Below are 101969 nucleotides of genomic sequence, written 5' to 3' on the forward strand. Positions count from 1 at the left end.
TGAAAATCATTGCAAAGCCATTAAAGGGACTACAACCATATTCTTATTCAAACAAACCCCAAAGGGGATCAAGAATGGAACAGACATCTACCCTTACCACAATAATCGGATTTACTCATTCTCAGGGAATAGGGAAGACACACTGCTAATTAGGAAGCAGTTAAGGAATTATTTCCTTTCTCAATATGGCTTTAGAATGTACTAGACCTAAGAAGTAATGTCTGTCTTTGAGCTATGGGCATGAAAACATTTTGTTTAGCAGATTCGATACATTAAAAACAAAACAAAACAAAACAAACAGTGAAGAGCCAGACTTTGAAGTCAGGCCCCACTTTACCACGCAAACCCCACTTTACCACGCGAACCTGAGATAAGCAGGCCCTGTGAACAAACCCAGGACAAGCTTATTAGGGCCCAGCCGGTGGAGAACTCTAACCGCTGGGAATGCTTAACTCTAACTACCCCTAGAATGCCTGGAGCCCTGGCCTCGAGCCCTGAGCCAATCAGATTTGTACCCGTGTCCTAATCTTGCTTGCTTGAACACCTGATTGTTGTAACTTTGTTTTTTGCCTTTATAAGCCTTGTGCAATCACAGCTCGGGGCTTCCTCCTAGCCTCCGCCGTGTCGGTGGGTAGGACAAGGCCGCCTGAATAAAGCCTTGCCTTACTTTTGCATTTCGGAATGTCTGAGTCTCGGTGGTCTTCTTGGTGGTCGTTTTGCGACTTGGCATAACAACAGTAGGAACCTGAACACTGAAAAGAAAGCCCCATTTAGAGGGCCTTCTGGGACCAACTTGATGAAGCCTTCAGAGTAACTCCAGAAGTTACCAAACACCTGAATGGGGGAGGGAAGGACTTTAGGAGCAAGGCCCCACTCTGAGGGGGAAGGAAAATGTGAAAATGAGAAGTCCTGTGAGGTGGGGGATGGGGGTGGGGGTGGAGCGTGTGGAAGGTCCATGAATTATGCCATCCACAGTGAGGCTCTTGAATGGAGGACCAGAGAGCACAGTTAGCATTTGCTGGAGGTGGTTTTATCTATCCTTCTTTCTTTCCTTCCTTCCTTCTTTCCTTCTCTCTCTCTCTCTCTCTCTCTCTCTCTCTCTCTCTCTCTCTCTCTCTCTCTCTCTCTCTCTCTCTCTCTCTGCCAGTAATGGGGCTTAAACTCAAGGGCCAAGTGCTGTCCCATAGCTTTTTCACTCATCAGTGCCTTTCCACTTGAACCACAGCTCCACTTCTAGTTTTTTGCTGGTTGATTGGAGATAAGAGCCTCACAGACTTTTCTGCTTGGGCTGGCTTTGAATGGTGAGGCTGGTGATGCCCAGAGCTCAGCCTCCTGAATAACTAGGATAGCAGGTGTAAGCAACTGGCACCCAGCTGGTACTTTCCTTTTTCGTTCTCTGGGGAAATCCTGGTTCTTACCTAGTGGTACAATATTCTCCTTCTATATCGTAAATCTTCTTTTAAGTTGTGCTGTCCCTGGCTAAAGCAAGTCACATGTGGCAACTCAGGCTCTGGTGATGGTCTTGGGGAGAATAAAAACATGGATGTAGTGGAAGAGGGTGGGGGAAGGGAGCAGCACCAGGTGGTGCCTTACATTATGAGGTGAGATCCCCTACAGCACTTAGAAGAACAGGGCTGGGAATATGGCCTAGCGGTAGAGTGCTTGCCTCATATACATGAAGCCCTGGGTTTGATTCCTCAGCACCACATATATAGAAAAAGCCAGAAGTGGCGCTGTGGTTCAAGAGGCAGAGTGCTAGCCTTGAGCAAAAAGAAGCCAGGGACAGTGCTCATGCTCTGAGTTCAAGCCCCAGGTCTGGCAACAAAAGAAAACAACTTAAGAGGACATTTAAAATTATGATCTTCCTAGCTGTAGGACTTGAACCAGGCATAACATTGAATCTTCCATTTCCCTGTTTGAGTAAGACAAAATTCAACCTACTATGTGTCACATATCTTTTATGACATAATATTTCCTTTCTTTGTGTTTTGCAGTATTGAGGATTTTAACTCAGAGCCTCACAATTGCAAATGCCCCCTCTCCCAATCCTTTTACTTTTAGTTTGCTTTTCAGATAGAGTCTCACACTAACTCTGCCGTAGATGGGTTTAGGTAGAAATTCTTCTACCTCTTCCTCCCAAATAGCTGGGATTACAGGTGTACACAATTATGCCTGACCCTTATAATATATGTATAATATTATTTATATATTATATTTAATCTTACTACATATATACAGATAAAATATTCCTTTCTAAAAGACAAGAGAGAGAGATACATTTGATAAATCTTGGTTGAATGAATGGTTAAGAGCCAGATGGCACGCACCTTAAGTAAGTGGGGATTTTTCCACGAGGCTGCAGGAATAATGGTCTGGGAGTGGCTTTGGAGTTGAGAAGGCATGGCCCTTCTCAGGGCTCCATGCTTGTGGAATAGCAGCCTCCCCTGAGACAGGAGCTTCATCCTCAGTTAGGCAGGAGTCAGAGGGAGGAGATCTGAAGGGGCTGAGTTTGAGATGCAGGGGATGTAATGGCAGGAATTTGGATCAGGGGAAGGAAAGTGCTGAAGAAGGTTGATGGACAATGAAAGCTGGGTTTTCATTCAGACTAGTTGAGTATTAACCAGGATATGAGACCTGGTGGGATTAGCTTGTAAAAGCTTCTCCAAACTGGTGCTAGTACAGGCTTGATTATGCTAATTCTAATAATCATCAAATAGCTTCTACGTTCAAGAACCTAGGATGAGTCAGGCTCTGATGAAGCACTTTACAATCTCATCCTGCAAAGTAAGTATTATTCCCATTTACAGAAGATGAAACTGAGGCTTAGAAAAAGGAAATGGGGCTGGGGATATAGCCTAGTGGCAAGAGTGCCTGCCTCGGATACACGAGGCCCTAGGTTCGATTCCCCAGCACCACATATACAGAAAACGGCCAGAAGTGGCGCTGTGGCTCAAGTGGCAGAGTGCTATCCTTGAACAAAAAGAAGCCAGGGACAGTGCTCAGGCCCTGAGTTCAAGGCCCAGGACTGGCAAAAAAAAAAAAAAAGAAAAAGGAAATGATTTGTATAAGACAGCTAATAAGTGCCATGGAGATTATCTAGACCCAGGTCTACGTTTCTCCCAATACCAGGCCTTCCCCTAGCTGCCTGGTTTGGGGCATTGGGTGGTAGAGGGAGGAAATTGAGCAACCTTGAAACCCTGGAGATTTCATAACATGCAACTGTGCAGCTCCAAGCACCTAGCCAGAAACCCCCACTTTCACTTCCTAATCCCATTGCTTACATTGCCTGAGTCCTTATAAACTCCACCCCACTTTCCACAAAGGACTGGGGTTCCAGAGAGTTGGACGTCCTCAGAGTGATATTTTCTGTCTCAGAAGGAAACCGACGATCTCTGTCCCACCCTTGTAAAATAGATATGCATATATCTAGTTTCCTGCTTCCCAATAAGCTAGGTCCTTGCTCTCTCTCTCGCTCTCTCTCTCTCCATATATATATATATGCTTATATATATGCTTAATTAATTATGCTTAATTAATATATGCTTAATTCACTCCTTAAAAAAAAAAAAAAAGATGTTCAATATGGTGCAGCTCCAGCAGCTTACTCCTGTAATCCTAGCTACTGAGAAGGCAGAGATCTGGGAGGATCTTCATTATAGGCCAGTCATTAGAGGCAAAAAGTTTGAGACTCTATCTAAACCAATAGCTGGCCATGGTAATTCATACCTGACATCTCAGCTATGGAAGAGCTATGATTAAAAGGATTACAGCTCAAGGCCAGTCTGGGGGGGAAAAAGTTCATGAGATGTCATTTTAACAGGGAAGGCTGGGCTTGGTGGCACATGGCTATCATCTGTGCTACAGGAGGAAGTGAAAATAGGAGGACCGTGGCTCAGGCCAGCCCAGGTAGAAAGTGAGACCTTGACTCTAATATAAGTAGAGCAAAGAGCGATGGAGATGTGGCAATGGATGGAGATGTATTAAAGAATCTGCCTTGCCAGTGCAAAGCTCTGAGTGTCAAACCCTAGTACCACTAAAGAAAGAAAGAAAGAGAGTACGTACCTGTGGAGTTTCTTCGTCCCTTGAGCAGGCAGGCAGGAGGGCCCATTTCAGAGCTGGGCTTCTGTCATCAGGTAAGATAAAAAGATAGAGAAACAAAGGGACTTTGAGTATAGACAAGAGTTATTGAGTGCTGGATCTGGGGGAGCGCGATGGAGGGGGAGAGTTGGCACACTTAGACAAAGAGATGGTCAGTTCTCATGAGGAAGGGGGCTAAGGTGCAGCCGTGGTGGGAAGGGGCTCCTTTTGAGGGATGAGGATAAGGTCATAAGGAGGTCAAGGAGATGATCTCTCTAATGAATTCTGAAGCTGAAGATGTCAGGCCAAATGACCAAGGCCACTGAGAAATCCATAGCCTGAACACAGGGGCCACTGGACTTGGCAAAATGGAAGTGAACAGTCAATATGTTGGAAGCAATTTAGTGAAGTGTTAGTCCAAAAGCCGGATTATAGTGGGCTGAGTGAGTGAGCAAGACATGGAAAAATGAAGGCAGCATGCAGAAACTGTTTTGGCATTTGCCAGGAAGGAGAGTTGAATTCAAGTCTCTCCCACTCTGGAAGAGGTGTGGGCTGGAGGGAGGGAATTTCTGTGGGGAGGGGCTTGAGCATGATTATGCATGAGGTAGCAAATGGATGCAGTGGCAGGGGGGGAGCAGAGTCCTGGAGGAGCCATGCCTCCTGAGCACAGGTCATCTCTTACCACTAGGATGGAAGCTGACAGGAAGTGGCTAGTGTGGGTAGCTTTGCAGACATGTTAGTGAGGACATGAGGGAGTCCTGCTAAGGTGGCTTCTGTTTTCCAAGAGAAGCCTGAGGTGAGGTCATCAGCAGTGGATTTCTGTTAAGAAATTAACTCCTCTATCAGATTTCCCCACCACAGTGACTCATCAAGAAGGAACCAAAGGCTTTTTGTGTTCTAAGGCCTCAGCCTTATTTCTCCCACCTGTACCTAGAAAGGTAAACAGACCATGTAATAGTTCTGGTGTTTGAATTCTCCTTGACAGCTGAGGGAAGACAGCTGGTGGTGTTTGGGGGAGGTTTTGATGATTGTCCAGGTGGAGAAGGACAGGAGAACAGCATTCTCTACTTCCCCTACTTCCCCCAGGAACACATATAACTCAAAATGCTAAGTACTAAGGGTTGCCACTTGAGGGGGTTCTCTGGAAGAGACTCCTTTGGAATAGACAGGGGTGGGCAATTGAGTCTTTCCAAAAAATGTATGCGCTCACTCTGGATGTTACTGGCTCATGCCTCTAATCCTAGCTATTCAGGAGGCTGAGATTGCAGTTTGTTTGCTTGTTTGTGTCAGCTATGGTACTTGAACCCAGAGTCTGGGCACTGTCTCTGAGCCCTTTTTGCATAAGACTAGTGGCTCTATAACTTTGGGCCACACAGCTCCACTTCTATTTTTCTGATGGGTTAATTGGAAATAGAGTCTCACAGACTTTTCTGCCTGGGCTTGGCTTTGAACCGCATGAGGATTGCTGTTTAAAGCTAGCCTGGTAGGAAAGTCTATGAGACTCTTCAATTAATCACCAAAATGCCAGAAGTGGAGTCATGTTTCAAGTGGTAGAATACGAGCCTTGAGTAAAAAAAGCAAAGGGACAATGCTCTGGCCCTAAGTTCAAGCCCCAGTACTCACACCAAGAAAAAAAAAAGTGTCAGCTTTTCCCTTCAAGGTTCTGGAGCACAGGCTGATCATCTTTGGGACTCCTTTTTAGGGAGGAGAAAAGGAAGTCATGAGTGGTAACAGCAATCTTGCTGATCTGGTGGGTGGGGATTCAAACTGAATTTAATTTGATTTAGACTGAGGAAGAGATGAGTAAGAGATGTATTGACGTCATGTGGTTGGAGGAGTGTCCAGGGGTCCAGGCTCTGGATAGAGGGTGAGCAGGGAGTGGGAACCAACATCTGGCTCTCCCCTCACCCTGCACCCTGGGGCTGGAACACAGTAGACACAGAGCTACCACGTGACACCACTTGGCCTTCACAGATGAGCACAAGGACATCCCTTCCCGCTAGGCTCAGGAGCAGGGCAGCAGGGCAGCCCCACATGGACCTTGTGTTCAGAGGTTGGCAATCTGGACACATCCCTGGCTCTGTTCCGTCACGAGTGATCGAGCTCTCCTAGGCCTGGCCACCTGAGGTTCTCCTCATGTGGCTCAGGGCCCTGGGCTTCTGGCTTCATTTCCCTGGGCTATCCTGCTGAGACTGGAGTCGGTGGTGGCTCACAACATTCTCCTGCTCTGATTGCACACACCCTGTGCCACATGGGAACTGAAAGATGGGTGGCCAGTGGGCTAGAGACCAATGGATTGAAATTCTGAGACCCCATGTGGAGCCTCAGAATGTAATCCTGCAGTGCTCAAAGTAAGAGCCTGGTTAGTATAGCAGCAAGCAAGTCTGTCCCCTTTAGCCACGGAAGTATAAAGGTCCTGGTCCTGCCTCCTTACCTTGCTGGGCAGCATTGAACAGAGAGAAAGGCCTGCTAGAGTTTCAGATTAAGTGGGCACATGGGGCAGAAGACTTAAGTCTCCCTTCTAGCACGTACCAGCCAGGCCTACAAAAGACTAAGGTTCAGACAAGCTTTCAGGCTTGGTCAGGGAGTTCTTTCCTCTCCTGGTCATTCATGTCTGATAGTCCCTTGTGCACAGAAGAGGGCAAATCTGCCTGTTCATTCCCTCAACAATAATGTATCCTGCACCTGTTAGGAGTCAGGCCCCACTGCTGGCCACCTGGAAGTGGCAGGTGGATGAGGCAGGTTTGTTCCTCGCTTTCAAGGAACCAACAGTTCCTCTATAGACAAGAGAGATAGATTCAGATTTAGATGGCAATGACATCCAGACTTAAAGCTCCAATGGGCAAGTCTCTAACCCGGTTAATTCAGGTTAATTCAGAGATAAGGATGGCTTCCTAGAGGAAGCAATGGGGATTTTTGTTTGTTGTACCAGCATAGGGACTTGAAATCAGGGCCTCAAGTTACCACTTGACTTTTGTTAACTGGAGATATGGGTCTCATAAACTTCAAACCTTGATCCTCACATCTTAATCTCTTTTTTTTTTTTTCTTGGCCAGTCCTGGGCCTTGGACTCAGGGCCTGAGCACTGTCCCTGGCTTCTTCCCGCTCAAGGCTAGCACTCTGCCACTTGAGCCACAGCGCCGCTTCTGGCCGTTTTCTGTATATGTGGTGCTGGGGAATCGAACCTAGGGCCTCGTGTATCCGAGGCAGGCACTCTTGCCACTAGGCTATATCCCCAGCCCAGCAATGGTGCTTAATAGGTCTGGCTTAATAAGATTGGCTCAAAGGTATTGAAACCTACTCCAGGTAGAGCACATTTCAAGGGATATCCTTGTACAACTATATGCAAAAGATTTTTCCTTTTTTTTTTTCAGTACTAGAGTTTTTACTCAAGGCCTGGCACTCTACTAGGCAGTCACTCTACAGCTTGGAGTCATGCCTTTAGACCTTTTTTCTCTGGTTATCTTTGAAATGAGGTCTCACATTTGTCCCCAGGGCAGCCTGGACTGCATTCCTCCCATTTGTGCTTCCCACTGTAGTTGGGATGGCAAAGATGCACACTACCATGTACAATGTTTTTTTTTCTGTTGAGATAGTATCTCATATCTCATGAGGGTTTGTTTCTGTTTTTCCCAGGTTGGCCTGGAACCTCAATTACCCTGATTTTGGCCTCCTACGTAGCTGTGATAACAGGCATGAGACACCAATGCCTGGCTGTGCAAGAGATATTATGACCACTTTGGAATTATGTGGACTGAAATCTAAGTCAGAAACTCTCTCTCCACATGTGTCCCTCATGGAGCCATATGGTCTGGTCTGTAGCCTCATTCTATTCCTGAAAGTTTTCAGGACTGATGACTGACTGATGGGGGAGAATACTGAGAAAAAGTCTGTATTTCTGGCTCAGTAACAGAGGATGAAGGGGAGCAGACTTGAGTGGGAAAGACGAGAACTGTTTACCTAAGAGACATCCAGGAAGTGGTATGGACACAGCTCTTTTTATATGGATGTGGAACTCAGAAGAGAGATTTGGAAGTCATTGGCACATGATTGATAGTGGCTGCCACAGTAGCTCAGGAGGCAGAGAAGGGAAAGCCTAGGACAGAACCGTGGAAGTGAAGAGATGGTAAAGGAATTGGAAAAACAACCAGTGGGGAGAACTCAGGCCAGTGAAGACTGATTTCTTCATAAGTTCAGCAAATAACAGGCATAACTGGCTGAAAAGTACACTTATTTTTTTAAAGTCAGGGGAAGAGGGGAAGCCAAACCCTCAAAGTTCTGAAAAACAGGCAAAATAATGTCTAAAGATGCATAAAAATTCTTACAGTTTTCCCCCACAGCAAACCAAAATTACCTCTGGGTGAAAAACCACTGACTGGGAGTATTTGCTTTTGATCTGGAGTATTCATTTTTGATCTGTTTGTCATCTAGGCCAAATTGTTTGCCCAGAATCATTGGAGCCAGTCCCATCCCTTTCTTGCACACGAGGGGGCGCACATGCACTGTTTCTGAATCCAAATCCTGGACAAAAGCAGGCAGTGAATTAGGCACCACTTGAGTCCTCATTCCAGACCTCTAAACTCAAAGCAAGGTTGCCCTACACATTCCCACTGCCATACCAGAATCCAATGGGTTTCTCAACAATCCCAACATTTTATTTCTCTCTGAACTCCAAACTCACAGGAGAATGAGAAAGAGCCCCCCACAGAAGAAACCTTACAAAGGGTCTCACCTGACCCAGGGCAGTGGGGGTATTCCTCTGAACTTCATGGTGAAGACTAGCAAGCGCAGAGATGGGGTGGGAGACAGGAAGGGTCTTGTGTGACTGGCTGATGCATGGACTGGAGGGGTAGGGGTAGGGGTGGGAATCTGAAGGCTTTAATGCCAAAGCTAGCTCTTAGTTTGGAGTATTAGGACCTAGAGTAAATCTTCAGGTAGGCTATTGGTTTAGTCCAGAAAATTTACGAGTTAGCATTCAAGTTTGGTTTGAGAAGTCATAAACTCGGTGCTAAGGTTTATATCAGGTCTGAGGCTTTATGAAATCTTGAATTAAGGAGCAATTGTACTCATGGAATTGGTATAATACCGAGGCAATGGCCAGCCTCTGGTTAGGACAAATACCACGTCTGAGAGGTGGAATGTGGGGATGAAGGAAGCTCTCGTGAGGGGTCTCGGCAAAGCCAGAGGTCCCAAGATAACTTTCAGAATTGGTCAGGTATGCTAAATGGGCAAAGTGTGGGATTTGAGGTCAGTATATGTGTTCTGGACCCTTTTCTGATGACCCAGTCTGTTCCGTCATTGAAACTGAGTGTTCCAGTTCAGGAAGTGTGTTGGCGTTGACCTGGGAGCAGGAGTGTGGCACTGGGATTTTGCTTAAGACTTGGGATTCAGAAGATGTTGTTAGGGTTCTGAGCAAGGAGCAATAGCTATTGTACTTTAGGGTTTACTTAGGGAGAGAGTCTCCGCGTTGGTACTGGAATCCATTTAGAGTCTAGGGTTGATGGGCCACTTGTCAAGCTTTAGGGCAGGTGGGGGCAAATGAAGACATCAGTCAGAATTAGAGGCCCATAGAGGGTACAGAGGCTCGGATAAAAAATCCCTTGTGCTCATTTCAGGACCAATTTAGAGGCCTGGACTCGAGACTGGGTTTAAGGGTGGGTCTGAGCAACGTCTGAGGCTCGGGTCTGAATGGATACAAAAAATGGGGTCCTAGGGCTACGTTATGCTCACGTCAGGCTTGAGAGTCCCTAGAAAGATCTAGAGGTCCTATCTGAGTTTGAGGCTGTGCCTGCTGGTGACGGGTACGGGCTCCACGCTGGCTGCGGTGGGGCTCAGGCTCGGGCTTGGGTTGTGGCCTCGCTGGGCCTGCGCGGCTCCGCGGCGGCTTTCCGAGCTAGCGAGCAAGCAAGCGAGAGTGCACGAGGGGAGGGGCGGTGCGGGCGCGCGCACGGCAGGGGCAGGGGCGCGGGCGCGCGCGCGGACGCGCGGCTGGAGCTGGCGCGGGAGCGGCGGGAGCGGTGGCGGCGGCAGCAGAGGCGGCGGCTCCGGCTCCAGCACCGGCTCCGGCTCCGGCTCCGGCTCCGGCTCCGGCTCCGGCTCCGGCTCGGGCGGCGGTGGCGGGAGCGGCACCAGGTGGTGGTGGCGGCGGCTGAGGAGCCAGGAGAGGCGGCCTCGGCGGCTTCGTGGGGGGGACATGCGGACCGACGGCCCCTGGATAGGCGGTGAGTGACCCCCAGGGCCCCCCTCGGGTGCTCTCCGCGCCGGTTCCGAGCCCACCTTCCTAGCCTCGCCCCCTCCCGTGTCCACCGGGGAAGACGGCTCTGAGGGGCACGGTCCTAGGGGGCCTGGCGGGGGGACGCCGCTGAGGCCGGGCCGCGCCCCCACCTGCCGCGCCCGCAGTCTCGCCTCGCCCTCCCCTCCGGCCCCCCGCGCCCGGCGGCTCCTCCCCGCGTTTACCCCGCGGCCGCCGCCTCCCCACCGCCACCGCGGCCCGCGAGCTCCCCGCTGCCCCTCGCCGCCCGCCCGCCCGCCGCACCTGAGCCGCAGCCCGCGCCCCCGGTGCAAAGTTTCCCCTCGCCTGTGTGCGCCCCCTCCCCGGCCTACCCCCCTCCCCGCTCCCCACCTTCCGGCGCGGACGCGCTCGGGGGGGCGGCTCTCAGCCTCCCACCACCACCACCACCCCCAGCTCCGGGCGGGTCCAGGCCGCGCCCCCACCCCCGCCGCACCGGCGCCCCCTCCCAGCTGGCGGGGGAGCCGCAGCCGGCGCGCCCCCATCTCGCTCGCGGGCCCCGGCGCACGTGCGGTCCCGGGATGCGCCGGGTGCGAGTTTGGAGCCTTCGCGCCCCCCCTCCCCGCTTAGTACCCCCCCCCCCACCGCTCGGCGACCAGTGCGGATTGGGGACGGGCCGGGGCGGGCGGTGCCCACCCCCCACTTCCGTGCTACGCCCTGTCCCGTGAGGACGTGTCCATTCGGACCCGCTCCGAAAGTTCACTCCGTCGCCGCCCCTCGTCCCGTCCCGTGCCCAGTCCCCAGTTGCAGCGCCCCGTCTTCGTCCCGGTGGCTTTATTTCCCTGCATGTCTCTGTGTCTCCCGGTGTCACTGCCTTCCTAGCTCACCCCCTGCAGTCTCAGAGTCACTCTCCATCTGTCTCCCTTCTCTCTCCGGGGTCTCTCCCTTCTCCCTCGGTCTCGTCTCTGTGTTCTCTCCCTGCCCGGGTCTCCCTGTTTTCTCCGCCCAGTCGGTCGTGTTCTCTTTGCTTAGGTCTCCCTGTTTGTTCTGGGGCCTCTGTGTCTCCCTCCCTGGGTCTCTCTCTGCTGGTGTCTCTGTACCCCCTCTGGTAGGCCCCTTCCCCCACTTCTCTGGAATGCTGCCCCTCTGGTTCCTCCACTCTGGGGGGGAGGGGCTAGCCCGTCTCCCCACTTCGACCTCCCCTGCAGGGCCCCAAAGTTGGAATAGGTGGGGGTAGGAGCCAGAGCAGCTGCAGGACCTGCCTGAGCTGTGAAATGGGCCACAGTGATGCCCCTAGGGCAAAACGGCAGGGGAGGCCCAGGGAGGCTGGGCTGCCAAACCTTGGTGACTCCACCTTGGCTTCTGAGGGACAGGGAACAAATCCTGAGTGACCAGGTGCTGGCTCTGGCTCTGGCTCTGGCTGAGTGCACTGAATGAGGTGGGAGACCTGGAAAAGGGTGTGAGGTTGCCCTTCCAAAAGGAAGGACTCAGGCAGGGATCCTTTCAGGGACCTCATAGCATCAGGAGGAGAGTTCTGACTGGAAATACAAGGAAATTCTGCTTGGCTTCTTAGAAACTCTTGCTTCAGGGAGCATGAAAATCCCTCTTTTTCCTGATTATATGAATGAGCCCAGGGCTTCCTTGAGTATAGCCTCTAGATCTTTAGTGGGGCCTCAGGCCACACACCACACACCCTGCATACCTCTCCTTTCCCACCTGCCTTCCCAACCTCTCACCCTCGTGTACACTCCCCCTTCCCTTTCTTCTTGCCCTTGTCTGCTCTGTCCCTCATGCCAACCAGGGCTCAGAAATCCACTGTGCTTGCACACTTACAGCACACCTGTGCACATGCATACTAAGTCCTGTGCCTTCTGGCACATGCACTTCTGTGCACATTTTTGCTTGTTTAATTTCTCTTTTATCACTTGAGATGTCTTTGTGTCTTTTCCAATTACTCTCCACCCCCCATCCTTTTTTTTTTTTCTTTTAAACCAGTCCTGAGGCTTGAACTCAGGGCCTGGGTACTGTCCCTGAGCTGCTTTTGCTCAAGCCTAGCACGCTACCACTTGAGCCACAGTGCCACTTCTGGCTTTTTCTGAGTAGTTTATTGGAGATAAAAGGGTGTCACGGACTTTCTTGCCCAGGCTGGCTTCCAACCCAGTCCTCAGATCTCAGCCTCCTGAGTAGCTAGGATTACATGCGTGGGCCAACGGCTCCCAGCTACTTTTTCCTTTCTTGATCAGGAAACATTTTAAGGCTATTCCTCCATCTCCTTCTCTCTCTCTCTCTCTCTCTCTCTCTCTCTCTCTCTCTCTCTTTTTCTTTTTAAGCTGCTGACTCCCCCTCCCTCTGTCCTGCCTATAGTGTGTGCTACATCCTGCCCACAAGCACAGCTAGTGCTAGTGTAGTAGATAAGGACTTGATAAAGAGCCGGGTGGGTTTGGGTGCTGGAGAAGCAGTTTGGTGGGGGATTTGGTAAACTGAAGCAAAAGTAGATTGGCTAAACCTCCTTTTTTGGGGGGAATTGCATTGATGTGCAACAAAATAATGGTCCTGGTGCTTTGTGCTTTCTTCATTCCTCTTCCCAGCAGCCCTAACCTGGGATTCTAGTTTTAAAGTCTTTTGTCAGGAAGTGGTGGCACTCAGACTTAATGCACTAGAGATTGTTACATATATACTGTACTGCCTCTCCATCCTCCAGCCTTAGACCTCAAGGAAGTCACTTTCTCCCCAATCCCAGTTTTAACCCCTGTAAAACAGGCCCCAGTGGGCCTTAGGACTGCTATGAGAAGCCACCGAAACTGTGTGGCAATACATCCTCAGCAGTGGCAGTAATTGTGGCACTATAAAAGCGATTCAGTAACCGACTATTGATTGCTGACTATATACCAGACACCAAGGCTAGGCACATTCAGCCAGGTCATATGCTTCCTGTAGGACTAACAGCTGTGTAAAAGAGGTAGCCCACCCCTTAGCTGCTGAGGTTGTGGCATCAGTTCACTTAAAGCACTTGCAGTTCTGAGCTAAGGTTAGAAGATTGGGGGAGTTCACCATGAAATGGGAGAATTTGAGGTCAAGGTGAGATAAATCCCAGAGGAGACAGAAAGGGCTCTCTGAGCCAGGTTTAGAGGGTTGAACAGGAGTTTACCAATTGAAGAAGGGAGAAATAACACTTTTGGTAGAGGGGAAAAAAAAAACCTAGTATGAAGAAAGACTAAGAGAAACTTCTAATAGGGTTATTTAGACAATACAATAGATCACAGAGCTTTCAGAGCTCAGTGAGAGATACCTGTATCTTAGAGAACAAAAGGGATTTAAAATTTCTTCTTTTCTTTTTTTTGTTTGTTTTGTGCCAGTACTGGGGCTTGAATTCAGAGCCCAAGCACTGTCCCTTAACTTTTCCACTCAAGATTGGCACTCTAGGGCTGGGGATATAGCCTAGTGGCAAGAGTGCTTGCCTCGGATACATGAGGCCCTAGGTTCGATTCCCCAGCACCACATATACAGAAAACGGCCAGAAGCGGCGATGTGGCTCAAGTGGCAGAGTGCTAGCCTTGAGTGGGAAGAAGCCAGGGACAGTGAGTGCTCAGGCCCTGAGTCCAAGGCCCAGGACTGGCCCAAAAAAAAAAAAAAAAAAAAGATTGGCACTCTACCACTAGAGCTATTTCTCTACTTCTAGCTTTTTGCTGATTAAGTGGAGATAAGAATCCCATGGACTTTCCTGCCTGGACTGGCTTTGAACTGTGATTCTTAAATCTCAGCCTCCTGAATAGCAAGGATTATAGGTGTGAGCCATCAGCACCTGGCTAACACCAAAGGTTTAATGTAAGGGTGGTGGCTGTGGATTGTGCAGTGGTCAGCATTTATTTTTCTAAAAGATAGCTTCTGGGCTAGATAGAGATGGGATGGGATAGGACAGGATGGGATGGGATGGGATGGAATGCTCAGTGAAAAGGACGTTGCAGTGAAGTTAGGTGAAAGAGGTGTGGCCTGATAGGGTTAGGGTCATGGGCCATTGGGAAGGCCCATTGGTCAGGACAAGATAGCTTATTGAATGTGAGGTGAGGAAGAAGAAGGAGCCCAAGTTCCCAGGAAAGTAGGTAGGGCTTTTCTGAAGGCTCTGGAACATCTGGACAATTCTGAGGTAGGAACCTCACCAGGTGAATGCTGGACTCAGGGCCTGATGTGTTGTTGTCTTTGAGGTGCTTGGGGTTCAGTGGAGGTGGGGAGCTCTGCAGGGATGGGTGTGTGAAAATAGAATTTGGGAGGACATTTTGGGCCAGAGAAGAAGAACCACAAGTTATAGGAGAGCCAATAGTGGTATTCATCAAGAGAAGGCAGCTTCAGACAGTGGTACAGAGCTTAGACTTAGGTTTTGAATTTCTGGAGTTGGACTTGACCTTCAGCAAGTTGCTTAACATCTCAGAGCCAATTTCCTCATTTGTTAAATGAGTATAATAAAATTCCATGTCTCATAGGGTTGTAAGGAGGATTACAGTTAATATGCATTAAGTGCCTAGAACTAGATCTGGCACCTCATAAGTACTGTTACTCAGTGGTGGTGGTAGTAGTAGCCATTTGAACCATCAACAAGAATGGTGAAAGCCCACTTCCCATCACGATCACCGAAGATTGCTTAAAAAAAAACCTATACTGGTCACTTAAAGTAGCTGCAGTTCTGAGCTGGAGTTAGCAGGTAGATAGCTTGACAAAGGGAAGTGTGCTTTTGCCCCCAACCCTCATCATCATCAGTGGGATTGTATGTTACTCAGGTGTATTTGACCTTCAGCTAGATAAGAAGGATAAAGGTGTAGCCCTATAGGAGAAGGCTGTGGTGGGTGGGTGGAATTCTGGGAAGAGGCAGCCTCACCTGTCTAGTTCTCAGTTCTTTGGGCCCTTCCTGGACCCTGAGCATCTTCAGAGATTTACCCTTTCTGAGTTTGCCTTAGAGGTCCAGATGCACCAGGTCTGTGGGTCTGAAGACTCCAAGTTTAGTTCCTTGGCAGTGTTTTAGTTGCTGTTTCTGGGAACTTTTCCTGATGCAGCCACAGGGGCTGCCTGGGGGCTGCTCTAAACCATATATCTGTGTTCTAGATTCCTACTCAATCCTGCTCCCACTACTGGAGCCAGCTTTCAGGCCTGAGGATGATGGAGAACCCTGCTGGGGGCAGCCTGGATTGGTGCCCAGGGCCTTACGTGATCTTGGTCATGCCTGCCTCCTGACCTTACCAGGCCTTCTGGGTAACACCCTTTCTGAATAGTTTTCCAGTTGGCCTTCCAGTGTCAATGTTGGTCTGTTTTCAAGGTCCCTCCACCATTCTGAAGTCTACCCCAGTGTGGGTCTAAAGTGGTTCTGGGGGCTGTTGCTGTAGAATCTGTATACCTGAGAGAGAACTGTCTAGGTTGTTTTGGGCTCTTTGTCCCAGACTGGTGTGGTCCAAGTGCTATTTGGGCTGTTCTAGAATTGTGCACTGGTGCTATTCTGTGTGCTTTGGTGCTATTGCACCTGTGTGTGTTTTAGTCTGTCCTGGGACAGATGGACCCTTCTCTTGGCCATTTAAAGTACAGGCCTCTTTTCAGATGTGTCTCCTGTTGGTGAAGAGTTTGTTCTCTTCTCCAAGTACAAGGCCTGGGGTTCCTGGCATGGCCTTGAGTGTGACAGTGGTGCCTTGGACACTGCTCCTTTGCTTGGGTTCCTGAGCAGCAGTAGAGCCAGCAACCTCACATCAGACTCAGTGAAGCCTGACAGACATCTCTAGACAAACGGGCCTTTGAGTTTTGGGAAGCTGGTTTGTCTAGCCAGACCCGCCTGGCAGCCTGTACTGGGAGCAATGACCACTGGGAATATTATGGAGAAACACAGTAGGCGGGAGGAGGGAGGTGTGTGGGCATCTGAGGCCCAGGGCTGTTATTTCTGGTGTGGCAGGTTGTCTGTTTCAGGGCCTTGCACTCTTGCTTAGCTTTTGCATTCAAGGCTGGTACCCTACCAGTTGAGCCATGCCTTTGCTTCTGGCTTTTTTTCTGGTCAGTTGGAGATAAAGAGTTTCTCGGATTTGTCTGCCTGGGCTGACTTCCAACCTTGATCTTCAGCTAGCAGCCTCTTGAGTAGCTAGCATTACAGGGTGAGCCACTGGTGCCAGGGTAAGAATATTATTTCCTGTGTGGGGAGCATACTGCTGCTCTGTGGCTCTCAAGACAGGGTTGGTAAGGATAGTATTGGTTTGGTGAGATCTATCATAGTCTGTAAGGATGGCCCTTGGCCAGAGAAGATCCTACATCTGTGTGTATGCACACACATACACACACACACGTACATGCACACACACATCTTGGCAGAAGTTAGCAATCTTAAGATAATTCCCAGGGGTGGAAGCTAAGTCTTGAGTTGGTAATAAGGGTCAGTGACTGGGGTGGTGAGGATATTCCTAGTCCCTATGACCAGTGTAACCTGTGTGTCCATTTTGGGAGGGGATGGCTGTTTTTACATGTGGGGTTGAGGCCCAGGAGAAGCCTTCTACAGAGTTGAGTGGGCACGGTCAGAGCCTAGGAGCTGAGCTGAGCTGGTAATTAGATGATGTGAGAGTTACTGACCCTTTTCCCCACCCTGTTGGTGCCCATGCTAATAGGGGTTCAGTAATGATTCTGGATGGAAAGGCTGGGCTCTGGTTGCACTGTGTGTGTCAGCGGAGGAGGCATGCAGGGACACACCTTCATTTAAAAAATTATAGAGAAGCAGAAAGTCAAAAATAAATATTGCTCTTGAAGTTTCTTTGAAGACTGGCATGTATGCTGGGGTGTGTCTTTCAAACTGTTTTCTGTGAATTCATTCATGCATTTATCTACTCAACTAAATATATTGACTGAACACCTACTATGTGCTAGGCTCCCTGCTGGACACTAAGAATAGGAAACTGAGCCAGGCACACATGACTCAGGTTCTTACTGAGCTTATGTTAGTGACTCAGTAATTGTGTAAGTACGTAAATACATTTGTGGTTACTGCTCCAAGGCAGGGTCTAGGCAAGAGGTCCAGCACATCATGGGATGTAAGAAAGTGCCATTGGATCTAAGATAAGAGCATGCTGACTACAAGAACATAGGTAGCCCATTCCCAACAGGTCACACAGTTAAGCAAGGCTTGGAGGCAAAAAAAAAAAATGTTGCATATGAGGGTCAGAAGAGAAAGTTCTTGTAGCTGGCTAATAGGAGGGGAGCATGGGCAGGTGGGACTCCAGTAAAAGGCTGAGTGACTCTGCTTAGCACCAGGATTATAATGAGAAATGTGGACACAATCTACTACTGAAGTCAGACACTTGGTCCATGTTGCTAATAGCCATATGGAAGGATGCCTTGCACACACTAGGAGCTCAGGGAGAATCAATGAAAGAGTGACTTGAAAAGATTGGTTTTTTACTAAATGGAGATCATTCTACACCACCAATTCTATGACCTCTTCCTCCCCAGCCCCCAGCAAATGTTGAGCATCTATGTCAATTCCTATTCTGCTGTAATAAAATTCTTGTTTTCTCATCTTTTTCTCTCTATGCAGCAAGGAGCGGAGGCCCCCATGCCCTGCCTTCAGAGCTGATCGTTCAGCAGGAGTGACTGTGAGCAAGCAAAAACACGGTGAGTGTGCACCAAAGTGTGACCAGAAGCAGGAGTGCAGAGTAGTTTTCTGCGCCAGGCTGAACAGCTTGACTTTTGATACATGGCCCATGGAAGTCCATGGAGGGCTTATCATCAAGGGTATGGAATGACCCTGTATGCATATGGCTGAAAGGTGGTAGAGGTCTTTACCAGGATGGCAGTGCTAAGAGGCAAAGAAAGGATTTGAGTGTTATTTAGGGAGGAAGACAGTCCATGGTAAGGGAATGAATGTGGGGCATGAAGGAGGGAGGTGTCAAGGAGTTTCTGGCTAGAATGGATGACAGAGGTGGGTGGGAAATGCTATACAACTCATCAACTGCTGTAGGTGTGAAATAAGCTTCAGGGTGACATCCTGGGGCTTACACCAGGATCTGTCTTCTTCATTCACTGTGTTTCTTTTGAAAAGACTGCCTGCAAACTAAAGATTGTGGTAGAAGGAACAGGGTACCCAGTGCTAAGTCTCTCTTTGAGATCTGCTGCTCTCCAAGAGAAGCACAGAGGTGGCCTTGGGTTGCACAGAATGACGTTGAGAGTTTGCAATCAGCATTATGAGCCTGGATGTCAAGGCTAAAAACTATAGACTTTTTCCTGGGGCTGATACAGACATGTTAAAGATTCTTATAACAGAGAAGAAAAACCTGTAGATTCATCTATTTAACCATCCATTCATTTAATCATGGACCATTGGCTTGAGTATCTTTTATGGGATCAAGCAGCAAACATGGTGTACATGACACACATCTTCACATTTGCTTTTTGTTTGGGTTGAGGGGTGCTGATCCTGGGGCTTGAATTTAGAGCTTGGGTGCTGTATCTGAGCTCTTTTTTTCTAAAGGCTAGTGTTCTACCACTTTGAACCACAGCTCAATTTCCAGTTTTCTGGTGATTGAGTGGAGCTAAGAGCCTTACAAATGTTCCTGTCTGGGCTGACTTCCAACCATGATCCTCAGAGCTCAGCTTCCTGCGTAGCCTGGCTCCACTTGCTTTTTTTTTTTTTTTTTTTTTTTGCCAGTCCTGGGGCTCTGCCTGAGCACTGTCCCTGGCTTCATTTTGCTCAAGGATAGCACTCTGCCACTTGAGCCACAGCGCCACTTCTGGCCATTTTCTGTATATGTGGTGTTGGGGAATTGAACCCAGGGCTTCATGTATGGGAGGCAAGCACTCTTGCCACTAGGCCATATTCCCAGCCCCTCCACTTGCATTTTTTTTTTTTTTTTTTTTGCCAGTCCTGGGCCTTGGACTCAGGGCCTGAGCACTGTCCCTGGCTTCTTCCCGCTCCAAGGCTAGCACTCTGCCACTTGAGCCACAGCGCCACTTCTGGTCGTTTTCTGTATATGTGGTGCTGGGGAATCGAACCCAGGGCCTCATGTATACGAGGCAGGCACTCTTGCCACTAGGCCATATCCCCAGCCCTCCACTTGCATTTTTATAAACTAAATGCATCATTGGTTGAGTGCAGGATGGGTTGGAAGGGAATGAAGCCCACTGAAGAGGCCAGAGGTGATTGGGATAGAGGCAAGACAGATTCAAATTTACTGGTAAGTTGGATGTATGGGATGGAGAAAGGGAACACTGAGGTGGACTTGCTGGCTTGGATGACTGGATAGATGGAGGTGCATTCCTTAAGATTAGGAGCCTTGGATGAAAAGGGACTGGATGGTCTAGAGCCAAGGGCTTGATGGGCCTGTTTACTCTCTGTGAACACCTTGAAGGCAGAACCTATGCCTTTGGGCAGTGGACAGTTCTGAATGGATGACTGGGCAAAGAAGGCCATGGAAAAGATGGGTCTGGCCTTAGGGAGGAAATGTACATTTCATGGTTGTTTATAGTTATAGGAGGGGAACATTGGATTCCGGTAGAGGGGCAGCAAGAAGGGCCATGTCAGGTGAGGAGAGTGGCTGTAGGAATACACTATGCCCTTCACCTGCCCATCGGATGATGGTCTGGCCTACCTGAAAGTTTACTAGGAGGGGAGCCCTTTGTCCTCTTGTGAAGGCCACTTGCTGATGGCTCATTTGGATAATTGGGCTTGGGTATGTTACAGAACCAACTTCTGGAGGGTAGGCTGGTTTGGGGTTGAGGAAGATGCTCTGAGGTCATAAGGATCCAATACCAGCTTATAGCAGAATTTAGCCAGGTTGTGGCTGCCTTGGGTTCAAAAGCCAGGGTGTTTCTAAAGGGAATTGGGTTCTTGGGCTGGGACCAATTCAGAGTATAGGCTGAACCAGCAGTGGAATTTCTTAGTATCAGTGCTGTTGATATTTTGGATCAGATGACCTTTTGTTCTGGTAACCTGTTATTATAGGAACACTAACAGTGTTCCAAGTTTCTTCCTACTAGAAGCCAGTAGCACTCATGTCCACTCATGTCTTTGACAGTCAAAAATAGCTCCAGGTATTATTTAATGTCTATGGGGGAACAGAGTCACCCCAGATTGTCAACCACTAGTCTGTATCACCTCTTGTGCCTTTCTCTATACTGTACAAAGCTGGAAAACTGAGCAGAATCATACAGAAAAGATTTACATTGATGTGTCACTTGAGCCTAGTTCTGAAGGCTGAGTGGCTAGGCAAAAGAAACGCATCTTTCCCACTAAAGACATAGCAAGGGCAGAGGCCTAGAGGCAGCAAAGTTACTGAGCATTAATCCAAGAGGACCCTACACCTCCAGAGGAAGGGGGCTGGAGGCTTGGGATCTAAACTGTAGGAAGGTACCTCCACTGGTCCCTTTTGATCTCATGCTTTCCAGCTAGGCCCCTCCTAGGCGCTTGGCTGCCACCCCAGAGACTTCAACACTTCTAATCACTCCTTCCTTATAGCTGAGGGCTACAAGAGGGTAGGGGCTCAGAGGAGCCAGGGAGGGAGAGGGTTGTTCCTTCCTGGCTTTGCTTATAGCTTCTGGCCCCCTGGCGAGAAGAGAGGGAGAAGGCAGTCCCAGCCTCCTTCTGCCAGCCACCTCCTTCGCTGAAGCTGGGGTCGTGACTGAGGCTGTGATTTATTCCTATCATAATCCAGTGGTTGGTTTGGTGAGAGTTGAAACATGTTGGTTTTCCCTTCCCAAGTGTAGCAAGGCCTGTTTCCGCCTCCGTGGCTGCTGCTGCAGTGCCACGCGGTGAACTGTCCAGGACATGACAGAGGGCTCGGTTAGCTGCTGCCACCAGTTAGAAGATGAGTAGCTCCCAGCTTTTCCTCCCCAGTGTGTGCTTCCCAGCCCAAGTGCTGGCCTCTCCCATTGGCTGGCTGCTCTATGTGGCCCTGGGTTATTCCTGCCCATGTCCATTCTGAGTCCGGGCCTCCTAGGAGCCAGAATCTTGGCCTAGGGAAGGGTTAGGAGAGGCGGAACAGGTGGTATTTGGAGACTAATTAATAGTTGTGAATAATAACTCATGCCCAAGGGAAATAAATCAGTGTTTGCATATTCATGAGGGGGGCCTCAGGAATGATCCCAGCTGTTTTTCATCCGGGAACCCCTCCTTCCTGGCGTCACATAGCCCCTCAGGCCCCCTTTGGTCTTGGCAGGAGTGGTTAGGGTGGGCTACATGGAGGTTATGTTTCTTTGTAGCACACATTTTCCATGATGATGGTGTGTGTGCAGGTCTTGTGGCTTGGTGTGGTGCCTGCTTCTTCTTTTCCCAGGCTCTTTGGTTTCACAAACCAGTTCAGTTTCCAAAGATTCTTGGGGCCAGACATAGGGTTGGCAATTTTTTTATTTTGCCAAGTAAGGAGATTATAAGGAGCAACTGCTATCTGCTCTCCCCATCATGTCATACAGGAAAGGACATTTTAGTACCAAGGACAAAATCTGAGAATAAAGGACAGTTCTTCCTAAGAAAAGGGCAGTTGGCAGCATTTCACTGATATAGCAAAGAAAAGAGATATATTAAAAACTATCCTGAATGTAGAAAAATTGCATCCAATTATATTCTATAATATCACACGGCCTGTAATTGTTTTCCTGTCCAAGTATGTCAGTTTGTTAGACCTGATGGTCCCCAGTGCAATTCAGAGATGCGCTTGAGTGCCCAAGTGTTTGGGCCTTGTTTTTAATCTGAGCCATCAGAAGCCTAGACTCATCCAGCCTTGCTGTTAAAGTGGGCACCCTACTCTGAGTACTCTTTTCATAGTGTGGGTGTGCAAGGCTAGCAGCAATCCTGTCTCCCTGCTCTTCTCTGCCTTCTCCTAACAGGTGACCTGTGACTGGGGTGGTGGAGGCAGGACCAAGGCCTAACCCTGAGGCCAGGCTTGGGGACTGTGAGTTTCTTTGCTCTCCTCTGGCTGTGGGAGGCCCTAGATCTGGGCGTGGCCTGAACCACCCGATGTGGGGCAGGCTCTGTTCCCTGCAGTCTAGAGGCAGGAGCAGGTTGCTCACGCTAGGAACTGCTGACAAGGAGAGGTTCTGGCTCAGACAGCTGTGTGGTTGCCAGAGTAGTTCCTAAGAAGGTGTTCGCGTGTGTGTGTGTGTGTGTGTGTGTGTGTGTGTGTGTGTGTCTTGTATTTCCTTGTATCTCTTAGTGTCTATGTCCTTGCGTCCATGGACCACTGGGAGGGAGAAGCTTTTCAGCAAGGAAATGACTTTGTTTTCAATTTTTCTGCCTCTGTCTATCCTACATTGTAGATCTGAACAAAATGTTCTGAATATCTCAATCCAGGTCTCTTAACCCCTGTAGCCAGAACCTCACCCAAGCTTGGACCAGATGGCTGTCTACTCTGCTAGTGATAGTCCATGATGGCTCTACTGGATGGAGCTTCATACACCTTCAATATCTATAGTAGGGACTGACCCCCATGGGGTCTATGACAGGGAGTTATGCCTCTTTGGCAGTGCACTGTCCTTAACAGGCAGCTATACTGTTATATGTCTGTACTCTCTGTATTTACCCATATAATGTCTGGGCCAGAACACTACACTTTGTAATGTCTACACCTGGGAGTTAAAGTTCTGTGATTGCTCTACCAAGGCTGCTACAGGAGATTAAGCCTCTGTGGTAATTATACTGAGTTCCATCCTATGACTGTGCTGTGCATTTGTACCTCATAATGTCTGTTCTGTTTAGCTTCATCCCTTTATGTCTGTACCAGAGAGATAGACCCTCGTGATACTTGTACAGGAGGTTGTGTCCCTGTGGTGTCTGCACTGGGGGTTACGTACTCAGAAAAATTGTTGACTTTGTATTGCCACACTTCATGATACCTGTCCTAAACCACTCTACACCTGTCTTTGGTACAACACTATTGAGTTGTATCTGTGGTATCTGTTCTGCAGCTGAAGGATGGTGGCACCAGGGCACTGTGCCTCCATGATAACCTGGCTAGGCAGTTCACTATGTGATGTCTGCTGGGAAGTTGTATTGTACTGTTGGCTATACTGCAGTACCACCATGTTATGATGACCAAGTCCAGACAGAGCCTTAGTGATTCTGGACCTCCAGCCTGACATGACCCTGCAGGAGATCATTGTGGACTCAGCCACCTCAGCTATGTGATCACTCAGCAGGACCCCAGCTTGGTGCAAACGGGGCTACATACCCACAATGTCTTTTCACCTTTAATTGCTTTTTCTGGCTCAGTTCTCGCCTCCCAGGTTTCAGTGAGATCCCGAGGCAAGGGACATCTTTGTTTTTTTTTGTGTGTGTTTAGCCTCCACCATACTTCACAGTCACCTGTGCTTTGTCTATCACCTTTGCTCATCTACTGCTCTCTGACTTCATGACCTTTGACTGCTCCTATTGAAATAAAGGTTCAAATTCTAGGAAGGCCCAAAACTCTCTTTAGATCCCTATCTCTATCTCTCCTGTTTATCTGCTCTGTCATCTTGCAAATTCTCATAGCATTATGAGTCAGCAGGCAACTGAGTCTGACCACTACCATGACCATGACCCCACCTGAGTTTATGGATAGTACTGTGAGGTCCCAAGCCATATCCACTGTCACTCACTCCTGTGATGCTCTGTTGAATTTTTAGAATAGTAGTGAAGGCCTGACCAAGTGCCAGTTCCCTACCCATGGCAAGATGTGTGCAGAGATGGTGGGCACTACTGCAATAGCCTGAAGCTCCCAGGTCCCAGGCAGAGTGTGGGGGAGTGACCCTGGGGAGCTGGCCACCAGGATTGAGGAAAGATAGCAATATAGTCACTGTGTTGTGTGGTCACTGGAAGGTATCAGTCCCTCACTGTCCCTGCCCTGATATGCTTCTGGTTTCTGGAACAAGGGAAGAGGAGGCATAGGGAGTGCAGTCTGAGGGTCTAGCACCTCCATTCCTGGCCACAGAAGCTTCCCTGTGGCTTCTCTTTGGAATGGGAAGGTGTCATGGGAATTGGGTAGGATGAATGAAGGTGGCCAGGCAGTGCAGTTGCAACTTGTCTTGGCCAGCCCTGATGGGTTGTGGCTTTGGCTACAATCCTCTGATACCTTGATCTGTCTGCTGCCAACAAGTCTGTGTTCTGGGACCTGTGCTCATTGTGTGGGGGTCTGTCCTCTTGCCTCCTTCCCTGCTTAGGAGCAGCGGGGCAACAGGATGCCCCAGAGACTTTGGAGTGCTGGCCTGTGTGGATCTGCCTAGCTCCTAACTGATCCCTATCTGTGTCTTGTCTTTGTTTGTTCAGTTTCTGTGTCTCTGACTGTGTCTCAGACCCCATTTCCTGTCTACTTAGTGGGGTGAGTTGGAAGCTCAAGATTAGGATGGAACATCCTTGTACATCCTGGTCTCAGTAGCTCACTATTTTTGGGGGGGGTCAGTCATGGGGCTTGGATGCTGTCCCTGAGCTCTTCATCTCAAGACTAGCTTGCACTCTACCACTTGAGCCACAGTGCCACTTCCAGTTTTCTGGTAGTTAATTGGAGATAGGAGTCTCACAGACTTTCCTTCCTTGAACCATGATCCTCAGATCTCATCCTGAGTAGCTAGGATTACAGGCATGAGCGAGCCACTGGTGCCCTGAGATTTAGAGAATGCCCTGCTGTACTCTCTTCCTACAGGGTGGGTTACCCTTGGTTGATGAGGAGCCTTGGTGGCATTGCGCATTCCACGGGGCATCTGCTGAAATAGTGACTGGAATGGACAGTGAGGATTAGTGGAGACTAGAAGAAAGTATGAGTGGGCAGTAGGGACACTAATGGATCAGCTGACTGCCTCTACCTTTCTTTCTGTTACCAGGTGCATTGTCTGAGCTGTGGCTGACTGAAGAGCCCTGGATGGCCCCAGAGCCAGCCCCAGAGAGGATGATGGTGCCTCTTGTGCCCACACTCATGATGCTTGGTTTGGTGGTGGGTGCCCACGGTGACAGTAAGTAACCCTTCAAGGTGCAGATCTCCCAGATTGAAAGGACAGTCTTCTCAACAGTTCTCTGGTATGGGACAGATGGGATGCCCAGAGTACTTGGCCCCACTGCTTCCTATAAGCACCTGTGGAGTGTATCACTTAGTCTCTATAGGGTAAGACATGCCTAAGCATGAGCCAGTTTTATTGAGCTGGGAAGACATGTCCTGGATTCATGTGGTCTTTGTGTGACATGCTCAGGCATGTGTTGTGTCCTTATTGCAGATGTGTGTAGAAGGCCCAGGGAATATGTATGGATGTGTGAATGAGGTACCAAATGTGTCTGGAGGTCCAGGGAGTGCTCAGAAGCTTTCCCTCAATTATACCCTCAGGATCCAAGTATGGGGGTATTGAGCCCTTCACCTTTTACTAGGAACCTTCAAGGCCAGGGGTATCTCTTCACCAGCCAAGCCCTCATCCCTGGAAAGTGGGAAAAGACTTTAGTGCTTGGCCAGCAGGAGTTCCAATTCCCGTGTGTGTGTGTGTGTGTGTGTGTGTGTGTGTGAGAGAGAGAGAGAGAGAGAAAGAGAGAGAGACAGACAGAGAGAGAGACAGAGAGACAGACAGACAACACTGTCCCCTATCCAGGTCCAACTCTGAACTTTGGTCCCTTTCCTGCTACTGCCCTTCCCCCAGCCTGGCACTACAGTAGACTGGCCACAGCCCTCCCCGTCGCCATGGTTACCACTGCTTGGTTACTGGTGGGAGGCGGAGCACAGGGTAGGCTCAACCAATCTGCAGGCTAGGGGGAGGGGCAAGGTCGGAGCCGAGGTCCCTGGGGGAAGGGGAGGTTCCCAGCCTGTCCAAAGCCCAGAAGCCGTCTAGGACCAATTCAGGGGTCAGCAGGCCATAGCCTTCCTTTCCTCTTCCAAGTCTCTGGGCGAAAGTCTTGCCTTAACAGGGCTCTTTCTCCTAATGGCTCATTAATTATTCAGGACCATACTGGAGAGGGGTGGCCCTGGAGCACCCTGCCCTTTGTCCTCAGAGGCTAGGCCCTGGGTGGGGCTAGATTGGAAAGGGTAAGGGGCTGACATTCCTCTATAGAGGGGAGAATGAAGAGCTTTGGGAGTGCTGGCCAAGAGGAGGCTAGACAAGGAGGAGAGGTCCTGGGATCTAGATAGGGGCTGTAGAGGGAAGGAGTAATGTGAAGGAAGTAATGTGGTCTCCAGGCCTGTTTGGAGCTGGTGGGAGAGAGCTTGAACTTGGAGGGGCAGTTTGGAAGACCTCACTGGGTGTGACTGCCGTCAGCCTGGAAACATGGGCTTGTTCAGAGGTGATTAGTATCCCTTCAGCATTGAAGGACTAACATTGCTCTCCTACCCCTGACTTTCTCAGGGCCTGAGAAGGCAGAGAGAGAGGATATACAGCTGTATTAAGGGCTTTAAGAAACTGGGTTCTAGGAAAATGACTTGCTTTCCCTCCTGCCTCCATCCCAGCATGCCTCAACCTGTACCCTTCATTCATACCCCCACCTGCTTTGCTTTCCTTTTCTTTTTCCTTTTCCTTTTCTTTCTGTGTATAGCATCACCAATGTCAGAAACCTGGTCTTCCTCTCATATTCTACATCTAACCTGTCACCAAGTTTTGTTATTTCTACCTTCTGAGTATGTTTGGAATGCATCCACTTCTTTCCACTGCCTTCATCCCAGCCACCCTCAGCTCTTACTTGGGCTTCAGCACACAGCAGCCTCCTGCTGGTGTCCATATCTCTGGTCTCTTCCTTCCTAATCCATTCCCCATTCTACAGTGAGAGTCTTGTTGCAAAACAAAAACTATACCAACTCACTCCTCAGTTTAAACTCATTTTCCCCCTCCCCAACTGCTTTCAGGGTTTAGAGCCTTTGCCAACCATATCTTTTATTTTCCTCTGCATATTCACTTCTCTCAGTTCACTCGCATGCTGCCTGTATCCAGGCCTTCATTTCTGTTGTTTCTGCTTGGAACATTTTTCCTGTCCTTGGTTACATACTACAGTTGTAGCATTCTGCCCCACTGACTATGAGTCAGGGAAGTTCAGCTCAGGACCTGGAGTGTGTAGTTGGTGGGTAAGTGAAGAGATGGAGTGGGCCTGGACCCCAGTAGGCATTTGGGGGCGGGGGTTAAAGCAGATTTCCAGGAATCTCCTTGCTGGCTCCTTAGTAACCAGAACCAAGGGACCAGAGTCTTAAAAGTAGATACCAGCTGAAGAAGCTGAGATCCTGCCTCTGCTAAGGTAGGAATTTTAGTGATGTCACCTGGACTCTCTCCCACGCTTAGAACTAGGGACAGGACTCTCAACTGGGGGTCATGGTGACCTGGTCCCAGGATTAAGCTTACTGCTGCAAACCTGCCTTAAGCTGCATTCACTTTGACCCTATCTCCAATATGGCTAGGCTTGGACTACGCCTGGGTGACTTCTTTCTCACTAGGGGCAAACAGCCAAACACTGTACAGGCTGCTGTAGAAGGCAGGGCGGGCACCCCAGAGAATTGACGACTAGAGCAGTGAAGCGTGGAACGGACAAATGTGTTTCTATAGGCCTCTTAACGAGACAAATGAATGGGGGCCCTGGCCTTGGAGGGGAGTGGAGGGAAGTGAGGTGGAGAAGCAGCTGCTAAGAGTTAGCCTGGAGGCCCAGCATCAATGCTTACTCAGCTCCAGCTGAAACCTGGACATGCACGCAAACAAGCTCATAAGGATGGATTCCCTCCCATCCATCTCCCCAGCCCAGGACTTTGTGGCTTCTCAGGAGGAGAGACCTATGGGGTCAGATGTGGTTCTGAGCCAGGATGGGAAGAATCCATGCAGACCTATCGTAGGATAGTACTCATCATGTAGGGGTGCAGAACTTCAAGCAGACAATCACAACAGTGTGGATGCATGTTTAGGCAGGGCTGATACAGGCTGTGGATCTTGAAACAGGTGTTGGAAGGCTTCCTGGAAGAGAAACTCAAGGGTAGTGGTAAGGGGTATCGCATAGTGGGATGAGGCTGAAAAGAGGAAAGATGGTACTAGGGCTTCTGAGCTCATGGGAAAGCCAAAGTGAGTCCCACATATAGCATGGGAGAGAGAGGGCCTCAGAACCAGATATGAGTTGGTTCTGGTATGGTCCAGTTCCTTGGACTCATTGAAGCTCAGAACAGGATACCTTGTGGCTGTTGGGGTAGATGTGGGCAGATGCTGAAGAAACAGAAGGCCTGGGCCTGAGGAGCCAGTGGTGTGTGTGTTTTAACCATTTGCCCTCCCTCTGAGCCTGTGAAGCTGGAACATGTCAGAATGTTGCACACAGGTTCTACAGTGCTTTCCCCCTCATGTTTATGGGTGGCCAGTCTAGACTCTGCCCTCAGGAACTTCCGGTATGAATGCTTTCTCTCTAGCCCTGTTTTCCTATTGCACAACAGAGTTAATCACTACTATCTGGAAAGGTTAACTGAGGTCATGTGGCCAAGACACCTGGCACCTTGTAAGTGCACCCCCTATTGGAGGCCAGTGCTGGGGCTCCAGGAGTTCAAGAGTGAATCTTGAAACCCAGCCCTAGCGGGGAGGGGAGCAGTCACAGGAGCTCATTAATGAGTCCCCAGCTCATTAGGCAGTTCAGAGCCTGGGAAATCGCCTCTCCAGGAGCTCCTTCTGCCCTTGCCTTCTGTCTGTCCTTCATTGTGTGTCTGCTCTCTGTTTCCCTGTGCTGTTTATGTGCCAGTGTGGATGTGTTCCTCAGGGAAGGCATAAAATAGCAGTCAGTCTCCCTGTGGAGGAGCCTTGGTGGTGGCCCAGCTTGGCTGTCCCTGGAGGTTGTGCCTCCTTTAACCCAGGCCAGTTCCTTTCTTAAATCACTTCCTCCTACCAGGTCCCTTTATCCCATTCTGCAAGGTTTGTGGCTTGCTCTTGAGAATGCCTCAGTGTATACCCTGGGAGCCCAAGGTTCTGTGTTGCCCATGCCCCTGTGTGGTGGGGAGGAGAGACACACTGGTGAGTTGTCAGGCTGGGCAGCAGTGTGGTCAGGTGGCACCCTATTGACACAAACTCAGAAGTTGTGTTCAGACCAGCTGTGTATCAGGCTCAGAGCAGGAGTGGTCACAGGTTTTGCCCATATGCATGAGGACCTGGGCTGTCACAGGGATGCAATCTGTGCTGGGGTGGTCATTCTAACCATGGGACAGAAAACAGACTTCTACAGCCTCTGAGTGGGACCAGACATAAGAGAGCAGATCATAAAAAAGGCAAGGAGGAAACTGTATGATAGGGGTAAGTCCATCATGGTCTATGCTTTGTTCTCAGCAAGTGCTCAAAAGTGCTGAAAGAGATAGAGGTGGGGGCTGGAAGGTTAGAGGGAGCAACTTTGAGAAGGGAAATAGGAACATTATGTGAGGACAGGTTTGTAGGTGAGAAACAGTGGGTCTGATTGTGCTCCCAAAGCTCCCATGGTGAACAAAAACGTCAAGGGCTTGATGGGGCTCTTATTACAAGGAGGAACTGGGATTTGGCCCTGGGATTTGGCCTTGAGGTGGGGAGGCAGGTTGAAGGGAAGCAAGGCAAGGCCTGGTTGAGGGAAGGAGGCCTACCTATGAGCCCTTGAGCTGTGAAGGGCTGAGCAGCCCTGCCAGTCTGGCCCAGGGCCATGAGTGGGGCCAGGTGCTGGCTCCTCTCCAGCTCCAAGGGAGAGGAGTAGTTCTGCCTTCTCAGTGGCCCCAGGCCTTGGGCACAGTCCAGCCTCCACTCGGCTCTCAGGCCTTGTCCCTCCTGGCTGCTCCTGACCCTACCTGGCTCCCCTCCCCAGCTTCTTCGCTCTTTGTTTGGCAAGGAGGCCCCTCCCCGCCCTGCCCCCCAGTGTACTCCCAGCCATTCCGGTTCTGCAGGTTGTGTCTTCTGGTTTCGATGTAGACATGTTGAGGCAGGAGCTGGAGGGGGACTTTTTTCCTGGAGTTTCTCCCTTGCTGAGAGGGAAGGTGCGTGTGAGGGGCCCAGTCTCCACCTGCCTTATACATTCCTTTCTCTGTTCATTCCTTTCTCCATTCTACACCCCTGTATGCCTGGAGCTGGGTCAGGCACTGAGACAGGGCAGGAAACTGGACAGGCCCAGGATCTTCCCAGGGTTATGCTCTCTTTGGGAAGCACTGTTAAACAAAAATATGGGAAAAGAAATAGCCTCACACCTGTATACAACCAAAAGTCCTAGCTTTACTTGCAAGTATAAACAATGGGCAGTGTTGGAGGAGGCAGAGCCTAAAACCAGGAACTGAGAAAGTGAGTGGATAAGGGAGCAGGGCTGGTTGATCATATTTGAACTGAGACTGGAAAGGTTACTAGGAGTTAGCAAGTAAAGTGGGTGGTCTGAGAGGCTCTCAGTGGAAGTAGCAGCACATGTAAAGGCCCTGGGGCTATGGAGAACATTGTTTATTCGGGACTCCAAAGCCAGGAGGACTCTGGAGAGAGTGGCTGGGTCAGCCCTGGCAGGGCTTTGTCTGCAGTGATAGTGTTTTGAGAGCAGTGGGAGGCTTTTGAAGAGATTTGATTAGGGGATGCTGTTTTCTGGCTGCTGAATGGAGAATAGAGGAGGTGGTAGGGTGAGAAGGAAGGAGGGACACCGGCTTGTTTAGCCAGTGGGTAATCCTGAACAGGGAACATAGTGTCTGGACTACAGATGGTGACAGTGCAGACAGAGCTGGGAGCTGCTGTCTGGAGGTCCTCAGGTGAGGGGGTGGGAGGTAAGGGATGGCTTCAGTAGAACATGAGGGTGGCCTATCTGAAAAGACCAATCTGAGAGGAATAGAAAGCAATGACAGACAGTAGATCTGTACACACTGGGATAATCACAAGCCTCCCTTAAAGGGAGAGAAGAGAATCAAATGGGGAGGGGTCATCTCCCTGGCCTTCTGTCCCAGAACCCACTCTGTTCCGGCTCCTCTGAACTAGCTGCTCTCACCCCTCCTACATCTCCCAAGAACAGAATCCATGGGTCTCAAGTTTCCCTCCAGGAGGCCACAAGGTACTCAAGATGAGTTTAATGTTTGGACCACTGTTCTGGCTCCCTGGAACACTTCGCTTCACTGATTTTTTTAAATCCTTTGAACCTTTATTTCTAGGATTCTAAAATTTAGATGATAACATACCTTCTTTGTGGAGTAGTTTAAGGACTGGTGATACTAATGAGTGATAGCTGTCTTTGATGAAAGCCCAAGGTGTTATATACTGAAAAAAACAAAACAGGAATTTACGACCTTCCAACCCATCATTCACTCCAGCTGCCATTCTTTATCTCCAGTCACAGCCGATCTTCCTTACAGTCTGCTGTGCTCCCTATTCACTTCTGCTCCCTTTACTGCCTCTTTGGTCTGACTTTTGCCTCTACAACTCCATTGGGTCTACTCTTGATTGGGTCCCCAGCAGTCCCCCATGGACTGTTTTGTGCTGGTTATTTTGGACTCCTAACAGGCCTGAATTCAAGACCTGGACATGCCACTCACTTCTATGACCTTGGGCAGGTGATTTGACCTCTCAGACTGTAAACTGGAAATAATGATGAAAGACTAAATAAGTAAATAAGATAAAGTGCCTGGTGCAGAATGGGTGCTTAGCAAAAGACTGTTTCTGCCAGGGCCCAGGCCAGGCCTGAGATATCTTAGGTGTCAACCAAGCAGGTGGTCTAAAAGGTCATTTCTCACAGTATTAGCCCTTCCAGGAGCTGTTCATTGGCCTGATTAATAGGAAATAGATCTGCTGTCAGGATTAACGAGGCATTGCCACATCTTAAATAACGAGTTTCTCTTGGCTTATGACCCTAGATGGTGGGATTCATCAGGATAGGGGCTATGGGTGGGTCCTGATGTGTATACCAGGGTGTCATAGATGTGGAAGTACAGTGCCTGGAGCCCCACTCTTTTCCCCCTTCCCTTGCTTTCTGTGGAGGAAGAATTTAAGGAGCAAACTAAGCAACCACCAAACCAAGAGGATGGAGTGGGGAGGGGCACATTACCAGAAAGCATTCACCTGGGAAGACATCCAGAGATACTTAGGAGCTGGAATGTCTAGGCCTTTGGGACTTCTAGTATGTGGGGGCTGAGAAAAGAGGAGGAGTTAAGAGTTTCTGGCTCAAGTCTAGGGGTAGATGGAGGTGCCATTATGGAAATGGAAAGCAAGAGGGAAGGGTTCTTCCCAGAGAGCAGCTAGTTCTGTAGACTGCTTTGTCCTGGAGATTGGAAGGACTCAAATGGGAGACTGACAAAAGCAACAAACTGACTACTGCTGCTAGAGTTCAGATTACACTCTGCCTCTTATTGGCTGTCATGTAGGGCAGATCCCTTAACCTCTATGTGTCTTGACCACCTCATAGATTTCAAAGAGTTAATAAACATTTAGCTCTTTGAACAGCACCTGGCACATAAGCCCTGCATAAAGGTTAGGTGTCATTACTATTGTCTCTTAAGTTTTTCTTGCCCCCCCTACCCCAACTGCCACCTAGAGTGTTGGCCATTCTAAATGGGACCATGCTGTGGTAACTCGATGTCTATGTCTCTTGCAGGCAAACCTGTCTTTGTTAAGGTCCCAGAGGATCAGACTGGGCTGTCTGGAGGAGTGGCCTCCTTTGTATGCCAAGCCACAGGAGAACCCAAGCCACGTATCACATGGATGAAGAAGGGGAAGAAAGTCAGCTCCCAGCGCTTTGAGGTATGTCCTTAGGCAGGAGGGCCAGGCAGGTTGCAGCGTTGGCCTACTCCCCCTTCTGGTCCTGCACCTGTTTTGGAGGTATGAGGAAGATTGGCCCCAGTAGGTTCCTACTAGGCTGTGACTACATGTCTGTTCTCTGACAGGTAATTGAGTTTGACGATGGAGCAGGGTCAGTGCTGAGGATCCAGCCATTGCGGGTACAGCGAGACGAAGCCATCTATGAATGCACAGCTACCAATAGCCTGGGAGAAATCAACACAAGTGCCAAGCTCTCAGTGCTTGAAGGTATGCACCAGGAGGGGCATGGCGTGGCGGGTGGGTAGACTATGTTGTGGAGAGAGCCAGCTGGTTCTAGCCTGCTGTGAGCATGTATGAAACAACTGGCCATTTGGGGGTGGGTAAGTCTGTTTTCACAGGCCTAGGTTGTTGGCTTGAGCTGTGGCCAGCTGTGGGCTAAGTGCCCTTGTGGCTTCCTGTTAGGCCAGGTCATTACTCTGGTGGGGTCTGGGTTAGACTTGAAGTATGGAGCTATACCTGTATCCCTTAGTTTATGTGGCAGTGGCACTGGGTGAGAATTTCATGTAGAGTCTGGGTATAAGTTTCAGGTGTGTTTTTGTTGCTCCTCTGAGCAAGGATCCCAGGTTGGGTACTGGGGCCCTGAATATGAATTTTAGTGTGTGTTTTTTTACTTGGCGATTCCTTCATTCATATGCTTATGCAGTCTCAGGACTGCCTAAAAGTACAGAGGGTCTTCTCACCAGATGCTATTCTCAAATTGAGCAGGGTCTAGAGAGAAAAATTTCAGAGCACTGGTGGAGAAGAAGAGGGAGGAGGAGGGAGCTGTCTTTGTATGAGCCAAGTCTCAAAAGTAGGGGACAGTTGGTGTCTAAGTTTGTGCTGAAATCCACAGGCAGGCAAGGTGGAATAAGCTCCAAATGGTTCATTTTGGTTCTTTTAGGGGGCAGGTAGGTGTCAGGGATGTGGAAGGCACAGGCAGAAGGTCAGAAAACAATTCTGCACATTTCTGGAGGTTGAAGGGAAGAGCTCACAATATCAGATTAAAAAATGAACACTTCTGGGGCATAGAAAGAAGGTTGGGGAGAAACATGGTTAGACCTTAGCTGCAACAGATTTATCAGTGTGAATGTCTGTTTTCAAAATACAGTATTGATTGTTGATTTAAATGCAATACCAATACCTGTTCTCAGTTAAAAAACTGAAAGTATATAATAATACATAGGAATAAAAATCACTGATTATCCTATTTCTGCCAGTACTGATTATTTCCTTGTCTATGGTGTGTGTGTGTGTGTGTATGTGTGTGTGTGTTGCTTGTGTCTATAAAGACAGAAAAGCGATCATACATGGCCCAATGATTTGTAGGCTGTTTTGTTTTGTTTGTTTGTTTTTTCACCTTCTTTCATTTTGTGGTGCTGAAGATGGAACCCAGGGCTTCGTATAAGCTAAGTAAGCATTCTACCAGGGAACTATATCCCTAGCCCCTTTGCTCTGTGTGTGTGTGTGTGTGTGTTTGTATACGTACATGTATACAGATACCAGGTACTTGTAATCCTCTGTAACCCTAGCTATTCAGGAAGCTGAGATCATAATTCACAATCATGAGTTCAAAGTTCACCCTGGCAGAAAACTCCACAAAACTTCACAACAACTTGAAAAGAGCTGTACAAGACACATAATATTGCTCAATGTTAGAGCACCAGCTCAGCAAGCAAATTAAGTACAGTACCTGAGTTCAAACTAGTACTGGCAATAAACAAACAAAAGTCCAACCATATTTGAACATTTTCTTGCCAATATTCTTCTGTATCTTTTGTTGATGTTGTTGTCAGTCATGGGGCTTGAACTTGGGGCCTGGGTGCTGTCCCTGAGCTCTTTTGCTCAAGGCTAGCAATCTACCCCTTTGAGCCACAGCTCTGCTTCCAGTTTTCTGGTGGCTATAAGAGTCTCTTGGACTTTCCTGCATGGGCTGGCTTTAAACCATGATCCTCAGATCTCAGCCTCCTGAGTATGATTACAGGCAGGAGCCACCAGTGCTCAACTTGCATCAGTCTTAGTCCTGAGGCTTGAACTCAGGGCCTGAGCACTGTCCCTGGCTTCTTTTTGCTCAAGGCTAGCACTCTACCTCTTGAGCCACAGCTCCACTTCTGGCTTTTTCTGTTTATGTGGTGCTGAGGAATCGAACCCGGGGCTTCATGCATGCTAGGCAAGCACTCTTCCATTAAGCCACATCATTATTTTTAATAGCTATGAATTGCTGTCACATAGAGGTATCCCATTTTCTTTATTGTTAGACATATATGTTGTTCCTAGTGGTTTGCTTTTCTAAGTACAGTGCCATACATGTCCTTGAAGATAGATGTATTCACTTTACTGATCATTTCCTTATTCTACATTTATGGAGTGGAATTGCTGAGTCAAAGGGCATGTGCATTTTTAAGCCTTCAATATTTCTAGAAGATTATATCAGTTTATACTTCTGCCATGCAAGGGCATAAGAGGGCCTCTTTTCTGCACATTCTCACCAACAGTAGAAATTACCATTAAAAAAATGTGTTTGCCAAGTTAATGGGCAAAGAATGACATCTCAACTTAATTTGCATTTCTTTGATTACAAAAGCAGTTGAATATCTTTTTACATTGGCCATTTTATGCTGCGGTTTTATGTGTTCACATATACATTCATTCAGTAAGTCTTGCATCTGTGTGTCTTGTGTGAATCAGTGGGTTGTACCAAGCTTCCATAAACCTTCCAGCTAAGCAGGGCCATAGAGGACAATGGTGAAGATGAACTCTGGACCACTTACTCATTGTGTGACTTTGGACTAGTGGCTCTGCCTCTGAGCTTCATTTGTTCCACCTGTAACCTGAGATATAGTACTTGGTGTGCAAGCTGGTTTGGAGGATTAAATATAATGCAGTTAAACATTTCCTAGAATTCTGGTGTGAATGGTAGCTGCTGCTGGACTAGAAGTTGTACATTCTGAGGGCTTGCCACTTCGTCTGATCATCCTTAGCTTTTATACTACCTGGTCTGTCCTAATGGTCTACCCTGTTTGGAGGGAATCTTTGGTAAAGGATTGGCCCTGACTAAGATCACTGATGGTTGAAGCTCATCTCTGCCACCTCTGACCTCGATCCCCCCTCACCCCCTCCCCATGACCTGGAGGAAAGTATATCTTCACTTCCTCCATCCTGCTGGCATCTGCCGCAGTAGGAAGTTATTGTCCCTGTCATGGCATTTGGAGAGTGGCTTAAGGGCTCCAACTGTGGCTTCTGTCCTGGAGAGGAATCTTTTGGGGCTCTCAGGTTCGTGAGCAGGGTCTCCTTGTTAGCATTGAAAGAGAACCCCCACCCCCAAGTCACTAACTCCAGCTTCTCTGGCTCAGGAGCTTTCCTGCCTCCACCACTGCCCTGTGAGCTTCATGGTTTTTTTTTTTGTTGTTGTTGTTTTGAGCTTCATGTTTTAAAGGACTAAGGAGGATGAGGGTGGGTCATCAAGACTGTGAGGGGAGGAGGCTGGCCATTCCCACTTGCAGAGATCCTCCATTAGGAATGGCTTTCCTGGTCAAGAGTTTTTCTAAGGACTTGGGGTTTATGTTTTTTTGTTCATTTTCATGTGGTGCTAGAGATGGAACTTAGAGGCAAATTAAGTTGAGCTGTCATACTGAGCTATGTCCCCAGCCCAAGGATTGGGTCTGCATGTGTGTATGCCTCTGGGTTGTGGGAGGTATCCCGTAAGGGTGGGACAGTGTAGGCTAGGTCTCTGCTCTTTTCCTGCTCCCCTGGAGTCCCTCCCATTGCTGTAACACAACACCTGCAGCACAAAATGCTGACCTGTCACATTGGTATATGTAACCTTGACCAGCTTTGGGTTTGCATAAGGGAGTTCCTGGGGGCAGTACCAGGTCAAGGGACCACTTGCTCTAACTTTTCCTCCTAGGAGGCAGGAAAGCTGAGATGCCAGGGGCTGGATGAAAGGATACCGCTGGGGAGGGGTCAGGGGATTGCCAGGACCATTATTGGCAGGAGGCCTCTGTAGGATCCAAGGAGGGGTGGGAAGATGAAGCTGTTTGGGTGGGGGCCCAAATCACACTGAATAAAAAATGTGCTCCTCAAAGCAGTTAGGTGTGTGTACCTGCTAACCATGAGCTAGGTACTTCAGGACTAGGGCCTAGAGCTGCTTGGGGTTTCCCTCACTCAGGTGCATGTTCTGTGCACCTCCCCAAAAGGAATCCCTGGTCTGTAAGTCTATCCAGCATCCTCTGCATTTGCTTCGTTCCATAACAGGCCCAGTTCTATTCATGCCAGCTCCCTTCTCTTGGGCCCCTCCCACTACAGCCCCAGGGGATAGTGCCATGCCAGGCATCTCATGTTCTCCACACCCTGCTCCAAAGCAGGACTGCTATTTCCACTGTGGATGGGTGAGCCCCAGGTGGCTGTTCTGGGATGGAGATGGCCAGCCCTGTGCTTTACCATCCTGGGAGGGGATGCGGTACCGGCCAGGGGTACCCAGCACAAGCTGGGTGGGGGTGAGCCTGTCCTGGGCTGTGACTGGGCTAGCACAGGGCTCCGCCGCCCAGCGTTCCTGTCTGAGTGGTAATTGAAGCCATTAGCGCGCCAGCCTCTCCCTCACCGAGTAATGGCAGGAAAAGCTCTTCTCGCTCTGCACTCTTGAGGCGGCGGCTGAATCACTCCCCCTCCAACCCGCCCGCTGCTGCCACTGAGACAGAGAATCTGACATTTTCCCTCATGAGGGAGGGGGGATGGGGGAGGGGACACAGGCCTTTTTTCTGGGCCTTTCCTTCTAGGATATGAGGGTAGGGAGGGTCTTTAGCTCAGGTCTGAAGGTCATGGATTTATCAGGGGCAGTGAGGTCCAGGCCAGGCAGAACTGTAGTCAAGAAAAGCTCCAAGAGAAGGTTAGCCAGGGGTGTGCGCTCTGCCCTGGTAACTGAGCAGGTTATGAAATGGACAGGGATGGAGGAAGAGGAGGGAAAGGGGGGGGGGGCGGAGAAAGAGGAGGAGGAAAGAAAAGATGCTGTGGAGCTGGGATGAGCCATTCTCACTTGTCCTGGGGGCCTGGCTTCAAGTGCAAGTGGCAACATTTGTCTGGTTCTGGTCACTGCAAATAATGTGCTCTGTGTGGTGTGCCACGCGTGAGGCAGTGTGTGTGTGTGTATACAGCAGGGGTATGTCCTATAGGGTAGGCTCTGTACATGTGCATACCTCAGGCAGTATGTACCACAGGTGGGTGGAGGTACATGCACATGTGCACAGCTGGCAGTATGTAGAGTATGGGAGGGCGAGGGAATTAGTTATAGATAGTATATACCTTACAACCTATGTGGACAGCAAGAGGGTCAGCAGCTGGGGCTGAATGTGCTAGTGGGAGATTAGAGGTGTGTGTCCAGGCTCAGTGTCTCAGACCTTCAGTATCTGTTTATATCTGTTGGTCAACTAGGACAGCTGGACAGGCACCACAGACAAGTGTTGAGGTGTGGTCAACGCCTACAGTGGCACCTTAGCAGTTCCTGTCTAGTCAAGCCAAGAGGGAGGGTACACCAGACGGTCCTGTCCAGACCTGCCTTTGGATGATCTTGGAACCCTCTTCCTCTTGTCCTCCCTACACCAAGCCTAGGCTCCATTCTGCCTGTTCTCATCTAGCCTTGGTGTCTGCTGACTGACTAAGGTCACTCCAGGAGTACAGGACCATGCTACAGGAGCACAGCTGTCTGCTTGGAGTGCTTGCTGTTGTCTACTGGGGGGAAGGTTCTGGGAGGAGTGACTGGCAGTCATGTGGGCCAAAGGCCAGGGTGGGACAGTAGGCATGGACTTATAGGTTCTGCAGTAATTCTAGGACCTGGGTAATGAAGGGCTTCTTGAGACAACACTCCCTCTTTACTCAGTTCTTTTTAGAAACAGTCCTCGGGGACAGATGTCCAATAAAACAACATGTGACCCTGTCCCTAGGTGTCCTGGGCCAAGCCGGAGGGGTGTGTTCTGAGGGAGTCATCTCACCTAGGCCTGTGTTCCCTCCACCCATGGTGGAGTATCTTTGCCCAGGCCTGACTGATAGGTGGAGAGAGCTACCATAGACACAGAAAGGACCCTAGCACCTGAAACCTAGACCAACCCCTTCCCGCCATCCTGACAACTGGAGTGTGGGCATTTCCCTGTCCCGTGGCTGTGATCTGTCCTTCTGCCTCCTGTGACCACATAGGATTTCAGGACCATGCAGACAAGATGTGTCAGCTAGGTAGTCATTGCCTAGGGTTCCTAACGATCATACCTGGGCTTTTCAGTCCTTTCATCCTCCATGTTTTCTGGTAATGATCATCTTCAAGGGCCCAACTGGACTCCAATGATGTGGAACTGTTTCTTCTGTTAGGTGTGAACACTGAATACCTGGGCCCTGTCTGCCCTCCCCATCTCCAACCCTTGCAAATCCCAGTTTCTTTCTAGGCCTCTTATGTGCATAGGTGCCTGCCTTGCTTACCCTCCTCTCTCCAAACTTACAGTGACTGTGGGGCCAGCAGATCTGGAAACAGCTCTCTAAGTTGGAGGGGGGTGGTTGTTTGTTTGTTTGTTTGGAGGATTTTGTTTTTGTTTTTGGCCTTTCCTGGGACTTGAACTCAGGCTCTGGGTACTGTCCCTGAGCTTTTGTGCTCAAGGCTAGTGCTCTAACACTTGAGCCATACCTCCACTTCCTGTTTTTTGGTGGTTAAATGGAAATAAGAGTCTCACAGACTTTGTGCCCATGCTGGCTTTGAACATTGATCCTCAGATCTCAGCCTCCTGAATTGCTAGGATTACAGGCATCTAGCCCAAGTGGGAGATTTTAAATACCCCTGCATGTAAATATTCTCCAACTTTGATGTCTCCTACCTTGCCAGAGGAGAGAGGCTTTTATTATTGCTACTGTTATTGTTTTTCTGTAGACAAAGGATTTTGTTTTTTTCCTTCCCATCCTGGGGCATGAACTCAGGGCTTGGGCTCTGTCCCTAGCTTCTCTATGCTCAAGGCTAGCACTCTAACACTTGAGCCCAGCACCACTTCTGGCTTTTTCTACGTATGTGGTACTGAGGAACCAAACCCTGGGCTTCTTGTATACCAGGCAAGCACTCTACCACTAGGCCATATTCCCAGCCCCTAGACAGGGGATTTTTGTTTTGTTTTTTGCCAATCCTGGGGCTTGAACTCAAGGCCTGAGTGCTGTCCTTGGCTTCTTTTTGCTCAAGGCTAGCACTCTACCACTTGAGCCACAGTGCCACTTCTGGCTTGTTCTATATATGTGGTGCTGAGGAATCAAACCCAAGGCTTCATGTATATGAGGTGAGCACTTTACCATTAGGCCATATTCCCAGCCCCTTGACAGAAGATTTTTAAGGGGACTACATGACTAAATATGAATTAGAGAAGGTCACTGTGGATGCAGGATGCAGTAGACTACAATTGGACTATTAGCTATGGAAACTCAGATTATCACTATTCCAGACCAGCCATAGCAGAAAGTTAGGGAGACTCCATTTCAACAAAGCTGCTGAATGTTGTCATATATACCTATTATCCTAGCTACACTGGAGGCCAAAGTAGGAGGGTTAAGGTCCAGGTAGGCCCAGGCATAAAAACATGAGAGCCTTCTTGGAAACTACCTAAAGCAAAAAGTGATATGAGTGTGTCTTGAGCCCATGCCTGGCAAACACAAAGTCCACCAAAAAAGAAAAAGTTAGGATGAGACCAGGCTACCATAGCAGTGAAATATTGGTACATTCCAGGTGGAAGCTGGCATTGGACTTGAACCTGAATGTGGGTAGGAGAGGAAAGGAGATGGGAATAGACCACCAGCAGGTTAGAAACATAGCCATTCTGGCTCCTGTGGTAGTGGAGGGTTTGTCTGGGTTCTTGGCTCCAAGGCTGAGTCGATGGCGATGCCATTTTCTAAATTTCAAATACTGGAGGAGGCCCAGGTGTCTGAGAGGGCAAGTTGATGAGTCCAGTTCAAAATCATGAGACAGGGGTGCATAGGCATCTGAACAAGGATATCGGGGAGGCCTGGTATGAGTTTGCCTGGCACTCTCAAGGGACATCTAGAGATGAAACTGGGAGGGCCATGAAGGGACAAGTCTCAGGGAGCCAGTGCCAAAATAGGAGAAGGAGCTGCAGAAACCAATTCTGCAAGTTGGGAGAGTTCCTGGGAGATAGGAGGGAAGCCAAGAGCCAAGTATGAAGCCTTGGGAAAGTGTGTGAAGGAAGAGGAGAGGGGCCAGGCAAATGAGCGCTGGGAAGTGTTCCTTGGATTTAGATCTGTGGAGTGGTTGACCTTGTTGAGCATTCTGTGGGAGGCAATGGGGGTGGCAGCCGGGCTACAGGGGGCTGAGGAGTGAGTGGGAGGCTGTCAGTGGTCTGGAGTGACAGAGTAGGGCCTGAACCTAGGGGGGCAAATGGATGAAAAGAATCTCCCTGCAGCAGGACCGAGGAAGGGGAACCCGAGGATGGTCCAGCGTGGGCCATTGTATGACCAGGGGAAGCCCCTGGGCTCACAGGGTGTGTGTGGTAGGGAGGCCTCATCTGCCAGGTTGAGTAGGGTGATGTGGAACACCAGGAAGCCTGAGGGAGGGGGGGGGGATTACTGAGAGGAGGAGGCCGTGGCTGCCGACAGGCCCCAAACAGCTCAGATTCAAAAACAAAACAGGCTTTTAAGATGCCAAGTTTGATGAAATCTGAGTGCTGGAAGAGGTGGGAGTTTTCTCTTGGAAAAACAGCTGAAAATCGAGACTGAAAGCTGCGAAGGGAGATGGGTCCAAGGCTCTCCAGGCACCCCTTACTGCCTAGGCGCTTAGGGGTGGAGCTGGGCTCTCCTGAGGGAAAGCAGGTCTGGGGAGGTCTTCTGCTTGCTAGGGTGGGGTAGAGATGCTTGGGGGATCAGACTGATGAGGTCTTGGCTTCCTTGGAGTGCCTGAAGGCCAGAGGGAACTGGCAGCCTTGCCACCCACAAAGTTCCCTCCTAGTTTTTATCCCTGCATGTGTCACCAGGCACATGTGTCTAGGCATATGGGTCTCTCTGAATCTGCATGTCTCCACATGTGTGTTTTCATATGTCTGCCTATAACACCTCTGGATTTGCTAGTGGGAGTCTGTTTCCACAGTTGCTTGCCACTGCAGATGTCCCTCCACATGCACATGTAGGTTTCTATTTTTGCACCTGTTTCTTTCTCCGTACCTTTCTCAGGGTCTCTGGCTGAGCATGTTTCTAAGATAGGATGAGGCCATGCCCAACACTCATAGGGGAGAGGGTCAGACTCACAGATGCTGTCACTCCAGGGAGCCTGTGTCTGTGCATGAGTGTGTGTGCCTTCATTCATACAAATACCATGAAGCTGGTAAACATGGGTGAGGAGGTCATGCTGACAGACGGTGCTGCCTGCCCCCAGACCCTGTTGGGCCAGCACCTCCATCTGTTAGCTTCCGTGGAGCAACCCCCTCCCTTGGTCCAGACTCCGCCCCAGACATCCCAGACTGAGCTGGACAAAGAGACCTGTGTGTGCTCTCTAGGGTGCCTCAGCAGCCCCCTCCCCCAGTCACTGCACACTGGCCTCATCTATCAGAACCCCAGCACATACCCCAGCCCCCATGAGGCTCACCTTGCTACTCCCTTCTACTCACAGCCTTGGCTCAGGCAGCCCCCACCAAAGCTCTCTGCCTCCCATGTTCCTATTCTTGAATCTCTTTCCTTCTTCAAGCCAAGATAGCAGATGAGAGAGGTGGACTCAGATTGGTCAGCCCCACTGCTGGAGGCCCTCAGCCTCAGCCTCCCTAATAGTTCCCCCATTTGCGCACATACCCGTCCTTTCCTTGTGCCCCAGGGACAGAAGAACCTCTCCAGGGAAGGGGACAGGTCTCTCAGCTGCAGTGGATTGGGAGCAAGAGCTAGTCATGCATGCAGATCTGCAGGGCAGGGGAAGTGTGCGCACTATAGGAGTGGCCAGACGTGGGCTCCGCTTGGCCCTAGTGGGCTTTTCTTTCCAAGGGACACTCTTATCCAGATGGCCGGCTCCGACTGAGACAGATACTACGAGCACTGTGTCTTCGGAGGCAGCGTTGGACCCACCCCGCCCTGGGCAGAGATCATTGTGCCCCATTGGTGGATCCCGAAAGTCTAAAGGGAAGGATTCCCCAGATCTGGGAGCTGGGTTTTGTGAGGGGGCTGGCCGCTCCGCCCATGTGGAGGCGGGAAGGGCGGTGCCCAGCCAGGCCGCGGAGGCGCGCAAGCCCGCAGCTCCGATGTGAGCGCGCTTAAGCTCGGCCCTTCCTCACCGCCTCTCCGCTGTCACCATGGTTACCGGGTGGCCTGGAGGGGGGCGGGGCCCACGCTGAGCAGGCAAACGCTGGGGGCCTGGGATACACGCAAAGGGGCTTCGCATGAAGGGTCTCCAGCGTGACCTGTGCATCCTGTTGGAATGTGGGTTCATGCCGGGGTGTCCACATTTAGGGTGGGGAGCACTGGGGCTCACTCTGCTTTACCTGGAAAAACACACGTGTGCAGGAGGTTTGCAGTGGAGTCTGGGAACCAGCCCTGGGCTTAGTGTGGTGGTGGGATTTGGTTCCCTCAAGAAAGCCACAAACTGGTCTCCCCTGACCTGCCCACCTGCTTTCATCCAAGCTCCTCCTCCAGCTTAACAAAGTGACCTTGGGCAGATTTCTGGCCTTCTCCCAGTCCCCATTTGCCTCATTTTAAGCACAGTACTTGTCATGTGGTAAGTGCTTCACATAGGGAACTTTATGTCCCTCCTACCTGGGCCTCAGTTTCCCCATTTGTGGATAGGTTTGGAGTGACATTAGTCTGAGGAATTACTGATTACTATGGACCCACCTCCAGGTGTACCACAGGTATCAGGGAAAGACTGCTGCCTTTGCTGGGCTTAGATGTGCTGTGCCTCTAGGTGCAAGAGTCGGCAGCAGGTCACTTCACCCAAGGGGCTGGACTCCTGTGTGACACCCCACCCCCTCCTGGAAGTGGCAGAACCCCAGTCTTCCTACATTGCTTGGAAATCTAGTTGGCACAGGGGCCAGGCTTTTGGGGCCAGCTGTTTTATGGACAGCTATTCACACTTGCTAGTTTTAGGCTCTGGTGGCAGTGCCTAAGGGATGATCTGAGCCAAGGACAGCCATTGAGGGCGTGATAATTGAGGGAGGAAAATTAATTGTCCTTAATTTGGCATAAATCCCAAAGACCTTCCCCGTGTCAGGAATTCAGAGTAGATTCCTGAGACATGGTGCCGCAGGCATTTGTACTGCTTTCCTTCTCCTTGATCAGTGCCTTGCCTGTAAGAAATAAAAGCTGGACTCCTGGACTCTGACTCTGGCAGGCATACAACCCTCCATTTTGCTCAGGAGGGATGAACAGGTAGAAGTGGAGCTCGGTACTCTGGTGGGATAGCATGGCTCTAAGCAGCCCCAGTGTCTCCAAGCTGCTTTTATACAGGTGGTCTAAGAGAGAACCTTAGACCCAAGATCTTACTTTGGCTTTCTGTGAAAGAAAATGATTGCAGGAACAAGAGAAGCTGTTTCCCTGCTAGGTGCATCCCAGGTCCTTCTCATTTCTATCCTCCTTCTGTTCTCTTGCCACTGTTTAACTTTATCCTTTTAAAAACCAGAGCTATAAGTCAAGGCACTGTGGGATCATATTTACAACCAAGCCAATACTGGCTTTATATCTGGAATTTATAGGGCTTCTAGTGGGGAAATGTATGACCAGCTCCTTGGGAGATAAGACTATGCTAGGAGTCCTCCTTGCTCCTCTAGACTGAGACCTCTTCTGATGGACGCGTCCCTTTGGGGACAGCAGGAGTCTTGGTGGAGCTCCAGAGGGTCTAACGGCTGATCAGTGTAGTTGGGTCTCCCCCAGCTTTGTCTCCTGCCTGTCCCCATAATCACTCCCCCAGGTCTCCAGAGCCTCCTGGGAAGACCAGCTTTTTCTTTATTCCCTTCTGAGGATGCCATGTACTTTTCCCCTGACATAGGAGCCTGACCTCAGCAAATGTTCCCATTCACCCATCTTGTACCAGGCCTGTGGAGGGAGATGCAGAGTGGTGCTCTTCTCCCCACCTCAGAACCCAGCTTCTTTGCCAGTAGGTAGACAGGGGACAAGCATTCCTAGGTCCTCCATTGAGTGTGCCTGGCATCCACACTGGTACAGAGGAAGTACTGAGTTCTGGAAATCACTTGATGGTTGTTGTTTTTTCCCCAATGGGGAGTACTTTTACCAGCCTAGGATGGAAAAGGAGACCCTAAGCCCTAGTGTCAGTATATGTCTGCCTCAGTGGTTTACACTTGCTAGTCACAGTAATGTCCCCTAATACTCATTAGGTGTAGATCCTTTGTCAGACATACCTAAATGCCTTGATTTTCAGATGTAGGCCTTCTGGTAGGGGGTGTGGGGTGTGGGGTGTGTGTGTGTGTGTGTGTGTGTGTGTGTGTGTGTGTGTGTGTGTGTGTGTGTGTGTGTGTGTTATGCATGCCAGTCCTAGGGCTTGAACTCAGGGCCTGGGTGTTGTTCCTGAGCTTTTGTGCTCAGGCTAGTACTGTACCTCTTGAACTACTGCCCCATTTCCAGCTTTTTGGTGATTAATTGGAGATAAGAGTCTCACAGACTTTTCTGTCCAGGCTGGCCTCAAATCACAATTCTCATATCTCAGTCTCCTGAGTATCTAGGATTTTAGGTATAAACCACTTGTGCTCAGCTCTCCTGGTGGCTTTACAAGATGAGCATTTGAACCCAAGTGGGCAGATAAAAGCAGGGATACAGGATAAAGAACACACTCAGGCCCTAGAGTTAATACTGGTGGAGACAGGAGTCCTACTTCCTGTACTAGTCTACGGCCTGCCCTCCCAGCTTCAGCTCCTCATGTTTCCAAGTGGTGAGGAGTGGGTAGTGGGGCCTCCACCCCCAGTGCATTAGTGCTGCTACAGAAGTCCATGTACAGTGGGAGGAGAACAAAGGGCAACTGCTGATGTCTATTCCTGTTGGTCCCGTGGAAGTGACACCTTTGGGAGCTACCCCCCTCTGTAGGAATGAGAGAAGGGGCCAGAGAAGAGTTTCACCCCTCCTCACCAATTTTTGGTGTGTTCATAGGGCTTTTTTGTTTTTGCCAGTCCTGGGCCTTGAACTCAGGGCCTGAGCACTGTCCCTGGCTTCTTTTTCTACAGATTTTTTTTTTTTTTTTTTTTTTGGCCAGTCCTGGGGCTTGGACTCAGGGCCTGAGCACTGTCCCTGGCTTCTTTTTGCTCAAGGCTAGCACTCTGCCACTTGAGCCACAGCGCCACTTCTGGCCATTTTTTGTATATGTGGTGCTGGGGAATCAAACCCAGGGCCTCATGTATATGAGGCAGGCACTCTTGCCACTAGGCCATATCCCCAGCCCCCCCGGCTTCTTTTTGCTCAAAGCCAGCACTCTACCACTTAAGCCACAGCATCACTTCTGGCCATTTTCTATATATGGGGTGCTGAGAAATTGAACTCAGGGCTTCATGTATATGAGGCAAGCACTCTTGCCACTAGGCCATATTCCCAGCCCTTCATAGGGCTTTTTAATCTGCTTAGCTTATGCATGCTCAAAAATAGACTCCAGACCTGACCATGGCTCCCGAGTTTGGGACTGCATGAGAGGGAAGCACCGTCGAGGCTGCAGTAAAGAATTGGTCAGGGTCAAGATCTCAGAAGAGGATCACTGGTAGAGCAGGGTACCCAGGGCCAGGGATCTTGGCTCCGCCACATGGTGAAGCTGGAGGGGATGCAGGCAGAGGAGGAACACTGCGGGTGCTAACGAGAGAGTGGAAGCTGAGAAGTCCAGAGCCTGAGGCAGAGTTGTGGCTGTTGCTGCTCGGAGAGCAACACCCTCCCCCCAGCCTGGTGTCCATGCAGCATTTTCTGCTGCAGCCAGCAGAGCATTGATCCTTGTTTTTCCCAGGACCTCAAGAGATAAGTGCTGACATCTTCAATCTGAGATGATGCTTCTCAGACCTGGGAACTGACAGGGCAGGGGCAGGGCCAATGGTAGCCCCTGTCTCTGCCAAAAGGGACTGAAGGAAACCCTCATTCTTCATAACAGGGTAGGCATCATGCTTGCAAGTCAGCCAACCTAGGAGTCAGAGGAAGCTTCCTCACAGAGAGGTCCTAAGATGTAGACAGGATCAGCCCTAATGCATACATTTTTATTTCTCTTCAGAGGAACAGCTGCCATCTGGGTTCCCCTCCATAGACATGGGGCCTCAGCTCAAGGTGGTGGAGAAGGCACGTACAGCCACTATGCTGTGTGCAGCTGGCGGAAATCCAGACCCTGAGATCTCTTGGTTCAAGGATTTCCTTCCTGTGGATCCTGCCGCAAGCAATGGTCGCATCAAGCAGCTGCGTTCAGGTGAGCCAAAGGCTAGGGGCCAAGGGGCTATGAAGACTCCAGGAAAGAGTTCTTGCCAGAACCTAGCTCAGTTTCCCTCTGAGGCCTACGTCAGCTTCAGGTTGACCTTCCAGGCTGAACCAAGAGCTCCCCACTTAGGATGGGCTGCATCTTGCTACAGGCCTACCTGACCCAGGAAAAAGGACATGGTGACAAGATCTTTGTTGCCAGCTGTGTCTTTACCTTCCTGACTTTGAGCCAGTTCTGCTCTTGCCAGCATGTGTCATGTGGCAGCACAGCAGGCTTTGCAGAGGTATCTTGAGTGTCTCCCACTTTCCCTGTAGCCCATCCTGAGGTGATGCTTCTCTGCTTTGTTGGATGGCAGGAATTAGCTGGGGAAAGAGGCCAAAGATGCCTGATTCATCAGGCTTCAAATGGACCTCAGGGGCCTGGAACTAGGGGCACTTGCTGCCGTCCCTCAACCACACAAGTCACCTGTCTTCTGTGGAAGTCTCAGTTGAGCCAGCTTGGAGCCTTCAGACAAGGATACCGTTGTGACTGAGGAAGGTGTCGCCTCGATGATCGATCTGCCTATGAGGCTCCTGCCAAGAAAATTGATTCCGTTTTTGTGGGAATGAAGCATGTGGGAGAGGAGGCTGGAACCAGCTTGGCTGCATTTTGCATCTGCTGGCAGCCTGGGCTAGACCCATAGACCTTGTTCCAGAAACCCTGCTAGCTCTGGGAAGGTGAGCCTCGGGTGGTGCAGCCAGCACTGGCCAGAGCCCCTGCTGCCCATCAGCTGTGAGGGTAGCACTGAGAAGAAGGCTGTGACCCTGCTGCTTTCAGAGGTCTGTGCCAGTCCCTCTACTTCAACTCCCATCAGACCCACACCTTCTTGGCGCCTAGGGAGAAGAAGAAGAGATGAGCTGCCCGAGCAGGACAGAATTCCAGCCCCAGAACGGCCGCCTGAGACAGCCCACGAAGTGTTAGCTCATTTAATTTAATTAAAACTCAACAAGATGGAGGCAGCTGTAGCGCAGTTAATTAAAACAGCCATAATCAAGGCAGGAAACAGTCCGGCATTTGTGGTTGCTGCCCAGCGCTGCACAGCAGCCGGCATGGCTTAGCTCCTTGGCGCTCCCTCACAGGTCCCTCAGGCAGGCTTCCCAAGCAGGCAGATAGTCCTCCCCACAGGCCCAGCTCCTCACAGAATGGCATTGACTATCTATGGTAGGCAGTAGTTCTGGTAAGACTGACTGTCTTCAGCATTTGTTCATCAAGTGTTTATGTAGTATTTACTGTGTGGCAGGCCCTGTGCTACTCATTTCCTGCCCATCACTCTGCTGGATGCTCCGAAGCCTCTGAAGCCTCTGCCTCTTTCTCCTCAGTAGTAACTGACAGCCTTCCCTCCTTTTTAGCCACTCCCTCCTACCTTCCCCTGGGTCTGCCTCTCCTGACTCCTCTACTACCTTGACCTTGCAGCTCACGTCTGTTTTCTAGTTCCTTTAGTACCGGAGTCTAGAAGTCCTACCCTTGCCCTGCAGACAACCTTTCCCCAAGCCGAGTACCAATTACACCAAGAGCTTCGGCTGCCATTACCTGAAATTCCTACTGCTGTCTCCCCAGCCCAGACTGCCTGCCTGAGTTCCAGGACCAAAACTTAATCTACTTTTCAAATGTCACTTTTTCTGCAATGAGCAGTGACCTCCTTCAAAGCCATGCCCTTTCCAATTGGCCTTCTCCTTGAATGGCAGCCCCTAACCTGAAACCTGGGAGATAACCAACTCCTACTCCAGTAAGGAACCATGTCTTCTTAATACATGACCTATGTAGCTCTCAAATTGGTCCCCTCTCTTCTTTCATGGTCTCCGTTCTATTACAAGGCTACACTACCCTCCCTGCCTCCAGGCTCTCCCTGCCAATGTGGCAGGGTTTTTTGCCCTGTTCCTCCTGTGCACTGATATTGGTGGACCTTAGGGTCTGAGACCCTGGACCATGCCTATGTGGTCAAGTACATGTTTCTGGCAAGAGTCATAATCCCTTCTTGCTCTTCCCCTGACAACATCTCCAGCTTGATATCACCAGGTCCCAGATGCATCCTCACTAGCTTTGCAGCCTCAGTTCAATTAGTTTCTTTAGAGAATCATGAGCTTTGTTGAGTAAGATCGTTGACAGAGTTTTTTGCCTTGCCTAAGGTAAAGGCTCTTTGAAGGGAGCATTTCTTGCCTTCTACCTACCACTCCCCCACTTGTACTGACAAATTGAGCCATCCTTGCTCACCTCCTAGCCCTCCACTTACCTTCTAGTTCCTCCACTTGAAGGTCTCTACTGTTTTTAGCTTTAGCTTCTCCCTTAGGACTCATCCTGCTTCATACTATTTATCATCTGGCTCCAACCCTACTTACCTAGTCTGCGCACTTGTTGCAAGAAGAGCTTGGGACAGATTTTGCTTGAGGAAGTGGCCCCTTGACCAGCACAAACCAGCCTTTGCTGAATGAATGATTTTATAAATTTGGTCTTTGGTACTTATCCTGATGACTAATATCTGCTTTTTTTTGTTTTTAACGCCTTTTCTTACACCTGGAAACTGATCCACAGCTCATAAGGGGTCTTAGTTATCCTACCTCTATAGAGTACCTATATGATGCTGGCCTGTGACCCTTCAACCCAGTAGCTGCTATCCCTATGCTTTTAACATTTAGAAGGGAACTGAGGCTATTCCAGGCACATTTTACAGGGACATCTCTTCGTGGAGTGGAGTCAAGCCTCTAAGCACTGTTTCTTTATAAGAACTTCCATGTTGGCTCATGGGTCACCAAAAGTTTGTAGAGTACTTTCTGCCCTTTGGTTGTCACTGTGTCTCCTGCAACCCTGTGATGTAGGACAGGCTGTGATTTTTGTGCCCATTTACAGTTGAGTTAAGTCACCTAGGGTCACATATGGATCTAGGGTCTCACAACTCCCCTGGGTAGTCACCCCTGGATGTATTCCAAACCTAACAACTAAGGAGAAGCTGGACCCCACTAGAACTCTAGAGCTAGACAGTTTCATCCTTCCCCATTCCTCCAGCCTCTGTGACTTGAGCCATATCATATCTAATCAGGGTGTGGCCCAAGAGCAAGAGCTGGCCAGAATGTGACTGGTATCATGTACTACCCAAGAGTGAGCTCTGCTTGACAGGCCCATTCCTCACTGAAGTGAGGTGACATGCGGCCACTGGGCCATGTGAGCTTGAATGGTCCAAGAGGAGTGAAGATAAGCATGCAAAGAATAGCAATGGAGTCATGAATGGGCAGTGTCAGCCATGAGCAGGCTCACCTCCAAGCGGGACTGGCTCCAGGCTAAATCCTGAGAGGTGCTACTAGCCCAAAAGCTCTGTCAAGTCTGGAGAGGGCCCTGAGGAGACTTCCATTGTACCTATGTGGCCTAACTGTTCAAGCTGGTGTCCCTGCCACTCACTGTAAAGGAGACCTTCACCCAGAGAGCGGTCTCTTCCATACCCCCAGTATCCACTGGCCTCAAGAACAGATGGCAGGGCTGGAAGTATGGCTCAGAGGTAGGGTACTTAACTAGCAAGTGTGAAGTCCTAAGTTTAATCCCTAGTACCAACAAAACAAAAAAGCAAACAGGTAGTAGCATCTGGCTGTGGCTCATGCCCCTCAGGTGGAATGCTTGTGGCTTCTCATTCTGCTGGCTGGATCCAGCCCTGACCAGAAGCACCTCTTCCCCTACTCTACTCTGCTTTTAGCTAGGACTGCCCAGAAAGAGTTCAGTCAATGCGTGCTCATATTTTCCCATTGTCCCTGAGCTTATTGATGCCTAGGGAAGCTGACTCTTGGGTCTGGCACACCTGTCTTGTAAAATGGAAAAGGCAAATTCTAAGTTTATTGGGGAAAGTATAGTCTGGGAGGGCAGCAAGTTAGGTCTTAGAATAGTGGAGGCCAGGTGTCAGTGGTCCTAGTCTCAGACTATATATTATCACCCTTGCCCAGCCCTTTACTATATTAGGTTTTAACAAATTTAAAACCTATTGTGTGTTAACATAAATACCACTTGTAAATGGAAAAATTATACTTTCTAAAACAAAAGTTTATGAGGATAACTTCCTTGTTTTACACTTCTACAAATCTCTTTTAATTTGGGGCTTAATAGCGGGCAGTTGGATTCCAATATCTGCTTTCACATTCAGCCTATTGTGGTGTCACACTTTGTAAGTCCTCTGGAAAACTCCACTGTGTGTTCCTGAAAGGAAGAGGCTGCTTAAGGCAAATAATTTGTTAGTATTATAGGAATGGTTTTCATCCTAAGGACCCTCTGAAGACCCTCTCAGAGATCCTTCCTAAAGACCTCCAGATTCCACATGGAGAATCACTGAGGATTCTTCCCACCAGGCTGTGTGCCATCCTCCACACCCTGTCCCAGCAGCTGCCTTTGCCTTTCCCTGGCCTTGGCATCTGCAGCAGTCAGTGGCAAGAATCTGAGTTAGGTAGACTGGTTAGATCTTACCACCTGTCTTATGAGCTGTTTATCCTTCAGCTTTGAGCAAGCAGCTTTATGTTTGGGAGCCTCTGTTTCCTTATTTGTACATAGAGATGTGGGTGTTTCTCCAGGTGGGTATTGTCAAGTTCATTGAGACAGTGATCAGTGTGTCTTTCTCCTTACTTTCCATTCCCCAGAATTGGGCAGATGGGGCAGGGTAGACGGATCTGGACCTGGATCTACCCACAGGCTCCTTGTTCTTCTGGATGAGACAGTGATTGAACAGGAGTTCTGAGCCTCAGAGGAGGCACCTATGGGGAGGGAATACTGCTTAGGCCTCATAATTGACCTGGAAGTGGAGGACAAATGCCTAGCCTCTGCTCCTGCCTCTGCCTCTGCCTAGTCAGACTAAAGGAAGTCAGTAGTCCCTCCATTTCTAGTGAGACTGGGATGCTGGGGGGCAGGGGGATTTACAGAGAATCTACCACTGGGTTGAGAGTTGACTGAGTGCTGTACCTCTACTACCAGCTGCCAGGACTGGTGTGTCTGTGGGAACTCTGGTCTGGTGGTAGGTAGTCTGTGGGAGCAGTCCCCTTAATCTTTTCTCCTGCCTGCTTAAAAGCCCTGGTTTGGTTTTGGTAAGTGTTCTCTATTTGCGATCTTACCCCACTGTGGGATTTGGGTGGCCTATGAGATATTGGTGCCTCTTTTCTTCCCTTCCCCTCCATCCGCCCAGCCATGAGGGTCTACAGGAGCCCTGACTCACCTTCCTAACTCCTATCACCCCCAGCCCTGGTCACTAACTCCCCAACAGTGCAGTGCTAGTGGATCCTGGGGGGGACACGCTTCACCCACCTCAGCCTGGTGCTTGCTCACACATCACCTGTGTCCACTAAACTCAGGCCTCAAGCTCTCTGTATATTTAAGGACCTTTCTTGTGTTTTATTTTACCTGATTTGGCTTTCCTTCCTTTTGTACTAATGCTTCTCTCTGATCTTATTTGCATTCAAATTACCTCGCCAGGTGGTTCACCAATCAGAGGTAAGAATGCTGTCCGTGCATCTCGCCACGCCTCGCCACTGCCGTCACCACCACTCCATCCAGTCCAGTCCGTCACCTCCCCATCCCCATCCTGACCTCTCCAGCCTCTTCATTTCCAGCTCCGGCCCCAGTACCACCAGCCACCACACACCTCCACTCTCAGTCATTCCCTCCTGTGAACTCATCCATTGCAAGTCTGAACTTTGGAGACTCTAGCTGAGCCCCACCTGCCATGGCAAGCCCTGCTGCCCTGGCCTTCCAGGCAGGCCACACAAAAAGGACTGAATCATTCCCCCCCAGTGAAGGCCAGCCTGTCCCCTAAGCTGGCATAGAGAAGCTTCCCATGAGGTTGGAGAGCATGACCAAGCCTTTCTCCATGAAAAGCTCTTTTTTCTTGAAGATCTCTACTATTACTTGACTTCCCCTATAGATTTTGGTCCTGTAGTTGAATGAAGGTCATCCCTTAAATCCCTTCAGCCCAGCAAAGACTAGGAGGAACATTCAGTGCTTTAAGACTTGAGATGACAACAGGGAAATAAACAAGCTCAAGCATAACTAGGTCACCTGATCCATGCTGCTTGGCTACAGGGCCCTGCAACCTAGTGGTTAGAATGAACAGACTCTAGACTACTAATGATCTGGATTCAAGTGTGACTCACCCCCTATGTGACCTTCAAAGAAACTGTCTCCTAGGAGTCTGTTTCCTTCTCTTTGAATTGGGTTCAGGGCTACCTTCCCTCAGGTCCATGGGGCTTTGAGGAGAAAATAAGGATCTGAACAGTGTTTGCTATATGCAGACCCCCTGTAAAATGGTAGCTTATTTTTTGGATATTCCTCAATGTTAATGGTTATACCTAGAGTTTGAAGCCAACCTTCTCAGAATAGAAACTGAGGCTGGGAGGAGTAGTTGCTTCCTTTGAGACATCTTGTCGTCCTCAGGACAAAACTCCCTTTTCTCTGGATCCTCCCCCACCCCTTTGGATTTCTCTGCACATCCACTCAACACCTGCTGACTCAGCATTCCCTGATGCTGGAGCTTGGCACCAGTACCAGATTTGACAGTTTCCTTGTGCAAGTAGGCACAAGGTCTGTGTTGGGTCTCCTGACCAGTCTTAGGCTTTTATCACAGAGGAGTTTCCTTCTCCTGTGAGCCAGAATCCTAACCTCCTAGGCTTTGATGACAGCCGCCCATCTATCTCCCTGATAACCCTGATGAACTGACCTGAGGGCAGCCCTCACCAGCCAGGGGCCTGACCCTCACCTGCTTGAATGAACATTTTCTGTAATAGTGTCCATCCATCCCATAAACATAACTGTTGGTTGCCTGTCAGGGCTATTCTTACAGTAGATGGGTATTTGGCATGTGCACTGGGTTCTGATAACCCCTGATATCAGTGGGGGTGAACTGAAGTCAAGACTCTAGAGATAGGCCATCACTTTAGCCTTGTGCACTGATGGATGTCCCTTCTAGCCCCACCTCCAGCTCCCAGACCTTTGAGTGTTCATAGCCCTTGCTGATTGTAGGTAGTGGAAGATGGACCCTCGTGAAGAGCTATACCTTGGTCCCATAGTGGTCTCTCCTTGGCCCTTGTATATGAGAGCATTGCTCAGAAGTCTTCCTGTGGTTCCGGTTCAGTCCAGCTAGGTGGGCTTGGCAGCTTCTATATGTCCTATGTAGGTGCGATCATCAGCTATTGCCCTGGGGTGGGAGTTTGGGGCTGTTGGAATCACTCCAGTTGTTCTGTGCGCAGGAGGTGGTTTTCTGTCAGACTGTGTCCTGTGGAGGCTAATAACTGTCCGTTGGACCATCCTGTGTGGGTGTAATTGTCTGTCAAATTGTTCCAGGGAGGGGATTGGTGTTTGTGCCATGGGGTTCACTGTCGCAGACAGCTTGCCCAGTATGCTTTCACAGCTTTTTTCAAGTGTTTACTGCTGGGGCTGGGACTCGGCAAAGGGGTATGATCTTCCACCTTGGGCTCTCCTCACCTGGACTTGCAGGATGAAGCCCAAGCCCAGGTTGTCTCCATCCTCTGGAAGGGTCCTTTTCAGCTGCCTCCCTCACCCCACCCTACCCACTTCCTGGCTCCTGTCTGTCCGCCTGTGGCCAGAGCAGCCCCTCAGGGCACTGGTCCGAGTGAGAACTACAGCCTCCATTAGCCTCCTGAATTATGCAGAAGCTGTGGTGGGTCGAAGCACTTTAGTGAGGACCAGGAGGAGGAGAGGAGCCGGAATGGGTGGGGCCAACAGGGTGGCGGGAGAGTGGGAGGAGAGGATGGGGGCTAGAAGCCGAGGCTTTCACTCACAAGCCCCTTCCTTCCTTCTGGTGGCAGTGAGGGATACCAGGTCTACAGGTCGGCAGGGATGTGGGTCCAAGAGATGATTACTGGCAAACAGGCTCTTGGAGAATTAGAGTATGGAACACTCCAGTAAGGGTGAGGTTTAGCCCCTGGTGAATCAGAGATTGTGCTCCAAGTACTACCCTGGGTTCTAGCCCAGAGGCCACTTGGCTTGTGTAGGAGAGCTTCCTGGAAGCAGCACAGGTACAGGACAGCCCAGGTGAGCTGCAGCTGCTGCTCAGCACAGCCACACAGGCTGTCAAGAGCCCCATGTTCCAGGCCATACTCAACATGTGCCATGGCTGACCTCTCCTCTTGTGTCCCCACAGGTGCCTTACAGATTGAAAGCAGTGAGGAATCAGACCAAGGCAAGTACGAGTGTGTGGCAACCAACTCAGCAGGCACTCGCTACTCGGCCCCTGCCAACCTGTATGTGCGAGGTAAGGACCCAGCAGCGCCAGCTCCTATTACTCTGGAGCTGAGCTGTACCTGCCATGCATTCTGCCTGAAGCCCTGGATGTAGACACTTGACCTGCCATGGGCCTCGCCTTTCCTCTTTTCTTCCTCATCTGCAGCAGCACTAGCAGCCACAGCAGCAGCTCCCACTGGGCAGCCTCCTAGCGTGTGCCACTACTTGTCTTCCTTCCCTTCAGGCCCTTGGGGAAACACACAAACAATCCCCACCCCATTCCCACCCCTGGGAGCATTTGTATCTCTTCTAGGTTGTTGCTGACTGGGCGCTGAGCCCTGTGGGAGTCTGGAGACTTCCAAGCAGACTTCTCAGAGTGTGTGAGTGTGTGTGTGTGTGTGTGTGTGTGTGCACATGTGGCCTGGCTTTCCTTTCATCTGTCCTCCTACCTACCTCAGGCTCCAGGGCCACTCTGGCTCTAGGCCAGTCAGGCCTCAGGAATGGACCAGGTACACCTGTCCCCTGAGCCCTTCTAGGAGGAGCCTGTTGTTTTCCATCACCAGCCAGACCCCTCCTGTGGGCGGTCAGGCAGAGGAAGTTGTGAACCCCTCTGGATCATCATGGGTGAGCACCAAATGTGTTTATTTGTGTGTTCCTTATGGGAGCTAAGGAGATTTTGTGCTTTTCAAAGTTAGGTACATAGCAGAGGGACTGGAAACCATTTGGGGGTGTCAAGTCTTTACTTACAGCCCAAAGGCAATAAAGCTGACCATCTTGCCCCTTCCTGAGAGCAAGGGGTTGGTATGCACGGTTCCTGGTTCCCAGGAAGACCCATGAAGCCTATCTACTCACCTACTGTTCCCTCAGCCCTCCTGAACAATTTAAAGAGGACAGTTAAACTGTCCTAGCCATATGCTAGTGGCTCCCACCTATAATCCTACCTACTTGATCCAGAGGATCAAGGTTTGAAGCCAGAGTCTTGAAAAGTCCATAAGATTCTTTCTCTGCAACTAATCAGCAAGAAAAAAAAGCCAGACAGGAGATATGACTCAAGTGGTAGAGCCGGAGCAAGAAGTCCTCTAGTACTGGCACCAAAACCAAATAAACAAAACAACTGTTTCTGCTTGGCATTTGTAGAGGAAAGGGTCTGTTGTGCACCAGGACACACACAAGGTAGTTCAGGATAGGCCTCCAGCTGCCAGCCATTTAGTGGCCACTTCAAGCTGCTGAGGAGTCATTTGTGATGGAGAAATTGTGCCCCCGGCAGCTGAAGACACTTTGTGAGTATGGGATAGAAGTCCCCCACTGCCCACCTTGTTTTCAGGTGTCCTCACCAAGGTTCCATTGACCTGGTGCCTGTCTTCGGGAACAATTTGAGGACAGAAAAACCAGGAGCCTAACAACCTCCCAAATGGTTGAGAAGAGTAGAATTAGAAATGGCACAGCCTTCACCCCACTCTGACCCAGGCTGAACATTTGATAGAGGCTGGGAAGACCCTTTGCAATGACTAACTCCTTCAACAGCCCTTGACAGGGTCCTTTCCCAAAACACTGGAGGATTGGCTGTATAGAGGTCTCAGGCCCCAGGCAGGTGGCCTCTGTCTGTATATGGTTGCACCAGGGAGAGGAGAGGCCCAGCAGAGACACTATCCCAGGCCAGCTGCTTGGGTATTGCCATATGGGATATTTTGGGGGATGGAACTGCCAAAGGCAATTCTGAAAGAAGAGAAGGCCCAGATCCAAGAGGTATATAGAGCCTGTCATTTTCCTAGCTGGGCAACCTTGTCCGATGTCACTGTCCTGCTGGCTCTAACCCTGGAGATGGGGTAGTGGCTTTCTTTCAAGGTGGCCTTTAACTAGCACCTGGGACACTGACAAAGGAAGTCTTTATCTCTACCAGCTATGCAACTTTGTCTACAGGCCCCCATCATCCACACAGTGGGCTTAGGCAGGACTCTCAATGGCTCCTACCATGGCCTATCTCTCACCCCATCACTCTTTCTGAATTCCTCCAGCTGGCTCCATTCCTGAGATCCTTTAGCAGGGAATGTAGGGGGTTCAGCTCCTCTTTCCAGGCATGCTAATGTATTAGCATGTCCTCTCTCCCCCTCCCACATTCCTATGGGCCCTTATTTTTAAGGACCACTTCTCTAAAGTTCTATGCTTGAAAAAATTTCTACACAGCTAAAAAGCCCAGCTTCCTAAGACCCTTGCCTCAGAATTCCCCATACTTTCTCATCTCATACCTGGCAAAGTCTCTTGCCTATTGTCCCTAGCAGTGCTGGAAGTCCTTCAAGCCCAGCTAGTCTGTGTCATACTAAACAGCAGCTCTGTATTTGGAGCCCTACTTATGGTGGACTGCCATGGAAGAGCCCCCTAGCCAATGGGATCATTGGCTCTGACCCACCTGCTTTGAGAGTTTCTTTCATAATGGCATCCATCCCTCCTGTCCCTGCACAGGTAGAAGGCCTCCTATAGGTCCTAGCTCTTGTTGGGGCCTGAGTCTCTGGGTTTGGGTTGGTACGGTCTATTTTGCCCATAGACTAGGGAATTCTTGGTTGCAGAGGGCTCTCCTGTGCAAAGTAGGATGTTTAGAGCATCCCTGGCTGATTAGCCACCAGTGACAACCCTTAATCAAGCCAGCCTAGATAGCCACACTATTTCCAGGCACTGCCACATGCCACCTAGGGGTAAATTACCCTGTAGGGTCCCTCTGCTCTGGATCAGTGATTTCACTGGCATTTGTCTCCATTGGTCTCTCTTCTCTCTGTGTGTCCATTAGCCCTAGGCCTCATCTCCTCTTCAGACTTAGCTTCAGTGTCTTCCTCATGTCCCTTCTCTGCTCCCCAAACCCAGGGCTTTCACTTCCTCCCTGTGATGTTGTGTTCCGTGGGACAGTACAGCTCCTGGCTCAGTGCCATGCATACTGGAAGCACATGAGGGTCAGTTGCCCTCTGCTGTTGTTGGGCTAGCACTGGATAGGGGATGCATCCTGCAATTATGTCTGACTTTGTTCACAGTTGCCTGCAGCTCCACCCACAGTCTAGCAGGCCCAGACATGCTAAGAGGACCAGCCTCTTTCTGTCACCATCTGACTCCTTTCCCGGGTGATTCATTCTCTCCTTCCATCCACAGCGTCTCTCCTTCAGTTCTCAGCATACAGCTGCCAGGACCAGGGTGGAGTCCTGCCTTCCACAGAGCCTGGCCTACCTGTATCAAGGCCACCACCCTTCTCATTTTCTACAGAGACCTGGCTGCTGGGCCACAACTGCCTAAAACAGGCAGGGGTAGTACCTCCATACATTTCTCCCTACAGGCACCCAGATTGGGTTGGGGGGCTTCCTCAAGCTAGTGGGGTTCTAGTGGCTTGTGTGCCTTGCTGGGTTTGTGGGTCGGGTGGACTCTGACCCTAGTCCAGTCCAGTTCACTGGGTCTGTCTGAGCTGTGGGGTGTGTATGAGGGTATGGGGGCTGGCCCGTGCTCTCCTTCCACCCTTGGTGTCCACTTCTGCCCTTGGCGTCCCTGGCACCTGTTGGTGGGCCCCAGCCCTGTCCACTGTGTCCTCCATAAGTCCTGAGTCTTTTGTGAGCAGCGTGGTCTGTGTGCACATGTGTGTGCAAGGGGACACAGGAGTCTTGTCTTGTCTCCATGCTGTGTGGGCAGATGAAGATTGGCCTGTTTTTACTCTCTCTGTGTTTCTCCTTGTCTTTTTTTTATTCCCTCCTCATCCTCATCGCACTCTGCCATCAACCCAAACTCTCATCTCTCAGATCAGCGAGAAGGTTGGTCCTTTTCACTTCTTATCCATCTACAGTTCGTCTGTCAACGGGATATGCCCGTCAGTAGGGACCAGCGGGCTCGGTCAGATTCCTCAGGCTCACTCCTGCTGTGCCTGCCCGCCTGTTGGCCTCTGCTCATCACTGTTGGGGCTGGCAGGCAGGACCAGGGATGGGTGGGCAGGCCCCCTGCCCCGCATGTTTCTGCTGCTTGAGTCCTTGATGCACCATGTGTCTGCATGTACCCTTAGCCAGGTTCCCCTCTACATGTAGAGTTGTTGGGCAGGCATGTGCATGGCACAAAATCACACTCCACCTTTGCACTCAGGCTAGGTAAGCTGTTTGTTCCAGGTGGTGTTCAGGAACGGTTGGGGGTGGGTGGGGGTTATGGTCTGAAGGATCTCTAGGCCTATAGTGTTTGACATGTACTTGGAGGGTTCTGTAACCTTTGCCACTCCTGTATAAGTCATGCTAAGCAAAGCTACAATTACTTGGAGACACAGGAAGAGGCTTAGATAGAGTGAGTTGTCCCTCTGAGAGTACAGTGTCTGCCCTGGCTTTGAGACCTCCCAAGGTCTCCTCCTCCTTCATGGGGGCTCAGTGAGGCACACTAGGGCTGGCTGAGGTGAGCCTTGATCTACCTCAGGAGCTTGGTGTCCATGACCCAGAGCATGTATCATCATTATCTTGGCTCACTGAGTAGTCCTCCTACACTGTCATCTTTTTTCAACCAAATTCAAATTAGTATCACCCCACCTGCCACTCTGCCTGAGCCTCCCAGCTCACCTCTGTTTGTTTGACAGTAGAGTGTATTTGCTCTGCAAGCCAGCTAACAGTCCTCATCTCTATCCAACTGAGTGCTGAGCACTCAGATCCAGGTTACTTATACTTGGAATGACTAAACAGGCAACTATAACTTGGCAAGGCCCTATGGGAGCTTGGGAAGATGCAGCTTAGCTTTAGGCTGGGCAGATAGGGCTTCTTGGAAATACCCTCTAGCCCATTCCAGAGCAATTCCATTAGGCCTTGTTTTTCCTGTCTATTCCTGGAGCCAGGCCTCTGCCCTCAAAGCAGGGCCAGCTAGTGCCTAGTGGTCACTCACATATCCACTGGACTTTGGAATTCAGGGCAGAATCATAGCCCTAGGGAGCAGACTCAAGCCATTTGGTCTTCTTTGCATCATGCTTGGTGGCTTGAATTTTATCCAGAAGGGAGAGAATTCAGTCAGGAGGAGGGCTGCATCCTAGAGCTCAAATATCAGCTATGAGTGTGCATCTGTATGCACTCCTGAGCTCTGGGACATTTCAGTTATACCATTTCGCTGACCGGGCGGATCTGCCAGGACAGTCAGAAAACAGTCATCAGCAGATAGCCCAGCCTGCAGCCACTTCTCCCAGTCACCCACCCTCTGGGTCCTTTGTCCCTTCCCTTCCCCCCACTCCACCACCCACACTGTGGTCCCACCAAAAATAAGCACATGCACAAATATTTAATGGGAAGGAGAAATGAGTTTCTAAATATTCCAGGGGGATTTGCCAGGCTGGTAATTTGTTTGGCGCTGATAATTGCATCTTACATTTTTCCAGCTTTACTTAAAACTGTGTGCCGGGTGCGCCAGCATTTAATTACTGCTCTGCGGCAGCCACAAGGTTATTTATTAAAGAGTTATTTTATCTTGATACAGTGGATCCTGCCCCTTATCCCCTCCTTAATGTTGTGTTATTTTCATCAGAGAAATTTCCGCGAGTGAATGCAGATTGCGGGGCTGCCTCCCCCTGCGATTAGGCTGTCACTCCACTGAATGCTGATGCCTCTGGGCGCCGCACCGCCCTATTATAGGGGGTTGTCAGTGCAAATAATTAGACTTAAAACTTATAGCTGAAATATAATCCAGAAATGGCAGGGCCCTGTTTTGGAAATTGTCTACAAAATGTCAGCACTAAGGATAGTCGGGGAACGGTAATAGACCGGCATTGTTGGAGCCTGAGATTAGACCCTAAGTGCATTTTTCCCAGCTCCAGTTTTTCCTTCCCTGCTGTTGCTTCTGTCAATAGACTGAGTCCAGGGTGAGTCCAGCTCCTTTTGGAGGCCTTGTGCTGTGACAGCAGGAGGAGGATGGAGGCTGCCCTCCGTGAGGCATCAGCTACTCCTGGCTGCTGGCATGGGAATGACTTTCCAAGCAGGCCTAGGGCACAGGGCCCCACTGGTGCTTGGGACAACAAGAGATTCCCTCCACCCTTCAGACATTGTGACCTCCCAGCCCACAGGGAAGAGACATGTGAATTTTAAGAAACCCCAGACACCAGTGGCTCATGCCTGTAATCCTAGCTACACAGGAAGCTGAGATTGTGGATCAAGGTTGGAAGCCAGTCTGGGCAAGAAAGTCCTGTGAGACTCCTGTCTCCAATTAACCACCAGAAAACTGGAAGTGGTAGAGCACTAGTCTTGAGTGAAAAGCTCAGAGATGGTGCCCGGGCTCTGAGCTTGAGCCCCACAGCTGACCAAATAAATAAATAAATAAATCTTAGCATGGGTTCCCGGAGGGCCTTAATTTTTTGACAGCAGCTGAAGTTGGAGGTTTTGAAGGAGTGGCCCAGAACATTGGCCTGACCTTCAGGGCTGATTCACAAAGTCTTCTGGGACTGTTTGGGAGTATTGTCCAGTTAAGTTTTTGGGCTGTTTAGATACAGATCCAAGGTTTATTGGCCAAACACCCACTTTCTTCTTCTGGTTCTCTTGCTTCTGCCACCCAAGATCTGATATTGTCTCAGTATTCACCACTGACCAGAGTTAAACTGGCAGCCTTCCCTGAAAATTCCTTGGCACAAGCCATCTAGTTGGTTTTTCTTTTGTTGTTAGTTTTATTTTGATGATTCCCACCCCTGCTTACCATTGCACCCTACCACTTGAGCCATACCACTACTCACTTTTTACTTATTGGAAACAAGTTGGATTTATCTGCCAAGGCTGGCTTCAAACTGATCCTCAGATCTCCACCTCCTGAGTAGTTAAGATTACATATGTGAGCCACCATTTCCTGGCTCAAAGTCCCATTTCTAAGTCGGCTAGAACTGCATTTCCCACTGGTTTTCACCCAAAGCCTTGTCAGCCAGGGTTCTAAAGCTTTTCAACACACAAATTACTATATTTTTGAAGGTGGTAAAGAAGAGTGTCCATGTTGTCATCTCCCCTTATCTGTGGTTATGAGGCAATGACATGGGAACCTCAGGTCACTGTGGTACTCAAGAATGGTTTTCTCTTGGGGCTGGGAATATGGCCTAGTGGCAAGAGTGCTTGCCTCATAAACATGAAGCCCTAGGCTCGATTCCTCAACACCACATATATAGAAAAGACCAGAAGTGGCGCTGTGGCTCAAGTTGGCAGAGTGCTCTCTTGAACCTGTTACCATACTCCTCAACAGGGAACAAAGGAGCAACGGGCCAAATGACAGGCTGGTTCAGTTACAGTTTCTTCTCCTTGCTGGAACTCTCCCTTCCTCAGTAGGCCTGGTCTTAAGCCTGTACACAGTCAATGCCCCCCACCCCTGGGCCAGCTCCAGAGCCCAGGAAATACCCATGCCCCAGGCTGGCAGCAGCTCTATATGTGCCTCTCCTTGTGCCAGCTGAAGGGAGTTCTCAAAGGGGGATCTTGCCAGCCATTACCCTGAACCCTTCTGTTCTCTGCCATGAGAATTACTGAATCTGTGACATGTTATTATCATCATTGATTTCTGGCATTAGGACAGATGATAAAAATCTACTTAAGCTGAGCACCATTGGCTCACACTTGCAATGCTAGCAACTCTGGACACTGATATCTGAGGATTGTAGTTCAAAGCCAGCCCAAGCAGGAAAACTCCTGAGACTTTTATCTCTAATAAACTAATCAAAAGAAAGAAAGCCAGAAGTGGCTCTGTAGCTTAAGTAGTAGAGCACTAGCCTTGAGCAAGAGAAGCTCAAGGACAGCACCCAAGCCCTGAGTTCAAGCCCAGGAATGGCAGACACACACACACTTAAACTAATGTAAACAGAGCAAGGACTCTCTTGTGTTACAAAAGTAAAACTTTAAAAAATGTAGAAGTAGCTTTGATGTTGGGAAGGGCTGGAGTCGGGTATTCAGTTTGCTCAGGCCTTTGTTTGCCTTTGTCTCTTAGGTTTCCTCTCCACTGTTGGCACCTTGGTTCTTAAACATTCTCCTGTGTCTTGAAAAAGGCGATTCTAGCATCTAAGCTACCACCAGAGAGACAGAGACAGACACACTTTTCACACAGTTGCACAAAGATCCAAGGGTTGTTATTTGCTAGTCAAATCTGGGTCACACACTCTATGTACTAAGAATTGGGGGAGAGGAGTGCAAATTAGTACAACCACTTTGGAGAATAGTATGGAGGTTTCTCAAAAAGCTCAATATAGACCTACCCTATGACCCAGCCATTCCACTTCTAGGCATCTATCCTGAACAGCAGGTCCCAAGATATCAAAAAGACATTTGCACTTCCATGTTTATCGCTGCACAATTCACAATAGCCAAAATATGGAAACAACCCAGAAGCCCCTCCACAGATGAATGGATCCAGAAAATATGGTACCTATACACAATGGAATACTACATAGTGATTAGGAATGGTGAAATATTGTTATTCGCAGGGAAATGGTCAGAACTTGAACAAATAATGTTGAGTGAGACAAGCCTAGAACACAAAACACAGGATCTCCCTGATATATGACTGTTAAGATGAGGTGACGGGGAGACAGTAGAGACCAGGTCTGTGAAACCAAAAACCTCTTGTCACATGGTATTTCCCACAGGTTTGGGTCAGCGACCCTACATTATGTAACTAAAACCAAACAACTAAACACATAAAGGTCAAAAATTGACCTCTCAGTGGATCACAATAGCTCAAAAGCTATGTATGTATGTTCATATAGACTATTGTCGACATACTGTCTATTGTAGACATTACATTTAAAGACCTAGGCGAATTTTCTTTGTGTAGGCCACGTGGCTACTGCTTATGTTCTTGGGTACATTGTATATTGTATATATGTCTGCCTGACCTAGGGAAGGGAAAGAAAAACACGGTGTAAGATAACACAAGAAATGTACATACTGCCCTACTATGTAACTGTACCCCTTTTGCACAACACCTTGTCAAAAAAAAATTCTGTGCTAGCCTTGAGCGGGAAGAAGCCAGGGACAGTGCTCAGGCCCTGAGTCCAAGGCCCAGGACTGGCCAAAAAAAAAAAAAAAAAAAAAAAAAAATTCTGTTTAATAAATAAATTAAAAAAAAAAGAATTGGGGGAGAGATGGCTCCCCTGGAGAAAATGAAGATGAGACTGAGAGTGTAGGCCAGTGGTAGAGCATCTGTTTGGCATGTATGAGGCCCTGAGCTGGGCGCCGATGGCTCATGCCTGGAATCCTAGCTACTCACGAGGCTGAGATCTGAGGATTGTGGTTCAAAGCCAGTCCAGGCAGGAAAGTCCATGAGATTCTTACCTCCAATTTACCACCAGAAAACCCAGAAGTGGCACTGTGGCTCAAAGTGGTAGAACACTAGCCTTGAACTGAAGAGATCAGGGATAGTGCCCAGGTGCTGGTGACTCATGCCTCTTACCCTAGCTACTAAGGAAAGAATGAGAACTGAGACTTGCAGTTAAAAGTCAGCCTAGGCAGGAAAGTCCATGAGACCCATCTCTAGTTAAGCACCAAAGAAAAGAAGCCAGAAGTGGGGCTGTGGCTCTAGTGGAAGAGTACTAGCTTTGAGCTTGAAAGCTCAAGGACAGCACCCAGGCCCTGATTTCAAGCCCCAGAACTGGAACAGAAATAAAAGAGACATTGGGATACCAATTCTGGATGTCTGCAAGATCCTCTTAATACTTGATGTGAGTCTGAGGATGCAGAGCTAACTTGTGAGCTAGTCGTGGTGGTGTCCTTATGGCCTTCCAGTGTTGTTTTTTTCTCTCTGGAAGACTCGGAGTGAAATAGACCACAGAAGTATTGGAAGCAAGGGCTGTGCGAGGTCTCATAGGCTGGTAGAGGAGCATCTGGGAACCATGCAGGCGCTTGTTAAACAGGGGAGTGACAGATTTCTGCCACCTGTTTATGGAAAGTTGATTGGGTAAGGATCAGAGGATGACACAAGGCAGGAAAACCAATGACGATCACATCCACTTATGTAATCCAGGGAGCGAGGTGGTGGCTTGGATTTTAGAAATAGTAACCCATATATTTGGAGATAGATTTGAAAGTTAGGCAGTGAATGATATTAGCCGGACCACCTGGTGGTGACTTGGTGAATGACCCTTGTGTAGTGAGGTCAGAGGTTGGACCCAGTGGCCCAGCTCTGATCCTGTGATATAGGACTGTGTGAGTTGCTCCTGATTGGGTATCATGAGGATACCACTCTGCATGCCTATCTCTTCAGCAAGGCTTCTTGGAAAGTCCTGTCTCATAGTGCCCTGGGGTCACTTAGTCTCACTGTCTGCTTTCTCCAGCCCTATGTGTAAGGGTACTCATGAGGACACACCCAAGCCTTTGCCCAGCAGCTGCATGACCTGTCTGCATGCCACACATGCCTGCATGTAGCTAGGTCTTGTCTGTCTTCCCCCCTCTCTGCATGCTCCAAATGTCTGTACCAAGCTTGCAAGTTCAGGGGATGTTTCCAGGCTGCACTCTGGATTGACAAGTTCAGGACAGCTTCTGGCCAGGGGAGTCCAAGGCTGGGGGTTGTGGCCAGACACAGCCACCCTTCCTCTTGAGATCCTTGCTCACTGGCACAGAAGGCCGTCTGTTCGATGCCCTCATCATGTTACTGCCATCGTCATGCCCATTCTGCCCGCAGACCACGTCCCTGGCCCGCCTCACCCCTTGTCCTGGCCCAGGCTTTCTGGGTTCCAGGCTGTACCTCGAGCACAGCTGAGGCCCAGCAGGTGGCCATGCCACTGCTCTTTCCCTTGGCCTGAAGGTTGAGGACTGCTCTGCCACAACCATGCTGTGAGGACCCTGACCCTAGGGCCTGGATTTCTCTGGTATCCCAGCTGGTCCCTCTGGAGATGCATGGGGAGGGGGTCAGAAGTAAGCTAGGTTGTGGCCCTGACCAGGCCTGGACCTTGCACTGAGTCTGCTGTCTGTGGTCCTGGACAGACAGAATTTTCCTGGGCATCAATGTCTCAGACTGTAAAATGGGAGCTTGATAATAAGAACTTTCGTTAAGATGTGCTAGATGGCCTGAGTGCAAGAACTACTTGTAGCCCCAAAATGGGGTGGGATATGGTGAGCCAGGGCCCAGGGACGCCACCCCTCCTGTCTCTGAGCATGGGCTTGGCTCTGACAAGAGGGGCTTCCTGGATGAGGGGCCCCTGCCCTTCAAAACTCGTGTCCTACCTAGTCTGTGAGTGTCTCTCTCCCTCCTCCTGCAGTGCGCCGTGTGGCTCCTCGTTTCTCCATCCCTCCCAGCAGCCAGGAGGTGATGCCTGGTGGCAGTGTGAACCTGACATGTGTGGCAGTGGGTGCGCCCATGCCCTATGTGAAGTGGATGATGGGGGCTGAGGAGCTCACCAAGGAGGACGAGATGCCAGTGGGCCGCAATGTGCTGGAGCTCAGCAATGTCGTACGCTCTGCCAACTACACCTGTGTGGCCATCTCCTCACTGGGTATGATAGAGGCCACAGCCCAGGTCACAGTGAAAGGTAAGTACACCAGGCGCCTGCCACAGCTGGTGCCCTTCCCTGTCACAGGGGGTTCTAAGAAATCCTAGCTCCCATAGCAAATGAGTAGAAGCTGACTGCTGTGGGCATAGACAGGTGAAAGTGTCCATCATTACCCTCTTCTGGGTGCCCTGTCTTGGATCCTTTGTACCCTTAGAGGGAGAGGAGCTTCTGTTATTCATAGCCTTAATGCCAATAGCTAGCATGTATTGAGTTCCAGGCATCATGCTGATAAACATGGTTTATTTTCTTCTCTTAGCTTTAGTCTGGGCAACAAATGTTCTTATCCCTGTTTTGTAAATAAGGGAGCTAAGGTACAGAAAGGCTACATTATTTGCCCAGGGTCACACAGAAGTAAATCACAAGAGCAAGGACTTAAACCTTGGTCATCTGAATCTTCAGCCTCTTCCCAACTACTTCAAACTACCAGACCCTTGGACTGAACATGAACAGCCTCCTAGAAATATGAGGTGAAATAGTAGTCATTTAGGGTTTTCGGTTCCTTATTCATGAAGTCCTGGAAGCAGATACATGTACATAATACACATGTGATGGGCTCTACCGGTTGCCCTGTTTCTATTCTTGCCCCCACCTCTTATTCATCCTCTATTCTGCAATGTGAGTCATCTTTTTAAGATATCCACTAGGATCGTGTCACTCCCCACCCCCATCTTTTGCACAGTGATAGTGAACACACTCAGAGCCTCCTGTATGCTAGGCAGACACTATGCCACTGAACTATCCTCTAACCCATGTCACTCATGTTGTTGTAATTTTTAACTTTTTAAAATTGTTACTATAAAGGTGATGTACAGAGGGGTTAGAATTACATAAGTCAGGTAAAGTGTATGTTTCTTTTTGGACAGGGTCACCCCTTTTCTTGCTCTCTCCCAGTTTTTCCCTCCCGTGCCCAACCACAAGTTGTATAGTTCATTTCCAACATAGTGTCTAGTGATTACCACTGCAGTTATTGTCCCTCCATTCATGTCACTCCATTTAAGAAAGGGAGAGGGCTGGGAATATGGCCTAGTGGTAGAGTGCTTGCCTCACATAAGAAGCCCTGGGTTCGATTCCTGAGCACCATAAATATGGAAAAAGCCAGAAGTGGTGCTGTGGCTTCAGTGGTAGAATGCGAGCCTTGAGCAAAAAAAAGAAGCCAGGGACAGTGCTTAGGCCCTGAGTTCAAGCCCCAGGACTGGCAAAAACAAAAAAGACAAAACAAAAAGAAAGGGAGAGACAACTAACTGTCAGTGACTCTCATTGCTCTTGGGATAAGGATCAGGACTTTTACCGTGGTCTCCTAGGACTAGCTTGCCTCCCACCCTTAGCATGCATTGATATACATTGTTCTCAGTTTGCCTTGCTCCCTTTCTGCCTAGCCCTTCCTGTCATGAGCTCATCTCCCCCTTGTGCCTCAGGCTGTAGTACTTTCCCTCCTCAATCAGCCCGCCTAAGAAGATTTTTCTGTATCTCAGCACCCTTTTCCTGCTGTCCTTGCACATGATTATCACCAACTTGTTCATTGATTCTCTCACTGGAGTATAAAGAACGTCATCCTGTGGCATTGTTTCTCCCATGCAGTTTTTGGTATTTAGTGGGAAATCAGTAATCATTCATTGGATGATTGTGTATCTGAGATTTCTCTACCTTCCATTTGAGCCAATCTGTAGGGCCCTATCTCTCATTCTAAATTCTAAGGCCAACCCCTTAGGAAATATCTCCCTCTCACACATTCATTATAAAACACATGCCACCACATAAGTACAGGTAAGCTACAGAATTGTGTCGGCCATCTAGTCTGGATGATTGATTTACATCTTCATGGGACCTCAAAGAATATACCACCTCTAGGTCTGTTTATTAGTAGGTAGTAGGCCAATGTGAGTATCTGAGTGTAATAATGTGTTACGTACTTACATGGGGTATGACCCAAGGCTGCCCAGAAGCACCAGTAGGCCTGGTTTGCTGTGCCCTTCTAGGTGCCAGTCATCAAAATTTGCTTTGGCCATATTGGTGGTTACACCACATATTTGTGGATGATGCTCATGGGTAGGATTGCTTCCCAGGGTCATGACCTTGGGCAGTTCTAAGTGTTGTACTTTGTCCCCAGCTTTGCCAAAGCCTCCAATTGATCTTCTGGTAACAGAGACAACTGCCACCAGCGTCACTCTGACCTGGGACTCTGGAAATGCGGAGCCTGTGTCCTACTATGGCATCCAGTACCGTGCAGCTGGCACAGAGGGCCCCTTCCAGGAGGTAGACGGGGTGGCCACTACCCGCTACAGCATTGGTGGCCTCAGCCCTTTCTCAGAATATGCCTTCCGAGTGCTAGCCGTGAACAGCATTGGGCGAGGGCCACCCAGTGAGTCTGTGCGAGCACGCACGGGTGAGCAGGCTCCCTCCAGCCCTCCACGTCGTGTGCAGGCTCGCATGCTGAGTGCCAGCACCATGCTGGTACAGTGGGAGCCACCTGAGGAACCCAATGGCCTGGTGCGGGGATACCGCGTTTATTATACTCCAGACTCACGCCGCCCCTTGAGTGCCTGGCATAAGCACAATACTGATGCGGGGCTCCTTACAACTGTGGGCAGCTTGCTGCCTGGCATCACCTACAGCCTGCGAGTACTCGCCTTCACTGCTGTGGGCGATGGCCCACCCAGCTCTACCATCCAAGTCAAGACACAGCAGGGAGGTAGGTGGGACTGGGTAGCTCTGGGATAGGCTGCATGAGGCTGTGGTAGAGCCTCTCCTCCCTCAGGCTGCGAGATTGGGAGCTGAAGGAGGATGAGGATGCATCACTTGGGATACAGGATGAGGGAGAGAGTGTGGAGCCCTTTCCCTTTCCCTTCTTTCCCTGGGTACCCCTGCTTGGGGTACTCCTTGGGGTGTGGAGAAGCTGACAGAGCCTGGGGTGGGTGTTGCAGTGCCAGCACAGCCAGCGGACTTCCAGGCAGAGGCTGAATCAGACACCAGGATCCAGCTCTCCTGGCTACGGCCCCAACAGGAGCGGATCATCCAGTATGAGTTGGTGTACTGGGCAGCAGAGGATGAAGGCCAACAGGTGAGCCATAGGGGTCAAGGTGGGGGAAGGAGGGGTTCTCTGTTCCTGAGAGTCATTGGGGGGTGCCCCCAGGAAGGCCTTCATGGCTCTTGTGGGCACAGACTGCTTTTTCTGTGCAATCTGTGGCATATATGATTCTGTAGTACTTACCACTCTTGTGCTTGAGGCTGAGTTCCTAAGGCTTGCCTGTGGGTCTCTTGGGCTCTGTGACTTACTTGGCAATAGCAGAGCCCTGAAGTTCTCTTAGGGCCATGTGTCCATGTTAGCTTCTCTGGCCTGTGGTCCATGAGGCACCTGTGGTGTACAGATGGGCCAGGCCACGTATTGCTTGTGGGTTCCACACAACTTTATGGTGTGCCTCCTATAGCCATGGTGGGCCCACAGAGGACAAATGGAAGCCCACATGGGAACAGTCTCTGATGGCCTTTGAGATCCGAGCAGTGAGTGAGTGCCCCCTGCTCTTCCAGCACAAGGTGACCTTCGACCCTACCTCCTCCTACACTCTAGAGGACCTGAAGCCCGACACGCTGTACCGCTTCCAACTGGCCGCCCGCTCGGATATGGGGGTGGGCGTCTTCACGCCCACCATAGAGGCCCGCACGGCACAGTCCAGTAAGTGTCTCCCAAGGCCATTACTGTCACACCGGGGCTGGGACACTCATGTAGACACACATGCATACAACTTTCCCTTTGACACGTGAACGGGCAGGTCTTTTGGGTCCAGTATTGGTCTCTGATCTGGGCTGAGTTTGGACCCTAAGCAAAGGACAGGTAAGTGTTCCCTAGTCTGTGACCAGGAGGCTGCTACACTCTCTGCCCAGCCTCCTTTCCTCCTTTCCCTCTTGCCCAGGTAAGTTCTATATCTGTGACTCATCTTCGTCCTCTGACCTCCCTCAAGTTGGGTCATACCAGTGACATGGTGGGTTTGCCATATCTCATACCTGCTTTAGTAGTTCTCTTCCTTTCCCATAGCCCTATATCTCATCTCCCTCATCACCCCCATCCCCTTTCTCATATTCCATTGTAAGATTTAATTGTGAGCTGTGTAATCTTCCTGAGGTCACTGTACTTAGGGACAAGTCTATGACAATGTGACTGCATAGAGCATGCTCCCATGTATGCCTGAGGAGCTATGTCATTTGTGTGGTGATTGTGTGGCATGAGGTGTTGGATTCTGCATGTGTGAGACTAGGACAGTGTGACTGTGTATGTGTAGCTGCTATGAGCCTGTGACTATACCTAACCACCTGGCCAGGTAGTGCCTATATGTGTGCCAATGGATCTTGGGTGTGGCCTTGTAACTTTCACTGTGGGTAACTGTGATGACCCTGTGGGTCTCTGTAACTCACCAGATGAAGATGACAGACCAGTAGGGACTATGTTTGTGAGAGACTCTGGACATGATACTGGGTGACCATCTGTGCTAGCATTTGATTTCATGGCCGTGGTGTGGCTGGATGAGTGGCACCATGTGTCTAAGGTGACCATATATGTATGATAGCGATAAACATGACAGTGTCTGTGAAACTCCTGTGGTTTAGGACTGTGAATGTGAACCAATAATGTCCAGAGGCTGCCTATGACCTTGTGTTTATGGATTCATTCTAGAAGCGTACCTGCCATATGCCTGCTGAGGGCTAGGCCCCGTGAGTACTGCAGAGCTGGCAACAAGGCCTCTGCCCACAGGGACTCTACCGTTGAGTGAGACAAAGAATCCACCTGTTAATACCCAAATGAGTTTTTAATTGCAATGGTGTGAAGTAGGATTGACAAGATCACCAGTTAGAGAGATGGTAGTATAGGAAGCTTCCCTGGTAAGGTATCATAGATTCCTTGGAAAGGTGAACTTCATTGAGGCCTGAAAGTAGCAGCCAACTGGGTAAGAACAGGAGCAAATAGCACAAGGCCAGAAGCAGGGAGTCTGCAGATCCACTGTGGCTAGAACAGACTGGAGCCATAGCAGTAGAGCCTAGGGACAGAGAGCGCTGGCTCTGGCTGCTCTGTTGAGTGTGAATAGGGAAGCCCCCAAAGGATCAGGAGACCACCCAGAACCCTTTTCATATTGGTCTAGGCAAAGGATGATGGCTCAGCTGAGATGGTGGTGGTGGTGATTTGACAGTTGTCTGGTACACCAGTTAACCAGGAGTTGGTGATGCATTGAGAATGGGAAGAACAAGACAGAACAGGAATGAGGTACATCTTGGTTCTGGTATATGAGATCTGAGAAGCACATACTACTCCCAGAATAGGAAACAGAAACAAGTATGAAGAGCACACCTGGCTGGGTGCCATTGGCACACATCTCTAATTCTAGCTACTCAAGATTCTGAGACCTGGAGATCTGAATTTGAAGTCAGCAAGATTTGATCATCAGTTAACTGGAAAAATGACAAACTGAAGGTGTGGATCATGTGGTAGAGTGCCAGTTGTAAGCAAGAAAGCCAAGCAAGAGCATGAAGCCCTGAGTTTAAGCCCCACTACCAGTGCACATGCACGTTTGCACATGCGCACACGCACACACACACACACACACATATACACACCAAGTTTACCTCATTTGGGGAACTTGCAGTTTAAGATGTTGAGTACTGTCCAAGTGCAGAGGCACTTAAGAAAAAACAAAAGAAAAACCCAAGATGGGACAAAATCCAAGAACATGTTAGTGTTTTGGAAATTGAAAGTTGTTTTGAGAAGTAGACCTCTTGCTGCTGTGGAGTAAGACAGGAGCAGAGAAATGCAGGCCTTCTTTTCTTGCTGGATCTAGTGGGGTGGAAGAGTAGGCCTGATGAGAGTTGAGAGTAGCCAGGTGGGGACTGTGGGAAGTGAGGAAGTAGGAGAACAAGCCTAGAGGTTGTCGAGTTCAGCTGTGATAGGGAACATGATAACTGGAAGAGGAGACTTTAGCATTGAATATGGGGCTTTCTTTTAAGGTAGGAGGATCTTGAATATATTTAAATACTGTTGGGAGTCAATAAGATAAAACAAATCATGGAAAAAAGACAGATTAAGGCTGGACACTAGTGGCTAATGCCTGTAATCCTGCTACTCAGAAGGCCAAGAACTAAGGACTCTTACCTCTAATTAACCAACTAATTAACTCATGGAGGTGTGGTTCAAATGGTAGTACACCAATCTTGAGCGTGAAAGCTAAGCAAGAACAAGAGGTCTTTCCTGAGTTCAAGCCCCAGTACCTGCATGTGCGTGCACACATGCACACATACACACACACACACACACACACACACACACACACAGAGAAAGGACATGAATTAACTGGTAGAGTCTCTTGGGTGGAAGGAGGCAGAGCATGAGTAATGAGAGAGCTTGGCTGTAGACATTCCAGCACCAGTGAGAGAATGTAGGAAAGTGGGTAGGTTTGGATAGCTAGAAATGGTATGAGGTGCCATTGGAAAAGTTGATTTCCTCTGTAGGAAAAAAAAGATTGTTTATGCTGGGAGCTGTAGGTTTGAGAGTGTGGGAAAAGTTGGTCACATCCTGTATTAAGTAGCAGAAAGAGCAAGGCGGGGAGCAGACATCAATATGCAGCAGGAGGTCCCAGGGGAGACCACTAAGGAGCTCCAGAGTAGCAGCCTGTTCCACTCAGTACTTCCTTGTTCATGTTTTTTGTGTAGGCCAGCAGAGGTGGACAGACCAGTGAGTGAGATAGTTTGTTGGGGAGAGTGGAGAGCTGGCAGATCTTGGTATCAAAACTGAGTATTAAGGACAGTAAAGGTAGAGATGTATGTATATATGTATGCATGGATGGATGGATGGATGGATGGATGGATGGATGGATGGACAGACCTAAGGAATGAAGAGTTGATTGAAGTGATGGGGTCCTAGAGCAACTGAGCTGAGACAAGATGGTATAGAAGGTTGGAGGCTATATTTTGAAGGTAGAGCCATTCCTAACAGTGGCACTATACAGGGCATAGCTATAACCATGTAGAGGAAAGGAAAGGGGCTGAGACCAGTGAGTTAGAGCTGCATAAGTCACATGGGCACGAGGTGGTGACAGAACTTGAGGTAGTGAGGAAGCCTCTGCTTTGTCAGTGGGCAGAGAGCTTGAGAACGTTGTTGGGACAGACCGGCATCCTGTCCCCCAAGAGACCTGAGTTGGGAAGCGCTTCTGTTGGGTACTTTTTCTCTAACCCTGAGGGATGAATGGCCACCTTTGTGTCTAGCCTTTAGTTTCCATTGCCTGAGCTCAGGCTCACAGACAGGCACAGGTTTAAGCAGTTTTACATCCAAAGAGCCTTTTGGGCTACTTGTCCTCAGAAGAGAAGAATTATATTCTCCATGTTGTGATGTGTATCTGATAAAATGTACATTTTGTGCAAGATGGCATACAATGGGGAGGGGCACTATCAGAACTGTGTATATGCATGCCTCTCTGTGTGTGTGTGTGTGAGAGAGAGAGAGAGAATGTAAAAGCCTGTAGTTCAGAAAGAGTCAGGCTGTTCCAGTGGCAGTCTGCTTAGGGGGACCATGGATGGCCATGCATCACTTGGGGTAGCCTGCCTGGGTGAGTCTCTGGTCCTCTGTGACTCAGTTGCCATGTCCATGATTCCCACCCTCCATCTGCCTGCTTTCCCTCCATTTGTCTTCCCTAGCCCCCTCCGCCCCTCCCCAGAAGGTGACATGTGTGAGTGTGGGCTCTACCACCATCCGGGTAAGTTGGGTCCCGCCCCCGGCGGACAGCCGCAACGGCGTTATCACCCAGTACTCCGTGGCCTATGAGGCAGTGGACGGCGAGGACCGCGGGCGGCATGTGGTGGATGGCATCAGCCGTGAGCATTCCAGCTGGGACCTGGTGGGCCTGGAGAAGTGGACAGAGTACCAGGTGTGGGTACGCGCGCACACAGATGTGGGCCCTGGCCCTGAGAGCAGCCCAGTGCTGGTGCGCACCGATGAAGACGGTAGGCAGCCTTGGCACAAGGTGGGGGTGGTAAGGGAGGCACACTGCCTAGGACACTAGACATCCAGGACCTTTCTTCTACAAGCCCAGGCTATAAGTCCAGTTCTGACCTAATGGTCCAAATTGGGGAGATATAGCTGGGGTAGCCTGAGCCCAAGTTCCAGCCTTTGAGTAGTTTTTGAAGCAGCTAAAGCCTTAAGTGACTAGAGCAGGCTGGGTGCTAGAGGCTCATGCCTGTAATCCTAGGTTCTCTGGAGACTGAAATCTGAGGATTGCATTTTGAAGCTAGCCCAGGCAGGAAAGCCCATGAGACTCTTATCTCTAACCACCAGAAAATCAGAAGTAGAGCTGTAGCTCAAAGTGGTAGAGCACTAGCCTTGAGCAAAAGAAACTCAGGAACAGTGACCAGGCCCTGAGTTCAAGCCCTACGACTGACCAAAAAAAAAAAAAAAAGACTAAATCAGGAGAAGCAGCCCCACCTAAGATTCGGGAGGTTAAGATTAGGAAGAGAGGTACAAAAGGCTGTCAAAATAGAGTCAATAGGACTCCAGTTTGGGTGGACATTGACAAGGTATGGGTGCCCATGAAAAGTATTGACTTTGGGTGGTTGAGGGCCTAGTACTTCATCTATTCCCCATGTCTGCCCTTCCCACCAAGTGAACTGGCCCTGCCTGAGGGGGCTCTTCCCCATGGCGGGCAGAGGGTTCTTCACTAGAACAGCCAGCCCAAGGAAACTACAGTAGGGCTTTTCCTAGGAGTGTAGGATGTGAAGGCCTGGAATTTGCTGTGCCCACCGGAGCCAGGGTCAGTACCACCAAGCCTAACTTCCTTCTCTACTTGACTCCCAGTGCCCAGTGGGCCACCGCGGAAGGTGGAGGTAGAGCCGCTAAATTCCACTGCTGTGCGTGTCTCCTGGAAGCTGCCCGTTCCCAGTAAGCAGCATGGCCAGATCCGTGGCTACCAAGTCACCTATGTCCGACTAGAGAATGGCGAGCCCCGAGGCCCACCTGTCATCCAGGACGTCATGTTGGCTGAGGCTCAGGTATGCCATTGCATGGTGGTGGGTGGAAGGATGAGGACACCATTGTGTGTTGCTTCCTCCTCTGCCTGCCCTCAGGTGCTACAACTGACATTTCTGGACATGACCCAAGAGGTGCCGTGCTGTGTCAGGGGTGGGTGGCACTGAGATGAGACAAGGCAAGGTTCCTGAAATATTCCTTCTCCTTGGAGCTGTCCACGGTGGGCCAATTCAGGCCCTGCCAGTCTCATCTGCTCAGGTAGCAGTCCTAGCCTGGTGGGGTCTCACTGACTTAGCTACCAGTATTCACAGTGAGGAGCTGTCTCCATAGACATCCCCCTCCCCAAGTCCCCACTACACACTGCCAGGTCCAGCTTTATGGTTTAGAGGAAGCACATTTGCTGTAGCGGTTGGTCTGGGTCTTTAACTGTGCTTTCCTCCCAGGCAATGCTGTGCTAAGCATCCCCTCTTGGCCACAGCCTAAGACAGACAAGGACTTGTGGCTCTTTCCCCACCCTCTGGCCATGGCAAAGCTCCAGGAGGAGGGCTCAGTCCCTGATGTTCAGTGCTAGCTGTCAGCCAACTGGAGAGTCTGTCTTCCTGAGGGTGATGGTTCTTCCCATGAGGTCCCTGGGGTATGCTGAGCCCGGGTTTGCTATTCATATGAGAACATAGACCACTGAGAGGTCATGCAAGTGACCAGAATAACCCAGCGTGTGGGTGGCAGAACTTGAATAGGAGGCCAAGTCTCTGGACGCATGAAAAATGGCTGCACTCTCAAAATACTCTGCTCAAGCATCAAAACCCCTCATGTCATCTGCTCTCAAGGTTTGTCCATCTAGAATCAGGGCCTGGGGCCAACCCTGAGCCCACCAGTCCCTGTGGGAGACTCCTGGATTTCCTTCCTATCTGGTTTCTCACTTCTTCCTGGGAGCCAGGAGTATATATACAAATCCTATGTTCTGTGGGCTGTGCTGAGGGCCAGGCTCAGTCACACAGACAGGAACATTGTGCCTCTGGCTGCAAAAACTAATTTTTCTGCCTTCTAAAGCAAAATTTCTTTCTGTGCAGAGGGTGCCCACTTCCTCCTGAGCCTGCCCTGGGCTGAAGGACTGAGTGAGGGTGGAGGTAGAGGGCATGCTATCTGCCTGCATTCCTGGAACAGGTTGAAGGTTCCTCATAAAGCCTCAGTGAGCACACCCACACAGAACATCCCAAGAATGTCTCCCTCCAGCCCCTCCCATTCTAGGGGACCAGAGCAACAACTATGGCCACTGAGGTTCCAGCAAAACCTCCTTGGGTGCTTCCTTCTGATCGTAAGCAGTTTGAAAAGGGAGCTAGTTCAGAGGATCAGGGACACTGCACTCTTAGCCTGTGTCCTTAAGGAAGATTATACCTAAACCTAGACTCCAGGTAGGCAACTGAAAACAGAGGGCCTGCCCTTGTAGCCCCTTGGCACAGCATCCTTGTGCTTTGAGCAGTAGGAGACCATATGGAATCTAGGCTCAGCCTCACTACTTCACTTTCCTCCCAAGAGCACTACAACCTGTCTTCCTCCACTTAAAATACCATCTGCTACACCCAGGGCCCTCATCAGTTCAGAAAGAACCACATAGCATGTGCTCCCCACGCCTAACTGTACAACCCGACCTGTCTCCTCTGCAGCCCAGTATGAGGCTCATGATTCCATCTCCCTTTCTCCTTTTGTCTTTTTCACTCGGTCTGCCTTTCTCTTCCTTGCTGCTCTGGCTTTATCTAGTTCTCTCTCTTCTCTCTCCTTTCCTTCCCTTAACACTCCTCTGACTCCTTCCTTGTCCTTCCCCATTACTCCTCATAGGTCCATTTTGTTCTTTCTTTTTTCCTTCTCTCTTGCTCTGCACCTGACTCAAGAGAGGTACTATGTGAGAACTCCATGCCCATACCTGGCTTGGACAGTCCATAATTCTCCTAAAGCAAGAAAAGCTAAACAACTGGGCCCAGCCCCATTCTGTAAAGTAAGAACAGCTGTTAGACGTGTCTCCCATCTTTCCCTATTCTGTTCCAAAGACTGACTGAGCTTGCCAGACAAAAGGAACTTGAGCCTCTCCAGCACAGAGGCCAGACCAGTACTTTGAGAATGGTCAGAACTCTTACAGCACCTGAAGCCTAGAGTTGTCATGGGTTGTGTTTCTGTGCTTTACTTCACCATGCCTCAGACTGAAGACATTAGTCCCATTACCCATCCAACTTGTACACCTATGCACACCAGTGGCCTTAAGAGTTTCCCACTCCCAGCTATGAAGCTGGCATTTCTAATTTAATTCTCAGACACCCACAGGAGGAAACATAGGGGACATCCTCAAGCTGGTATTGTACCACCATTATAATCTTGCTGGCCAGACTGTCCCTTGACCCATACAAGCTACAGCTCTTATATTCTGGGGCACTCCTTATGCCTAGATGGCTATAATTTGTTTCCCCAAGTGGGTTCTTTCTTTGGGGTGGGGGGTTGATGGTGGGGCTCAAACTCTGGGCCTGGATGCTGTTCCTGAGCTCTTTAGCTCAAGGCTAGTGCTCTAGCACTTGAGCCACAGTACAGTGCCACTCCTGGTCTTCTGGTGGTTAATTGGAGAAGAGTCTCATGAACTTTCCTGCCAAGGCTGGCTTTGAGCCACAATCCTCAGATCTCAGCCTCCTGAGTAGCTAGGATTACAGGTGTGAGCCACCTGTAATCTTTGTTTGTTTGTTTTTCTTGGTACTGGTACTGGAGCTTAAACTCAGAGCCTGGGCGCTGTCCCTTGGCTTTTTTGCTCAAGGCTGGCACTTAACCTTTGAACTACAGCTCCACTTTTGGACTTCTAGTGGATAATTGGCTCTAAGAGTCTGCCAGGCTGGTTTGAACCATAAGTCTCAGATCTCAGCCTCCTGAGTAGCTAGGATTACAGGTGTGAATCATTAGCATACAGCTTTTCCCCCCTTGAGAAAATTGTCTTGTTGGTTGCCCAGACTGGCCTGACACTCATAATTTTCCTGCCTCAGCACCTTGAGTGCTGTACCACCCCACTCTGTATTAAATGAGATTTTTTTTGCTAGTCCTGGGGACTGAACTCCAGGCCTGGGCACTGTCCTTGAGCTCTTGTGCTCAAGGATAACACTCTACCACTTGAGCCATAGTGCCACTGCCAGCTTTTTTCTGTTTATGTGATACTGAGGAATTGAACCCCGGGTTTCCTGCATGCTAGGCAAGCACTCTACCACTAAGCCACATTCCCAGTCCTTAACAGATTCTTTTAAGAGTAGATGAATACAGTGAAAAATCATCCCAAGGCAAGCATAAGACTGCTGACCTACGTGAACAGACTATATGAATGCCCCGCATGTGTTCCCTTCCCATCTCTGTTTGAGCTGCCAAGCACACTCTACATCGAGTACCTTCTCTCTCAGACCACCTCCACCTGGAATTCTCTATCCCTTGGTTTCAATCTGCCCTCTCCCTTCAGACAGACTTCATTCCAGGTCTCTGTACTTTCATTGGCCCTGATACACAGCTTCTACTGAATGAAGCTGGAACTCAAATCTTGGAACAGCAAACTGATCCTGGGCTATTATCCCTGTGGGCACTGCAGAGGCCCAAGCCTTCCATCACCTAGGTCTCCTTCAGGTCCCCTGGACCAGGTCCCCTCCAGGCCAGCATCTTTCACCATCCTGTCTCCCTTTCTTTCCCTTTCCCGCGGTCAGTGGCAGCCAGAGGAGTCCGAGGACTATGTAAGTAACAGGTGTGCAATCACGGGCAAGACTGGGTCAGGCTGGGCTCATGGGACACTCCCCCTCTCCCAGCCTGTGCTGCCAAGATCCACAGGGCACCAGCCACATCCAGAGAAAATTGGCATTTAGACACAAGCACCAGGCTGAGCAATGATTGGCGTTTCCTCTAATCCTTACTTCTTGCCTGTTGAGCAGCAATTGAGGCCAGTGTTCATGATCGACCAGGACCTGGCCCCTGCTTTGTCCAGACTGGGATGGAGTTCAATCCAATCCTGATCATTAGACCTTATTGATCCTTAGAGTGAAAAATTAACCTGCTCAGGGCCCAGGCTGGGAGAACATCTAGGGAGCCAGGGTCCAAAACTGGTACTGCTACAGCCCCATCCCTGAGAGACCCTCCAGCTGGGGCAGGAAGGAGCCTCCACCTGAGGCTCAGAGCTGGAGGGATGCCAGGGTTGGTGGTGGCAGTCCTGATCCCACTGCACGGTGGTCCCCTCCCTTCTTCCTATTCTTTTCTCTGTGTGGCGTGGCTTGGTCTCCTGTGGTGTTTCTCCGCATGTCCAGAAACCATGCCTTTGCTGGAGATTGGTGTGGGGGATCCACCAAGGCAAAGGAATGCCCTGGGTAATTGCTCAGGCATCAGTGTGAATAGGTATGGAGCTCTTCCTTGGTCTCCTCCTATCTTCCCTGGTTTCAGGAGGTTTTACAGGGCATAAATATTGTGGAGGCACTGACCTCAGTGGGCATCACCCTACCTGTAGTATGGAGCCTTATTCCTCCCTTGTGTATGTTTGCTTTAGTGTCTGTAAATAGTCCTATACTAAGAACTAAGGTCCCAATGTATGTGCGTGCCTCTTGGCACGCAAGGTATGGAGTGCGTGCAAGGCTCAGTTTCCTCTCTGTGTATATGTAGAAGGGCCTTATGAAGTGCCATTCACAGCACAATGGGGTGAGGGAAACAGTGTGGCCCTTTGTTCTTACCTGAAAGAAGAATAGGCTGTCGGCTGCGGGCATGGGACTCCTGGAATAAACAGCCTCCTCCCAACCCACATCCCATCTGGCTGCCCCAACAGAGTCAGGCATTGTATAACCCATTTCCTAAAATCCCTTTCCCTGTGAGCCTAGGGGCTTCCTGTCTAGGGGACTTTGGTGGCTGACAATTTGGCCTCTTCCTACACACACAGTGATAGGAATTGCTTCTCCTTCCTCCTTAGGAAACCACTATCAGCGGACTCACCCCAGAGACCACCTACTCCATTACTGTAGCCGCTTACACCACCAAGGGAGATGGTGCCCGGAGCAAGCCTAAAATTGTTACAACAACTGGGGCAGGTAATTGCAGGGAGGGGTCAGGGACAGAACTGAGGGTTGGCTGCAGGGAGGGCAGTGCCAGAGCCCAGTGCGTGGTTGTTCAGTCCCAGGGCGGCCCACCATGATGGTCAGCACTACAGCCATGAACACCGCGCTGCTTCAGTGGCACCCACCCAAGGAGCTGCCTGGTGAGCTGCTAGGCTACCGGCTACAGTACCGCCGGGCCGATGAGGCACAGCCTACCATCATAGATTTTGGCAAAGATGACCAGCACTTTACAGTCACCGGACTACACAAAGGGGCCACCTACATCTTCTGGCTTGCTGCCAAGAACCGAGCTGGCCCAGGTGAGGAGTATGAGAAGGAGATCATGACCCCTGAGGATGTACCCAGTGGCTTCCCCCAAAACCTGCGAGTGACAGGACTCACCACATCTACTACGGAACTGGCCTGGGATCCACCAGTGCTGGCAGAAAGGAATGGGCGCATCACCAACTACACCGTGGTATTCCGTGACATCAACAGCCAACAGGAACTGCAGAATGTCACCATTGACACTCGTCTTACACTCTCGGGTCTCAAGCCAGACACCACTTATGACATTAAGGTCCGCGCACGTACCAGCAAAGGCGCTGGCCCACTCAGCCCCAGCATCCAGTCCCGGACCATGCCTGTGGAGCAAGGTGTGTGCTGGCAATCATGGCTCTGCCTGCTCAAGTGTGGCTGCGCCTGGGGACCTCTGCTCTCCTTGACTCACTGACCTCTGGCAACTATGATCCACCAGCCTCTGCTATGTGACCCTTCAATCTCTCATGACCATAATCACTAACCTCTAGCAAACAGGCACCGTGTTTTGGGGTGTGACTTGACCTCTGCTATCTTTGACCTACTGATTTCTACTGTGACCTTCCAATCTCATGACCCTGACCTTCTGATATCTTGACTGCACTACCATTCTTCGGTGTGCAACCTACTGATCTCTGGTGTGTGGCACTAACCTTGAGGCTGTGACCCATAGACCTCTAGAAAACACGTATTGATATGTGGGTGCATGCTTCTCATGACCACAACCTACTGACCTTTGGCCACTCTGACCTGATGTCTGTGAGCTCAAAATCAAGCTTTCATCCACCCTTTTCTAGAGTTTCTGATCATGGGTGCTGTGGTATCCCCTGCCCTGTTTGGTGCTCACTGTAGAAGAGCTGAGGCTGGGAGTGAGCTGGGGATTGAAGCTGGCTAGAAGTAGGAGTATAGCCATTTGTAATTGTCCCTGCTCCCCACTCCCCCTGCCCTTACCAGTATCATCCTCTGGCTCAGCTAGCCAACCAGAGCCAACTCCTTTCTTATACTCTGCAGTCTTTGCCAAGAACTTTCGTGTGGCAGCTGCGATGAAGACATCTGTGCTGCTCAGCTGGGAGGTCCCTGACTCCTACAAGTCTGCTGTACCCTTCAAGGTAGGTGAGGGCCACAGCCAGCATACACATGGACCTACTGTCTACTGTATGTTGTCATTCCAATCCTAACCCACATATCACTTGTCAGTAACCTGGGTCCTGGCTGTGCAGAGACAGTACTGTGCTGGCACATAGTGGGAATCTTCATCCAGAGTCACTGCCTTTGCTCTTTCTCCTCCTGCAGATTCTGTACAATGGTCAGAGTGTTGAGGTGGATGGACACTCGATGAGGAAATTGATCGCAGACCTACAGCCCAACACAGAGTACTCATTTGTGCTGATGAACCGTGGCAGCAGTGCAGGGGGACTGCAGCACCTCGTGTCCATCCGCACAGCCCCTGACCTCCTGCCACAGAAACCACTGCCTGCTTCTGCCTACATAGAAGATGGTCGCTTTGCCCTCTCCATGCCCCAAGTTCAGGACCCCTCGCTGGTCAGGTGTGCAGATGAAGGCTGAGGGCCAGCCTACAGGACAGGGTTGCAGGCTACTAGAGGTGACAACCCCAATTACTGTTCTGTCTTTCCAGGTGGTTCTACATCGTGGTGGTGCCCATTGACCGTGTGGGTGGGAACATGCTGACCCCAAGATGGAACACACCTGAGGAACTGGAGCTAGATGAGGTACCTAGAGGCCGGGGAGCAGCAGAGATGGCAGCTCCAGCTGTGGTTGGCAGTGGCCACCTTTCCTTGAGGGTTGTCCCAGTAGATTAAAATCACCGTCCTGGCTTCTCTGGCTTGGAGTCCACTCCTTCCTGGAGAGAGAGACTCTGAGGGGAGGGACTCTGGAAGTGCTGAGAAGACTGAAGTGCTTACAGAGAGTTAACTGGAGGTGTTTGGCAAGAACCTCCTGGGATGGGAAGTGGCTCTGCAGCGGCCTGTGGGAGGCCCATGGGAGAGGCCTGTGGATGACAAGGCCATAGGGAGTCTGGAGTGAGTTCTCTTGTACACATGAAGTCCTGGGTCCTGACAGCCCATATGGAAACTGTCTAGTTGAGATTATATAAGGCCTTTTCTCATGGCCTGGTGTTAAGAGTGGTGTTACGCTACCTGGTATTATCCTGTAAGGGCAGTGAGCAGGACCAGCTTGAGATCCTTACAGAAATTGGGCTTCAACCTTAGGGAGTTGATGTCCCAGGCCCCAGCTTCAGGGCACTATGTGATTCTGCTCTGCTCTGGCAGCTTCTAGAGGCCATTGAACAGGGTGGAGAGGAACATCGGCGGAGGCGCCAGGCAGAGCGGCTGAAGCCATATGTGGCAGCTCAGGTGGATGTGCTCCCTGAGACCTTCACCCTGGGGGACAAGAAGAACTACCAGGGCTTCTACAACCGGCCGCTGTCTCCAGACCTGAGTTACCAGTGCTTTGTACTTGCCTCCCTGAAGGAACCTGTGGACCAGGTCTGCTTGAGCTAGCTTGACTCTCAGCACCCTGACACCCTATACCTAATCCAAGACTGGGCCAGTCTTAGACACTGAGGAGCACCCCCACCCTCACCCCCAGGTCCATATCAGTCCTAGGGCAGCCCCTAAGACCTATATTAGGTATCCTAAGACATTTGACCAAGGACCCAGAAATCCAAATGTTACTTTGTCTCTGGACACCCAGAGGCTGATCATCAGATCAGCCTCTTAGAGTTTAGAAATCAGGTCTGGGCCAGCTTATGTCCCAACCCCAGAGCCCCTCTCTAGGCTTCAGGGGCAGAGGTTGGAGGGCTCACTAAGTTTACAGCCTGTGCTATTCCTCTACTGGACCACAGAAGCGCTATGCCTCCAGCCCTTATTCGGATGAGATCGTGGTCCAGGTGACACCAGCCCAGCAGCAGGAGGAGCCTGAGATGCTGTGGGTGACGGGCCCCGTCCTGGCAGTCATCCTCATCATTCTCATTGTCATTGCCATCCTATTGTTTAAAAGGTAAGTGCTATGCTCAGGGTTCTGAGGGACGGCACCTGCCCCTGACCTCTCAGGCCTTCTCATAGTACATATGAAGTGAATGCATTCATTCTAGCCTGGGTCCCTGGCCCCTGGGCACAGTGGGAAGCCAGGATGAGCAGAAGCAATATTTGTATGTGTTAACCTGGGTAGGAAGAGGACCAGGGCTTTCCATGAACATTGCTAGGCATGGATGTCTGTCTGTTTCTATGAATATGAGTGTATGTCTGTCTCCATTTTGGCTTCCAGATGCCACTGGCTCCTGGTTTCCAGCCTTAAACACAATTCCTAGGTGGTTCTCCAGCCTCACTCTCCTACATAGTTCTGGAGAAATGTTAGCAGACATTTACTGAATGCCTAGTGTGCCCAATGCATTCCTGGCTGTCATACCTCTGTGTCTTTAACAGTTGGTCCTCTTTTGGATAGTCATAGCATCTGACCCGGGGGACTCCCTTTCCTATCAGTTCTCCTCCTGGCCTCCAAGGTGTTTCCCAGAGATTTAACTTTGTAACCCTTGATTTAAAACCTATTGGTGGCTCCCAGCCCCTCTAGACTGAAAGTTGAATGCCTGGCTAACCTTGTCTCTGCCACCATCCTTAACATGGTCACACGGAATGGTTCCCAGGCCCATGAGGCTGGATCCTACTCTGCTTTCCAGCTCTCTTCCACACTGCCTGGCAGTTGCCTCCATATCCTTTATGACTCGCTTGTAGACTCGTGTCCAGGAGGCTTTCTTTGGTCCCCATCCCCTCCCAGACACAGCCTGCATCTGCTATAGAATGCCCCATTAGACAGGAGCTATGGCTGAGTGTGGTGAGCCTCCTGTCCCCTAACACAGAGCTGAAGGAGCACACAGAATGTTCAGAGGGTACCTGCCTCATGAATGTATCCTGGTGTGTGTGTCAGATGCATCTCCTTGAAGGAGTGCCCTTCTCCTGTGCCCCATTGTCTCCCTGAACTTGCCTGGGCCCTGTGCTTCTTCCTAACAAGTTCTGGCTTTCCCAGGGTGGTCAGACCTGTGGCTAGTCTTTTTTTTTTTTTTTTTTTTTTTTTTTGCCAGTCCTGGGGCTTGGACTCAGGGCCTGAGCACTGTCCCTGGCTTCCTTTTTGCTCAAGGCTAGCACTCTGCTGCTTGAGCCACAGCGCCACTTCTGGCCATTTTCTGTATATGTGGTGCTGGGGAATTGAACCCAGGGCCTCGTGTATATGAGGCAAGCACTTTTGCCACTAGGCCATATCCCCAGCCCCTGTGGCTAGTCTTGAGGTATGCCCCCCACACCCATTCAACCTTCCCACCCTCACCTGGATCCTGGTGTCTATGCAGAGGTGGACCCTCCTCATATCATGTGGGTGCCTTATGAGGGTCCCGCTTTGTCTCCCATCATGTGAGGGCTGCGTGCTTGGCAGAAACAATGATCATTCCTCTCTTCTGTCCTTGCCTGTCTTTCGGGAACCTAGTAAACAAGAAAGGTAGGAGTTATTCCTTCTCTCCTCACACGCTCTCTTCTTATCCCTGTGCATATGGGCCAGCAGGGAGGGATGGTGCTTTGACCAGAAGCCTCCTGCCTTGTGGCTTTCAGCAGCAAATGGTATCTGGTCAGCACAGTTGGCTTCCTGGTTTGGGATGAGTCCTCATTGGCATGAGGGGCAGGCTTTGTCACTCTTTTGCCTATTCAACTGTGTTTCCTCCATAGAGGAGGCTCCTCTGGAGCTGATGCACGATGCAGCTTTCATTGCTTCCCTAGTCTACAGACCTCTCCAGAACTCTCCCCAGGCTCTCCGTTCTCTAGAAAGTTATCTAAGTGCTGCAAGAGATGATCTTGTTCGACTCTGCAGAGCAGCAGGGAATGGTGTCTTAAGATACACACAAGCATACTTGCGAGTTCCTCCTTAACAACAGTACACAGCTTGAAAGTGGGCTGTGGGTATTACTCAGTAGCTGGACCCTGTAGTCTGTTTCTGACCCTGTCTTTATCGATGGGGAGGCTAAGGCCAGTGAGAGAGGACTTTGCCCAGATAGGGTGACACTTTTCTTGTCCCTCCCCTGCTGCTCTGGGAATTTACACAGATACCGTGGGGCCAGACAGCTGGGGCCCAGTCCCCTGTGATGTTTGCATATTTTATGTGTTGTTGCATGTTTCTTCCTGGTGGCTTCTGCTGCCTCAGGTTTGGTAGTCTTGGGGACAGCAGCCACTGCCCAGCAGTGACCTGCTCTCTGTCCAAAGGAACCACCAGCCTGTGTGTCCCTTTCTTCCCCTGCTGCTTGCCCTTTGTCTACTCCACACTCCTGTCTCTCTACTACACTCCTATACTCTGTTCTTTCATGTGGAAGCTGCTCTGCCCCTGGCTCCTCTGTGCTCAGAGACCCCAGGATAGGGTGGGGTCATAGGGCACATGGGGCTGGTCTGAGCTTGAAACTTGGGTTCTCACCAACCTCCTGCTGCCTCTTTAGGAAAAGGACTCACTCCCCATCATCAAAGGATGAGCAGTCCATTGGACTGAAAGACTCCCTGCTGGCCCACTCCTCTGACCCTGTGGAGATGCGGAGGCTCAACTACCAGACCCCAGGTAGGGTGGCTCCACTTGGACCACACAGACCTGCACACGGTTTCACAGGTCCCTAGACGGTCCACTGAAGGACCTTGGGCTCATGCCCCATTTCTTGCTGCTCTTCTTCGGGCTGGTATGACTGAGGAGCCCCATATCCAACAAGTAAACTGAACCTGGAAACCTCACAAGGGCAACAGAGCTTCTTACTAGCCCCCCTGTGCATCCCAGAAAGAGACCCCATCCAGGGTTGGAGGCTTTCTTGGCTCCCAGAACCTCTGTTTGCATTGTGACACCTCTAACAGAGGCCTAGCATTGCTTTAATGATAATCTCTGAGCTCTGTGGCAGCAGTAACTCTCTTGTTCATCCTCATCTTTGTATTTAACCTGCAGTGGGTTCTTGTTGAATGCTTGTGAAATGAACACGCAGCAGTGGAACAAATGAATGAACTAATGTGCACACAAAGAAGGGCCTATATTTGTATGAGCTAGTTATTACTACATATCAGATTATCTCAAACTTAGTTGCTTAAAACAACAATTATGTATTCTCTTTTACAGTTCCTATGAGTCAGGAATCAGACAGGGTACAGCAGGAACAATGTCTATTCCTGAATGTCTGAGCCCTCAGCTGGGAGACCTCAAGGCTAGGAGATAGAACCATTTAAAGCAGGGACTAGCAAACTATGGCTAATGGCCAAATATGTCCCACTATGAGTTTCCAAAATAAGGTTTTGCTGGAACACTGCCATATCTATTACTTTCTGAGGATATTTGCACTGCGAAGGATGGAAGAGATAGATAGCTGATGACTGCAAAGTCTTACTTACTTACTGGCCTTACATAGGAAAACTTTCCAACCTGTAGATAATAGTAAACACTGGTTCATTGAGGCAACATGTAGTTGATGAGCAGCTCTAAACCTGGTTAGGCTATCAGCAGGACATCCATGCACAGCCTCATCATGTGGTCTGGGCTTCCTCGCAACCTGATGACAGCACATGTCTTGCAGCTGTGCGCCCACAGATCTAGCAGTCTGTTGTAATTTGGCTTGACTAGACCTGTGAGGAATACAAATGCCAGCATGGTGGGAAAGGGGAAATAGAAGAGCCAGTTCAGGGCAGTGCTGGGCTACTTGGGCCATTTTCAGGGAAAGGGTAGAAGGTGGTTCTCCAAGTAGAGCCACGGTATGTACATCAAGTTATCAGCCCTTGAGTGTGTCTGTAGCATTGGAGTGGGGGGCAGGATTGTTGAGCCAACAGGCTACTGAGGGGTTTAACAGAAGGTCATAAACAGCAGGCTGAGGCATTTAGACTTGGTCCTGCGAGCCCAAGGAGACAGGAGAGGTCTTTATCAGGGGAGCAGCAATGTCAGAATTGTGCTATTGTAGACATACCACTCTGGCTGCTCTGTGCCAAATGGGTTGACAAGAGAGAAACTACGGGAGGGAGATGAGGCTGTTGGCCTAGTCTGGTACATGCAAGGGGGCAGTGGGGATGGAAGGAAGGGGCAAGTATGAAAGAGATAAGGACAGTGAGACCCATCCAGAGTTCACACAGAGACATAAGATGGCTTTGGGGCTCCTGGCTGAGGAATGGGATGGGAGCATCCACATGATAGGAAGCCTGTAGGTACGGTCCGCTTTACTGGCCTCAGTCCTGAAGCCACCAGTTTGAGAGGTGCCAAGGAGCACTCCGGTCAAAACCTAAAAGTGACAGACTCTCCCAAGGCAAGAGCAAGAAGGGAGCCCAGGAAAGGGTGGTGTACAGTGTTAGTGAAGGATAAATGAAGAGCTGCCAGGCAGAGGGATGGACACAAGATAAGCGGGTGTCTGTGAAGCTAGAGCTGGAAAACGCTTTACAAGGGAGAAGAGGGACCAAGTGACCTCGAGTGGAGAAGAACCAGTGGCTCTGGCTCTTGAGACCTTGCAGGGGATGGGGAGATGTATAGACAGTGGGCAAGTGCTTAGGAAGAGAGGAGATGGGTAGGGAATGAAAAAGATTTCCCTAATTTTCTTTTTTTTCTTTCTTGTCAGCCCAGGGCCTGGGCACTGTCCCTGAGCTTCTTTTGCTCAAGGTTAGCACATGAGCCACAGCGCCACTTCCGGCCTTCTGTTTATGTGGTGCTGAGGAATTGAACCCAGGGCTTCATGCATGCTGGCCAAGCACTCTACCACTAGGCCACATTCCCAGCCCTTCCCTAATTTTCAGTATGAACGTCATCTAAAAATATCCAAGCCCAAATTTTGATAGCAAAAGGGACAAGAGTTTACTTTGGACTTCATGTTTGGTCATAGGAAGAGCCCACCCAGGTCTGTGTTTGGGAGCACTCACTCTGGGGGTGGGAAATCAGTCTGTGCTACTGGAAAACAAGGAAACCTGTGGTGGCTCTTGACCCACAGCCCCCAGTTCCTCATCCCTCACGGCCCCCTCCTCCTCCCCAGCCCCCCAGCCCCTGCACTGCATTGTTTGATCTCACATCCAGGTGACCAGAAAAGGCAACCCAGCTTTCTTCTCCACCCCTATTGTTTTTCTGGTTTGTTTTCTCTACAGGTTCCAGTGCCCCCAGTTGCCCGAATATCTCAAGTTAGTTTTCAAAGTTCCCATGTTTGGGAAAACTTTGGCTTCCATGTCTGTTTCTATTCTACTCTCACCCCATTTCCCCTCTCCTTCCTTCCTTCCTTCCTTCTTTCCTTCCTTCCTTCCTTCCTTCCTTCCTTCCTTCCTTCCTTCCTTCTTTCCTTCCTTCTTTCCTTCCTTCCTGCCTTCCTTCCTTCCTTTCTTCCTTCCTTCTCCCCACCTTTTGCTCCTCTCTTCTCCCCAGCTGTCTCCTCCTCTCTTTCCTCCCCTCTTCTGCCCACTTGCTTTCTCCAGTCTCTTTTCTCTCCCACTGGCCCTATCTTCTTGCCTCCTTGCCTCTGGCATCTGTCTGCCTCCTATCTTCCTGGCTGTCTGTCTCCAGTCTTCCTCTTCATTTGCTTCTCTCTCTGTGTATCTCTGTGTCACACTGTCATTGTCTCTATACTTAGTGGCCATTTCATCCACATAATCAGTGCCTGGGAAGGCAGTGTCACCAGGACTCCCATAGTAACTGATGCCAGTGAGGGGCAGGAGGGCCATCTCCGGGCAGATGTGGTGGAAATCCAGCTTCCATCCTTTCGGCTGCTGATGACCTGGGCTTCCAGCCCCAGCCTAGGAGGGAAGAAGCCTCTTGTTTCTCTTGAGCAGACCTGCCAGGCTGAACCCTGTTGCCCTCACTCAGTGGTGTGTCACCCAGACATGCTCCCATGTGCTAGACATGCTCCCATGTGCCGACAGCACACACATCTGCCATGCCCCAGCCACCGTGTGTCCTGCCATCCTTGTTGCCGCATGTGCTGCTGTCTCCATGCCACCAGTGCTGAGTGCTCCATGGTCACCTGTATTCACATTTGCACATGCATACATTGGGGCTGTCTCTGCCATCTTACTCAGGTCTCATGCTAATTCTGCTTTCCTATGCCCTACCTCCCCTAGGTATGCGTGACCACCCACCCATCCCTATCACTGACTTGGCAGACAACATTGAACGCCTGAAAGCCAATGATGGCCTCAAGTTCTCCCAGGAGTATGAGGTAAGACACCCCCAGCCCTCACTCTCACAATGTGACTGGCCTGAACCTAGCCAATAACCAACTTCTGTCTTATCCCAGATCCCAGCTGGGACTGGGGCTCCACACTTTCCTGGTGCACAATGAAGAGGGTCAACAAAACCAAGCTTCGGGTGAAGGAACTAATGGTTCTAGGTACAGGCCCGGTGCTAGGACCATCTGGTCACCCCCAAGAAATGCTTCAGAAGGTCATTTGCTAGATGCTCGGATGTGTGCCATATGCTATTAGAGGTCAGCACAGACCACAGACAACACAAATCAATAACTATGATCAGCAGAGCACTCTATGAAGAGGTTGTTTCAGACCAGCACCAAATTAAGCACTGGGCATCTTCTCTTTCTGTGCCCCACAGACTATTGAAATGGTACTATTACTGTCCCATTTTATAGACCAGAAAATGGGTCTGAGGAGGGTCAAACAACTGATGAGTAATAGAGCCAGGATTCCAGCCCACCCAGCTCCCTATACTTTTGTGAGTTCCATCCGCTTACTCACTGCCTGAGATAACAGTATCACTGAGCCTCTTACAGTGATCAACACCAGAAGAGCTGTCCCCAGTAGGTATGATGGAAGCCCAGCTCTCATCTTGTTAGCTGCCACCCACCTGTGCCCACACGTCCATTCTTAATATCACAGCTGAGACTTAGTACTCAAGCCTCGACTTCCACTTTCCAGGGCTCACTTCAGGGTATGAGGGTTCCTAACAAAGCCAGCCCGTGAAGGAAAGTCCATGAGACTCTTATCTCCAATTAACTACTAGAAAACCAGAGCTTTGGCTCAAAATCGTAGAGCACTAGCCTTGAGCAGAAAAGCTCAGGAACAGAGCTCAGGCCCTAAGTTCAAATCCCATGACTAACAAAAAAAAAAAAAAAGTGATAAAGGACAGACTCTAGGATTTTCTGACCTTCCAGTCTACTCTTAGCAGCTATATGCCTTTGAAGGGCCATGCACCAAGTAGGTAGCAAAGTTGGTAAGCCAGGTTTCCAAAGAGGACATTAAACTTTGGTGGACATATGAATGAGCATATTTGCTATACAAGTATCTGCCTTCCACTGTAGAATACACAATAGGACCTGCTTAGCTTTAGCCTTGCTGCAGTAATGAAGCTTATAAATGGGGCCCTGTTTTCAGCTCTTTATCTTGCTAGGAAGCCTCCTTTATCTTCAACTCTTACTCAACCTGTGTCATGCCCCATTCCTTCTCATGAGGCTCCGACTACTGTCCAGACTCGGGGGTCTCTGCTCACAGGTTCCCCTCACTTCTCACTGCTCATTTCTCTCTGACCTAAGCTTCACCTCTTCCTTAGAACACCAGCTTCCCTGCCCACCCAAGGCAGCTGTGGGCTCTCCCTGAGCCAGGTTCCCATAGCTCGATTAATGCTGATGTTCTAGGGATATAGAGACAAATGTCTTCAGAGACTCAATGGATAAACATAGACAGACAGGTAATCAGAATTGAATGTGTGACTGAAAATCTGCCCCGATATATAGTTTGCCTGAGATGCGAAGGGAAGAGGCTGAGAGCACTGTAGCAGCTTGTGTGTGGGTGTGGTCCTGGAGGTCTCATGGAGGCAATGCCACCATCCCATGGGAAGTAACAAGGCTGGGCCAAAATATGAAGAGTGTGTGCTATGCAGAGAACTATAAAATGAGGATAACAACCGAACCTACCTCATGAGAATTAGATGAGGAAATGCATGAGAGTGCTTCTAACAGTGCCAACTGCTAAGACTTAGCTCGTACCATTTCTGTTCTTTGAAGCCCTGACTGGCATATAGAGGCTTTTAAGCAGAAAATTGACATTCAGATCTGTATTTTCAAAGGATTGTCCTGGCCATAGGCCAGAGTGGATTGGAGAGAAAAGGCAGGGAGATGCCAGGCCTGAATTAGGTGAATGGCCAAGGGCAGTCATAGCAGGTTGAAGGGAGTTAAGGAGTGGAACGCTAGATATGACGAGTGATCGGTAGAAATACAGAGATTTTTGAGGTAGAGTTGCAGCTGCTGGCCTGGGCTTCAGAGTAAATGGATGATTGTGCCCTCTACTTAAAAGACCTAGCAGTAGAACCAGGTTCAGAGGGGAAGCTGATGAACTTAACTTTAAAATTGGATTGAGCTGGGTGCCAGTGGCTCATGCCTATAATCCTAGCTACTCAGAAGACTGAGATCTGAGGATCGCGGTTCAAAGCCAGCCTGAGCAGAAAAGTCCCTGTGAGACTCTTAGCTCCAATAAACTACTCAAAAAGCCAGATGTGACTCAAGTGACAGAGCACTAGCCTTGAGCAAAAGAAGCCTCAGGGACAGCACCAGCCCAGAGTACAAGCCCCAGGACCAGCAAAAAAAAAAAAAAAAGTTGGATTGAGACAGAAGTTGAGACCACCTGGTGGAGGTATCTAGGAAGCTGCGAGATACTCAAATGACAGCTCCAGCAGACAGGCATGAGAATCCTGTGATCAGTAAGGGTCACTTAGGGCTATAACAGAGGAACCAAGGGGCTGGGGATATGGCCTAGTGGCAAGAGTGCTTGCCTCGTATACATGAGGCCCTGGGTTCAATTCCCCAGCACCACATATACAGAAAACGGCCAGAAGTGGCGCTGTGGCTCAAGTGGCAGAGTGCTAGCCTTGAGCAAAAAGAAGCCAGGGACGGTGCTCAGGCCCTGAGTCCAAGGCCAGGACTGGCCAAAAAACAAACAACAAAAACAACAACAACAACAGAGGAACCAAGAGAAGCCTGTGTCCTACATGCAGGAAGGGCAGGTCAGAGGACCAGAGTTGGAACAGAACTGCCAAGGTGCACAGTCTTCAGAACCTTCATCAGCGCCCCCTCTCCTTTTGTTGATCATGGGGCTTGAACTCTGGGCCTGGGCACTCTCCCTGAGGCTAGTCCTCTACCACTTTGAGCCACAGTGCCACTGCTGGTTTTCTGGTGGTTTATTGGAGATGAGAGTCTCACAGACTTTCTTGCCTGGCTTAGCCTTAAACCACGATCCTCAGATCTCAGCCTCCTGAGTGGCTAGGATTACAGGCTTGAGCCACTGGTACTTGGCTGCCTTCATCACTTTCTAATGTGGCCCAAGTAGTTGACTCTGCTAACTGCTCATTTCATTAGCTGAGTGCAGTGCCCTTTCCTGGCTCTACTCCAGAACACTCTAATCAAACCATGGGATTTGGTGCTTGGTCAGAGGAGCTATCTGTCATGTTCCAGATAGAGGACCTAACATCTTTGTGTCTGGGGGCCTGGGAGTGTTCAGTCTCTCAGCAGCACCATGGGTAGAGGGTAGTATGGCCTGAATAGGGATGACAGAGTGAGCAAAATGCAGGGTTCTGGGGTCCCCAGGGGCAGTCTCTTGACTTGTTCCTTACCTCACCTGCTTCTTCCACTTTCGGTAGTCCATCGACCCGGGACAGCAGTTCACATGGGAGAATTCCAACCTGGAGGTGAACAAGCCCAAGAACCGCTACGCAAATGTCATTGCCTATGACCACTCTCGAGTCATCCTCACTTCCATCGATGGTGAGCCAAGGGCAGCACCCTCTCTCACTTCCCTGTTTTCCTCCTCCTTTCTCACTGGAGTGACAATTCTTTGTAGAAGATGTTCTACTCTTGGGTACATGGAGGCCTGATGGGTGGGCCTAGAGGCGCTACGTTAATGCTCTCCATGTCCTTGTCTCTCTGCAGGTGTCCCCGGGAGTGATTACATCAATGCCAACTACATCGATGGCTATCGCAAGCAAAATGCCTACATTGCCACACAGGGCCCACTGCCTGAGACCATGGGCGATTTTTGGAGGATGGTGTGGGAACAGCGCACAGCCACTGTTGTCATGATGACACGGCTGGAGGAGAAATCCCGGGTGAGATTGAAGGGTCCTGCTAGGAGCTGGGTGAGAAATAACTCAGTCACCAGGTGATGTTGGACAGAAGTTCCTTAAGGAATTCCTCACATAATATTGCTTTCCTGGAATATTGTTATATTCCCAAAGTACTGGAGTGGGGGGGGGGGGTGGCACATTCTCTAGATGCTCTTAGGTTCCTGTGATGTTAATGTGTTTCACCAAATGCTGTCATTTTCTGGAATGCTAATATGTTCCCTAGTTGCTGGCATGTTTCTGGGGTGTTCACATGTTCCCCAGATGCTAGAGTATTCCTGAGGCATTAACACATCTCCTAAGTTAATTAGGAAGAAGAGCTGCTGTTATCTGCTTTTGCACTGCAAAGCATTGACTGGAACATAAAATTTACAGAGCTTGAAAATGGAGCATAAACGTTATGGGTAAATTTGGCAGAAAATGTGCCTGGTGCGATCTGGTCTTGAATAAATAATTTTCAATTACGGCCCCATTCCACCAGTGAGGGCAGAGTTAGTGACACAGTGACAAAGCTTGGTGAAGCAGAGAGATGGTGCATCTGAACATTGGGGATGGTCAGATGGACTGAACCTTACACTCTTCTTTTGCCTGTCAGGGTTTGAGCACCCTCCAACATTGTCATGTACCCTACGCCCCCTGCTCTGTTTGTCCCTCTGCAGGTGAAGTGTGATCAGTATTGGCCAGCCCGTGGAACTGAGACCTACGGCCTCATTCAAGTGACTCTGCTGGACACAGTGGAGCTAGCCACCTACACCATGCGCACCTTTGCCCTCCACAAGGTATTCATGGCCCCAGGTGCCCTGAAACTTGTCTTCCACTTAAACCTTATAAGGACAGTGGACTGGGATGGGGGAGCTGGCCTGGGAAGCGAGACAAGTGTGTGATATGACAGACTGTGTTATGAGAAGAAGGCCACAACTCCTTCAGGGTGCCTGGTGACTTCTGAGTAGGGGGAGGAAGGTCTGGTCCCAGTGACTGGTCAGTTCTACCCTGGGTCATGGCAAGCAGACTCCTAGTCACTTCCTGTCTTCTAACTAATTTTACTGTCCAGAGTGGCTCCAGTGAGAAGCGGGAGCTGCGTCAGTTCCAGTTTATGGCCTGGCCAGACCATGGGGTTCCTGAGTATCCGACTCCCATCCTGGCCTTCCTACGACGGGTCAAGGCATTCAATCCCCTTGATGCGGGGCCCATGGTGGTGCACTGCAGGTGAGAAGGCACAGGGCCTCCAGATGGGGTAGGGTGGGAGGTAGGGAGCAGTGCCCCAAGCTAAGCCCATGTCCTGCAGTGCCGGTGTGGGCCGCACAGGCTGCTTCATCGTTATTGACGCCATGCTGGAGCGGATGAAGCATGAGAAGACAGTAGACATCTATGGCCATGTGACATGCATGCGATCACAGAGGAACTACATGGTGCAGACAGAAGACCAATATGTGTTCATCCATGAGGCGTTGTTAGAGGCTGCCACGTGTGGACACACAGAAGTGCCCGCCCGCAACCTGTATGCCCACATCCAGAAGCTAGGCCAAGTACCTCCTGGGGAGAGTGTGACTGCCATGGAACTTGAGTTCAAGGTGGGGCTTGGTGTGCCTCGTTAACCTCAAGGGCTTGGACTGGGTCAGGGGAATGAGCCCTCGCAGGAGGCCAAGCCTAACCAACCCTTCCTCTTAACAGCTGTTGGCCAGCTCCAAAGCCCACACATCTCGCTTCATTAGTGCCAATCTGCCCTGTAACAAGTTCAAGAACCGCCTGGTCAACATCATGCCTTATGAATTGACCCGGGTGTGTCTGCAGCCCATCCGTGGTGTGGAGGGTTCCGACTACATCAATGCCAGCTTCTTGGATGGCTATAGGTCAGCGCACTTGTCCTTGAACCATGATGCCTTGCCCTGCTTCCTGCTGGTGGGGTGGCAGCAGAGTAGGGCCAGCCCAAATACAAGAGGAGGCTGACTGGGTAGAACAAACAGGGAGGGTATATTGAAGGAGGGAGTCTCAGAGCAGGACCCCCCAAGGGTCCAGGCAATTTCAGGGGTCATGGGGGCAGCAGCACCTCCAGCATATGTAGTCTTATGTTCACCCAGACAACAGAAGGCCTACATAGCTACACAGGGGCCTCTGGCAGAGAGCACCGAGGACTTCTGGCGCATGCTATGGGAGCACAATTCAACCATCATCGTCATGCTGACCAAGCTTCGGGAGATGGGCAGGGTGAGCCCACCCCTCCCCCGTAGAGCCTTTTGCATACCTGGGAGGAGACCAGCTACCCTTGGGAAAGAGGCCCCTTTTACTCCTCTCTCCTTCCATACCATCAGCATGCCCTCAGACCCTCCTCTTCACCACCTCTGGGATTTTCTCCTAGATCCCTGAAGCCTGGCACTCCCTTCACCTTTCCTCCCCACCTGATCATGGGGGCTGGGCACTCTATTCACAGGAGAAGTGCCACCAGTACTGGCCAGCAGAGCGTTCTGCTCGCTACCAGTACTTTGTCGTTGACCCAATGGCTGAATACAACATGCCCCAGTATATCCTGCGTGAGTTCAAAGTCACAGATGCTCGGGTAAGTGTTGAGAGTATGCCTTGTTGGCACAAAGGTGTGTTCATCATACTGTCTGATCATATGTGGGACAGAGGCTGCCCACAGGATACCTTTCAGTATCTAAGGTGGAGGTGCAGGTTTGGGGCTGTGCATATCTCCTGAGTGGCCTTGGGGGTACATGTCTGTGTTACTGTACTTCTGGCCTAGAGGGCCTACCGCTGAAGTTGCTAAAAACCTTCACTCAATTCCCTGCCCACCTCTCCCAGGATGGGCAGTCGAGAACAATCCGGCAGTTCCAGTTCACAGACTGGCCGGAGCAAGGAGTGCCCAAGACGGGTGAGGGCTTCATCGACTTCATTGGGCAGGTGCACAAGACAAAGGAGCAGTTTGGGCAAGATGGGCCCATTACAGTGCACTGCAGGTGGGGCTATTCCCATGAAGGGCCAGGGGTGGAGGGTCATCCTGAAGGCCTGTCCGACGTGCTGCATAAGGCAAGCAAGCTTCCTGACCCAGCTGTTCCCTAAACAGTGCTGGTGTGGGCCGCACCGGAGTGTTCATCACTCTGAGTATTGTCCTGGAGCGCATGCGCTATGAAGGTGTGGTTGACATGTTCCAGACCGTGAAGACCCTGCGTACACAGCGTCCTGCAATGGTGCAGACAGAGGTATGTAGACCAGCAGCCCTCCTTGTGACCCTAGGCTGCCTGTTCCTACAGACATCTCCAGGCATATGTGTTTATGTGACAGACATTTAGCGTTACCAGTCCTACCTCAGGTGCAGTGGAGACAAGAAAGACGTTAGTTCTGTAGCTCAGGACTGAAAACTAGTGGAAACTGGTGGGACTGGACACAGCAGTCCTTGTGGAGTGCAGCTGAATGTGGTTTGTAGGTAGTTACAGAAGCCTGGGAGAGGAAAGAGAGCAATGAATCTTCAGATGCTCTTTCCCCATACTGGGAATGCTATTTGCCTCCAGCAGATGCTCATTCTCTGGCCCAGTAGCCAGCCTGAGTGACCTCAGCTTTGTGGTTAGGATAGCTATTGGCATTGCTTCCACTGACCAGCCTCCCTGCCCTTGCAGGACCAGTATCAGCTGTGCTACCGCGCAGCCCTGGAGTACCTCGGCAGCTTTGACCACTATGCAACGTAACTACTGCTCCCTCTCCTCCGCCGCCCCCAGTGGGGGGCTCTGGAGGGGACCCAGCTCCTCTGAGCCATACCGACATCGTCCAGCCCTCCTGCACGGATGCTGTTGCCAGCAAAGCACAGCCCACTGGGATCACCGCGTTTCAGGAACATTGCCACACCAATCAGAGAGCCCAGACCACCCTGGGCGAGTGAGTGGACTGGCAGTCAGGCTCTGTTCACCCGGCCCAAATGGAGCCCGCTTCAAGCTCTCTGTTTAGCTCCCAGTTTCTCATGCTTCTTCTCATGGGGTGGGGATGGGGGGGCAAAGCCTCCTTTTTTATTTTTTTAAACTGGGGTAGACATGGGGAGTCTAGCCTCTTCCCTCTGATTTTCCTTTTGCAAAACCTTAATTGCAGAATGGGTTGCTAGGACTTGGAGCTCACTTTGTTTTCTTTTTGAGTTCACTTTGGATCCTTTTTTTTTTTTTTTTTGGTATGGCTTAGTGCTGAGGGACAAGGACCTGTGTTCCTCACATGGAGCTGGGGCCTCCAGCCTGAGCGAGGCGAGGCTGCGGATCAGGAGGCAGTGGGGCTGCTCTTCCAGCCTTTCAGATGGTATCTTATTTCAGCCAAATGCAGGGAAACACAATTTTTTTTAAGTCTTTGTTTTGTTTTTCCTTCAGAGCCTTTTTTTAGGCCCCACAGACAGTGGTGGGCGGGGAGGCGATAGGAAACACACATTCCCAGTCATCTATTCCAGTGTGTGTTTAACATTCACAACAGCCCACAACCACAGACATGTCTGGAGGAGCCTGGCAAGGCATTCCTCATCACCATCATGTTTGCAAAGGTTTAAAAAAAAAAAAAAAAAAGCACACACACACACACACACACACACACAAAACAACCATGAAAATCAAAAGAAAAAGAGAGTCATCCCTGGCCTCTGCTTCAGATGGCCAAGAAGGAGACAACATGTACCCGGGACCCCCACCGGGCCTGTGGAACCTGACCATCCCCTTGCATTGCAGAATGGCCAGTGCAGGCTGTGGGGCTCCCGCTGTCTGGCTATGTGAATGGCACAAGTTAGGGCATGGACCACGCCCCATACACCTCAGGGCCAAGCCGGGGCATGGCTGGCCCTTCTGGTCCAGGCCAGTGGGCCTGGAAGCACATGTCTGTCCTCAGCAGGGGCCAGATGGTTTTTCTCCCTGGTTTGCAGCTGTTTTCAAAGCCCCTGAAAAATTACTCTTTTCCACTTCTTCAAGATGCCCTCATAAACCAATGTGGCAAGACTACTGGATTTCTGTCAATGGTACTATAATATTATCTTGGCTTGCTGAGGGGCAGGGAGAGGGCCTCTTCCTCTAGGCAGGACTATCTAGATATAGGTAAGTGGGGGCGGGAAAGGGTTTATAGCTGTTTTAGCTGAGGGATAGGATGCCCAGGTCCCGAAATCTAGCTCGGCTAAGTCAAGATCAACAATCCAGGGTTGGAAATGTTGGGTGAAACATTCATTTTTACCTTGTGGATGCTAGTGCTGTAGAGTTCACTGTTGTACACAGTCTGTTTTCTATTTGTTAAGAAAAACTACAGCATCATTGCATAATTCTTGATGGTAATAAATTTGAATAATCAAATTTCTTAAAAACTGGGCCTCTGTCTCAGCTCTTTTTGGATCCAGATTCTGGGCTCTAAATCAGTAACTTGGATGGGTTGTAGTGATCTCAGGCTTCTGAGGACCATGTGGCCACCCACACAGGGGTCCCAGGTACATGTTGTCATGTGGCTGACTCTCCTGTGTGGCTGCTTATTTCAGCTCTGAGCCATAAATATGAAGAATACCCAAGCCAAGGAGCGTATGCTTCATATGCCTTGCTTCTTCTCCTTGGATCCTTGTAGGTTGCCATAAGCAGTGGGCAGGAATACTGGGTTCCCTCTCCCATAATTATCTTCCCCCCTCCCCTCCTGCTGCCCACTCTAAAAAATAGAATGTTTCTGTGACACGAATGACTTGTAATTCATTTATTATGGATACTGGTCACCAAAAGCACTGGGGCACACAGCATATCTACTCCTTGAGCCCTGTGGCCTCTCCAGTGGTGATCAGATAAGCCCTACTGGGTTGTGAAATCATGGAACTTCTAGATACAGAGATAATGATGAAAATAAGTGGGGAAGAAAAACACCTGGGTCAGTAGTTAGTACAGGAAAGAGCATCATGAGTCATCTTGGAGATTCTATAGGTACCTAATCTGCTGGGGAGGCTTCCTGGATAAGGTAACAAGCTTGATTATGAATGTTTCATAGAGTAGTGGTTTGTTGTAAAAGGCAGGAAAAGCATTCCTAATGTGTATAAAGGTTTAGAAGTATGAAATAAATCAAACAGGAAGCTATAAGAAGTTCAGTATGGTTGGGTAGGGAGACATGGCTTAGAAGGAGCCAAATACTGAGTTGATTATAAAGGGCACGAGGGATTCTGGCAAGTGAATGAATGCCTGTCTAACATCCTAGAGGCCTCCACCACATTTCAGTATTGGCAGCCGTCGCCAGGGGCCTGTGGGTGACTGAGACCTAGCACCAGGTTTCTCCATTTCCCTAGAACCTACTTCTGTTCCTGGCATGTGTCACTGCTCAGAGAAAGGACATCATGCATTGCATGATTTCTGATAGTATTAAATTTGAAGGCTTCCTAGCTAAACAAAATAATGTACTGTGAAGTATTTTCAGGTGAGATAAATACCAGATTTCTACTTGAGAAACACCAGCATTCAGAACTGCCTCAGACAGGATCAGCTCTTAAATGCTTTATGGAGCAAGGGCTTCTCTGTTCAGGGACTCTTCATTCTTAGAGTAAAGAAACAGGCTCAAGAGATTCCGAGCTCAGAGACCATGGGCAGCTGAGCACCAGAGCTGGGACCTTACCTGCCCTCTTCCCATTATCTAGTGTAGGTCTTCCCTCTCCTGTGCTCTTATGCCACACCTACTTCCAATCATTCCTCCACAGTCCCCAGTCACAAAGCCCAGCACCTCATCCACCCAGCTTTTCAGTTAGACATCCCATCCTCCCAAACCCTGACGTTCAACTTATTACTAGACTTCACGTGGCCTCCTGAACTTGCTCAACAGTGCATTTCTACTGCTGTCACCAAGTCACCATACGACTGCTGCCATACCATCTATCTGGTCTCCTTGTCTCCCGCCCTGCCCTGATCAAGTCATTCTTTTTTCTTTTTTTGGCCAGTCCTGGGGCTTGGACTCAGGGCCCGAATACTGTCCCTGGCTTCTTTTTGCTCAAGGCTAGCACTCTGCCACTTGAGCCGCAGCGCCACTTCTGGCCATTTTCTGTATATGTGGTGCTGGGGAATCGAACCCAGGGCCTCATGTATACGAGGCAGGCACTCTTACCACTAGGCCATATCCCCAGCCCCTGATCAAGTCATTCTTAACAGTAGCCAGAGTGATCCTGATACTATGACCTCATACCTTAGTATGACCTCATACTAAGCCCCGGGGTCAGCCCCAAGTCCTTCACTGTTTCCCAGATTCTGCAGCACCCGACCCCTGCTCCTACTCGTTCCCCAGCCTTCCCCTATCGCAGTCTCACGCTTTTCCACAAGCTGTCTTGGAGCTCTCTACCATGTTGTATAACTCAGATGCTAAGAATATTTCTTTGAGAGGGGCTGGGAATATAGTATAGTAGTAGAGTGCTCGCATGCATGAAGCCCTGGGTTTGACTCCTC

At 50.0% G+C, this 101969-nt stretch overlaps 1 protein-coding gene across 2 annotated transcripts; it reads left to right on the forward strand.

Moving 5' to 3' along the window:
* Positions 1–10162: 10162 nt before the first annotated feature.
* Ptprf (protein tyrosine phosphatase receptor type F) lies at positions 10163–99149 on the forward strand. 2 transcript variants are annotated; one of them, XM_048351066.1, is made up of 33 exons: positions 10163–10298; positions 17856–17932; positions 25106–25234; positions 32766–32911; positions 33055–33196; positions 47157–47345; positions 55510–55620; positions 66784–67053; positions 69182–69763; positions 69996–70132; positions 70600–70744; positions 74746–75051; positions 75899–76092; positions 81027–81144; positions 81228–81806; positions 82480–82577; positions 82762–83015; positions 83105–83198; positions 83757–83972; positions 84332–84486; positions 86957–87072; positions 90567–90664; positions 94090–94213; positions 94379–94554; positions 95229–95348; positions 95621–95775; positions 95855–96140; positions 96241–96419; positions 96648–96774; positions 96998–97123; positions 97369–97523; positions 97631–97766; positions 98181–99149. In XM_048351066.1, exons 3-33 carry the CDS (start codon positions 25144–25146, stop codon positions 98247–98249), a joined length of 5694 nt encoding a protein of 1897 aa, XP_048207023.1. In that variant the 5' UTR covers positions 10163–10298; positions 17856–17932; positions 25106–25143; the 3' UTR covers positions 98250–99149. The 2 variants fall into 2 exon arrangements, with proteins under 2 accessions (XP_048207023.1, XP_048207024.1); XM_048351067.1 differs by lacking the exon at positions 74746–75051.
* The last annotated feature ends 2820 nt before the right edge of the window (positions 99150–101969 follow it).

Source organism: Perognathus longimembris, chromosome 7, assembly GCF_023159225.1.
Source record: "Perognathus longimembris pacificus isolate PPM17 chromosome 7, ASM2315922v1, whole genome shotgun sequence".
NCBI lineage: Eukaryota > Metazoa > Chordata > Mammalia > Rodentia > Heteromyidae > Perognathus > Perognathus longimembris.

Coding starts and splice junctions, on each gene's coding strand:
- Ptprf (XM_048351066.1), top strand. CDS start 25,144: ATGGCCCCAGAGCCAGCCCCAGAGAGGATGATGGTGCCTCTTGTGCCC. Junction 83,973..84,331: donor TGAAGGAACCTGTGGACCAG/GTCTGCTTGAGC, acceptor ACTGGACCACAG/AAGCGCTATGCCTCCAGCCC. Junction 96,141..96,240: donor CCATGGAACTTGAGTTCAAG/GTGGGGCTTGGT, acceptor TCCTCTTAACAG/CTGTTGGCCAGCTCCAAAGC.